General features: G+C 42.9%; 6 protein-coding genes across 9 annotated transcripts in view; 5 read left to right on the top strand and 1 right to left on the bottom strand.

Moving 5' to 3' along the window:
* Positions 1 to 1,798: 1,798 nt before the first annotated feature.
* On the top strand, positions 1,799 to 33,648 carry SSH3 (slingshot protein phosphatase 3). The gene is made up of 14 exons (XM_089520585.1): positions 1,799 to 1,903; positions 12,417 to 12,454; positions 14,681 to 14,879; positions 19,808 to 19,926; positions 21,029 to 21,100; positions 22,939 to 23,004; positions 24,939 to 25,133; positions 25,628 to 25,721; positions 26,027 to 26,155; positions 29,403 to 29,449; positions 29,730 to 29,876; positions 31,003 to 31,203; positions 31,933 to 32,368; positions 32,638 to 33,648. The coding sequence occupies exons 1-14, from the start codon at positions 1,838 to 1,840 to the stop codon at positions 33,136 to 33,138; spliced, it is 2,310 nt and encodes a 769-aa protein (XP_089376711.1). The 5' UTR covers positions 1,799 to 1,837; the 3' UTR covers positions 33,139 to 33,648.
* A 2,414-nt stretch (positions 33,649 to 36,062) lies between these two features.
* Positions 36,063 to 59,387, top strand: LOC149314136 (MLX-interacting protein-like). Of its 2 annotated transcripts, XM_089520583.1 has the most exons (18): positions 36,063 to 36,389; positions 43,239 to 43,345; positions 43,604 to 43,686; positions 43,944 to 44,033; positions 45,849 to 45,890; positions 46,067 to 46,220; positions 47,152 to 47,247; positions 48,390 to 48,518; positions 49,700 to 49,737; positions 49,977 to 50,427; positions 53,110 to 53,153; positions 53,425 to 53,521; positions 53,944 to 54,020; positions 54,155 to 54,271; positions 54,409 to 54,536; positions 54,648 to 54,771; positions 54,912 to 55,041; positions 55,832 to 59,387. In XM_089520583.1, the coding sequence occupies exons 1-18, from the start codon at positions 36,103 to 36,105 to the stop codon at positions 55,951 to 55,953; spliced, it is 2,316 nt and encodes a 771-aa protein (XP_089376709.1). In that variant the 5' UTR covers positions 36,063 to 36,102; the 3' UTR covers positions 55,954 to 59,387. The 2 variants fall into 2 exon arrangements, with proteins under 2 accessions (XP_089376709.1, XP_089376710.1); XM_089520584.1 differs by lacking the exon at positions 48,390 to 48,518.
* Positions 59,388 to 64,563: 5,176 nt separating this feature from the next.
* On the bottom strand, positions 64,564 to 72,708 carry POLD4 (DNA polymerase delta 4, accessory subunit). Of its 3 annotated transcripts, none has more exons than XM_089520580.1 (5): positions 72,575 to 72,707; positions 71,016 to 71,149; positions 68,434 to 68,535; positions 67,697 to 67,808; positions 64,564 to 65,412 (listed from the first exon to the last, which is right to left on the bottom strand). In XM_089520580.1, exons 2-5 carry the CDS (start codon positions 71,110 to 71,112, stop codon positions 65,310 to 65,312), a joined length of 414 nt encoding a protein of 137 aa, XP_089376706.1. In that variant the 5' UTR covers positions 71,113 to 71,149; positions 72,575 to 72,707; the 3' UTR covers positions 64,564 to 65,309. The 3 variants fall into 3 exon arrangements, with proteins under 3 accessions (XP_089376706.1, XP_089376707.1, XP_089376708.1); XM_089520581.1 differs by lacking the exon at positions 72,575 to 72,707 and adding an exon at positions 72,114 to 72,204; XM_089520582.1 differs by having other exon boundaries at positions 65,322 to 66,282; positions 72,575 to 72,708.
* A 6,605-nt stretch (positions 72,709 to 79,313) lies between these two features.
* LOC149314134 (glycine N-acyltransferase-like protein 3) lies at positions 79,314 to 87,963 on the top strand. The gene is made up of 5 exons (XM_089523379.1): positions 79,314 to 79,391; positions 80,138 to 80,245; positions 80,609 to 80,726; positions 83,878 to 83,998; positions 87,461 to 87,963. Exons 1-5 carry the CDS (start codon positions 79,314 to 79,316, stop codon positions 87,861 to 87,863), a joined length of 828 nt encoding a protein of 275 aa, XP_089379505.1. The 3' UTR covers positions 87,864 to 87,963.
* Positions 87,964 to 94,863: 6,900 nt separating this feature from the next.
* On the top strand, positions 94,864 to 108,715 carry LOC149314133 (glycine N-acyltransferase-like protein 3). Its single transcript, XM_089523378.1, has 5 exons — positions 94,864 to 94,941; positions 96,632 to 96,739; positions 100,802 to 100,928; positions 104,727 to 104,847; positions 108,310 to 108,715. Exons 1-5 carry the CDS (start codon positions 94,864 to 94,866, stop codon positions 108,713 to 108,715), a joined length of 840 nt encoding a protein of 279 aa, XP_089379504.1.
* Positions 108,716 to 118,513: 9,798 nt separating this feature from the next.
* The window catches only part of LOC149314132 (glycine N-acyltransferase-like protein 3), an 11,854-nt gene continuing 8,471 nt past the window's right edge, over positions 118,514 to 121,896 (top strand). The window contains exons 1-3 of the mRNA XM_089523377.1: positions 118,514 to 118,591; positions 118,922 to 119,029; positions 120,933 to 121,059. Of these exons, the coding sequence (XP_089379503.1) occupies positions 118,514 to 118,591; positions 118,922 to 119,029; positions 120,933 to 121,059 (313 nt within the window). The remainder of the gene's footprint in view (positions 118,592 to 118,921; positions 119,030 to 120,932; positions 121,060 to 121,896) is intronic.

The raw sequence follows: 121,896 nt of genomic DNA, 5'->3' as shown, positions 1-121,896 counted from the left end.
GGACTTGGAAATCCGCAGAGGGGTAACCGCCATTAACTGAAATGGGGCGCACGGCTGTGTTTGCACCCAGCATGCACGTGCCCCATGCATGTGTTTCGTAAGGGGGTCCAGAATGGATCCCCGCGAGTTCTAATGGGCAACTGTGTGTGTGTGTGTGTGTGTGTGTGTGTGTGTGTGTATATATATATATAAAATAGTGCACTTAAGCCCTCCCTAAGCGGTTTACAGTGTGTAAGCTACTGCCCTCAATAAGCTGGGTACTGATTTTAACAACCTTGGAAGGATGCTAGGCTGAGTCAGCCCTGAGCCCATGGCTGGGACTGAACTCAAGCCTCGAAGATAATTCCCCAAACGTTTGGCCAAAACTCACCAAATCCCCCCGTATTTCACCAAATCTTCAGTCAAAATCCCCCAAAAGTCCCCGTAATGTTAATATGGCAATAAAACGTAGCCCTAATTGAATAAAAATAATTGGAACTTATTTCAACTCTCAAAATTACCATTAAAACCAACCAAAGAATCTTTCAGTCCTTCTAATACTTTTAAGATGTTTATTTTGACACGAAGGGGGTTCTGGAAGCTTTGTGCCAAATAGAAACGTGTTCGGCTGCAACCGCACTGCAGAAATAAATCCAGTTTGACACCCTTTTAATTGCCATGGCTCAGTGCTAGGGAATCCTGGGAATTCTAGTTTTTGGAGACATTTAACCTTCTCTCTCAGCAAACTCTGGTGTGACAACAAACTACAATTCCCAGGATTTCATAGCACTGGGCCATGGCAGTTAAAGCGGTATGAAACTGGATTGTCTCTGGAGTCTGGAGTGAAGATGCAGCCTGAGTTGGGTCCAAGACACACTGCAGAAATAATCCAGTTTGAGACTGCTTTAGCTGCCCTGGCTCAGTGCTAGGGAACCCTGGGAAGTGTAGTTTTGTGAGACATTGAGCCTTCTCTGTCAGAAAGAGCTCTGGTGCCACAACAAACTACAATTCCCAGGATTCCCTAGCACTAATCCAGGAGAGTTAAAGTGGTCACAAACTGGATTATTTCTGCAGTGTGTTTTGGACCTTAGTTATTAAAAACGCTCAAGGTCCAATCCATACTGCAGAAATCATCCAGTTTGAGACCGCTTTAACTGCCCTGGCTCAGTGCTAGGGAACCCTGGGAAGTGTAGTTTTGTGAGAAAGAGCTCTGGTGCCACAATGAACTACAATTCCCATGCACCTGAGGAAATACGCTTAAGTCTAGGAAAGCTAGACTTAAGAGGGAGTCAGGGGCTGAGAGAGAGAGAGAGAGAGAGAGAGAGCGCTTCCTGAGGGCTCTCTCTGATTGGCTGAAAACTGTGAGTGTGTGACACTCCAAAGGGTTGGTAGCCAGCCTCGCTCTCAGAGTCAGGGCTGGAGCTGAAATGGGCAAAAGGCACCGAAAAGGCACTGAAATAGAGCCAGGCACCAAAATCACACGGAAAGCTCTGAAAAGTCCCCGTTTCCGTGTGAAAGTCACCACATTGGCAACACCATTCCTTGTGAGTGAGCGGCTGCAGTACCTGCGTCTAACCACTGCGCCACCAGGGCTGCAGTATGTGCATCGAACCACAGCGCCCCCAGAGCCCCTTTGCCTTGCCTTGCCTTGCCTTGGGGCTCCCAGGCGGCGGCGAAGTCTCCCTCTGCTCCAGTCCCTCCTTCCCAGGCGGGGCGGCGGAGTGAGCCACCGCCCAGTTCTCCTCCGCACGCCCCCTGCAGGTTGCAGGCGGCAGCGGCGACGGAGGCAGGCAACAGCAGCAGTGGCAGCAGGGCTTCTCGCTGCCAGGGGCTGCTGCTGCTGCTGCTGCTGCTGGGCATGGCGCTGGTCACTGTGTGCCGCTCTCCCTCCGGCAGCGGACACTCGACGCCCACTGGCTGCAAGGTAAGGAAGGGAAGGGAAGGGGAGCCCCCTGCTCCCCAGGATCCAGCTCCCTCCACCCGCTCATCCCTTCCCTCTGGCACAGAGTGGCCAAGCACGCCCTCCTTTTCCCGGACGCGTCCTACATTTCAGCCTGCCCCTCTCCAGGAGGGATTCCCAAGTGTCCTCCATTCTGAGCATGGCTCTACATTCCTAGGAGAGTTCTTAGTTTTCCATTGAGTCATGTCCTCCATTATATGGCTATAATAGTGGCTGTATTGCGGTGGCTATGTAGCCAGGGTGGTCAGGCAAGTCCTCCCTTCCCCGGACGCGTCCTACATTTCAGGCTTCTCCTCTCCAGGAGGGATTCCCAAGGGTCCTCCATTCTGAGCAGAACTAAGAAGCATGGGTTTATATTTCTAGGAGTGTTTTGAGCCTTTATTTGGCCATGTCCTCTTTTTTTCTTGAAGGTCCTCCATTGTGAGCCTGACTAAAAGAAGCATAGGTTTACCTTTCTATCAGTGTTTTGAGCTTTTATTAGGTCCTGTCCTCTCCTTTTTTGGAATGCCCTACATTTTTGGCACCTTGTCCTCCTTTGCTGTCAGAACATCTGGTCCACGTCCTACATTTCAGCCTTCTTCTTTCCAGGAAGGATTCCCAAATGTCCTCCATTCTGAGCAGGGCTAAGAAGCATGGCTTTACATTTCTAGGAGTGTTCTTAGTTTTTCATTTGGTCATGTCCTCTATTATATGGCTGTATAGTCAGGGTGACCAAGTACATCCTCCTTTTCCAGCCTTCCTCTGTCCAGGAGGAATTCCACAATGTCCTCCATTCTGAGCAGGAGGGCTATGAAGCATGGATTTATATTCTAGGAGTGTCCTTAGCTGTTATATGGTCATGTCCTCCCCTTTTTCTTGTAGGTCCTCCATTCTGAGCCTGACTAAGAGACATGGATTTGACTTTCTATATATGTTTTGAGCTTCTATTTGGGCCTGTCCTCCCCTTTTTCTGGAATATCCTCCGTTTTGCAGTACCTTCAAGCATGGACTTACATTTTTATTAGTGCTTTTAGCTTTGATTTGGTCATGTCCTACATTATATAGATGGCTATATAGTCAGAGTGACCAGGCGTCCTCCTTTTCCAGACCATATCCTCCATTTTAGCCTTTCTGTCCAGGAAGAATCCCCAAACGTCTTCCACATGGAGCATGACTAAAAAGGCATGGATTTATATTTCTGTGAGTGTTTGTAGCTTTTTTTTAGTCATGTCCCCCATTATATAGGGGATTATATGGATGGCTATAATAGTCAGGATGACCAGGCATCCTCCTTTTCCAGGACATGTCCTCCATTTCAACCTTCTGCCCAGGAGGGATTCCCAAATGTCCTCCATTTGGAGCCTGACTAAGAAGCATGAATGTACATTCCTATGAGTGTTTTGAGCTTTTATTTTTGGTCATGTCCCATTTTTCTGGAAGGTCCTCCATTTTGCGGTGCCTCATCCTCCTTTGCAGAGAGGACACACCTGACGACTCCCTTGGCGAGGGTGGCCCCTCTGCCTTCTCCTCAGACCCCCCCACTTCTTGGAGTGACCAGTGAAAGGAGATGCCCCTCAGTGGGTTCCTCCTCTCACCGCTTTCCCACTTTGTTTTCTCACCTCCCTGCAGGGGGCGCTGGAGGACAAGGGGGTGAGAAAGGGAGGGACTACACTTGTCCCTCCTTATGTGCTAGGTTTAGGGGCACAAGACCCCCATGAATATGGAAAAACCACTAATAACAAAAACACCATGTTTTTACCAGAGAGGATGCCTCTCTAGGAATTTCTAGGTCCTCCAGGGCAACTCTGTGGTCAATGTCCAACAGATACTGACCATAGAACTGCGCCAGAAGAGTTACAAATGCCTAGTGGAGTGTACGCTCTAGAAATCCCTAGGCCTTTCAGTGCAACTTTTAGTTAAGGTTGACCATAGAGTTGCACTGGAGGACCTAGATATTCCTAGAGAGAACATATTAATCACATCTGTGAATAATCAAATCCACAAATATCAAATCTGCAAAGATGGAGGGATGAGTGTATTTTTAACTGGTGGGGGAAATGTGAGAGCACATGAAAAAGCTTACACACACGCGCGCACACACATGCACACAGTCAACCCTCTGTTTTTGTGGGGGATCCATTCCGGACCTCCCCGTGAAAACAGAAACTCACAGATATTCAAGCCCCATTGGGTTTGAATTGAGGCGCGTGCCCGCAAGTGGCTGCAGCACGCACTCCATTCTAACCCCCTCTGTTTCCTCCTCATGAGTAAGCAAGGGTAGTGGATCTGAAGTCTGTGCAAATGGAGAGGCAACTGTACACACACACACACACACACACACACACACACACAGAGCCTCCACATTTGCAGATTTGACTTTTGCAGATTTGATTATTTGTGGTTTTGGTTAATATGTTCTCTCTAGGAATCTCTAGGTCCTCCAGCAGAACTCTGCAGGTCCTCCAGCATGATTCTGTGACCAACGTCTGGCAGATGTTGTCCACAGAGTTGCACTGGAGGACCTGGAGATTCCTAGTGCGGTAAAAAGAATAGCGTTTTTTATTTGCAGTTTTTCCACATTCACTCAGGATGTTTTATAGACCTACAAGAAAGTAAACCACTTTCATTCCTTTTTTTCAGATAGACCTGCAGCCCTTACACACTAGAACAGTGGTTCTCAATCTTCGTAATGCCTCAACCCTTTAATATAGTTCCTCAAGTTGTGGTGACCCCCAGCCATAAAATTATTTTCATTGCTATATGAAAATATGTGTTTTCCGAAGGTCTTAGGCGACCCCACAGGTCGGGAACCACTGCACTAGAAGATTGTTATTCTGATCCCACTTTAACTGCCATGGTTCCATCCTGACTACTGAGGGATCCCACGTTTTGTAGTTTGGGCAGAGGCACTACAATGCTCCAGTAAAGAATTCAAAATGCTCCTTCCTGTACTGCAGATCCCAGCATTCCCTAAAATGGAGCAATGGCCATGGAATCATAGTGCCATAATTGTTTAGTGTGAAATGGCCCTCCTTTAAGATGACTTGTGGCTGCTCCAGGTTTTAATCTGGTGCCGTTCTTTCTTTGTGTGTATTTTTAAATTGAGATTTAATTGTAGCTTTGTTCTTTTATTTGCGTTTTATTGTTGGCCTCTGTGAGCACTCTTCTTAGTGGAAAGGTGGCTATAATTTTAGCAAATAAGACACTCATTCCAACTACAGGGACAATCTCTCATCCCTTTTACAGCAGTATGCCAAGGGATTTTGCAGTACCTTTGAGACTAACTGAAAGAAAGAAGTTGGTAGCATGAGCTTTTCTAGACCTGAGTCTAACTTTCTCAGATGGATGAGGATCTTCTACAGCAGTGGCTTCTGTTTCCCATCTGAGGCTACTTAAGGCCAGGAGCTATTTTCTGCAGGGAGGATCACCCTACCCACTCTGCACCACCAACATCCATTGTATTGAATGAGACTTGAGCATCCATGGCAGGGTTGGGGAACATACAGCCTTTCCCACATTTTGTCAGCCTGCAACACCTGCTAATTTCTCCACTGTGTTGTCTGGGGTAACAGGAGTTGTGGTCCAGTGACATCTGAATGACTATAAGTTGTCTTGCCCTTTGGAGAACAATATGGTAAAATGGAAGAAGAGCTTCCTAGTGGAGTTAGCAATAGCGGATACAAAAAACTAAGGGGTGACGTTTTTGGGGTTAATCAAATGGTGGTGGTGTGCATGAACACAAACATGTTTCTGCAACCTGGCATCATCCATGTGTGTTGAATATATCCCATCTTTCCGAATCAGCATGGCTGCAGGGCCAATGCCCATGCTCACTTGGGGCAGTATTTCAGCACATTTGGGGAAAACTGAATATTTGACATAATTTTTTCCTAGCAGAGAGCTAGCGTGGCGTAGTGGTTTGAGTGTTGAACTGTGATTCTGGAGACCATGGTTTGATTCCCAGCTCAGCCATTAAATTCACTGGTGACCTTGGGTGAGTCTCACTCTTTCAGCTGCAGAAGGAGGCAATGGCAAACCTTCTCTGAACAAATCTTGCCAAGAAGACCCCATGATAGGGTAGCCTTAGGGTTGCCATAAGTTGGAAACTACTTAAAGGCACACAGTAATAAATATGTATAGGCATAGTGATTTGAGTGTTGGACTACAACTCTGGAAACCAGGGTTCAAATCCCAGCTTGGCCATGTAAACTCACTGTGGGGACCTTACGCAAGTTACACTTTGTCATCTCAGAGGACGGCAATGGCAAACCCTCTCTGAACAAATCTTGCCAAGAAACCCCTATGTTAGATTCACCTTAGGGTAGCCATAAGTCAGAAACAACATGAAAGCACGCAAGAACAACAGAAGGGGGCATTGTGCCAACCTTTGCCTTTTGTGTTGAATGTTTACAACCAGTAGGCTTATCTAGAAAGGAATGGAGTCATCTAGTTGCTCGAAGCTGGACCATGTGAGCCCCAGCCCATTTTTCTTGGGAGCAGGGAAGGCTATGGTTGTGAAAGGAGCATTCAGCTTCTCTTGCATGGGCCTCTTTTTTTCACAGAGGGTGTCTTGTTGTAGGGCCCTTTCTTTTTCTTCCTGGATTGCACCCGTTCCAACTTTTCCTTGTAAGGAAGCAATGTAGGAACACTTGTCAAAAAAAAAAAAAAAAAAAAAAAATCATGCCAGTGGCCAATGGACATTTTCCCCTTTTGTGTCCCCCGACAAATGTGGCTATTTCTCTAATCAGCTTTTGACAGCTGGAGATCCTGTGGGGAGAAGTGGGCACTAATAGTGACTTTGTCAGTGAGTTTCACAATCTGCCACTTCCTGCCAGTTCTTTGCAGATTGCAACGTCAGAGACCCATGGAGTATAGAAAAGAAAAGAGAGGGGGGGAATCACCTTTGCATAATGGGGTCCCTTAGAAAAAGAGGGAATCCCCAGCTTCAGCGCTGGGCACATGCCTGTGTATAAACTTGCATTGGGGTGCCTAAGTCAACACCCCAAGCTTGGCAGGCAGAGAGACTGGTACAGTTTCATGTGTAATTAGATATTATGCAAGGAGCTGGTAATTAGGAAAGAGCAGGAACTCTGGTTTTTTCCATGCTTAAAAATGTTGCAGGAAATAGTCAACAGGCTGGGAAGCACAGAGATAAAAGTTATGCAAGACTTTGAATTCAAGGCTGATCCAGGAAAATATTTGCTGCCATTCCAAGGAGACAAGTTTGGTCAGTGCTTTGAGAAGGAAACCCCTAAATATGTATTTCCACAGTTTTTGTTTTGTTTTGTTTTTGGTCTCTCTGTTACTATCAACTTAGATAATTATTTAGGTCTGCACATCTTACTTCATTTTAAAATATAATATACAATGTATGGTTCACCCAGCCATATCTTGTGATATGCCCAATACGTGATAAACTTTGTGTTTTTCTTCCTGCATGGCAGGGATAAGGAAAGTGTGGCACTCCAGATGTTGTTGGGCTGCATCTCTCATCAACAGCATAACCAGGTGGGATGATGGGAGTTGCAGTGCCAACATCTCAGAGGCTGCATACTCCTCATGGAAAAAATGAGAGTAGGAAACTGGAATTTTCTTACACTTCATAGCCCAGTAATATGTGACTAATTGGAAATAATTTGCTTGTTAGAATATAAAACATCCAGGTTTGGTGCAGAGTGGAGAGAACAAGAATAATAACTAAGATACGAACAGAAAAGTTCTTGGTTCAAGTACAGCATTATGGGGCTGGGGAGATGTCTTCCCTACCCCACTTTATACACAGCAAAGCCAGTCCTTCTTTCCCATACAAAGCAATCAATATGGTGATTCTCTTTTCTGAGGACTGTTTGTTCTTTTTTCCTCCCTTACTTCTTTTTCTTATTGACATGGAGATGGTGATTGGTACAAAAATAGTACCAGCTGCATTACCATAACTGCAGCCTTGATTTGAAGACTCACGTAAGACCAGCTACTTCCCTCCTTTCAGCATTCCTTTTAATGAAAGGGTGACTGTTTGTATTTGGTGCCACAAGTGAGAACAAGCTTTGACTATCCATATGCTAAGATGGACAGGTTTCATTTTCTAGCTTCTTTGGTGCTGAGACAAACTGAGGACACATACAATGTACAATAACATCCAAAATCCACATAACAGCAATACTTTTATTGACCAACCAAAATGCACAAAATACATGATGCAAGCTTTCAAAGCCAGCTGGCTTCTTCATCTGCATTTCTTCAAGTATCAAGGTGCCAAGCCATTCAACATTCTTTGAATGTTATCAGAACTAGACAATGTGACCACATGACATATTAGTTGATGGATTCTGGGAGCTGTTGTCCAACATTTTCTAAACTCTGGATTTTCAGAGGGATAGCTGTGTTAGTCCTTTTCAGAAAATTAAAAAAAAATCTTCTGACACCTTATTAAGCAGACATGGGCAAAGTGTAGCACTGTGGATGTGTGTACCTGTTTTTGAAGTTCCCAATCCCCTCAGAGTGCCCCAGATCACCTTTTTTCTGACAAAAAAGGTCTCCAGAAGTTGAGCTTAACATCTGAAGTATGCTGACAAGCTCCCTTGGACTATTTAAGAACCCTGTCTTTCCGGATCAGAAATGGATTTGGGTTGCTTTTTGGCTTGGTTTTCATTTTTGGTAGTCTCTAGTCCTCAGGGACTCAAAGTTGCCCTCTGGACTCACCAAAGTTGCCAGACTCTGCCTTAACGCCTAACAGATATATTATGCTATAAAATAGGGTTCATGCAGGTTGGTCTAAAGAAGCATGAGTTCTCGCAGTACAATTCCTTGGGTTTTGATGATTCTTGTCTCCTCTGCATCTACTCATTCTGCAATTTTGGGGGGCTGTTTGCAGTGATTTCATAGATCTATAGTATGGCTTTTCTAGAAGATATTTTTGCTAAGGTGGTCCTATGGTTTGAGGGCCAATTTTCTTGTCTCTGAATTTTTGATTTTTTTTAAAATTACAGTGTAACTATAGCACTATAACTCTAAAAACAAATGAAAAAGCAGAGAAGGAAGGAGAAGGGAAATATAATTTTTTTATTCTGATATGTCTCACAGTGAAAAGAAAGTCACATGAGGATGGTCAGAAACTGTTGCAGTTGGTGTAAAGAACTGCCAGAAACTAGTCTGGGGCAAGAGAAATATTATTTAGATGTTCAGAACATCTGAGACACTGATCTCTCCAGGGCTATACACAGCATCACTCCCAAGAGTCCTCTCAGGCCTGCTTCCAAAAAGCAGCCCTGGTATACAGAAGACCTCCGGGCAAGGAAGCAGGTCCTGCGACGACTAGAGCGCAAATGGCGGACACATCAGAACTTAGCCGACAAGGCACTCCTGGACTCTCTTTTGGAGGACTACGGAGTGGCGATAGACACAGCAAAGAATTCGTTCTATGCTGCGTGTATCGCGTCCGCGGAGTCGCGTCCGGCAGAGCTGTTCAGGGTAGTGAGGGAGCTTACTCGGCTACCCTCCTCCCTGAACCCTATTTTGGAACCATCCAAGGCCTGCTGCGACAAATTTAACAACTTCTTCGTGGATAAAACCTCTTGGATAAGGGCTGATCTTGATGCCATTATTAGTTCAGAAACCAGAGTAGAGGTCTCCAGAGCTTCCGTGGACTCAATTGTACTGGATCATTTTGAGTCTGTAAGTACTGAGGATGTGGACAAGATCCTTGGAAGTGTTAGGAAGACAACTTGCTCTCTCAATCCCTGTCCCTCGTGGCTAGCGGCTCAGGGGGGTGCGGTTGTAACTACTATGTTGCACCACATAATTAATACATCATTTAGGGAAGGGCAATTTCCATCCAGCTTAAAATTGGCCATTGTAAAACCGCTGTTAAAAAAGCCCTCCCTAGACCCCCTGATGCATAATAATTATCGGCCTGTTTCGCTATTGCCTTTTTTGGGGAAGGTGATCGAGAGGGCAGTTGCAATCCAGCTTCAATCGATCTTGGACGATACTGATTATCTGGACCCATTTCAAACTGGGTTATGGGCGGGCTATGAAGTTGAGACTGCCATGGTCACCCTGGTTGATGATCTCCGTCTGGGCATGGACAGGGGTAGCGTGTCCCTGTTAGTGCTCTTGGACATCTCAGCGGCTTTCGATACCATTGACCATGGTATCCTTCTGGGAGGGAGTTAGGTATCGGGGGCACTGCGCTTCAGTGGTTCCGTTCCTACCTCTCGAGCAGATTCCAGATGGTGCAGCTGGGGGACGTATGCTCCGATAAGAGGGCACTTACATCTGGTGTCCCTCAGGGAGCCATTCTGTCCCCCATGCTATTTAACATTTGCATGAAACCGCTGGGAGAGATTATCCGGAGACACGGGACGCGGTGTTATCAGTATGCTGATGACACCCAAATATACTTCTCTGTGTCTCTGACTGATGCAGTGACCAGGGATGGCATCTCTCCTCTTGATGCCTGTCTAGACTCGGTAATGGGCTGGATGAGGGAAAACAGACTCAGCTTGAATCTAGAGAAAATGGAAGTGCTCGTGATAGGTTCCCCCGGTCCGGGATTGGAGGTTTGTCCACCTGTCCTGAATGGGGTCACGCTCCCCTTGAAGGACTCTGTCCGCAGCTTGGGGGTGCTCCTGGACTCGTTGCTCCACCTTACATCTCAGGTGGATGCGACGGTCCGGAGCACCTGTTATCAGCTTCAGTTGATACGCCAGCTGCGACCCTTCCTGGGCCAGAGGGACCTTGAAACGGTGGTACATGCCCTGGTAACCTCTCGTTTGGATTTCTGTAATGCGCTCTACATGGGGCAACCCTTGTACCATACTCGGAAGCTACAGTTGGTTCAAAATATGGCAGCTAGGTTGGTCACTGGATCTTCCAGGGCCACCCATATAACACCGGTATTAAAAGATCTACACTGGCTGCCTATTCGCTTCCGAGCGCAATACAAGGTGTTGGTTATTACCTATAAAGCCCTAAATGGCTTGGGCCCAGGGTACTTGGAGAACCGCCTCTCCCCATATAATCCGCCCCGCACACTCAGATCAGCCGGGAAGCATCTGCTGAGAGTTCCAGACTCGTAGGGCCTTTTCCATCTCGGCCCCTCAGCTCTGGAACTTGCTTCCCGGTGAGCTTCGCTCAGCCACCTCCCTTGACCGGTTCAGGAAGGAGCTAAAAACCTTCCTGTTCCAACAAGCTTTCCCCTAATTGTTCCTTTTGTAGCCTCTCTTCTTCCCCCTCACTGTTATTGTTGTTGTACATCCTAAGCTAGCTGGATATTGTTACATTGTTTGATTGTATTCGATGTTTTGCTATTTTAATGTATATTTGCTGTGTTATTGTGTTTTTATCTTGTAATGGCACTTTTTGTAACCTGCCTTGATCTGTGGAAAGGCGGGCTATAAATAAATATTTTATTTATTTTATTATTTATTAAACAAAACAACAAATATCATTACCTCTAGCAACTTCCATCTGAATTTGCTCCATCTGAAGGAGCCCATGGACTGATATCCACCCACTTCATGGAATTATACTGCAGTTGATAGATTTTTATATATGTGACTGGTACTAGGGGATGGCTTTCAACATTCAGTTGAATTGCCCCATCTATTTGCTATTTGGTTTGTTATACTGATTTTTTTGTTACGTTAGACTGGGAGGAAAATCCAGTATACCTTGGCTGATCATGTAGTACTGTTTGCCCCCCCCCCCCCCCATATTTCCAGACCATCCTGTAATTTTAATATAAATGTCAATTTTGTCCTATTTTCAAGAAAAATCCCCTGTTATGTTGTGAAAATGGTTTGAAGATCCCTATTTGAAATTTTGGTTGTCAAATAAAATTGTGTCATGGAGCGTGAGAAGTTTTGTATGTTAAGTTGTTCAAAGACTGAAATTTGCTGCATAAGATTACATCTTCAGAAAAATATTCATGCTACGATCGTGATGAAATATAGTCCCTCTATACCTAAATTTTCGTATGAGTTTTATCACTGAAGAATAATTGTTAGCTCAGTAGGTTCATGCAATAAAACTTTTGTTATGGTCATGAATATGGAATATTACATAGCACTGCCCCATTTTTGTCTCCAGGAAATATGGTCAGCCTATGTATACCTCATTTAACAGATTTATGTCTCTCAGAGTTCCACCTCATAGATTAAATCAAGCTTCTTTCAACCTGGAGTGTTCTTGACCACTTCTCTCATCACCAGCACTCAATATTTTCCAAATTTACTGGGGATGGTGGAAATTATAGCAACCCAGTGGATCTGGAAGGCTCCAGGTTAAGAGGAGAGGCTGACACAGACATTCATTCCACTTGCCAGAATCTGATGTTTTCATTGTGGCAAGCTATCTGGAAGGTCTTACTTGTGAGTTGCTGAATGGAAAATATTGGTCTGGGCAAATGGAAGCTAGCATACCTTTTTGTCTACAGCAGGAGCTTCTTCTCCTGTTCTCTGGAACAGAAGTGACTAATCTATCTGGTATTCCTTTGCAGGATGAAGAAGTTTCCAGGAGGAGGCAGATGCAGCGACGGTGAGAAAACAGTCTTCAAAATCTTGTCCTTTTTTGCTTACAAATAATTTTGAAAATCCAGCATTGAACTGCAGGGATCCTTTAAAACCACCTATTGGATATTTTCACATAAATAACTTCTAAAAAAAGAAGTCCTGAGTGTTAAATTTAGCGTTGTACTCTTCACCAACAGCAGTCCATCATCAATGGCACAATACTCTACCCCCAGCTAAAGGGTTATTTGGGCATTGTAGACAGGCTGCTTCACAGCTTTAAGAAAAAGATGATTCCAGAGAACAGTAAACTAAAAGAGTGTTTGGTGTGTGTGTGATAGAGTGTGTGTGGTGCACACACATGCATAATGCCTATATCTGTGTGGTTTAACTCATAAGTTTCTCTGGTATCCTAGGATCATGTGAAACTTGAAAAGCTAAATTCCACATTGCAGTGACAACTGCCTGGAAGATTTACATATTTCCCCCCAAAAGGTCATCCTGAGGGGATACATCTGCAGTGCACACAACAAAAGTGTAACAGCAGCACACTGTGTGCTCTAAAATGACAGTGCAGAGAATAAATCTCCTATTAGGAGGAATAGTGAGGAATAGAATACAGTACTTTCTACTGGAAAGTGTGTGTATGCATGTGCCTTCAAGCCACCTGCCCATTTTTGGTGACCCAATGAATTTCCTAGGCTTCTCTTAGGCAAGGAATACTCAGAGGTGGTTTTGGCAGTTCCTTCCTCTGAAAAATAGCCTATAGCACCTGATATTCATTGGTGGTCTCCTATCCAAGTACTAATGAAGGCTGACCATGCTTAGTTTCCAAGATCAGATAGGATCTGGTGCCTTTAGAGTGTTTAGGCCATTGGAAAATGCATGCTGAATAAATACCTGGAAGAAAGGCATGCATTAACTGTAAATGGTGGAATTTGCTCTGAATATGATGAACTGTAGGGTCCATTTTCCTCTTCTTTGGTGGCAGAACTTTCCATTTTTTTCTCAAACACATATGAGTTACAGAGAAACCATAGATGGGGAAAGACCACAAACCATCTCCTTACTGCATCACTGATCATCCCCTTCTGCTATTATGTCACCCCTGCTTTAAAAAGTAACAGTACAGCATAGTTACATGTATCTACATGTAACTCATAGGAAGCCCTGTTAGGGTGGCGGTGAGTGACTTTGAAATGTCACTCCCTAAAAATGCATGGGGAGTCATCAAAGATATTTTAATTTGAATAATTAAGACACTTAGGTTCCACCTAAAATCAAATGCTGGATAATATCCTTTTAAATTAAGCAATAACTCTGTGTTTGAATTTTTGTAAATTAAACATGAGATTGAATATGCTTGCTTCAAATTTTGAATATGCTTGCTTCATATTATGTGAACTGAAGGAGGAGGTGTACTGCCAGTTAGATATTCCTTACAGTCAACACTTTTTTTTTAAAGAAAAGAAAGAAATTTGATTTTCAGTTCAGCACTATCTCTTGATACATTTAGTGGGCTTGAATGCTTCAAGCTAGATGGAATGTCTTCATTTATCTCCCTCCAAATGCAGGGACTATTCAGTCTCTTTACTATTTTAGAGTCCATGGTTGCTTCCCAATTACAAAATGTTTCTTAACCTTTCCCCTTAGGATGGGGCAGGAAGACTTTAAAGCAATAAAATATATATATATATATATATATATATATATATATATATATATATATATTTCACACCTCTCCCTGCAGATCGAGGCAGGATTACAGCTTAATAAAATGCATACAAATGCAATCAATAAAATCAGATAAAAACTAACTCTATCATAATACGTCAATTGTTAACAATAAGATTGTACAATAAATATAGTTAAGGAGTGGAGATAAGTGGATGGATGTCCTATACAGGATCAGATGTATAGGCCCACTGGAAAAGATCCCAAATGATTCCCAAACTATGGTCTTCAAGATGTTTTGGACCTCTGCTCCCAAAATTCCTGTCTGGTGGCCAAGCTGGCTGAGAATTATGGGAGCTGAAGTTCAAAATGCCTGGAGTACTAGAATTTTGGAACTACTGAATTAAAGGGTACAGCAAACCCCACTCGCCTGCACAGAGCAGACTTCATGTCAGTTTTCCAAAGGGGCCAAATCTTTTTCTTTCTTTCCTTTTTTTCTCGTTTTGGCAGACATGGTCCCCAAATGAATGAGATGGTTTTTCTTTATATCCTTCTCTCCCCTACCTCTTCTTTTCTCCAGCCACAGCTTTGTCATGGTCAAAGGAGCTGCTTTACTCCTGCAGGAAGAAGAAAAACTGGAGTCTGTGCAGGAGGGTCCATCAGCCCCCATAGACCAAGAGGAGCCTGACAGTAAGAGCGAGAGTGCTGGAGCCGGACAGCAGGAAGTGCACTTACAGCAAATGGTGGGGCTCTTGCGGCCAGAAGACACCATCCGACTGGTGAGACTCTTAATGGCCAGGGCCAATATAGCATACTGGAGTGACTGAAGCCACAAAAGGAATTGACCTGACCACAGAACATGTGGCTCCTCAGATAAATCCAAGGAGCCTGGAGCAGTCAATTATGTAGTTCAGTGTTTTGAGTTTGTTGTAAAAGAATTTGCTCAAATATTTCCTCTTCCTCCTGTTCTAGTGTTAGCCCTACTTCTTCTTCTCCATTCTATGTCCCTTCATCCAACACTTGGCTCAACTTTCCTTCCCAATTTCGTATCTTCTTGCTATTGGATGACTACAGAGTGAATTTCCTGTTGCCAGAATTGAACAGTTTTTGGTCCATTCTGTCATTTAAATCATCTGTTCCCCTTTCTGTGGATTCTTTCCTCCCTTCATCTTCTTAGTACTATAAATGATTTCTTTCCCTGGGCTGCATCTGCACCAGAGAAATAATCCAGGTTGACACTACTTTAACTGCCCTGGCTCAATGCTGTGCAATTCTGAGAACTGCAGTTTTGTGATACATTTAACTCTCTCTGGCAGAGCTCTGGTGCCACAACAAATTACAAATCTCAGAATTCCATAGCATTGAGCTGTGGCAGTTAAAGTGGTGTCAAACAGGATTATTTCTGCAGTGCGGATGCTGCCCTAATAAACTGTTCCAGGTCTCTGTGTGCTCTCAACCTATGATCCACATTTCATGAATTGGTAGGCAATATGCTTTGGCATTATCTGTGGTGAGGGCGGATGTACTTGAATGTTCTTCCAGATGTCTTGGACTTCCAGTCCTGGAAGTGTCAGCCAACATGGCCAATAGTAAGCAATCATGAGAGTTATAGGCGAAAACACTGAAGGGCCAAAGGTTTCTCCCAGATAATTGGTATTCTTTGCTAGAGTCTTCCAGTGCCCTGCCCTGAGCTGTAGTGTTCATGAGCTCTGTACCAAGTAATTCTATGTGCCTCTCCAAACTACCCAGGATTTGTTAGGATGGAGCCATGGCCATTAAAGTGTCATCATATTGCTATAACTGTACTGTAAATGTCAGAAAGAAAAAGTTTTAGCCTGGCCTTCTCACTGTGTGTAATAGGTTATGTTGTGGATGTTTCCATCATGAGTCCTCACCTCCATCCTGAAAAAAGTGCAATTGAGACACATCTTTATTGTCTCAGGAAGAACATCCACTGTGATGACACAGTATTGCTTCCAAGCCTGTTTTGGATTCTCTCTGTAGCTGGCATCTTAGTATGACTCTGTGTTTATGGCCTGATTTAGCCGTTCTCCTCCTCTCAGTGTGAGTCCAGAATCTGTACTGCTTCTCTTACAGCATTCTTCTGATAAATAAACTCAGTTCGTCTGCCCCCCACCCTACCCCACTCCACAAGCTCTAATGTTGCAAGCTTAGGTTCATGCTTCTGGAGGTTTTGTGGGGAGGTGAAGGGAGGGATGCCTTTCCTTTTGGAATGTGGCATTCAAGCAGACATGGCTGGGAGGTGCAGCCACTTCCCCTTTTATGGCTTGCGGGTCTTTTTGTTCTCTTAGGCGGGCAGCCAGAGAGCTCAGCTGAGCTTGCTCCAAACTCTGGCTCTAGGGACTCTGCTGGGAGATTTCCAAGCCAGCTAAAGTAACCCTTCCCCATCACCACTGAGAATGAGTCACTCCCAGCACAGACAATTCTTTAAAGACAGCAGCTCTCAAAGTCTTTTCTGGTAGAGGTTGAGGCTCTTTGGAAGCTTACCAGGGGTTGCTTAACTAGGCGGTTAGAAATGTCAGACAGATGGCCTTCCCCTGCAATAAATAAATAAATAAATAAATAAATAAATAAATAAATCTGCCTCTGTCTTGGGTATTCTTAGTTCAAGCAGGGTAATAAAGCTCAAGATACTTGTTGAGTATCCCTATGAGAATCTGCTCCAGAATCCTGGGCAAAGTCACAAACATTCCAGGGCAGATGTCACCATGGATAGGGTTGCCATAATTGTCCACTTTTACCAGGGACAAAATGTGGAACAAATTCAAGACCAAACTGTAGGACAACTGCAGGACAAAACTCAGCCCAAAATGTAGGACATTGAAGAAAAATGGTGGACCTTAAATGTCCTACATTTTGAGCTGAGTTTTGTCCTGCAGTTGCCCTACAGTTTGGTCTTGAATTTGTCCTACATTTTGTCCCTGGTAAAAGTGGACAATTATGGCAGCCCTAACCATGGAAAATGTTCCCTGAAGACAGACATTTTGAAAAATGCTCCCTTAAAACAGTGAGCTCAGAGGCCTCTTCCCTGGGATCCTGCTATGCAATGCCAAAATGCACTCATATGCCACTAAAAGGGGATTAATCACACATGAGGCTCAACATATATTTAAGGCTCACCTGTACACATGCACCTAATTTTAAAAGATAAATTCTATCTGGGATGGAAAGAATATGTAATGCATTTACTTTTTTCTTTCATGTTTACAGTTAATTCTGTTTCATATTCTGAGGTAAATTAGCAGTATTCACATGAGATACAAATAGCAATAGGGGAGATTAAATGTAATTTGTAGTGTTATCAATAATGTAAAATGCTTATAGGAAAGGAGTGGGCAACCCCACCACCCTAAGGCTGTTTTTGCAGTTCTGGATCCTCCAGACTCCCCAAACTGTCCTTTTTTCTGGCATAAATAAGTAAATAAATAAATATGTGCCTCTTCTGCAAGCTGATAGGAGTGGCGGTTCATCTTTTAAATATGTTACAGATCTCTCCTGTGCTGCTTAATATCTAAAATACCTGTTTGTTTGCTTTTTGTTTTTTTTTAAAACCAGAAATGGACTTCCAGCCACTTCCAGTTTTTGTATTTTGGCAATATTTATGCTCCCTTGACCTGGAGCACCTCAGAGACAGAAAACTGGCTCTCTATCTGGCTATGAGGGCCACTATGGTGTAGTAGTTCAAACACTGGAATATTACACTGGAGACTGGAATTCAAATCTCCACTCAGTCATGGAAACCCACTGGGTGACCTTGGGCAAATTGCATTCTTTCAGCCTCACAAGAAGGCAAAGGAAACCCTCCTCTGAACAATCTTGCCAAGAAAACCCCATGATAGGTTCACCTTAAGGTAACCATAACTCAAAAATGATTTAAAGACACACACAACAACAACATCTGCCATTGTTTCCCATCCCTACTTTTGACAGTAGATAGGGAGCCTTTAGTGTATGATCCCTTCCTTAACCATCTATGTGAGGTGAACTGGTAATCCACAAGCCACAAAGCAATCCTTTATAATTAATAATGCTACCAAGTAGTGACTTATGAGTGAGGGTTCTAAAGATTAAGCAAAGGTTCTTAGTAAACTAGAAAGTCAGTTTCTATATTCTAAGTGACTTGTCTAAATATCCTACATCATGAATAGGTAGCTGTAATGGAGGCCACTTTTTCTCCTCTTTGGCAGGACACACCTCTAGCCTTTGGGTTGAAAGTCCTAGAAGTGGCTCAGAGGCTGTACAGACCGGTGATAAATGCCAGCATCGGGGCAGAGTGGGGGTGTGGCAACTGCATGCTGTGTGCCCCGATTCTGCCCTCATGCTGACATGATGCCACTTGCTCCGCTGCACAGATGCAGGCGTCACACGCTCCCTTGGATCAGTGTTTACACACACTGTGCCAAATGAGTGCCAAAAAGCCACGACACTCGCAGCTATGGCGCCCTTTCTGTGGCACAAAAGGAGCCGCTTTTTGCAGCTCTTTTTTTTAATAATAAATAAATAATAATAATATTTATTTGTATCCCGCCCCTCTGAGAACAATCGGGGTGGCTGCAGAAAAGCCAGATTGGGGCTGTGATGTGCTGTTGCCACAGTCCCAATCTGGCTAGGAAAGGGGCGGTGTCCCGCCACCCCTTACGAGATGTCTGTACATCCCCTAAGAGTCTACTTTCACTTTCTATCTTCCAGGTTTTCCAATAGATTTTCAGAGTCTTGGGTTTTGAAAGTGTCTGGGGGTATCTGGGTATTTTGGAGGATATGCTTCAGGAACTCTTTGGAGGGGAGAGATTATCTTTTGACCAATTCCTTTTTTTAAAAAATGTTGGGGGCCATCTGAGAACACAGAGGAATTAGGAAGGGCACAGAAAAGAGATTGGTGGTACATGTGGCCTGTAAGCGTCTCTTTCCCCATTCCTGCCCTACATGGTGTGATTTAGAGGGTTGAGCTTACTTCATTCTTTGATGTTTCAAAAAATAAAATAAAATACAGTGGAGCCTTGGTATCTGCTGTGATTTAGTTCCAGGATCCCCTGTAGATACCAAAATACATGGATGCTCAAGTCCCATTAAATACTAGATGCCCATGTCCCATTAAGTAAGAATAGTAAAATGGTACCCCTTATATAAAATGGCAAAATCAAGGTTTGCTTTCTGGCATTCTTTTTGGGGTGTGTGTGGTATATTAAGATGTGGATGGTTGAATCTGTGGATAAAGAATAGAGAGCTAACTATATGTTTATTTCTGGATAAATGTAAATCTGTTTTTTCCCCTCAAGACCATTTCCTGGAAGAGGTGAGATCCTCCTGAGAATTGTGAATTGGGTTGTTCCTCCCATGAGCTCTTAGAGCAAACAAATATAGTGGAGCCTTGGTATCTGCTGTGGTTTAGTTCCAGGATCCCCTGTAGATATTCCTCAAAACCATTTCTCACACTGGAAGTTGCAGCAAATTTCTGCACAAAAGGAATTAGATTCATCCTGTAGCCTGGACTTACTTGGAGTCTACATGCCTATGTGTTGCTGTCAGTGCTAGTTTCATGTGTGCACAAATGTCCATTGGCATGGATGAAGGTGCTAGCCCCCAATCTGAGGAGAGCACCCCAGACTTGGGTGGGAGGACCTCACTGGTCTATATCTAGATGGCATGTAAGACAGGGTGGCAAGGTTTCTGTATTTTTCTTTTGCAGGCTGTAAGACTGGAGTCAACACGAGCTCATAGAATCCGGTACTTGGTGGTTGTGTCAGCTGCAGAGATGGAGAGGAAGAACGAGATGGTGCTGCTGGGAGTGGACTTCCCTGAAGAAGGGTGAGAGGGCAAGGGAGGGAGTGGGAGGAGAACAGAAGAGTGCCTATGTTTGACTTAAGGCTTGCCTTCACTTGCCAGAAGTTTAGACAAAATTAATTTGCAGAGCAGAACATGAAATACCGAACAACACAAAAAAGCCCACTTGCTGCTACAGTGAAGGACAGGAGAGCATTTCTAAGGCAGAAGGCTCCCAGTGGCTGACATGCCTTTGCTTTGTATCTTCTGCATGATGCATTTCAACAGGGCATAATTGTAAGATACAGGGAAGTCTCTCAGAGACCAATCTGACACTTGCTTGAAAGTAAATCTAATTGAAATCAGTAGGTGTTACCTGTGAGCAAACATGGCTCTGACCATACTCCAAGCTTTGTCTCTGTAACCAAACTTGTGATCCTGGCCAGCATTAGATAGGAACAACTACCAACACATCATTGGAAGTAAGCAAATGCATCCAGAAAACAAATACACAATTTCATTACTCTTTCCATTAAGTTAGTACAAGCAGAAAACCCTTATCAAAATCATCTTTCCTTCAGAGTTGTTTCCAGAGGCCTCCTTAATATGTTTTACGCCCTAGTCAAACCAGTTTAGCAGCTGTTCACTGAAGGTCCCCCCTCCCCCCTTCAGCCTTTGTTTATATATTCATGTAGGTAAAGAAACATACATATTACAGTATGTAACTGTATCAAGTAGCTGAACCAACTAATGCTGAATTTGAATTATTAACCACAATTAAGGTTCTCTGTCAGAGCCATAGTCTGCAATTCCCTGAGCACCTCTGGTAGTGCTATGCAATGTATGTTTGACTTTATGTTTGCAGCCAATAAACATGGTGAAAATAATATTCAAAGAGAGAGCCATGCTAATTTGTTTCAGCATAAAAAAAAGTAAAAGAATCCTCTAGCACATGTGAGATTTCTAGAAAATGCTTTTTCTCAGTTTGTGACACACATACTACAGGATTCCTTTATATCTTTTTATGGTGGAAATATATTATCAAACTGTTGCAGGAGAGGAGGCAGGCATAAATGAGAGGAGAGTATAATGACCTTTCTAGGTTCTGCCTGATCTCTTTTTCTCCCCCACTTCTCTTTCACTTCAGTTTGGCTGGCTGCACCCTGGGAATGGTGCTTCCACTCTGGAGTGATACCCAGGTCTTCCTTGATGGCGATGGGTAAGATATTTACTCCCATTCCCCATTCATCTTCTTCTGTGTAATGCTAATCCCTGTGTTAGTTTTAAGGGTTTAGCACAAGTTTGTTTTGCAGACAGCCTGAGGTACATAAACAGCCTGTGATAACAAAAGGTCATTTTTTGTATGGGTGTCTTTGTTTCTCTACTTACATATTTGTGTCCTGGCTGTAGTGAAACACAAAGGAGATCCTCCTGCCTGATCTTACTTAATAACTGACTTTACAGATAGAAGTGGCATGTAGTTTACCCTGAGTGAATTGCTAAGAAAGGGATTTAGCTTGCTTTGGTATTAACCCACTCCTCTCTCTGCATTAGTGGAAAGCCAGCATTTCTCCATTATTTTCCTGTTATTTTTAATTGTACGCATAACAATATAGGTCCAATGAAATTCAAGATTCTTTACTTTGCAATGGAAGGAGCCATCTGTTTGAAAATTGGAGTGGAGGAAGCAAAGGAAAATGGAAACAGAAGAGTGTGTGTTGATTTCAGTTATATTCAATAGGGAAGGAGAAAAGGTTACTCCTTATGCATTCAGGGAGGCTCTTCCCAGTCTCAAAAGAGAAAGGGTGGATTCACTTGAGGAAGCTGTTAGAGATCTGGTGAAACTGAGGGAACAAAGGTCCTGAGTAGGCAAAATCTGACTATATGAGCAAAGAGATAACATGGCAGTAACAGTGCCAACTTAATGCTGTGTCTCATATTATGGTGTCTCAAGCTAAAAATCTAAACTGGAAACAACTTAGTGTTCCATGTTCTGCCAGTGTGTTTATTGGCTGTTGGCCAGCAGTTGTCATGTTAAAATTCACACATCTGCTGAGAGAGGACAATAGATGCACATTAAACCAAACACAATTCTGCTTCCAAGTTTCCTTATCTGCCATGGAAATAGCTCTCTGTAAAACAATCAGAGTTTGGAAATATCATGTTATTTATAACATAGCTGTGAGTAATTTCTTATCACACACACCTTGCATAAGGATGTAACAAAGGTAGATTTTTACAGTAATGTAACAAGAGTAATGTGAATGTGTGTACTCAAGAAATTATTATTTTAAATTACTTTTAAAAGTTACTTTTGGAGGGCATTTTAGAAGCATATTCAACCTATTTTTTCAAATGTCATGCCATTTTCTTATCAATCGTAATTTTATATAAAAAACCTAATAGAAAAGAACAAGTAAAATAATGAGCTGCTCAGTCATGTGGGAGGGGATGTGTACCTTTCCAAGCTCTGTAGCAGTGTCCACAGAAAGTCACCTGTTGGAAGACTGCAAACAGGATTCATTCATTCATTCATTCATTCATTCATTCATTCATTCTCTCTCTCTCTCTCTCTCTTTGATAAAAGTCAGCTATTTATTTATTTATTTATTTCATGTCATTTCTTTCATTTAATTTATATGCCAGCTTTTTCCTGGAAAGGGACACAAGGTAGCTCACATATAAATCTGGGAAACTAATATAGGGATATTCAGTTCCCATACCATCCCTGATTCTTCCTGAAAAGACTGGAGTTACATCTAGAAAAGAAGAATTTTTTAAACATAAAAGCTGAGAAGGATTGTGCAGTGGAGACAGCTTAGCATATTAACAGTAGCTGGTGCAATCCATTTTTAGAACTTGTAGATTAAGTCTGTTGCAATTGCACAACCAACTTGACTTTTAGATCCCAGGGGCAGAAAGAGCCCAGTTTTTTATCCTTTACAAATGGGATCTGGCATTATGGAATTTCTCAAGACAGTTACACAACCATGTCAGCCTGTACATGGAGCACTTCCAAATGGCTTGTGAAATCACTGTCCCTTTCTTTTTCTCCAGGGGCTTCAGTGTGACATCTGGAGGGCAGACTCGCATCTTTAAACCCATCTCTGTCCAGACCATGTGGTGAGCAAGGTGGTTCAGTAGGGTACGAAATGTGAACAGTAGGGGAGGGGAAAACAATATATCAGTGGTGAGCCATGTTAGAAAATTGATTATGGTTTTGGTTATTTGTGGTTAAGAAAGTTTAGCAGCAGCAGCACCAACAGCAACAAGCATGTACTCCACAGGTATTTGGTAAAAATCTACTAGATTTGAGCTTTTGGCAAATAAACAGGATACATTGGTAGGTAAAAAAAAGAAACTTACTTTATTGCTACATCTTGGTTGTACAAAATAACTAATCAGTAGGGAAAACTATACTTGGCAGTAGAGTTCCTAGAGCGGACTCTCATGTGTGTAAGTAAGAAGAAAAAACATCTTTAGTAGCATAACTTGTTTTCAGCGTCCATGCTTGGTGAGAGTAGAGAAAGGAAGAGAGCAGAGAACAAAGGGCAATAAACTTTATTGACCCTAGAAAAGGGAGGGGTATGGAAAATGACCACTTCACAAGAAACACTGACCAAATGACCATAGAGATATACATCACTGTTCTTGCATAGAAAACACGCCCCTTCTCAAGGGTACTAGTGGTACCAGAAGGCTGTCAACATAGATCTACAAAACAAGCATTGATAGCTAATATGCTTAGAGGGAAAAACAATATATCAGTGGTAAGTCGTGCCCTCTCCAGGCTCCCAAGACTGACTTTGTCTGGCCAAAAAAAGAGAGTGCATTGCCTCTTTTGGAAGCATCTAGGAGAGGCAATTCATCATTTAAATAGTTTGTGGGACACCTTTACACTGTGTAATGTCAACAATTACTTGTTTTTCAAAACTAGAAGTAGACTTGCATTTACTTTCAGGATATTTGTCAGGTTTTGTTTTTACATTTTTAGCAGTACATATCAAATTGGCTCTCATACCTACCACAATTGTCCATTCCTGCAATAAATGAATGAGTTTTGGAAGAAAATTATATAGATGCTATTACTGCTTTTGCTAGCTGGATGAGTGGGGGTATTAAATGCTGTGGAGGAATCTTCTGCATTTTTCTATTGGCACTGGTATCTTCAAGGGAATATAAAATTTTATTGCAGCGATAGGAGTTGGATAAAGTGGGCTACCTTTTGTGCCTCTCCTACATCTTTCCTTGGCAGATTGTAAAGTTGTGTTACCTTTCTGGCACTTTTAAGATGGGGAACTTCTGGCCTCCTCATCTGTCCTGTGAAGGCCTTCAGTGTGGCCTTATCCCCTTGAGGGAGGGATGGAGAGTGGGGGAAATAGTCCCAATAAAGCCATTATCTGAATTAGAAGTCTTTGAAGGGGCAGCTCAGTCTGCTTTGCACAGCAAGGGCGAAATAGTCTCCAACTAAGCTTATAAAGCTTTCTTCAGACAGCAGTTCAGTGTGTGTAAGAAAGACAGGGGAGAACAAAAGTGATTTAGTGAGCAGAGAGAGAGAGAAAAAAGGAGAGGGGTCTCTGAAAGTTCAGTCTAGCTTGTCCCAACTACAGTAGGCCCAGTGAAACAGTGGGTACCTTGTAAATCACCACTTATGTAAATCCCTATAGATTCAGTAGGTGTGCTTTATTGGGGACTTAGATTTAGGCTTGTGTCAGTTTGTGTTATGCATGAAGGGGGGCGGGGAGCAAGGGTATTACAGGGGCTTAGGCCCTCACAGGGTGTTCTGATACATGACCCCTAGTTTGGTTGCCTAGAGCTAGTTCAGCTCTTGGGCCCAAACAGGTTTCCCACTACTTTTCTAAAGCATTCAGATTGGCTCAGTTTCTGCCTTGTAGATACAATTATGTTTGAAAGAAGATGAGTATTGCAAGACAGGGGAGTTAATAATGTTAAAGGCAATTCCTGTGTCAAGCCCTTGGTTGTGTCACCTGCCATTGCAGGCACTTTCTGTGGCTTCATAACACTTCTGATATCTGGCTGTCATCTCTGTTTCTCAGGTCAGCGCTACAAGTACTGCACAAGGCATGCAGTGATGCTGTCTGCAACAATTATTTCCCAGGAGGCAGTGCATTGAGCTGGACTGAGTGGTACCAGAAGGCTGTCAACTCTGAACAGAGCTGCATTAATGAATGGCTGGCCATGGCCGATCTGGAATCTGTGCGCCCCAGTTCTCCCGCAGTCTTCTCAGACCAGTCAGTGATTCCCCTTCCCCCTCCCAGTGGGGCTGGTTGGAGACTGTGATGGGCACAGTCGGTGGAGCTGTGATTGTTCCACAGGGAGTGGATGGGAAGGAAGCTCCATGCTGTGCAGCAGACCAAGACATGGTCTTGCCGGTCAATCTAGCATCTACTGTGCCCTGTCCACAAGCCCCATTCCCAGCATCCATTTCTGCGATCCACTCCCGGAGGATGTGGGAGTCAGAGGGAGACATTGGTTTGAGACACTGGTTAGACCCAAACTCTATCCCATACAACCATATGGCCTACCCCAGTACATTGTTTTTCAATCCTGAATGAATAAAGTTATCTGGGGAAATGTAGAGCTTCAGAGCCATATTAAATGCACAAATCTGCTGCCATGGAGGGTGGGAAGGAAGGAAAATATAGGGGGAAAGCTGGTGTGACGGTGTCTGGGGCAGAGTCTGGTGGGCCGAGAGCTTTGCCGACCCTCCGTCTCTGTGCCTCAGGCCGACAGTACAGGAGATGACAGAGCGGATGATCCGGGCCAAGCTGCGTGAGGTGATGGCCACCACTGACCTGGAGAGCATCACCTCCAAGGAGGTGGGATGTTGGGACAAGAGGGTGCTGGAATAGGAAGTGATGGGGGGGCAGGAGAAGGGTGGGTGGGGGGGCAGGGTGGGAAACATGGATGGAAGGGGATGGAAACTAGTGTGTGAGGGGATATGGGAACAGGGAAGGTGCCCACAGTGAAAGAGAAAGATTTGGAGACTGGGATGTAGGAATTTGGGGTGAGGGGTGGGCAATGGGCAGGGCAGAGGGTTAAGGGTGCAAAACTAGAGAGCAGCAAGGCTGGACCCTGAGTGACCCTGTTTCTCACAAGCGTCCGTCCCTCTTTTCTTCCACAGATTCGGGCAGAACTGGAGCGGCGAGCTGGCTGCAGCTTGAAGGACTACAAGGAGTTTATCGACAATGAAATGCTGCTCATCATGGCTCAGATGGATCGGCCCTCCAGGATCTTTGACTACCTCTACTTAGTAAGGAAAATAATAAGGGATCCCTGACGCCCACAGTGTGGTGATCAAGGCCCAACCTGTAGACCCCACCCTCATCCAATTCTTTTTTCTCAACCTGCATGCCTCACCCTTATCCAATTCTTCCCTAACAAGAAGATGGAGGCCTTGCTGCTATCTCATAGCCTCCAGACACTCCAGAAGAGTGTCCTTTTGCCTTCTCTTTTGTCTTTAAGAGCAAAGGGGGAATGTGTTGCCTGATTGCTAGACCATAATTCCTATCATTCCTCACTATTGTGTATGCTTACTAGGATGATATGAATTGTAGTCTAACAACATCTGGAGGGCCAGATATTTACCAGCCCTGATCTGCAAGCCTCACTGAGAAAGAGCATGAGACTAGACTTATATTTTACTGTGTATGAAATTGAAGGTTAGGGGAAATAACTTGGTACCAGCACTTAATCATGTCTATTGTTGTTTGAAAATCATCCTTAACAGGGAACTTCAGGTGTTCTGTGAAGAGGAGATGGGCAGGCAATGGGTGCTAGCTAGAGTACAGCATTTACCCGGTTTGCCATAAAACAGATTCTACACTTTACAACATTGTTGAATGCAGAAACAAACAAACAAAAAAGAGAGCAGTGTTTATTAAAAGAGTAGAAATGACTGTAAGTCAGTAAGGCATTGTCAGGTCTTTTCCTAATTCACTCTCCAGTGTTATGTGGTTAGTCTTCTTTTAAGCTTTTAGTGCAGTGTGTGCACATTTATCAGTTGTTTTGTTGTACAAAGCACACGTTTCCTGAAAATTCTGATTCTGTTGTATGATTATTACACTTTCTAGCACTGGGAAAATGTTCTGTTTCCCACCCCAGCTCCTCATTGCATACCTGGCACTGTTTGGATTGTTCCATGGAATGTTGCTCTGCAGTGCTACAGATATTGACTGCACAATGTGTGTGACCTGTTCAGATACAAGAAGTGTTACTTTTTTAGACTACATTTCTCACAATTTCCCCAGCCAGATGGTCCTAAAAAGTAACTTTTCTGAATTCTGTTTACTCATCATTGCATTTACTGGCAACTCATGGGTAATCAATCAAGTGGCTGTTTAGAAGTCTGTATTAATTACAAACAAGCCCATCCCACTAAATGCCATGTGCTGTCTTCCAGTGCTCCAGCCCCGTTCCTTTTAAACAGGTGGGCTGTTTCCATGCCCCAGGTGCCTCTTTCCATTCCATAGGAACAGAACTTGTGGCAGCAGCTACCCCATGCAATAGGGACACAATTCTTTGACTGGGTAAAAGGGCCATTAATGACAACATTTTAAAGGGGAAATGTCCAGATTGAATTATACAGCAGCAGCATCAACAACAGTTTCTATTTGACTGGATGTTTTCCAGAACTGGAGCCTTAATACTTATTAATTTATGTTCATTTACTAATTCTTTATGGATTATTGTTTTCATTCCATGATGAAATTAACAGGTTGCACCCTTTGAACAAATACAAGTATAATTTTTATCTTTGCAGTGGACCCTTGGTATCTTCTGAGGTTTGGTTCCAGGACCTTCTGTGGATATCAAAATCCATGGATGCTCAAGTCCCACTAAATACAGTCTGCCTGCACCATACGCGGGATCTGTTCTGGACCCTTCCGCGTAAAGCAAATTCAGCATATGCTCAAGCCCCATAGAGATGAATAGGGCCACTCCCGTGCATGGTGCGACACCACAGGCACACACACCGTTACGTCCTCCTGGGCTTCTCATTCGCGTGACCTCAAGTCTAAGTATAGGAAGCCGTTTATGGTGCGGGCAGACTGTACAGTGGCTTACTAAAATGGTGTCCCTTATATACAATGGTAATACCAAGACTTGCTTTTTGGAATTTATAATTTTTAAAAATAATTTTAAGTTATGGATGGTTGAATCCATGGATAATGCATCCATGGATAAGGAAGGCCAACTGTATAATTATAAAATTATAATGTTCACAATTGTATTGCTTAAGGTATTGTGAAACACGGGTCAGGAATACAGAAAAACACTATTTTCATTTATGGATGGATCTGTGGTCAGTCCTGTACCAAGTTACAAATTCCATCCTTTTTCCACCTCATCTCAATGGTGCAACTATGGGCTGCTTACTCTCTGTATTCTCCCACTCCCACTATTGGAGCTGAGTGCTTCAGTAAATTGGGAAAAGGTCGACGTATTTCAGTAGATAGAACTTTGGTTGCAATAGTATGCACTTTTTTGGGAGTAAGTGTTGATGAACTTAGTGAGATTTACTTCTTTGGAGACATACATATGATTTTATTGTTGGAAGTAATTACTAACTTATGTCTGGTATACATTTAAATTAGTTTTTATCAATTTTTAAAAAAGTATTTTATCATTTGAAAAACAAATGTAGCTTGTTAGACAGTTCCCTGCCCTCAGGCTTACAATCTAAAAAGGCATGACACAAAAGGAGAAGGGAGTGGTGGCGGGGAAGGGGATGAGGTCCAGCAGTTCTTCTCTACCTCCGAGGTCTGGACCAAGGGAGAGGGACTGGAGGGAGGGCTTGGCTTCTTAATGGATGGTTAATCTTCTACCAGGGAGGCCTGTTGGAGCTAGCCTGCCACTCAAGTAGGATAATACATATAAAATACATAGCAGTACAGGAAATGGTTCAATAAAACAGGCAACAAAAGAACATCAAATAGCAAGTGACAGTTATGCAATGCCTGGGAACGCTTCTCTGAACAGAATGGTCTTCAACTCCGTTTTGAAGCTGGTTAAAGAAGTGATGGCTCTTGCTCGTGGGGGAAGAAGGTTCCAGGAGTGAGGGACAGCGAGTGAAAAGGGGCAAATCCAAGATGGGGCAGAGAAAATCCTGGGCTGGGACAGCTATAGTCAGATCGTCACTACCATCTTAACAATCAACAACAATAAAACCCAGATGTATTTAGCCAAATGAATAACTCTTGTATATTGTTTCATGAAATGTCTAGTGTTGGCCACTAATGTTCACAAGCTATCATATTATATTGGGAGCTCTGTACACTTGTCAGTATGTTTTCCTAAGTATATTTACTATTAAATACACAAATGTTCTTAATTACATAACGATCAGTTGAAATTAAAGAGAAAAATAATGCACATTGTTTATTGGAAACATGCATACACTGCCTTTTTGCCTTTAAAAAAGAAACCCTGTGTTGATGGTGTCCATGCACTCAAACTGAGCTGTATTTTGTGTCCCCTCTTCTCTGCTTCTGTGTCAGGGCTCTGAATGGAATGCATCCAACCTGGAGGAGCTCCAAAGGAACAGGTATCTATACAGGAAGCTATCCAGAGAACAATACTGGCACCTCTCATGACCTGGAACCTCTGTACTTTCAGGAGAGAGTCTGCTATGCCTCTCAGTTCAGACTTGTTTTCCATTTGGAAGGGAGAACTGCTGAAAGTTTTGATTCCCTCTAGCTATGGAATGACTGTAGTAGGGATGATTAGGAGATGGATCAGAATGAGGTGACTGGTGTGGAAGATGCCTACCCATATGAAGGTGGGTAGGCAAAGACTCCCATCTGATTCCCTGTTGTGTCTTTCAGAGTCAGCCACATCCTCAATGTAACCCGTGAGATTGACAACTTCTTCCCAGAGCAATTCACATATATGAATGTGCGGCTCTATGATGAGGAGGCCTCACAGTTGCTGCCACACTGGAAGGACACCTACAGCTTCATTTCAGCTGCTCGGTGAGGAGTGGGTACTGAGATGGAAGATACATACATGAATGCGGCTGTGGCATCATGCATTGCAAAGAGGCTAATTAACGTTGCCCCAATCCATCCAAGGGCATTGCATGCACAGAAGTGGGCTGCTGGGCTGACCTGAAAAGGAAGGGTACTGTGTCACCCTCTGTGAAGTGCCATGTGCATGTTGTGTGATCCTATTTTGGTAATTGTTTGGGAATTTGGTAAACAGGACAAAAGTGTTGACCTCTCTCATCTGGATGTTTTTGTGGGTGAGAATTTGTTTATCCCCGATTTTGGTAGGATCATTTCCTACAGTATGATCCTAATTCTAGATCACTGAATCCAGCACAGGTTGCATAAGCTACTTTTGACATACAGGATGGGGAACAATGTTCGCAGGGGAGGACAGATGATCACAGCCTGACAGAGCCTGTAATCTGGCTAAAAGAGCAAGAAATGAAGCCGCCTCTTCATTATTGTAATAGTAGCAGTAGCTATTGTTGTTGTTGTTGATCCATGCCTTCAAGTCAATTCTGACTTATGTTGATCCTAACATGGGATCCTATGATTTATGTCGATCCTAACATGAGATTTTCTTGGCAAGATTTATTCAGCAGGCCTTCCTCTAAAGCTGAAAGTGTGCCTTGCCCAACTTCACGCAGTGAGTTTTCATGGCTGAGTGAACTCAAACCCTGGTCTCCCAGAGTCATAGTCCAAAGCTCAAACCACTATACCATACTGGCTCATTGTTGGAGTATTACAGGATCATAAATATAATTGTTGCTGGAAGAATGTTTACAAATTCCCTTTCTTTCCTAAGGTAGTCTTCTGACACATAAGCTACCAGTTTTTGCCCAAAGCTTACTTCCCAGGTCACCATAAAGCACTGTGATGTTAGTAAAATGCAACAAATCTTCAGAGCTAGGGAGCAGTTATAGTTTTGGATTATTATTTCCAGAAATCTGGGACTTATGTTCAAAACCATATTTTTTCTCAATCTCTGTAGGTCTGTACCATCAACAACAATTGAGTTAGATCAGGAAGCAAGGGCTGTCAGGATGCTTGATGCTATATTTGTTCTAAGTGATGTGATAGCCTTGCTTACAGCTGAGATTCTCCTTTGCAGGATCCAAGGCTTCCGGGTGCTGGTGCATTGCAAGATGGGTGTGAGCCGCTCTGGCTCCACTGTGATTGCCTATGCCATGAAGGAGTATGGCTGGTCACTGGAAAAGGCCCTTTACTACGTGCGGGAGCGGCGCCCAATTGTCCACCCCAACCCAGGCTTCATGAGGCAGCTAGAGCTCTACCAGGGCATTCTGGATGCCAGGTAACTTGAAGGGAAGGCCAGAGGATGGCAGGTTATCATGTTGTCAGTGTGTATATTGAGTGGGTACGGATGAATGGATTGGTGGGCTCTGCAGCTGTCTAGTAATTGCCTTAAATCTTATAGGACAAAGTGTGTTTGTTACTGTTGTCCAAGGACCAAACAACATGTTACATGCTAGGGTGTGTTAACAGTAGCTTGATTGCTCTATTGTAAATAGGGAGGAGACTTTTGGGAACTGAAAAGAAGCAGTGGAGAGGGATGCTTGACTCCTTTGACCTTTTCCCCCTCCCCCCAGGATGGTAAATAGTTATTTTCAAGGGTAAATCATTCATGAAATCTTCAGTGAAGCAAAGCTTGTGTTGGTAGTGGGGGGAGATTTTGAAGTGAGAAAACAGCAACTGGGTTGTGCATTCCCCTTCCTGCTGTTTCTTCTCTCTCAATTACCCACAGCTCTTCTAGTTTTTAAATTGCTGTTTGAGGCTAGTGTTGAATTTAAACTACATTTGATCTTTAGAAGCCACATACAACAACATGAACTCATTTTAAGATTGCAATTAAATTAGTAATTTTTAATAGGTTTACTTTAATGGCTGTCACTATAAGTTAAATCCATATTTTTTCCTAATATATGATATGGTATTTCTTAGTGGCCTGTAATAGCAACGTATCAGTGTATATAAAGAATCTTGTTACCGCATAGTACATCTTCCTATTTCTGCCTTTCTTCAGCCGGCACAGCAGTCTTTGGGAGCAAAAGCTAGGAGACGCCCAGTCAGAAGGCTCTTCAGATATAAGTGATGCCAGCAGTGATCCCTCAGGAAGCCCAGGCTATGAGACTCTGAGCTCAGAAGAGGAACCAGAGGAGACAGTGACAACTCCCCAATATTGCTTTCGACCTCTACGGGAGCCCCCTGAAGAACCCAGTCATCCTCTGGAATTCCCTGTTGGTCCCCAACTTGGCCTTCAGACATTGGAGGAACCAGGGGCATCAGATGACTCAGGAGCTGAGGAGGTGCGGAGACACCTGGCTACCATGGGAATACCAGAGAAGCCAGCCACATTCCGACGGGAGCGCATTAACCTTTATGCAGTCATGCGCAGTATCAGTGAGATGGATAGTCCAGAGCTCACCTCTACACCAGGAGAGAGTGCCACTGAGGAAGAGGTATGGTGGCAGACTGTGCAAGTGCATGCAGCTCAAGAGGGCTGGGTGGAAGGAGTCAGCCATCGTATGATTAAGGGGAGGCCATAGAGTAACAGAGCCAAGCATTCAAGAAGGGAAATAAAAATGGCAGTGCATAAGTAAGTTGCTGAACAAGCAGTAATGGCTCTGGGAGACAAGGTTATGTAGAGATGAGTGGCAGATGCTACCTGAGGCACTAATTCATTGGAGCAGCTGGCAGTCAATCAGTTTACCTGTTCTTCTCCCAATAGGTATTTCTTCATTCTGAGAGGAGGACCCCTGTGACCTCTCCTCAATCTCTCCCAAATGAAGAGAATTTAAAACCAGCAAGAGACTTTACAGCAAAGCGGTCTGTGTCAGGGGGAGAGCGGACACATAGTCGCAGGCCTGGACGACATGGACGCAGGGCACCTCGGGGCCATTCCCAGCTCTGCAAGCAGCTCTCCTACCACCCAGCACCAGGCAAGGTGCGTAAAGTTGTTGGGCGCATGGAAGGTGCTGCTCCTTCTGGCCGCAGACCTGCCCTGCAGCACCGCCTCTCTGTGGCTCAGCTGGCAGATGCTGCCTTGGTGGTGAGTCGAACCAAAGAGTTTGAGAGACAAACGGATTCTGAAAGCCCTCACAAAGTCCAATCACATTCTCCAAAAGAATCCCAACTTGGAGAAAATACTGCCGCCTGTTCCCTGACCTGCTCTCGCACACGGAAAATGGTACGCCAGGCCAGTGTCGACATAGACCCCAGTTCAGGATGAGGAAGAGCCCCTGCCTTTCTACTGAGTGGAGTCATCCATGGAGCTGAGGGGCAGCACAGAGGTGTATTTGTTATCATGGAGGCTTCCTCATTCTGCCTAAAAGTTAGTGACAGTTAACCTGGGAGAGGGCACTTTCAGAATGCTGCTTGGAGGAAGTACAGGGAAGAGGAATAGGGTGAGAACAGCTCTTCCAGAGACCTGAACTGTTCACAAGCTCATCTCTTCTTTCCATGGGTAACAGGCGGCACTGCAGGGCGGAACACCTGCACTCTTGTGCGACTTCATTCCATCCACTTATTTCAGGCTTCCTGATTGCCCTGAAGCTTGCACAACTCCAGGGCACCTCTCTTGGTTCCTTTAACTTGCTTCAGTTGCTACTACACTTTCAGGAGCAGTTGCCACTCACTGTGATCAAGTAGGGAACAAATTGCCATTACTTATTTTTATACAAACACACACACAGCCGCTGTGCCATGGCCAACTTTGCTCAATCTAAAAATAAAAAAGTTCACTCGCTTTCCACTCGTTGGAGTGTTAGTCTTGTCTTTTTCCTTCTAAGGGGTTGTTCTCACTAGGTGAAACCCCGCGTTCTGAATCGAATCCAAGGAGTGGCGTTCCTATTAGGATCCGATTTAAACCTAGAACGGTTCTAGAGCAACCCGCAATCGTCTCCACTACAAATCGAATTGTAGAGCGGAATAAAATTTTGATTCGAGTTTTCCTCATTTAACGCGTGTTAAAAAAACACTAGGGTCTGACCTACGTTTTTCCATTGATTCGATTTAGGAACCGGAGCATTTAAATAGGAACGACAGCCTTTGAAATTGTGTTAGATGAATGGGAGGAGCGGAGTGCGATGGGGCTGTCCTTGGGGGAGTTGCCCTTTCTGTCCCCATCCGTCTGGCTGTCGCCATTTTTGCTTCCCTCACCCCTTTGTCCGCTGTGGTCTTTCAATAAGAGATAAGGATTATTTTTATTTTTTATTTTAATGGTTTACAGGCGCTTAATCTCTTCAGCGCTTTAAGCGCCTGAAGTCCCGGCTGCTCAAGCGCCTGCATCTGCCAAAGGACTACAAGGCTTCCCCTGGTGGATTGCAACCTCCCCTCTGTGTGGGGAGAGCCCATTTCTAACGGAGGAGAGGCAGGAAGGGAAGGCTCCTCTCAAAGAGGCATTCCCTGACCGCTTGGGCACTGATCTCGCCCAGGCAGGGAAGGGAAGGCTCCTCGCGAGGAGGCATCTGATCTCGCCCAGGCAAGGAAGGGCTCTGATCAATGGGGGGGGGGGGGGATAGAGCCTTTCTCCCTCCATTTCTCAAATGGAATCTGCCTTCTCCTCCAACCCTGGAAAGAGAATCTTTGGGAAGAGTGCTCCCTCCCTGCTTTTCCAGCAGCCTCCTTCATTGATCTCTGTGCTCTCTGAAGGGATTCTCCCTGGCTGTCTTGGGAGACATGAAGAGGGGATGCTGTCCTGCAAAACCCATCCCATAGTTCCTCTGGAAAGAGCTTCGCTTTTTGCCAGAAGCCTCCTTCATTGATCTCTGTGCTCTCTGAAGGGATTCTCCCTGGCTGTCAATGAAATGGAAACGATGCCAAAAGATAAATCGCTTCCAAATATTCCAGATTAACGTTACGTCATTCTGACGTACTATTGATTGACAGCTCCAAATAAGGTATGGAGGAGAAGAATCGATTTATTTAAACACCGATTTCATGCCAAGTAGGAACGCTTGCAGGTAAAAACTTTGATTTAAATAACCAGATGGGAACGATGAACAAAGCGATTCGGATAGCGGGATAAGAACAGTGTTATTTTGAATCGATTTTATTAAAAACGTTGTATTTTAAATCGTTTCAAATCTTAAGTGGGAACAACCCCAAAGTATGTCCTGTGCAATAAACCTCCTTAGCAGGGAGAGAGGTCATCTCTGACGCAGTGGGGAGTTTATTATTAAGGACTGATGAGGGAACCAAGCAGTTGCTTTAAGCAACAGCCATGTGAGACGTAGAAATGGAGGGCTAGCCTGAAATGTTCTGCTGCCTGAGGCACAGGAGAAAATGGTATCTACTCCCCAATTCACATACAAGCGCAATGGCCTCCTACATTTTTTCTTGAGCATCCTACATTTTATGGCGCTTTGCCCTCCTTTGTGGTGAGGACATCTGGTCACCCTGTTTGAGCATTGGACAGGATGGCCAGATGTCCCAACTGTAAAATGTAGGATGCTCAAGAAAAAAATGTAGGAGGCCATTAGAACCGTAAAAGCTAAAAACCCTCATAGAAAAATAAATTCATGCTTCAGTCATGCTCAAGATGGAACACATTTAGAAAATTCCTGCTGGAGAGGAGGTTGAAATGGAGGACAGGTCCTGAAAAAGGAGGATGCCTGGGCACCCTACAACTCTGGAGACCAGGGTTCGAATCCCTTTTCAGCCACTGAAACCTTGGGCGAGTCACACTCTCTCAGCCTCAGAGGTTGCAAGGGCCAAAACCCCTCTGAGGAAACATTGTCAAGAAAAAAACCCTGTGACAGGGTCGCCACAAGTGAGGAACTTGAGGGCACACAACAATAACAACGCCCTCTATGCTACTTCCATGGCCTGTTTGTTTCCCTCCACTGGGGATAAGTGTAAAGGGAGGTTCTCCAGACATTTTGGACTTCAACTCCCATAATCCCTTATTGTAGGGCTTCTGGGAGTTGAAGTCCAAATCACCCGGAGGACCAAGCAATTGGGCTTGGAAGGAAGTCGGGGAAGAACTACGACAACCACAAGGCCTTGCGGTGAGGAGGAAGACGCATGCGCGGTACGCGTCCCCCTCGTTGCCGTCATAGGGGCCCGCCCTAGGGCAGCTGCCACGTCCCTGTTTCGCGGCGATGACGTCTATGGCGCGCGACGCCCCCTCCTCTTCCGGGCGTGGTCGCCATGGTGACGGCGGCGCCGCTCGGGCGATGCTGAGCCTGGGAAGATGGCGCGGCCCCAGATCATCCACAGCGGCCATTTCATGGTGTCGGAGCCCCACGCCGAGCCCGAGCCGGACCCGGACCCCGAGGTGGGCCTGAGCCAGGGCGGCCACGACGGGCCTCCAGGGCCACGCGCGGCGGGGAAGGCCCCCGGGGATGACGACGGCGGCGGCGGCGGCACGGCGGGCGAGGGGACGTGCCTGGTCTACCGCTACGGGCTCCGGAGCAGCGGAGCCCTCAACATCGACGCCTCGCTCACCAAGCTCTTCCAGTGCATGACCCTGGCCTACAGGTGAGGCCGGGAGACTGAGGCAGGCAGGGGCGCCTTCGTATTATCCCTCTGGGGGCAGGGCGCGAATCCTGGGAGACCTGGAGAGTGGGACTTCCTGACAGTACCCTTGTCTTCTGCTGCTCCAGAGAACAGGACCCAATGGAGCAATGGATGCAAGCTCCAGCAACAGAGATTCCAGCTCAACATTTGGAGGAACTCCCTGACAGTAAGGGCTGTTCGACAGTGGAACACACTCCTTCCTTGGAGAGTGGCGGAGTCTCCTTCCTTGGAGGACATCTATTGGGGATGCTTTGATTGACAGTTCCTGCATAGCAGAAGGGGGTTGGACTGGATGGCCCTTGCGGTCTCTTCCAACGCTAGGATTCTAACACAGAGCTGTGTTGTGTGGTGCAGTGTATTAGTCTGAGCATTCAGGCTACGACTCTGGAGACGCAGTGGAGGGACCTTGATGAAGCCACACTCTTCGTGCTGTAACTCCATTCTATAGATTTCTGGAATCATAGAATCGTAGAGTTGGAAGAGACCGCAAGGGCCATCCAGTCCAACCCCATTCTGCCATGCAGGAAATCTCAATCAAAGCACCCACAACAGATGGCCATCCAGCCTCCGTTTGAAGACTCCAAGGAGGGAGACTCCACTACACTCCGAGGAAGGAGTGTGTTCCACTGTCAAACAGCCCTTACTGTCAGGAAGTTCCTCCTCATATTGAGCTGGAATCTCTTTTCCTGGAGCTTGCATCCATTGCTCCAGGTCCTTTTCTCTGGAGTAGCAGAAAACAAGCTTGCTCCCTCCTCAATATGACATCTCTTCAAGTATTTAAACAGGGCTATCATATCACCTCTTAACCTTCTCTTCTCCAGGCTAAACATCCCCAGCTCCCTAAGTCCTTCCTCATAGGACATGGTTTTTGACTTATGGTGACTCTATCCTGGAGTTTTCTTGGCAAGATTTGTGCAGAGGGGGTTTGCCATTGTCATCCACTGAGGCTGAGAGTATGTGACTTGCCCAAGGTCTCCCAGTGGGTTTCATGGCCAAGCTGGGAACTGAACCTTGGTCTCCAGAGTCATAGTCCATCACTCAAACTAATATGCCACAGTGGCTCTTGTTGAAGATCATACAGGAGGAAAAAAATATGATGATGTTAGACCAACGCCTGCATTTTGTCAAGATGTTGCTGTTCTCAGTTCAGCTGTTGTCGGAGGGACATTCATGCAGGCAGGGCTTTCTTTCTTCTGGCCATGTGGGGACTCCTGGAAATAAAATTTAAGTGATGCAGGCTTGTGAACCTCTTGGAAGCCTGGTGTGTGCCTGCAGAGAGACATTCACCACAACCAAGTTGCTGGTCATGCTCCTTGATTGTACAAGGGACATGGACTTGCAAAAATAAAAGCTACATGAGAAGGATCATGCTAGATCAAGAAAGTGGTTTATGTCTCCAACACAGTGGGCAGAGTGGGAAGCCAACAGGCTGGATGGAAACACCAGCTCTGTTCTGCTGCTTATGTCATCAAAGACCTTTGATCCTGGAGAAAATATAGAGCCAACATGACTTGTAGCTATTTACAGCTATGATTTTATCTAAAATGCCCTTTTAAAGCTGTCTGAGTTGGTGACTATCACTAATCTTGTGCTATGTCATTTGACTATGCATTGTGTGAAAGGGGTTTAATTTGTTTGTATTGAAGGGCACACCATTCAGCTTCATTCAGTGACTATGGACTGGGAAAACTCTCCACTATCTCTTCAATACATGATGAATAATTTTATACATCTCTGCTATATTCCACATACTTTTTTCCCCTAAGCTGCCTAATGTGACTACTAGGTATTCTAGTGCCTTTAAGTTATAGATGTTTAACATCATTAAGTAAAATCTGTGCTTGCCTAGTTGCCTTGAATTCCTTAAGCAAGTGTTGCTAAAACAGGATTGGGCAATTTTAGCAGCCTAAGGGCTTTTTTCTCCCTAAGAGAGGCAATTTACCATTTCTTTTTGTCAGTAGAAGGGAAGCCTGAGGAAGGGAGGGCTGTCAGAGTCTACAAAAACAGCACTGGATAGTGTCTAAGGCCCTGTTGTTTCCCTTTGCCCACATTTGTTGTAAACAGTAATTACACTTAGGATAAGTCTTGCATTTCTCTTATGCATAATACCATATTAAAGTCTAAAACATACATTCCTGAGCACAACTACTCTGAGAGAGGTTGAAAATATCTTGTTGGTGTCATGTGTGAAAATAAAGTAGAGGGGAACAAAGCAGTCCTTTTAGGGTCAGAAGCAGACCAGCCATAATATAAAACGTAAGCAGTCTCAGCACTAACTGTGAACATAATAACCTGAGTGCAAAGTTTTGAGTGGTATTGCCACAAGGATGTTCAACATCTGACCAGCACTAGGGCTTCTCTATTATTGAACACAGATGTATGCCTGGTTGTTTATCATCATGCTATTCCTTGTGCCCAAGCAGAGTATACCTGTTGCATACATGTACTGAGCCAGTGTTTAGTGGGTTGTGCGTTGAACTACGACTCTGGAGATCAGGATTTGAATCTCTGTGGAGAAATCACCCACTATCAGCCTCAGAGGAGGGCAAATCCGAACTGCCCCTGAAAAAACCTTGCCAAGCAAAGCCTGTGATAGGTTCCCCTTAGGGTTGCCATTATTCAGAATTGACTTGAAGGAAAACAAGAACAACATCATTATGTAGAGGAATGGCGCTCAGTCAAATCTGGGATATCTGAAACACATGCTGGGAGTCAGGAGATAAGTTCTTATCTTTGTCACTAAACCTTCCTGCTGAGACCATATCTCTGACCCATGCAAATTCCTTTGGTTTCTTTTCTCTTTTTTCCCCATCTTCATTGTCTCTAGACCTGGCCTGACTTGTTCAATAAGCAGTCAAACACTTTAAAAGAAAGAAAGAAAGAAAGATTCCATTGCGTGTAAAAAGTAAAGTTAAATACTGTAATAGATATTTCTTCTTGGTAAGATAGTAGCTTGGTAGCCAGAGCTATGGCGTTCCAGGTTTAGAAACCTGCAAATCTAAATTTTTCTCTTTCATTTTTAAGAGGTAACTTTTAACCTACTTTGCAGAGATAAATTGAACATGTGATATATTTTTTAAATGCCTCTGTTCAAATTGTTCATGCCAAACAGGCTCTCCACCTCTGGTCTTAATGATCTTTGGGTTTTTCCCCAGTTCTATAAATAACTGAAATGACCAGTCCCTCCCTGGAAGAGACAGATATTTGCTGTAGCCAGTTTCCTGATCCCAACAGTGGCCAGTGTTTAGTTTTAATACAAAAAGCCTTACTCTAGTGTTTCCAAATTAGACTTTTATAATATACTGGCCAATGTATTTTGTGTATCAGATTCCAATACATTTTCAGCAAATTAAATGCTTATGCCAGTTTTAAATTTTGCAATACATAATACATTTTGCTTGGGTGGAAAAAATAATCTATAAAATCATTTTAAATCAAGGAAATGGACACCCTGTTAAGATATCTTCATTTGTTTGGAATTCAGATACCGTCATAACACTTTCCTTTTATCTAGCAGTCTTAGTGGAGGTAGAAAAATGGCAGTGGCCAAAGACCTGTGCTTGGGACATACAAAGTAGCCTCTAGCTAAAGGCTAAACTTTGGGACAGGAAGTATCTGCTGATTGTAAGAGAATGGCTTCTGCTGTCATTTCCTCTCTTCTCACTTTTTATTTTCGCTTATGGGTAAGCACAAAGTGTTCCAGCTATCTTAACTGGGATAGGTAGGGCAATATCCACACCCCTTCCTACAATTGCTTTGGCTTCCGCTTAGAGAACCTGCCTTTCTTTTGGCATCTCAACATTGCCAAATTTTCTAAGATATGAAATATCTGGACACAAAGAGAGTCAGCAAAGGAACATCTAAATAAGCTCCAAAGGGAAAAGTTTTACTCTAGGCTTCAATATTTGGCATATTCTTGGAAAATTATGATGTCTAGGGTCTGTGTTACTCAGATACTCAAAACTGGATTGTTTGGTCTGGGCTTAATTTAGTATATTTAATATATTTATTTAACTAATTTTCAGCTTTCCAACATATATTGATTTCCTCCTGAACGTATCATCTATTTTATAAGGTACCCTTCTGGACTAAGCATAAAGGCAAAAAAGTGCAAGAAATTTGACTACTTGAATGTAACAAATCCTCAAATCAGCCTCTCCTAATTTGTTGGTCTCCAGATGTGTTGAACTGAAACTCTAATCGGTCCCATTCAGTTCTGCCATATGCTTTATATTCAGGTAGGGCTGGTCTAAAAAGGTTCACCATTAGCTTTTTACTGTTGACCAGAGTCACAGAACATTATATAGTAGGCGTTTGCAAGGTTCTGAATTGGCCTTGTGACTGATCTGGAATAATTTTGGAAGAAGGAGCTGTTGTTGAGAGTCGGATATCTTTGTTTTGATTCCCTTTGTTTTTTATACAGTTCATCTGTGAAGCAGCTGCCAGGTTCAAAGTGTTATAGGACAGAGTACAAGGAGCTTGTCAGAAAATGGATTTCATTACTTTTGGCATGTCAGATATTTGTATGCTTTCATGTGAACATCAGAAGAGCTGAATGTTAGTGTGTATTGCTATTGATTACACAGGGTTTGATGACAACTAGTTTCACCTTGTAATCCTGGTGAAATTTTAGCATGTTACAATAACCTCTGCCCAGATAAGGTCTTTGGGTGGCTGATGATGTAGTGAGATTAGGTAGCTGGAAAGTGATACAGGTTGAGTGAGTTTCTCTTATCTGGAAATGTGAAATACTTCAAAATCTCAAATTATCCACATCGGTGGCTGAGATAGTGACACCTTTGCTTGCTGATGGTTCAGCGTTCACAAACTTGGTTTCATGAGCAACATTATTAAAAATGTTGTGTACAAAATTACCTTCAGGCTATGTGCATAAAATGTACATGAAATATAAATGAATTTCGTATTTAGTCTTGGGTCCCATTTCCAAGATATCTCATTATGTATATACAAATATTCTAAAATCCAAATTCCAAATCCCAAACACTGGACCCAAGTGTTTTGGATGAGGGATACTCATCTGTACTACATATGCAAGATATAGAGATGAAACATTGTGCTCCATTAACAGTGACAGAAAGAAATCACTCAAATAACTTCCCTCCTTTCATCAAAATGTTTTTGGGGAAAACCTTTATAGATCTGGACATTATTAATTGCAAAACATAAACCATTTAGCTGAATGTTTTCACTATATCCCATATCTTCCCAGAATAATTAGGTTTCTGTTCAGAAACGTTTGTCTAGCACTTGCTAACTTTTCACAACTGGGGTTCTGCAATGGTAGTGAATGGTGGTACTAGAAATAACCTCTGTGTTTGCATATCCTACAAAGCCAGGGCTATTTTATAAATTTTGTGATAATATCCATATGGCACACATTCAGTGCACAGAAGCTAATATCTAGTACTGCCGGCCATCCATATCCGTGGATTCCTTATCCGCGGATTCAAAATCCATGGCTTGAAAATATTTTTAAAAATATAAATTCCAAAAAGCAAACCTTAATGTTTCCATTTCATATAAGAGACATCGTTTTACTACGCCATTGTATTTAATCGAACTTGAGCATCCATATATTTTGTTATCCATAAAGGGTCCTGGAACCAAACCCCAGTGGATACTGTACTGAAAAATGATGTCCTTTCTTGTAAAGATACATCAGAAAAACCGGAGCATAATTTCCACAGAGAGCAATACTGGTCTGGGAAAAGAGCTTCTGAGACCAGCATAATTTCTTATATCTATTTATGGTCTTAATCATCTTCTAGACTTACAGACATTTCTTGATCCATGTCCCAGAGGACAGGATCAAATGTAAAATTGAAAGCTTTCATGGCCGGCATCCATAGTTTTTTGTGGGTTTTTTGGGCTATGCGGCCATGTTCTAGCAGAGTTTCTTTCTGACGTTTTGCCAGGCCCCACCTGGAATACTGTGTCTAGTTCTGAGCACCACAATTCAAAAAGGACATTGAGAAACTGGAGCGTGTCCAAAGGAGGGCGACTAAAATGGTGACGGGTCTGGAAACCATGCCCTATGAGGAAAGACTCAGGGAGCTGGGGATGTTTAGCCTGGAGAAGAGAAGGTTAAGAGGTGATATGATAGCCCTGTTTAAATATTTGAAGGGATGTCATATTGAAGAGGGAGCAAGCTTGTTTTCTGCTGCTCCAGAGACTAGGACCCAGAGAAATGGATGCAAGCTACAGGAAAAGAGATTCTACTTCAACATTAGGAGGAACTTTCTGACAGTCAAGGCTGTTCGACAGTGAAACACACTCCTTCCTCAGAATGTAGTGGAGTCTCATTCCTTGGAGATCTTTAAGCAAAGGCTGGATGGCTATCTGTCGGGGATGCCTTGATTGAGATTTCCTGCATGGCAGGGGGTTGGACTGGATGGCCCTTGTTCTCTCTTCCAACTCTACAATTCTAGAATGCTATTATTATTTTCACTTTTACATCCTTCTCCCTCAATTTGGCCTAACATCCTACATGGAACAGGAACGAACCATCCAATGTCATGTTCCAAACAAAGCATGTACAGTGAGTAAATATTCACGAAAGATTAGCATTTGCACATATTTTGTTAGGTTATTTTTTGTTGTGGTGGTGAGGACAGAATCCCCCCATAAGCTTCCCCTTACTGCACAAAACAGAGATAACTGTGGCTATATATATCTTATGGGGGGCAGATAACCTATATACTTTCTTGCTCCTCTTTGGTTTGTTTATACTTGAAAACCAGATACAAATGGTATTATAAAAATTTGGGGGGGGGCTTTTTTCATTTCTAGTGGAAAAATTGTCTCTCCCAAATGGAAAACCTTCAAGGGATTGAAGTTGCTGCAACGTGACAAGATCCGTTTGAACAATGCCATATGGAGGGCCTGGTATCTCCAGTGTGAGTAGCTTGATACAGGGTAACCTCAAGGGATTTTTTCAAAGAGCTCCTCCTCTCTTTAAGAGAGTATATGTTCTCTGTGAGCTCTACACCCAAGAGATTATTTCTGACAAAATTATAGCCTGCAAGCAGAACATCCCACTGACAAAACTCACATGTTTTGCTGCTGGTTATAAAGCAACCTCACCCTTTGTTTTGGGCTACCTGGAACTGTCCTTGGAGTTCATAGCTCTTTTTTTCTTTTCAATCTGAACATAGATGTGGAGAAACGGCAGAATCCTGTGTGTGGTTTTGTGACTCCACTGGAATACAGTGATGTAGATGAGCACCGCAAGCCTGAGGTGAGTAGAGGCTACTTGTAGGCTTTTCTGGCTTAAAGCGGTACCATAATCAATATTAATTAATTAATTAATTAATAATAATAATAATAATAATAATAATACTTTTATTTATATCCCACTTCTCTGTTACAAAACAACTGAAGTGGCTTACATATTAAAATTTTATACAAAGTACAATAACAGTGCATTATGCCACACTTTCCCCCAGGTTCATCATTTGTTCTTAAGTGACCCCTTGCTACTCTTTTATTTGACAGGCTGTCATCATGGAGGGAAAGTACTGGAAACGGCAAATTGGGGTTGTTATTAGGGAATATCACAAATGGAGGACATTTTTCCATACCCGGGTAAGTTTCTTCTCAGGCAAGATGTACTTCAAAAGACCTTCTTTCCTCACTAGATGATATTTTCTACTCTAGCTGTGTCCTCACACAATTCTTGCTATCTTAACCTCTCCTGAGATGTCTTTGGATCCTGAAAGATTTTGGATTCCTAGATCTTTGCGATACGGTAGTTCATTTATATTTCGGAATCAGTAGTCATAAGAGGACCTGGTGCTAGTAGTTAGCCTTCTATCCAAATTCTACAGGTGCCTCAGCCCAAAGGCTGTCATCTCCAGCTGCAGAAATGGATCCTCTTTCCATATCCCTCACTTGCACAAGAAGCACATTGGTGATCACCAAGCCATCTTATTATCCTAGTACCTCAGATATGTTCAAATGAGCTAACTGTGGAAACTGAGAGTCAAGAAAGTAACTTTTATAAAGTAATGAATTTCAGCCATAATTCCAGCACTCAACCCCTCCATTTAGTTATTGTTATAGTTGCATTTTGTTCAATACAAATTTCCTGTTTTTCAGTACAAATCTTTTCAAAGAAGTCTAAATGCCACAAGCTATACAGACTTCTCCCATTTACCTAATCATCACCCCAATAGAGCTTGAAGAAGCAGCAAGAAACACTGGACTTTACTGTACAAATCCCCTTCTCGCTGAAGTCAAACTTGTCAACACAAGTGAAATTGTTCCTGTTTCTGTAATAGCCATTACTGTGTGTCTTCGGAATTGTGTGATTGGGGCTTCCGCCACCATTGCACTCTCTTCTGGACACCCCCTTAATCTCTCCTCCCTGCCCTATGTCCTACTCAGTATGTCTTTCAGTTTTTAATATTTTATTTTTATTTATTTTTAATTTCACTTTTTCATGCAGTTCCAGAGCTCTGCTATGTGATTTATTTTTCTTTTAAAAAATTAAAGAAAATGAAAAGAAATAGAAAAAGATAACAAAGACGGGGTACAGACCGCCAGAAAGAGGCGGCCAGGAGCCATCTCTCTTTTCTGCGTAGCCGCGCCGCAGCAACCAAATTGCGTGACACAGCTACACAAGAAAAAGGAGCACTAAAAGCGGCTCCGTTTTGTGCAGCCGCAAACAGCCGGTGGCGCGCGAGCATGTTGCTGCTGCGCGGCAGTGATATCATCAATACGCGCGCCGTCTATTCGGCGCCACGCATCGAGGACACCTCGTCACATGCGAGGGGTGAGGGGTGTCTAAAAGCAGCGCCTCGCACGTGATGTGGGTGTCCTTTTTGGCCCAGCTGTACCGGGCCAAAGATCATCAGACTGCTTGGGAATAGTGATGGGAAAAGGAACAGAAAGAGGAAGGGACACTGACACCACATGACTGCCAATGTCCTGATAGCAAAGTTTTGCACCTGGGCACTTGTTCTGTTGCCAGGTCATTGATGGGTTTCCCTGTCAATGAAAAGGAACACTCTAATTGTCATTGAAGAATGAAGCAGCTAGGGATTGGAGGCGTTATTGTGTGACAGGTATCATCAAAGCTGCTTTTTTCCAGGTCTGATCATGGTTTAAATGCCGCATATAGTAATCTCCTGTATTTAAGCAGTGTTTATCATTTCATGTGGTCACACCCCTGCAATCGTAAAGGAACTAAAAAGTTACAATTATATAGCAAAAGAGCTGAAGTTCTTATTTGCTGAGTTGTAATTGTAAGGTGATTTAGTAACTTGTTATTTATTGGAAAAAATTACTAATTGGGAATGTATTATTTGTAGCTACTGTCTTCCAGGCTTTGGGTGTCATCAGTTGTAGTTTTCTCAGAAGTCTCTGTTAATAGTAACAGTCCTGTTGTTTTTGTTTTAGGTACAAAAGAAGCTGGATAAATTAATCTTTGGTCCTACTCAGGTACTATTTTTATACTTCATTTAGTCCTGTACCTATACTGAGGTTTCCCTACCTCTCTGGCAGATGCTGGAACTTGGAGCTTGAAGGTTGTCTGCACACACATAGCTTTCCAGCATTTAATTTGAATTTCCCACAATTGTACAAAAATTCACAGCTTTCTTCATCTACTCTGACAGGAAGCAGCCAGTGCTGTTTCAGGAGTGGAGCTGAACAGTGAAACGGCAGGTGGAAGTCCCATGGAACTTGACCCCTTGCATGATCTGGAAGCATTTCTAGATGCCATCTACTCCAGCCGCAACCCTTACGGTGGCCCCAACATACGTGGCCTTGGTAAGGGCTTTTTTTTTGTACAGTGCACCCTTTTTTTATGCGGGGGATCTGTTCCGGACCCCCTCCCCCGTGTAAAAAATTGCGTATGCTCGAGCCCCATTGAAAATAATGGGGCTCGTGCATGGTGCGGCGGCGTGGCGGTGCGCGGCATGCCACAGGCGCGTGCCCCATTAATCTTAATGGGACGCGCCACCCCTTGCTCCCAGCGGGCTCCCTCGCGGCTTTCAGCATATGCTGAAAGCCGCATATGACGCGGGCCTACTGTACTTGTTCATTTTCTTTGTAAGATTTGCCTGTTTCTTTGTTGTTTTTCTCATTTGCCTTCAAGTAGTTTCAGACTTATGGCAACCTTATCACAGGGTTTTCTGGGACTGAGAGTATGTGACTCACCCAAGGTCACCCAGTGGGTTTCCATGACTAAGCAGAGAATCCAACCCTGACCTTCTATCATAGTCTGATGCTTAAACCACTGCATCACACTGGCTCCTGCCACTTTCTTCCAAGGATCATATTTTAAAATCTTTGGCTCTGCCTTCAGGGGACATATAGTGAAGACTATTTTTAATGCTTAAGGTAGAGCGCCTCCCAAATAGACCCATCTTAGTTTGTTGCTGGGTTGTGTGGTGATGGATAGTATTTTGCTATGGGACAGAATGACTAAGGCCTGTTACAGACTGCCAAAATAAAGCTGCTTCGGGTCTCTTTGGAGGTATGCTGTTTAAATGATGCATGCATCCTAAGAATCCGGAAGCTGCACCAAAGCTGGACTCCAGTGCTTAGGAATGGAGTGAGGCTTTGGCGCGACCTCCGGACTCTTAGGACCCATGCATCATTTAAATAGCATACCTCCAAAGAGACCCGAAGCAGCTTTATTTTGGCAGTCTGTAACAGGTCAAAGGGATGTTATCTTTTCTCATCTTTTTGCCCTCAGCTCACCAGGGTAATGCAGACATGATCCAACCCACCCTGACCCAACTGCACCCAGTCTTTGGAGAGGAGTTCATGGACACCTTGGACCCTATTCATGGTAACATCATAAAGTCATCAACCTCATATGGCAAAGCTGAACTTAGTAGTCAGATGTTGCATGTTATAGGCAGAATTTGTGCACCCCCAGAAGCACTTTCTGAGGCTTGGGAAAGGGTTTTCTTGGCTGTGGCACTGTGATTATGGAACACATTCTCCCGAGACTTTCCTGATGACAACACTAGTTTCATTTCAGCACCATATTAAGTCCTGACTATTTATCTAAATCTTACTGACCATAGCACAGTTTAATTCACCATCACTAGCTGCATACTAGAATGTGGAGTTATGCTTTTAATATTGATATATTTCCGTTATTACTGTCTTTGTATTTGTTGTTTATTTCTTACCCTGAGATCTATTGATATAGGACAGGCTAGAAAAAAATTAAATGAATAAAGCCCTCTCCCCCCAAATAAATATAATTTCTGGGTTACTCTTGAACCCCACATATGAAAATCCTGAGAGGTTGACCTGTACCCTCTGAGCAAATAGTATCAGAGCTTTAGGTCACCTGAGCTTTCTGAGAGGTATAGCTTGTGAGAGGAAACATTCATGTGTCATTGCACTTTCCATTGTGTCATTAATTCGGAATTCTAGTTCATCCAAGATCACAGAATGTTGCTCAGGAAACATGGTATTTCCTGGTAGAACTCTAGAAGTCAGTAAATTTGTAAACATTTGCTAAATTTGTTGACTTCCTGTGTATTAATAACAGACTTATTCTCTGAGTGCTAGTCCTTAAGTAAACAAAATGGATTGAATAATCCTCAAAAAGGGAAACGCTGGGTGGATCATGAACCAAAATATTCCACCTTTTGTTGTATATCCCACTTGTTTCATATGTTTGTGTTGAAAATTTGTTGTTGCTAGATCTTGGGAAATGTTAACTGAAAGATAAAGCAGTAATCATTCTGTCAAAACCTCTAATATGTGATTTTTACTAGTGATATGTTTGGTTGTGGCTCTTGGTTCAGAACAGATTCCTTTTTTTACTCTAACCATTGGTCCATATTAACTCTCAGCTGACATTGTTTTGTGATCCAGCATAATAGCTTTTTTGTCTGGATTAGTTCCTCCCTCTCACTGATTTTCTTTTTCTTCCAATCTTTTATCTGTTTTCTTTGCCTTTACTGTTTGCAGTCAGTCTAGCAAATTCTCATTCCATCTGTCATGGTTTCCAATGGTTCAACCTTGCTTCTAGTGCCATTTCTGTTTCTTCTGATTCCTTTGAACTTTCCCCATCTGTTTCAACAAACACTGCAGAAAAAGGTAATGGGAACATTTGGGGGGGGGGGTTCACTCCACATATTCCCTCCACATGTTGTATCTGTGATCTGCAATCTAATGCAATCACTGTTGTCCACTACATGCAAAGTTTGTAATGACTGTCATGAATGCATGTGATGCAAGAATCTTGGTACTTCAGTGCACTTCTTTATATTAAATATCAGGACAGTGGTACTAGCCAGTGGTCATTATTTCATTATCAAGTGAGCTTGGAAAAAGTTTGAGGTACAGATGTGTACTGAATATACGGTATATTTCTAACAACAAATCTGTTGGCTGCTTTAGCTTCTTGTGAACCTGCATTTCACAATCTCTATATATCTATACTGATGGCACATATATATGCATGTTGTATTTGATATATTGTATCTCCACTGCTTCCATTTCCTCATTTAGCTAGGCAGTGTTCTACCCAGCCACTCCCCCCCAGCCAGTTTCACAGGAAAAATGAAGTAGGCAAGTTAAATTGTGAGGAATTCTGAATTTGCAAAATCTTGTTTATAACATTTGTAATGTGTGGTTGGAGCATTCTAGATCATGTCATGGTCCAGGTTCATTCCTGCCATTCCATCCCAGGATCCTGAAATCAATAGTCCCCACCTGTCCTTTATTTGATTGTCTGCCATATAGCTCTTCTGGATTCACCTGAAACTTATATCTCATCCCTCCCCACTTGCTGTTCTAGCATAGGGGCAAAACAGATGGCTCTGAAACGGTGGCTTGACACTGCTCCTTTCAGCGCTGGATCAGGCCCACAGCAGCCGCACGCCACTGGTCCAATCTAGTGCTTTGCTGTGCTAAAAAGAACCAGAAAAATGTCACTCCTTTTTAGAGCGGCAAACAGGTGCTCTTGCCACTGCAGCTTTTCTGCATTTCTTTGGCGCAGTGTGTCTAAACACTGTGCCAAAGAAGTGGCATGACGCTGCCCATTGGGCGGGTGGCATGACGCCAGTATCGGGGATGGGCAGTTGCCATGCCCTCATTCCACCCCAATGCCAGTGTTTTATGTCAGTCTGTTTAGCCCCATAGTCTGTCTTTGGATACTAACAGATAATGTCAGTGTAGTGAAATCTTAACTATTACATTATTCACACTAATCAGCTTGTTGTTTTATTTCTTGCTTTTCCTCAAGTGATATTACAGTTATTTTGTTCTTTTCACAGAATTCATCGATTCTTGTCGTTCTCAGCCTGCAAGCCAGGTAAGAAGAAAGATTTATCCATTGCCTTATTTCCTATTCTGGGACATCTCCCACTCTTCATACTTGCTGCAGATAAGCCATCTGTGAATAGGCTTTTCTTAGCATTGCAAAAAGTTGTGTGGTAGAAGTTCTCCCATTGGCTATATGTGTGTCTGTAGGATTTCCACTGCAGCTGCCTCCACATGGATTCAAACCTGAATTGAGGAATTGTGCTTAACTCACTCCTTTTCCTACATTAGGCTTCTGCACTGTTGACAGACCCTACTGCCTTGCCTGACCCAGATATGCCTGCTGTTGCCCCTGGTGCTACCAAACTCCCACCTCCTGGAGGCTCTCTCATGCCCCTGCCAATTTCGCTGGATGTGGAGCCACCTGCACCTCTGAATGGACAGCAGACTTTCCTCCCGTTCTTCCCCACTTCTCCACAGAGGACCAGTCCTCCACCAGCCACTTCTGACTTGCAAGTACAGCCTCAAACAACCTTGGTCTTCTCCGTTATCACACACACCGGATCAGAAAAGGACTCCTTACCCTCATCATGCCCACCTGGGGGGACTTTTGCTGTACCCATCTCTGCTCCCACAGCCAAGAGTGGGAGGTGCAAACAGCTGCAGCGGATTGCTTCAGTTCCCTCCTCTAGTCAACAGCTAGCACCTCCCTGTACCACCCTCACCCACCTACTTACAACTGGTATGTGCCTGTCAGGATGGATCTTCTATAAGGAAAAGTGGGGTGGTATTGAAACAGAACAGAAGCGGACAAGGGTTTGAAGGATCACATTTCTCCCCTTGGGAACTTAAGAGAGCTACACCCCCCTATAAATGTTTCACTTAAAAAAATTATACTTAAAAAACCCCCTAAAGATACAGTGAGGATGGGCTACACGAAAGAGCCTTTTACACAGAGGAGCCCTCTTCGAAGCAAAAAAGCAGAGAACTGTTGCTTATTGCAGAAGATGCAGAAACAGCATATGCAACAGGATGATGCTTCCCTCCCTTCCATTGAAGGGTTTGACTTTTTCTCTCAGAACTAAGAATCAGCTTTCTACTTCAGGAAAAAGTGAAGTTGTTTTGGCACATGAATTTCTTTCAGCTGCAAGTGGTTAGTCAAGGTGCAAGAAATTGATTCTTGGTACCAAGAGATAAAACAGAGTCCCCTCAAGCAGAGGAAGGGAGAAGCTTTTGCCTCCTGATGATCTTGTTTCTCCCCAAGGAGGCTTGGGGAGCTGCAAAAAAAAAGGGATAGGGACTGCTACTGCCTGTTGGCTGTGCTTTCTCCACCTCTAATAGAGACCATGAAATCCTTCCCTGATTCCCTGCACTTGTATTTCTGAACCAGCCTTTGCATTCATTTAGCCCTTTGCCTTTTTTATTGTAGTCTTTTTATTCCTAGACCTCAGATAATTGTCAGATAATAATCTTCTTCATCTTTGTTAGTCTTGGAGAGGCTTGGAAAGGTTTATTGGGAGTCCTACTAGAGCCAAGTTTTGAAACTTAGGCAATTTCATGCATTTCTAACCTTTATTTTGATATGAATGAGGACTTGAAGGTAACATTTAAGTTACACACATGGCTCAATTGTCACAAAAGCTATCTTCTGTATAGAAAAGATAGTCAGGGAGAAAATATGTTTTCACTTTTGTGTTAACTATAGTGTTTGAAAAGTTTTGAGGCTCAGGCTCAGGCAGCAGTGTCTGCATTTCATGGGAGATTCAGAGTTCAGCTCTGTGATGATTGTGAAAGGATTGTGTTGAATAGCTATTCACAGACTAGTTTACAGCAGAGAATAGCAAAACAGTACAGTTTGTCACATATGTCAGAGCAAAAGGTTCCACCTAGATTATACTTTCTATTATAGATTTAAGGGCAGGATGTAACCAGTACTGATATGTATGTATGAAGGTATGTGTGATTACTTGCAGTAGGAGTGTAACATTATGCCAATCCCTCTCCCCAGCTGCTTTCCCCAAAATCTAAAAGTAGTTCATATTATAGTGAATGGGAAATTACTGTTTGGAAAAGGAGAAAAAATTACCAGCTGCTTTTGCTGAAATTCCTGTTTTAGTTTCCTTTGTGGTCCTCCAGGCACTGGTTAAAGCTGGTAGCTTTGCTGCATGAGGTAAATGGAGCCATTTACTGTAAATAAAGCCTGTGATTGCTAATATTTTTCTAAAGGCTGTATAGCTCAACACAGAAATGTTTAGCTTAGTAGCTGAAGTGAACTGAAACCTCTGAAGAACAAGATTCATCCTTAACAATAAAGATTTGACTGTTTTTTAAAAATTATTATTATTAATAACAGTAAAAGAAAGCTTTATTTATAATACCCCTTTCGCACAAAACAAAAAAGCAAATGGGCCCATAGTAATTTTCTAATTCTGTTAATCTTACTGTTTCACATGGCAGTGCAGTACAAGTCTGTCAATAACTTTTTGTAGTTGTTTTGAACAGGTGAGATGTCAATATTTTAATTTCTAATAAATAAGCAATGCAAGAACACAAGCTGTACCCACAAAAGTTTGTTCTCTATCCGTTACTTGCCTCTGCTCAAGATTCAGACATCATAAATCCTGTCCTCCATGCCTACCAAGTCTATGGCTGCATCCACACTGCAGAAATAATCCAGTTTGACACCACTCTAATTGCCAGTGCTATGGAATTCTGGGAAACATAGTTTTGTGAGACATTAGTCTTCAGAGCTCTGCTCTGGTGCTGCAACAAACTACACTTCATAGGATTCCATAGCATTGAGCAGCAGCAGTTAAACTGGTGTCAAACCGGATTATTTCTGCAATGCAAATGTAGCCTAGGTGGACACCAGGGAGTAATTGCAGAAAATTTCCCAATCATTATAGGGAATTCAAATAAATAACCTTGGTTTACATATTCATTTATGTTGGGTTGGGTTGGATCTGATAGGCCTGCATGGCTAAGTCAAAGCAAATGTATCCTATTACAATATTAATCTATTACTGAGTATTTAAATTGATCTTAATTCAGAGATATAGCTGTGTTAGTCTTTAAAATCAGTATGTAAAGAGATCTTGTATCACCTTTGAGACTAACTGAAAGAAAGAAGTTGGCAGCATGTGCTTGTGTAGACTTGCGATTTCCTTATATGCATTTGGATACCATCTTCAAATGCATCAGAGGAAGTGGTCTCAAGTCTACGAAAGCTCATGCTGCCAACTTCTTTCTTTCATTTAGCCTCAAAGGGGCTACAAGATCTCTTTACATAGTAAAGTGAGCTTGTTAAGCTACAGGGTGTGGGGCTGTTCCTTGACCAAGCTCTTTGGTCAGCCAGTTTTGGAGTGAGAAGGAAATGTAGAATCTGGAAGAACAAGAAAGAACTTTCTCCCTCTCTCATCTCTAGGTCCTGCCCCACTGCCCCTCACTTCAGTCATGAATTCTGCACAGGTAAGGGAGCTCTCTTCCATCTTCTGGAAAGGGTAGGACTGAGCAACTGTAGTGCTCCCACCTTCCTTCTGCCATGCACCCTCTTTGCTTGGAGGCTTCCAACAGATGTCCTTATAGTCTCTTTCTTGGGTCAACAGGCGCGTGTTCTCTCTCTCTTTCTCTTTCTCTCTCTATCTCTCTACACCTCTCTCTTCTCTCCCTTCCCTCTCCTCTCTCTTTTTCCCCTTCATTTTTACTTTTCTCTCTTAACTCTTCCTTTTCTTTCCCACAGGCTTGTGGCACCCAGAAGCTCTCTGCAGATGCCTTACTCAACTCAGTTTCTGTCACAGAAAAGTTTCCTTTGCCTGCCACTGCCTTCCCTGATACAGGTAAATAGGCTAGATATGGCTATTCAGAGATACAGAATTCAAAGGCTAGAATTCAAAGATATAGCCATGTTAGTTTGTGGAATCAGTATGTAGAGATCTTTTAGCACCTTTGAGACTAACTGAAAGAAAGAAGTTGGCAGCATGACCTTTTTTAGACTGAAGTCTACAGATGTATTTTTGATCTGAATGCATCTAAGGAAGTAGACTTAAGTCTACAAAAGCTCATGCTGCCAACGTCTTTCTTTCAATTACTCTCAAAGGTGCTACAAGATCTCTCTGTGGCTAGAAACTCACTTGGCTTTTCTTAGCACTGTCTTGTCTTCAGTTGCTGGATTAGTCCACATATCACACCAACATGGAAATTGGGTATGCAGCTTAAAGGAAACCACTTATCCCATTCATTGTTTTTGGGATTCTTTTAGGTGCCAAAACTAGTGAGAGAGCTGAGGAGAAAATTCTCAACAGTCCCCAGGAAATGTACAAGCATCACTCTGCCAAGGTATTAGAAATATCAGTTTGCCTCCACATCTAATTGTCATGATCCAGGATGGGAGAAGAAATTGACAGAATATACCCAAAGGGTCAGGTGCATAGGCAGAAGTTTGCCTGATCTGACTAGATTGTCTTTTGCAGGGAAGCTGTCTCTCCAGTTTTGCTTCTTCTGATTGTGCTCGCCGTATGATCATCAGTTCTGGCTTCAACACTCTTGCTAGTCTGGTGCTGCCTGGGTCTGATCAGACCAATGCTAAGGTATACATCCCCTCCCTGAACCAAAGGGATATCTTGGCCATTGGTCCAGTTTTTCTGGTTTCTGTGGCGCTGCTGCTAGAGTTGTTCCTGCTGTCATTGTCTTTCTGACCTATTTTACATCTTTGCTCTGCCCTCAGCTCAGCAAAGCACTGTTACTGCAAAAGAGTGTAGCTTACGTCAGAAGATTGCAGCTGGAGCGCCGACAAGCTCAGGAGACAGTAGAAAGACTACGAAATGAGATTGAAGAGCTGAGCACTGACATTGAGTGAGTTGTGGAGTAGGCTAGGGCCACTGGATTAAGGTTAAGGGACATACATTTTTGGCTTCATTTTTAAAAGTGTTCTCATGTGAACTGGCTGTGCTCTTTTGCTTGCAGAGGGTTCCAGCGCCAGCTTCCACCTAATGGAGCGCCTGTGTTACCCCGACAATCAGACCGGGCTTCTCAGCTCTATGAAGAATATGTGCGCCAGCGCACCTTGCAAGATTGGCGCTTCTGGCTTGTATCCACCAGCAGTTGGGGGGATGGGAGGCTCTCAAGTGCAGCAAAGGGAGCAATTACATAACAGAGGTACCCTACCAAGTATAAAATGTGATGGGGACACTTAATCTATGTAGGCTCCTTAACACTCTCAATCTACAGTTCAGCATGGTGATTAAGCCTCTGTTTGAGAGCTATACTAGAACAGTGAACACAGGCAGCATCAAGGAATTCCGCAGCTCAGTGTTGAGCTGGTTGGAGCAGCACTGCACCTTGCCCATCTTGCGTCCTGGTATGTATGGGTCAGATGATTGGAACTCAAAGGTCTGTCCCTTCAGCACTAGTTTTGGCTGAACTGTATCGGCTGCTGTTATGTTTTCTGGCCCAGTTCAAATGGCACATTTTGGCCTATAGAGTCTTAGTGTAATTTGAGAACCCATCTCCAATGATGAACGGGCCTGTATGCTGAAATAAACATCTGCGGCCTTCCTCATATATGCTATACTATGTGATAGGTTCCTAGTCTCAGTACTATCATCCCGGTTTTCTTTTACTCCCTGACATTTGATGGATATGCTTGGCTAATAGTTTAAAAATTGGTTTTATGTCATTTGATCATTCCTGTGATTTGATGATTTTGTGAGAATGTCACAGGATGCGATTTCACCTTCTAGATATTTGTTTTTATTGTTCTCATTAACTTTTGTATATTTAATATTTTAAGATAAGGGGAAAATCATCAAATTAAAATAACAGTAACTACTATTAATGGTGGTGGTGGTGGTGGTGATGATGATGATGATGATGATAGATAGATAGATTCCTGCCTTGCTAAGATTGTAGACATCATTGCCTGACTGTTGAACACTGATTCATTTCATGTGTAGGAGATAATATTCCAAGCAGTCTGACTTATCTGTAACCTTGGAATACTGGCTGTTGTAGTTTTGAAAAATCTGGCTGGATTCTAGGTGTCACAGTTGTGTTTTAACAGATCTCTTCTGACACCTGCCCAAGACTCAGGAAGATCCCTGTTGTCAGGATCAGGTTTATTCATCATTTTCTGTTTTTTCTTCCCACAGCTATCTCTGGCTCCCTTTTAAAACTCAGCAAGATCACCTCCATATTGACTCAGCCAGCCCAATTGCCTGAACAAGCCCTTCAAGCAGTATCTTGCCCTCCACACTGCAAAGGCAACAGCTAGGAGGAAGACTGGGTTCATTTGTATGTGAATCTCCTAGACTAGGCCAGATTCTGTCAGGACAGCAAACAGCAGGGACCTCTAACTCAGGGATTCCTTTGTCTTGCGAAGAATGCTGTTCTATGTGGCAGTACTGGGGCTCCTGAATGCTAGATCAGGCAGTCTCTCAGGTTTCATTTTGGTGCTGGCTATCATCTTGACACTTGGCCTTTTGCAGAACAAAGTGTGGACTTCACATGGTAGAGTGAGGGATGTAGAGGCATGGAGTCAGAATATAGATGAAGTCTCTTAGAAGTTGGGTGCCAGGCATGGCTTCAGCCACTTTTGGAACTTGGATAGCAAAGAGGTTGGAGTGCTTTCCCTTTCCACTGCCCACCAGAGGGCAGTGAAGTGTCTTGTAGGCACTCTTGTTACAGAGTGTGTACTGTAATTAGTGGCTTTGTTTCTTGCTGAATGTGAGAATACTCCAGCAATCTTCACAACAATCTTTTCATGGTTAGGGAAGAATTCCCTATGTGCTACAGTATGATGGAAAATTTCTGCCATGTAATCTTATCTGGCAACCTCTTCTAAGTACAGTTCATCCATTTCCCCCATTTTCATTCCAGTTCAGAGAGCTTACAGAGGAGTGTGCATTTTCAAGGCATCTGCTGGATTTCTGCCTGAGAACAGGATATGGCTTCTAGTTCATCTGAATTATTTATGCTTGGAGGGATTTCTCCCCCAAACACACATACTGTAGCACATAGGGAATTTATAACCTTTATAACCAGAATGGAAAATTTGAATTGCCTGGGGGCAAGAGGCAGATTTGGACTCTTTGATAGGTAAGGGTTGTTTCATAGTTATACATTCTATTCAGGCATAAGCCCATTTAGCTCAGTGGGGCTTACTTCCTAAGCATTACACAACTCATTAATCCTGCTTTCTTGCATTCCCCAGCCTAGCTTGCTTGTCTCTGCCTCTGTTACAGATTACATAGAATCATGGAGTTGGAAGAGACCACAAGGACTATCCAGTCCAACCCCCTGCCAAAGCATTCACGATAGATGGCAAGCCTCTGTTTAAAGACATCCAAAGAAGGAAACTCCACCACACTCCAAGGGAGTCTGTTCCACTGTTGAACAGCCCTTACTGTTAGAAAGTTTCTCCTAATCTTTAAGTGGAATCTCTTTTCCTGTAGCTTACATACATTGCTCCAGGTCCTAGTCTCTGGAGCAGCAGAAAACAAGCTAGCTTTAATGTGACATCCCTTCAAGTATGTAAACAGGGCTATCATATCACCTCTTAACCTTCTCTTTTCCAGGCTAAACATCCCCACCTCCCTAAGGTGTTCTTCATAGGGCATGGTTTCCAGACCCTTCACCATTTTAGTCGCCCTCCTTTGGACACACTCCAGTTTCTCAATATCCTTTTTAAATTGTGGTGCCCAGCACTGGACACAATATTCCAGGTGGGGCCTGATCAGAGCAGAATAGTGTGACACTATTACTTCCCTTGATCTAGACAAAATACTTCTATTGATCCAGCCTAAAATTGCATTGGCCTTGTTAGCTGCTACATCACACTGTTGACTCATGTTCAATTTGTGTTCTACTTGGACTCCTAGATCCCTTTCATATGTAGTCTCTCGTTCAGCCAGGTGTCACCCATCCTATATCTGTGTATTTCATTTTTCCGCCCTAAGTGCAGTACCGTACATTTCTCCGTGTTGAAATTCATTTTGTTAGCTTTGGCCCAGTTTTCTAGTCTATTCAGGTCTTCTTGAATTTTGATCCTGTCCTCTGGGGTATTTGCTACTCCTCCTAATTTGGTGTCATCTGCAAATTTGATAAGTATGCCCCCAATTCTGTCATCCATGTCATTGATAAAGATGTTGAACAGCACTGGGCTCAGGACAGAACCCTGTGTGACCCCACTAGTCAGTTCTCTCCAGGATGAAAAGGAGCCATTGTTGAGCACCCTTTGGATTCGGCCAGTCAACCAATTACAAATCCATGTAATGGTGGTTTGGAGCAAAACATACTTTGTGCTCTTCTTGCCACACTTTGCTCTAAGCTAAATGCTAGTATGTGCAAATACTCTGACACCTCCTGAAGGTAATATGATTGTGGGAAATACAGCATTTACGATGCCGTGTCTCCACAACTGCAGTCATATGAAAGCAGCAACTACTTTTAGAAATAGAGAGGCCCCGCTCCTAACTTCCAGGCTAGAATTCAGTAGTGCCTATTGGAAGGCAACTATCAGTCTGTTTCCATTCATTAAATTCTTTTAAACTTGGGTTATACAAGTGTTGGTAGAATCTCAAACAGCTCAAAATATTTTGGTGCCCCCTCACCAATAAACACAGGACATCTTTTAACAAGTTACAGTATTCTGCATCATCTGCATAGCTCTTTTTAGTTCCATTTTTATTAATATCTGAAATATATGTTTTTTTAAACAATGAATACTAGGGAGTCGTGTTATTTTCTCTCCAAGTTTATTAAAGAAAATTTCTTGAAACTGTGAATACAACATGAAAGTTTAAAACGTGACGTAGAAACACATAACTCGTTAACCATTAATGCCCATAAGAAGAGTAAACCCGTGTAGTAACTAAAACAGAGGTAGCAGGCAGAACTGTACGGGCATTGTTGAGTTAATTCCCTCCAGCATTACCAGCGTTGTTAGCAGGTGGTGCAGTAGCACCCTGTGGGAGGCCCCCAGCTGGTGGGTTAGCAGGTGGATCTGGATGACCAACCATACTCACAGCAGCCCCTGTAATAGCTGGATGATTAGCAACTAGCTCTAACAGTCCAGGCACACTTCCAAGTTCCTCTCGTGTCGGTGGAGAACTGAGATCAGGCTGAGGAGCACTTTCGTAGTAAGATCTAATCAGATCTTCAATAAAAGCCCTATTTTGAGCATCTTTGACAAATCCACGGCAGTCTCCCAAAGTTCTATCTCCACTGACTATCAGTAGTCGACCACATATCCAAGATAAAAATTTGTATCGAGTAGATCTCACAATGCTTAGATCTCCTCTGTATCCGTAGTAGGGGTTATCTCCAACAGCCTGTAATGCCCTGACAGCATTTGCCCATTCATCTGGATACATTCTAATAATCATATGCCATGGAAACAGAGGATGGGTATGAAGGGCCCTTGCAATGACATCCAGCGATGTGAGTCCTGATCCTGCTGCCTATGCAACACAGACTCTAAGTCTGATAGCCACAGCCAGGATGTAATTTAGCAATCTCCTGAACAAAGGCGCAACATTGCAGTCACCTACTAGTACCCCAAAATTCGCCCAAGTAGTTGCAATCTCAGATCTATTGTTCAGTAATCCCAGGCATGCTTAAATCTCTTTGAATTCTTGTCAACTTTGGCCCTATACAGACAGGCCAAAATAAAGCTGCTTCGGGTCACTTTGGAGGTATGCTGTTTACATGATGCATGCGTCCTAAGAGTCCGGAAGCTGCACCAAAGCTGTGCACCAGTCCTTAGGACTGGATCATGGCTTTGGTGCGGCTTCCGGGCTCTTAGTACGCATGCATTATTTAAACAGCATACCTCCAAAGTGACCCGAAGCAGCTTTATTTTGGCCTGTCTGTATGGGGCCCTTGCTTGAGTAATCTCACCTCGGAAAGAGAATGAAATGATACACAGAAGAATTGGATAGAGGCTTTGTGCATGTTGTCTTTCTCCAATACACTGGCTCATTTGATGGAAAAACTTCATTCTCTCATCTATTGGAGGAATTGCTCCATTGGCATCTACTCTCCAGGCACCTCCAGCCCATCTCTCGCGGATGCCACGTGGGACTTCTCTTGTACGCATACCTTCTAATCCTAGTTGAAACCATGGTTGATCTTGAAAGTTGGTAGTGTTTGTAGTCAGTATATCAAACACATTTCTTGCTTGGTCCCGGGTTATAATCATAGTGTTCGGAAGATAAAGAGCAAATAGTTCTTGAATAATCTGTTGACGTCTTGCTTCGGGGCTATTTAGCCTCATTGAGCAAATTGTTGAAGCTGTCAGTAAGGCTTCAATGCCTAGTCGATTGTTATCCACAGCTGCATGGACAAATGGGGCCGTATCAATACTTCTCAATATGCAGGGCAATAATCTGGCACCAGTAGATACTAATGCTCCAAAAACTTCAGCATTATCAGCAGGTCCATACGCCTGTACACCGACCCGTGGAGCCGATACAGGGGCTTGGGGCCTATTTGTCCACCACCAGCTTCGAGGTAGATCTTGTCTTCTAAGTAATTCCTGCTGAGTTGCTCGTACAGCGCGTAGTCTTTCAGTCATACTCTGACGAAGCTCTTGGTTAGCTGCTGCTCCATCAGTATCAACTCTAGCACGTCCAAAAGGCCACATGCTTGCTGAGGTAGATTAGAGAGGTTTTTAAACAATGCTGTGATTTCTCACATGAAACATATGTTTTAGCTGCCTATTCTTATTCTACCCATAATGGAACTCCAAATCCACTGCCTGAGGCGCCTGCCTCATATGTGATGGGAATATTGCTTTGTGTACATTTATCATTAAGCAGGAGATGGTCTATTTAAGGAATTTGTCTTACTTGTACTATTAAATCTAATTGATAAGATATCCTAGCCTGGGTTAAAGACACAAGAAGAAGACACTAGCATTGAATACCTTATATACTCGTCTATAAGTCGAAAAATTTATGCCAAAAAGGATCCCAAAATCCTGGGTTGACATATACACGGGTCTATACGGTAATGTGGCTCAGAAAAATGGCGCCTGCGACTCTTTCCAGGGAGGGAGGGTTTGAGTGGCATGCCCTTTAGTCCAGGGAGACTGCCCTTAAATGCTGCCTTCCCTCTCTTCCTCGCCCCGCCGGTCTCCTTGCCTCGCCAGGGATGGAGTTGCAAGCTTCCCTGCTTCTCTCCTTCCAAAGAGAGGTCGCCCCCTGTCCCTTTTCCTCTCCCTTCCTTTCGGCCTCTGCAGCATGAGCAGCCAGGATTAGGGAATAGTTTCTTTCCCTTTGCAAACATGAGCAGAGCTGCCTTTCCCTGAGAGGGGCTGGCTTGCATGCTCGTGGAGCATCGGTTCCTTCAGGCAAGGAAAAGGCTTTTAAAGGAGCAGAAACCTTAACACTTACTCACTGGAGCCACTCAGGAAAAGAAAAAGGAGCTGGAAAGAAGGTCTCTTTCTTTGGTGAAATCTCCCAGCCACTGCTTGAGTAGCTAGCATAGAGCTCTTCTCATCTTTTTAAAGAGGAAGAAACTAATCCCTAACCCTGGCTCCTCATCCTGCAGAGTCCGAGGGGGGAGGAAGGGGCCAAGGAGCAAGCGAGGGAAGGAAGGGAGAAGTAGGGATGGCTCCATGGGACGGAGGCAGGGAGGGAAGGGCAGTCTTCCTGGACAAAAGGAAGAGAGGGCTGTTAATTTCCTCATTTTTCAAAGGGGGAAAAAACCTAACACTGGCCAGTGGAGCAGAGGGACTGTGACTGCACCCTCGACTTATCCACGGGTCATATTAAAATTCATAATGTCGGCCCTCAAACCCCACCTTGACTTATACATGAGGTCGACTTATACACGATTATATACGGTATATTTCAGTTATGCTGTTTCTTTCCTGTGTTCCTCTGTAGGCTTTTTGTTGTTGTTCTTGTTGTTCAGGGACTGCTGTTCTGAGGTCCAGGATGGAATGTTCAGGAAGACTGAAGTATTCTGCCACTGGTTTTTGTGTATTCCTGTTCCTAATGTCTGATTTATGTTCAGATTTATGTCTCATGCAGACTGGCCTACTTGTGCAATGTAGAGTGCTGAAGGCCATTGTTGACAGAGGATGGCATATACCACATTAGAAGATGAGCAAATGAAAGGACCTCTAATATTGTGGTTGATGTGACTAGGTCCAATAAGGACATTTCCCAAGTAGATGTGTGGGCAAAGTTGGCATCTGGGTTTGTGGCAAAGTCTTGCACCTGTCTCCCTATGTGTGTTGTGTATCCTTCTGTAGATAAGTAACTTTCAGATTGGGAGGCTGTCTGTAGGCAAGCAAAGGCCTGCCACCAAGAGCCCTTGAGAGGGCAGCATTATTGTCCAGAACAGATTGTATGGTGGGGCCCTGGTATCTGCTGCTGTTTGGTTCCAGGACCCTGGATGGATACCAAAATCTGTGGATGCTCAAGTCCTATTATATATAATAATGTAGTAAAATGATGTCTCTTATATAAAATGGCAAAATCAAGGTTTTTTTGCGGGGGGGGGGGGGGAATCAAATGTTTTCAAGCCATGGATGGTTGAATCCGTGGATGCAGAATCTGTGGATACGGAGGGCCAACTTTAGTTTATTGATAATATGTCTGCATGGCTTGAGCTGGGAGCTGGGAGCAAGGTTCCACATTTTCCTGTTTTTGGTCTGTTCTGTAATAAGATTAGTCATGGGTAAAAGTTTTGCCACCATTCATGTGGTTATCTATTCACCTTGGCTCTAGGCAGTATCTTTCCTCCCATCTTTGTCCTCCAATAACCATAATTAAAACTGAATTGTCAGCAACATACCCACAAGTCTCACATTTCTATTGCTATTCACACACATAGCCTGCTCAATCATAGCTGTAAATGTCTGTCCCTAAGTATTTGACTCTATGCATCTGATGACGTAGATTTAGTCTATGAAAGTTTATGCTACCACCTTCCTCTCAATCTCAAAAATGCTTTAAGATTTCTGCATACTAATGGAGACTAAAATGTCTATGACTTTAAATTCTACTAATGTTTATTTCTTACGCATGGAAAGTATTAGTTTCAGAATATTTTTGTCTTTCAATCCTGGCTCTGTGGGGAAGAAAAATTCTTTTATTACCAAACTGTATCAGTTACTATTCTTGTAGAATGGTGTGCCCGTTCCCCTATGAGTGGAGCTGTATCATCTGCATTTAGTTTCCCCACTACATTGATGAATGTTTGTCAAGCAGCTATGTGGTCACTTTATTTGCTACTCTGAGTTGGATAAATATGCTTCCATGGACACCTCCTTTGGCAGGAAGATTCCGCAGAAAGGCAATCACTGTAAATTGTAAGAAGTCCACTGGCATCCCCATTTTGCTACATCCCAGAGTAGCATACCTCCCTCCAGTCCTGGGAAAACGAATGTTTCTTGCTGTGGAATTTTATTTTTAGCAATGGACAGAGGGCAGTTTACCAGTTTGAATGTCACTGATGGGTTTGATGCTTACTCTATTTCATGTTTGAATCTTTCTTCCTACACTGGAGTTTGCTATCTTAAACTGGGAAATTTTCTTTTTTAAACTGGTTAGAGAATTTGATAGATTTACAGAGGTCCTGTCTCTTGGTGAATGGGAGGACTTAACCCAGAGTATAATACATTCTGTCTACTGCTGAAAAGAAACTTTCATTGTAAGCGACCCCTATGCCATTCTGTTGTTGGCAGAAAACTTGTGTCAGTATGCCCAGATAACTGTGCCCTTATTCTTTGGTGATAGTGTGGTGACTTTCCATTGTTTGCTTTCAAGCCAAGAATGGCATTCTATCAGTTGTTGGTCTCATGGGTTGTGATTATTTTATTTCTTCAGGCAAAGTTTTTTTTTAATGAAAGCATACATGAACGTGTTTTCTTTTTTTGTTCTCAAATATATTAAAGGAATGTTTTCGGCTTTTGTGTGTTCTTTTTGTAATTTCAAAGTTACATCTCTAATTTTTCCCCACTACAGGGCTGAATGCATGAGCCAAAAGGCCAATGTTCCCCTCAGCCTGGTGTATTGTATGGACGATGCAGGCCAATACCCATGGGTCAGGATCAGCCAGTCCGAATGCCAATTCAGCAATTCAAGACAGAACCTGGCCCCAAAAGGCCCTTAACATAGTCTAAAAAGACCAGCTGTTTGTAGCAGAGTTTCCTGGAAACTCAGCTGCAACAGCCAGCATACCACACAGTCCTGTGCCATTTTACTTGCTGCCACTGTCACATTCACTCTGAAGGCTCTAGTCGCAGCTTGTGACATTGGAAGGGGGTGCCTGGCCACAAGGGTGACTCTAGGCAGTCTTTAGTTTTTTGTGGGTTTTTTTTTTTTTTTTTTGGCTATGTGGCCATGTTCTAGAAGAGTTTCTTCCTGACATTTCGCCAGCATCTGTGGCTGGCATCTTCAGATGCTTACCACAGATGCTAGTGAAACATCAGGAAGAAACTCTTCTAGAACATGGCCACATCATCCAAAAAACCCACAAAAAACTATGGAGGCTGGCCATGAAATCCTTCGACTTATAGGCAGTCTGTTTCTATCCTTTCAGGCCACAGCAGGAGCTTTCCCAGGGGATGCAACAGTGGTGGCTTCAAGGTCTGGTGGCCACCAGGCATGTGAATACCTGCCTGTCAAAGCATCAACCCAGGCATACAATTGGGTCAGATCTGCAGGCAGGATACTACAGGGTTAGTCCATGGTATCTTGCCTCTGCATCTAGTTCCTATGTCTTACTTACGTAAACTTTTAACAATGGTTCTGATAGATGTCCCCACCAAATCCTGGTATCTGTGTGAGTCTCTGTCAATAACTATCTTCCCAATTTTGCACAGCAGCTTTTCCTAGTCCGTAATGTATAAGACAAAAAGAAAGCCTGGTAAGAGTTAATCATTTATTATTATTAATTATTATTAACCTTTATTTATAAAGCGCTGTAAATTTACACAGCGCTGTACATAAATTTTTTAGTCAGTCGGTTCCCTGCCCTCAGGCTTACAATCTAAAAGACACGACACAAAAGGAGAAGGGAGTGGTGGTGGGGAATAGGATCAGGTCCAGCAGATCTTCTCCACCTCCGAGGCCTGGACCAAGGCAGATGGACTGGAGGAAGGGCTTGGCTTCTTGATGGATGGTTAAAAGGAGGCTTCCTGGGTCAGAGAGGGGCTCACCTCTGGGAATGCTTCTCTAAACAATATAGTCTTTAATTCAGTTTTGAAACTGGGTAGAGAAGTGATGAGGTGTGCATGTGGGGGAAGAAGGTTCCAGGAGTAAGGGGCAGCAAGTGAGAAGGGACGAATTCGGGAGGGGGCAGTGGTAGTCCTACACTGTGACAGGAGACCTTGACTACCAGAGCGGAGGGTGCGAGTAGGAATGTAAGGAGAAAGAAGGTCAGATAAGTAAGGAGGGACCAACCCATGGAGGGCTTTGAAAGTCAGTAACAAAAGCTTGTACCGGATGCGGAAGGGGAGCCAATGAAGAGAGGATAAAAGAGGAGAAACATGGTCAAAGCGGCAAGCGGATGTGACAATACGGGCAGCTGAATACTGGACAGAGATTAAAGGATGGAGGTGTGAAAGAGGAAGCCCTGTTAGAAGGAGGTTACAATAATCTAGTCGCGAAACCACTAGGGCATGGACCAGAGTCTTGGCAGTAGAGATTGAGAGGAATGGACGGATCTTGGCAATGTTGTGGAGAAAGAATCTACAAGTCTTGGCGGTGGCCTGGATCTGGGGAATAAATGACAGAGAAGAGTCAAAAATGAAGCCAAGACTGCAGGCTTGATGAACCAGTTGAATAGAAGTGTCGTCGACAGAAACAGAAAAGGAATAATGAAGGGCGGGTTTAGGTGGAAAGACGAGAAGCTCAGTCTTAGACATGTTGAGCTTCACGCGCCGAAGCCGCATCCACTGAGAGATGGCAGTCAGACAAGAAGAAACTTGCTGTTCAAGCCTTGGAGAAAGGTCAGGGGTGGAGAGATACAGCTGAGTGTTGTCGGTGTACAAATGATAGGAGAAACCAAAAGAACTGATGAGTTTACCTAGAGACAGTGTGTATAGAGAGAACAGACGGGGACCCAAGACAGAGCCCTGGGGAATCATTTCCTCCTTTCAGCATCATTTGCAACAATCAATCAGCTTTACTGTACAGCCAAGGGTGGTTACAAAAAGGGAATGAATTTTAAAATGTAATAAAACATTAATAGAAAAATAGTGCCGCAGCTAATTTGGCTTTAAGAACTATTCATCCTGGGTCTGAGTTTTGGCTGCCACAATAGACAGGGACTCACAAGTCACAAATACTATCTTAACTTGGCCTAGACCACATTAGCACTCTAACAAACTTTTATTCAAAGTAGCAAAAGCCAGTTTAGTATAAGCCCTGGACTGATTGTAGACATACAGGCTGAGGACAGAACCATGACTGGAGACCAGCAGGGAACCTTGGCATTTTCCCCTGGCCATGGCCTCCCACCACAAAACAATGTCCATTACAGGAATGAATTATCCATACAGCTATCATGCCAAGCCAGCAGGAACTCCTTTGCTGCCCAGGAAACCACCAGTTGCTCTTCTCACATGGAGTATCCATACCACAAGCTGCAAGGAAGGAATGTGGAATACTGTTACTCTGGAGAATCTAGCTTTGACATCTTAACATGCCTTTACCCCATGCCAAACAGCTGAGATGGGCTAGGCTTCCTCCAGTGCCACAATGGCGGCCTCAGATCAGACAAAATTTTATGGTCAAGTTAAGCAAGTGATCCATCTGGAGGCAGAGACTGTCCCAAGGTTCTCAGTTTTCAAGGCCAGCAAGCCTTGGCCAGAGCGGAGGAGGAAATGAGGCAAAAAGTAAACATACAAAAATGGTGTATGGAAATAATTCTTGATCTACATTTATCTATATGTTCTTTTGAAATGTGATCACTCCCATAAACTTGGGTGTTAATTGTTCTGGGAGCACTTAGTGCAGGCATGTACTGCCTTTCTAGCCCCAGGGCCCACATGCACTTACAATACTCCAAAATTAGAAGCTGAACAATACACACAAAAACTAGAAGCTGTCCCTTTGAGCGATTTCTAAAAGAGGCTAGATTTAATACAAGCTGAGTATTAATGCAACAATAAGTCTTTTGGTGCTCAATTATAGTTCAGATGAAATTATACTAAATAAATTCACAGACTGGGAGTTGCACCAAGCAGGTGAAGGAATGGCAGACATGAGGAGTGGAACGGCTGCCTGACACATATGCTGAGGCTGGGCAAACATGCAGCATTTACCAGTACAAGTTTTTAACCGTGATGCGGTCAACAGAGTTCCTATCAAAAATACTGGCAGGCGCTCCAAGGAAAGGGGGATGGATTGTGTTCATTAATGACATTGCAAGTCTTTTTATCGTTCAGGGTTAATCATGGGTTTTTATTGATTTATTTTGCTGACCTCATACCTCCATTGGCTCAAAGTCAGAGTATCCTTGGAATGTACTGTACCCATTTATAAAAGTGAATACAAACTGTCCAGAGCCTCTTTCACACTATGCAGTTACAGCACTATCTTGCCATGGCTGCAGTCCATCAAATCCTGGGACTGGTAGTTTAGGGAGAGGTATTTCGAATTAACCAGAGAGCTCTGCTTCTGACCAAACTACAAATCCCAGTTTTCCACAGGAGGCAGCCATGGCAATTAAAGCTGAATCGTAGTGCTATAACTGGTGCAACTACCTGCTGCAGTCTTCATTGGCAATCTAACCTCAACCATCTTGCTCTCCCAGACTGAACCTTCTGCTTGAAGAGTGGACAACCTTGGCAGGCCAGAGGCCAAACATTTGCCCCAACCTCTACCTCAAGCCAGAAGTGACCAAAAAGAGGGAGTAAATGGCTTGACATCCATTGCCCAGTTGGATTGAGAGGGGCAGCTGGGGCCTGTAACCCCCCAATGCAAAAACTGCTACAAAGGCAAGTTCTTTCACCTAGTCCTAAGGAATGAAAGGGGCAGAGGAATGTCTATACTAACCTGTATATAACAAGGGGATCCTGATTATGCTTCAACAACAATTCTTTCACAGTGGCAGGAGGACTGAGGCCCAACAACTCTGCTCTCTCCCAGCGCTGCAAGCGGGTGATTCCTGTCAACAAAGCAAAAACAGATTACAGGAGCTGACGTGTCAAGAGCAACTTTTCTTTTTAGAATGAAGGGTCCTGTCCCTTGTTCTGGATGATTTGTAAGGCACTATAGAGACAGTGTGGCATAGTGGTTTGCATGTTGGACTATGACTGGAGACCAGGGTTTGATTCCCAGCTCAGCCATGAAACCCACCTTTGGCAAGTCTCACACTTTCTGCCTCAGTCGAAGGCAATGGAAAACCGATAAACAAATCTTCCTAAGGAAACCTCATTATAAGTTCACCTTAGGTTCGCCATAAGTTGGAAACAACTTAAAGGCACACAACAAATATTTGAAAACCGACTGGTGACCTTGGGCAGCTCATACACACAGCCTCAGAGGAAGGCAAAGGTAAGGAATCTGATAGGTTCACCTTAAAGTCACCATAAGTCGGGAACCCCTTGAGGTCACACAACAACAATCTTTGTGCATGGCACATTAATGAGTGGGAAAGCTCCTGCCCAAAGGAGTTCATAATCTAATACTCAGCAGCACAGAGAAAGGCAATGGGAAGACATGGTGAATTGCTGCATTCATTTCAAAGATGCGTCCATAGGTTTAGTGGTGAAGAGACTTGTAATTCTTACCAGTGCAGGGACCATATTGCCAGCTGAGGTCAAACTGCTTCAGTAGCTCCACCTGGTCTGGCTGCGCAGTATCTTGCAAGGGAGATTCTGCCTGGACTGTGTCTGATTATAAAACAACACAGATTAGCATCATCCTGTGGTAGCACTGGCTAATGAATTATTGTATGAAATGCACAGAACTTGAACTATAACTCCCCGAATACCCCAGCTAGCATGATTTAACAGAAATCCAGAGATGTAAAATTTACAGAAATTTTGAAGTCATGGGAGAATTTTTTTTATGTAGATTTTTCAGAAAAATGCAAGAGAGGTGACATTAAAAAAATAGAGATTGAAAGTCATTGTGTTGCTTTAGGAACATAAAAGTCAAAGGGGAATACCTTTACCTTTTTTAATATTAAAAGTGCTGCATATTTCAGAATATAATTAGAAATTAAACTTTTCATTTTTATTATTTGCTACAAATGGCACTATAAAGTCTTGAACTCCAAGGGACACCTCAGCTATAAGGAACCTCTTGAGTTTTGCCAGTTTGATAAGTAGGCAACCCACCCGCCAGTAAAAACAGAACAAATATTACATTAGTAGAACACAGAAAATTATGTTGTTTTTGTGTGTTCTACATAGCTTTAAGCAACCATAATACACTTGTTAACCCCCCCCCCCCAAAGAAAGAAAGAAAGAAAGAAAGAAAGAAAGAAAGAGAACTGAGAAAATAAAATTATTTTGTCAAGACGTAGCTGTTCTCAGTTCAGATGGCAGGAAGGGGACATTCATGTAGGCAGGCCCATCTTCCTTCTGGCCATGTGGGTAGTCCAGGAAATAAAATTTAAGTAATGCAGGCTTGTGACTAACATAATCATATATATTTTTTTCTCCTGTATGATTTTTAACACCTTTGCCTGATGAAGAAGCCAGTGGAGCTTTGAAATTTTTGTGCATTTTGGTTGAACTTATAAACTTGTGGATTTGGGATTTTATTGCACTTTGCTACATGGCCAACACAGCTACCCATGGATATGTTTCCTGGATGTAAGATACTGCATTTTAGCCACATCAGAGGAATCATAAAGAGACCAATGGACAGGGACTTTGCCACTTGCGTTTCTACCTCCAACAAAATTTCTAAAAAATCTGGAATACATTTGGCATGTTTTACCAAAACAGCACCTAAAAACATTTCCTAATGCAAAAACCTTCACAAAGGATGGAGACAACTGGATCTCAAGAGGAGCATTTCTTCTTATCTTGGTAATGGAACTTACATTTTATTTTCTGGATTATCCATATTTGCCAGAAGAATGAGGGTCCTGCCTCCATGAATTTCCCTCCATACCACCTGAACTGAGAACAGCCACATCTTGACAAAATGCAGGTTTGTCACTAAGATCGTCATAATTTCCCCCCTCCTGTATGATTTTTAACACCGTTGCCTAATGTTGGATGGAGAACACCCAAACAAACAAGGGTACAGTGGCAGTGATATTGCATCTGCACTGCCAATTATAGATAGCTTTCCACATGTCAAATACCAAAGGAAGACAGGGTTTCCTTCTTTCTCAGTTATACATACCCATTTATATTGTGGAAGGTGATTTGAAAAGAGTTCTATAGTTTGTTTTCACAATAATCATTCATGTGTTAGACATGTCATATATGTAGTATACCCCCATTGATACATTTGGGAATAGTGTTATTCATTTGGAGCCATCTTGAATTTCCCAGTCGAGGGGGATGAATCTCTGCATCACCATGGGGCCATGTTCCAAAGAAGATATTAAGCTCATTGTTTCATTTTTAATATATATATATATATGTGTGTGTGTGTGTGTGTGTGTGTGTGTGAGAGAGAGAGAGAGAGAAAATTAAAGGAGCATTTCTCCTCCACCATATTTGCAGTATATAATTTCCAAGTTTTGCATGCCCTAGTATTAGGTGATGTGAAAGAGAGCCAGTGCTACAGGCCCTTTGCAAGTCATGCTCATGGATCAATAAAGGGGATAGTGTGCTTGTAAGAACTGAGATTTTGTTGTTCTCAAAGGATTCATGTATGTCTACACCTCAGCTACATTTCCTGGACTTTTAAAGTTTATTCATTGATCACCAAGAAGCCACTCCTGGCAGTAAGAAGATATGATTTTAAGCAGGACACTCCAGGGTTATTCAGATATCAGGGCGTTTTATACAACTATGCAAATAATCTCACTCATGCATTCTGTTTTTTTTAATTGGAACCACATCTCTGCAAGTTCTGTTGCTCCCATGTGTCAGCTCTGCGAATACAGATGGAGTCGATGATGCTGATGTATTCAAAACCCATCCAAGGCATGCAGAACTTTATCCTAGGTTTATTTGCATCAGTTACTCACACAGCTGACAATGCAAATCTTTTAGGAAAACATGGGGGGGGGGGGAATTCAAGATTGGTTTTTTTTGGGTTAAGTGGGTTTTCTGGCAGCCTCCCTCAACGTACTCAGCTGCATTTGAAATGCATGTGAACAACAAAGGTTCAACCCATATTCTACCAGGATTATTATTTCCAGCATCTGAATAACCCCTCAGCTTATTGTAGAAATACTCACTGTGGGTTGGGCTCTGACTTTCCTTTTCTTCCTTACTCCCTCTTTTCCTCTTCTTCACCACTTGGAATGAATCTGTGATAAGTCGCTTTCTACCCATGGCTCCATGCGATGCTCAGGGAGCACAAACAACTGCTCTACATGAAGGAAAGGAAGAGAAGCAGAGACTTTTAGATCAACTCCTGGCTTTGTGTTTTTACTTCAGATGCCTAATTTCTCTCTTTTTTTTAAGTGGTATCTTGGGCACATGCCTACCTGGGTGACAGTCGCACGATCCCACCTGGAAGTTCCTCCCCAAACATGCTCCTGAGCCTTGCTTTACTAAATGGGAAGGGTATTCTTTCCATGCTCAGAGGCCATGTTCCCCTTATATATTTCTTTGCACTTTGCAGGACTGGTATGGATATGCAAAGTCTAATCCTGAGGCAGTTCAGAGTCCTTTCTCTACCTGGAATCCCCGTGAGACAATTGGCAGAGGGTCTACCAGTTGCCAACTGGGCAGAATTGCAACATTGGGCACTCTTTGTGAAAACCATTGCCCAGATCACTCCCCTCAGCCTGTTCTGACCATCAGCACTGCTTCTAGCCCTCCCAAGGAAACAGTGCCTTGGAGTGCATCTCCCCTGTAGATAACACCACTTTAAGCACCGTACAGCATTGCGTAATGATTTGAGGGTTGGACTCTGGAGAGGGCGCTCAATTCCTTTCAATTCCAATTCAAAATTGTCTAATTAAAAATAATAATTGTAAGCCACTCTGATAACCTTTAGGGCTGAAAGGGGTGGGTGGGTAGAAGTACTCTAATAAATAAAAATAAAATAAAATAAAACAAATGCCCAGCTCAGCCATGAAACTCACTGGGTGGCTTTACGCAAGTCACACTCTCTCGGCCTCAGGGGAAGGCAGTGGCAAACTTCCTCTGAACAAATCTTGCCTAGAAAATCCCATGGTAAATTTGCCTCAGGGTTACCATAAGTTGAAAAGGACTTGAAGGCACACAGCAGCAAGAAAAGCAGCTCCATCCTATGGAATCCTGGGATTTGCAAGCAGTATCTATCTTATTCTGCCTTCTCATAAGCATGCATATATTTGCATACATACATGCTGAAGCCAGTCTACCATACTCTCTCAGCTTGCAAGAGACTTCCATGCCTGGGGCTTCCTGCATGGCAAGCGATCTCTTCCATCTAGGTCTGTAGCCTCCTCTGCCAAAGAGTGCTGGGGCCGCACCAAACTACACATCCCAGGATTCTGGAGGATGGGGCCAGGGCAGTTAAAGCGGGGTCAGACTCTGGCTGACCAGATGTCATCGTCACAAAAGCGGGGGAGGGGGAGGGAGAGGAGGCAAGGCATCCTCCCAAAAAATGTTGGGCCCTTCAAGAAAACTGGAGGGCAGGATCAAGGCTAGCAATGTAAAGCCAGGCTTCTTGGTCATGTTCCAAATGGAGGAAGGCTGGCCTGGAGGACGTGTCCTGGAAAAGGAGGACGGCTGGGCAATCCTGCTCTCCTTTGGCAAGAAGACTCCCTGGGGAGAGTTTGTTGTGGGCCCGATGCCTCCTTACCGGGCAGGATCCCAAACCTGCACCCGCGATCATTGGGTCTCGGGTGGACGATGAAGAGGGGACAGGAGCCCAGCAGGCTGAGAGAGAGGAAGGGCTGGCTGCTGCTGCTGCTGGCGCTGTCTTCCAGTGACAGAGCTACTTTCGCTTTGCCTTAAAGGCACAGGCCCTGCGAGGAGGAAAGGCTCCTCCTGCTGATGATGCTGGTGCTTCTTAGGGAGGGCTCCCGCCACGCCTGCCTTGCGCTGTGACTCTGTTTACACTCCCTTTGGCCAAACTTGGTGCTTTCCATAGTGGCAGCATTCAAAGGTCTAGCCCTGTTAGCCTGGGAAATCAGTCTGTCCAGGGATCTTGTAGCACCTTTGAGAACCACTGAAAGAAGGGAGTGAGTGCCTGTCCTCCTGCAGCCACTCACAAACCTCAAGGTTGCGAGTTCAATACCAGCGAAAGGGCTCAAGCTCAACTCAGGCTTGCATCCTTCCAAGGTCACTAAAATGGGTACCCAGTTTGTTGAGGGCAATTAGCTTACACTTTGTAAACCGCATAGGGAGGGCTTAAGTATTTGTTCTTGCTATTGCTAAGTGGGCAGCACAGACTTGGGTAGAAACGGGTGCCCAACCGATGGATGTACTACACAAAAAGATCCTGTACCACCTTTGAGTTAGAATCATACAAGCCATTGTATTCCCTGTCACCAGGTGTGGATGTGAGAGCTTGGCAGTTAAGAAAGCGGATGGGAAGAGAATTAATTCATTGGAGAAGTGGATGTGCTGGAGAAGAGTGCTGGGGATCCCAGGGACAGCCAAGAAGTCAAACAAATGGGTCCTAGAGCAGATCAAACCAGAAATATCCCTGGAAGCCAAGATGATTAGACTGAAGCTGTCGTACTTTGGCCGCATCATGATGAGGCACCACTCACTTGAGTTTATCACACAGGAGGAATTTCTCTTAATTTCGAATGAAAAGAACATGGAGCCAGAACACATTCACGTGAATTTGCTAGTTCAGCGAATTTTTGTGAATTCGAATTGCGTTCGAACTGATTTCCCATTGCCCGAAAATAGCTTCCCATTGCCCGAAATTGCATGTGGTAATCTATCATGCAATAACATTAAACCCCATGATTGCGTTTGGATCGCCATTGGATTATACTTCCAATTTCCCTTGTCTGATAAATTCCATTGGAAAAAAACAAGACTGCTAGCAAAGGTGGAGGGAAGCAGAAAGAGAAGAAGGCTACATGCCAGATGGATGAACTCTATGAAGGAGGCCATGGACATGAATTTGCAGGACCTGGCAGAGCAGTGGGGCATAGGGAGTCTTGGAGATGTCTCATCTTCAGGGTCACCATGGGTTGAGATCAACTCAAAGGTGGATAACAACAACAACACCTTTGAGAATAACTGAAAGGAAAAAAAAATCAAAGTTATAGTCGTGTTAATCTGGGAAATCAGTCTGCCAAGGGATCTTGTAGCACCTTTGCAACTGTCTGAAAGAAAGCAGCATAAACTTGAGTAGACTAAAGTCTACTTGCTCAGATACATGGAGTGGACTGGTGCCCAACTGCTGGATGTACTTTGCTATACAAAAGGATCCTGTAGCACCTTTGAGAATAACCGAAAGAAAACAAAGATATAGCCATGTTAGTGTGGGAAATCTGGCTGCCGAGGGATCTTGTAGCACCTTTGAGACTAGTTGAAAGAGAAGTCGGCAGCATGAGCTTTCCTAGACTGGAAGCTTAATTTCCTCAGATGGGTTAAGTCTACAAAAGCTCATGCTGCCAACGTCTTTCTTTCAGTTATTCAGTTACCTAAGAACACACCTCTCTAGGAATCTCCAGGTCCTCCGCTGCAACGCTATGGTCAACATCTTCCAAAGACTGATCATAGAATCATGTTGGAGGACCCAGAAATGCCTAGAGAAGTGTTTTCTCTAGGAACTTCCAGGTTCTCCAGCACAGCACTGTGGTTAACTTCTGGAAGAGTTGTGCTGGAGGACTTAGAGATTCCTAGAGAGGAAAGGTGAATCAAAACCACAAATAAATCAGCAAAAGTCAAAGCTGCAAATGTGGAGGGTCAACATCCATCCTAGGCATCAGATTGCAGACTTTAAGTCTACAGAAGTTCATGTTGCCAACTTCTTTCTTTCAGTGAGTCTCAAAGGTGCTGCAAGATCTCTCTACAGACTGATTCTACAGACTAATACAGATGAATACAGCTTACCTTTGAACTGTTGTTGTTACGTTTAAATGTCTTCGTTTAAATGTCTTCAAGTAGATCTCAATTCATGGCAATCCTGTGGATGAGACACCTCCAAGCCATCCACCACTCTATTTAGGTCCTGAAGATTCAGGCCCACAACCTCCTTAATAGATTCCATCCATCTAGCATGAGTCTTCCTCTCTTTCTGCTTCCCTCCATGTTTCCTAGCATTATTGTCTTTTCTAGTGAGTCATCTCTTCTCACGATGTGTCCAAAACACGACAGCCTTAGTCTGGGTCATATTGGCTTCCAGAGAGGTTTCTGGCTTCATCTGCTGTAGGACCCATTTGTTTGTCCTTTTGGCTGTTCGTGGGATCCTCCGCACACTTCTCCAGCACCACATCTCCAATGAGTTCATTTTCTTTCTATCCACTTTCTTCACTGTCCAACTCTCACTTCCATACATTTATAGGCTCACAAAATTGCTCGTTTTTGCTCTAAATCAATGTTACATGACATAGTCCATGCTCAATTATGAAGGCGACCAGAAGGGAAACAACTCTGGCCTTAATCTTAGGTGGTACATAGGAACATGGATACATTTCTTTCTCTAAATAAAACTGGATCTTTGATTCACCAGACCTGGTCTTCTCATTTCTCCTAGAGTTAGAAGAAGAAAAAAGTCCCCTTCATTAAACAAAACATTTCAATTGTTGTATACTTCATCATTTGAGAAACACACTATCCTGATATTTGCTGGAAGTTGAACTCAGTCAAAAATGTAAGGTCTAGCAAATTCCTCACTTGACTGGAAGGTAATTTCATTGGTCAAAAGGTGGAAGAGGCAACAAGGGGATCAGCTATTTTAGATCTTATCCGAACCAATTGGGATAACCTGGTTAATGGGATGCAAGTGGTGGAATCCTTAGGTGGGAGTGACCATGTTCTCCTCGAGTTTTAGTGGAAAAGAGAAGCCAGGCATAGTCAGACATGCATTCTAGACTTTAGGAGAGCTGATTTCAGTAAACTTAGAGAAGTACTGAAGGTGATCCCATGGTCAGGAATACTAAAAGAGAAGGGAGGTCAGAACATATGGGAGTTTCTCAAAAGGGAGACAGGGCACAAATTCAAACAGTTCCAATGAGGAAGAAAAATGGGAGGTGTCTCAGGAAACTGGGATGGATAACTAAGGAACCTTAAACTGAGCTAAATTTTAAATGGGATATGTATAAGAAATGGAAAAAAGGGGAAATAACCAAAGTGGAATTCAAACAAATAGAACGTGTGAGGATAAAGTCAGAAAGGGTAAAGTGCAGGATCAGCTCAGGCTCGCTAGAGAGGTTAAGAACAATAAAAAGGGGTTTTTTTTGGTTATGTCCCTCATAAAAGGAAGAAAAAGGAAACATTCAGGCCATTGTCTGGAGAAGATGGTGAAAGGATAATGGGCAAAGACAAGGCAGAACTACTCAACACCTTCTTTGCCTCAGTCTTCTCACAAAAAGAAAAGGGTGCTCATCAGCCTGAGGGAAATGGAGCAAAGGACACAATAGGGGGAAAGCAGCACAGAATAAGTAAAGAGGAAATACAGGAATACCTGATTAATCTCAATTAATTTAAATCTCCAGGACCAGATGAACTACATCCAAGGGTATTAAAAGAACTGGCAAATGTAATCTTGGAGCCATTGGCAATAATCTTTGAGAACTCCTGGAGAACAGGAGAAGTCCCAGCAGACTGAAGGAGGGCAAACGTTGTCCCCATCTTCAAAAAGAGGGGAAAAGAGAGGATCCTAACAATTATCGTCCAGTCAGTCTGACATCTATACCAGGAAAGATTCTAGAGCAGATCATTAAACAGAGAGTCTGGGAACATTTAGAAGGCAATGCTACAATCACAAAAAGTCAATATGAGTTTCACAGAAGCAAGTCATGCCAGACCTATCTGATCTCTTTTTTGGATAAAATTCACTAAAATGGTGAAGGGTCTGGAAACCATGTCCTATGAGGAGTGACTTAGGGAGCTGGTATGCTTTGCCTGGAGAAGTGAAGGTTAAGAGGTGATATGATAGCCCTGTTTAAATATTTGAAGGGGTGTTTTATTGAGGCTGAGCAAGCTTGTTTTCTGCTGTTCCAGAGAACCGATTCAAGCCAAACCTACACATTAGGAGGAACTTCCTGACAGTAACAGTAACAGTGGAACACACTGCTTTAGAGAGTGGTGGTGTCTCCTTCTTTGGAAGTCTTTAAACAGAGGATGGATGACCACTTGTTGGAGGTGCTTTGATTATGAGTTCCTGCATGGCAGGGAGGTTGGACTGAATGGCCCTTGGGGTCTCTTCCAACTCTATGGTTCTATGTAGTTTATCACATGGGATGAATTCCATGCAGAAACTAAATTTAAACTGAAACCAATGTTGTTTTTCAGATGATGTTCAGGGTTAACACAAACAGAAAGTTGGGAAAAACGCATTTTCAGAATGCTTTTCAGACAATGTTTGCATGAAAGAGAAATAACACAAAAATAACCTGAACGCAAAGTCATCAAAACCAGCTCCTTTTTATTTTTGCTAAATTCCAAAAGTACAAAGGAGTTTTCAGTTCAGATTATTTTCGCGTTATTTCTCTTTCATGCCAACATATCTGACAAACAACACCTGGATTTTAAAATCCCATATCTGTACAGGATTTTACCAATCTGCCCTCTGTGTGATAAACCCCTATGATTATAAATGTGTGTGAATGCACATTTGCCTGCAGCAGCAGGGAGGAGAGAAATCAGGGTTGGGCACTCTCCAGAAGACACACACACCTCCATCTTTCTCTCTCCTTTCTTCTTTTCTTCCTGCCTTTCCTTCCCCAGAAGGGGCTGTTTACAAGGCCATGATAAATTCCCTTTTCTCCTCTTCCTTAGCCTTTCACAGCAGTGCACACGTCTGGGGCAGAGCTGACTGGGAAAGTTTTTGGATTGCTGCTGCCTCTGCTTGTGTTATTGTTGTTGCCAGAGAAGATGGCTGATATGGATGTGCCAGTTGCCAGCAAAAGTTTTTGTTTTCTGTCCCCATAACAAGAGGCAAACCCAACAAATTTTAACAACTAGTTTGGGCAAATCAGCTGAATGATACCACTGCCTGGTGAGATGGAATCTGAAAATTTAAAATCACATACCCTTTTGTGTTCACATCTTGGTTCTAATTATGCTGTAATGTAATTTGGGACCATTTGGGCAAGGAGGTGCTTCGTGCACAGTTTTCAGTGTGACAGACTTAATAGTGCAGCTCTGAATCCTCTGCAGGAAGAAGCCAGCAAGGAACCTTCAGAAACAGTAGCCAAAAGATATGGTGTTGTGCTTGCTGTGTTCTCCACTAGTCTCAAACTTTTCTTATCCTCCTTTGTATAGCGCAAGAAAGTGTTATAATTCACAGGAGGCTCCACAGACCATTTCTAAGTTTTAAACTGAAAAAAACCCACATCTGACAGTTGTAAACATTCTCCAGAATTCAGGTCCCAGTGCTTTTAGTATAGGCAATGAGAATATAACTTGTCATATGTGTCATCATAAACAGTTGATTCAGTCCAAGTTTTCCTTCACCAGATCCAAAATGGTTGTACCTGGAGGCATTTGCTGTAGGAAGTGAATAATGTATTTGAATATCTTCCTGGGCATAAAGCCATCACATTGTCTGGTGCTCTCTCCAACAACAAAGAACTGTGCAGTGACAAATCCTAAGAGTTTATATTGATTAATATCAGTGTTTGTTCAGGCTGCTGTAACAATCTTGGATTCTTCTGTTCTTTATTTGCTATTGCAATTTAAGAAATCCTTTCGCTAGATAGAGTTCTGCAGGATTAATGACATTGAGAATTGGTTGAGGTCACATTTCCAGGCTTCATTCTTCATCAAATCCTAGTTGTCCATTATCTCCATCAGGAGCATCCAGTGGAAGAAGCTGCAGACAGCAGGAATGTTGTTTAAAATAAGCACTTACTTCCCATCCGTTACAAGCAGAGCCACTTCACCTACATTCAGAAATCAATCATTTATTCTCTACTCTGTGGATCCCAACTCCCAAGACCTATGCCTGTTAATGTTTCATTCTAGTAAAAAAATTATACATCCTCCCTTTCCCCCCACTTATCTTGGTACCTGTCCCAAAGCAAAGTAGTTTTGCCTAAAGAGACCAAGCTGGAATAAACCCTTGCACCAGGGTGTGTGGTGCAGTTTTGCCTTTTTATTCCTGAAAGATTGGTTTCACCAAGAAAATCTGGTCCACCCCCGGTGAGTAGCTGCCTGAGTGACAGAGCTTCAGTGCTTCATATGAGCATGTCCTTGCCGCTCTTCACCAGTGAACAGAGAGAGATGAGGAAGGAGGCCTGTCAGTTCCTTTTGAGAATGGGGAGGCTATAACAACATATGTCTTTGATCAATCACATACAAGGCTTCTTAGCCTAGGAATTACAGAATTGCTCTCTCCACTCCTTAGGTGCTTTCCACCGACTCTTTTTTCTCCTGGGACCTGCCCATCAGCTTCTACATCCCAAGCAATGTTGATTCTCTCCTGTCCTTCCAAGTTGCAGCTGCTGGAGGGGATGCTGAAGAAGTGCCTCCCTCAAGCACTTGCGGTAATAGTGAGACCTGTTGTGTGTAAGAGCAGCTGAGCTTATGGGCCAGACACCTATCAGCACTTCTAGCTTTCCTAAAAGCTCCACATTAGGCATCTGAGTAAAACTTAGTCCATTACATTTTGTTAGTTGTACAGTCAGCCCTCCATATCCACAGATTTTTTTATCCACGGATTCAAGCATCCACAGCTTGAAAATATATTTTTAAAATATATAAATTTCAAAAAGCAAACCCTCATTTTCCCCTTTTATATATGGGGCACCATTTTACTATGCTGTTGTATTTAATGGGACTTGAACATCCACAGATTTTGGTATCCTTGCAGGTTCCTGGAACCAAACCTCAGTGGATATCAAGGGCGCAATGTATGTCTCAGGCTTTCAGTGCAACACACAAGTGCTGGGGGTGTGGGGTGTGGGGTGGGGGAATGGGTCCCCGGCATAAGATTCCACCCACTTGGTAAATGGCTTCCTTTAGGAAGTTCACCAGGAGGCAAATCTAGGGCTGTTGATGGAATAGATATGAAATGAGATGGTGAATATCTACATTTTATTCATCAGCTGGCACTGAGGAAGATGAAGCCAGTTTGGATCCATTCTGGGTCAGAATATACAAGGGGTCGGGTTGGGGGTGGAAGCAGCAGGTCAAAATCTGAATCAGAGCCCACTCCAGTGCTTCTCTTTCTGTTTCAGCTGTTTCCTTCAACTACACCATAACACCAGTTCTGATGTCTGACTCTTGACAGGTCCATGGTGCAGTAATGAACATAAACCGTGGGAATCCAGTTGGCCACGAGGTGATTGTGGATTCATGGCCAAAATTCAAAGCCATCCTCACCCGACCACGCAGAGAGGTAATATGCTTGGTGAGGGGGGTGGGTCTAATAGGATACACATTCTATGCAGCACCAGCAAGGAACACATTCCTGATCTGTTTGTCCTATACTGAGGCCTTTCCTAAGGCAACTGCAGGTGAAAAGTATAAGAGGTTTCTGGCTTTCTTTCTAGAGGGACACTTTTAGCCTGAAAACATGAATGTGCTAATTAGGCAAAGTTATTTTCATTCATCTCCACCTGGGGAATTACCTATTCTTACCTGATCTTTTGTAGACTACAAAGACTATTAGAAAAATTGTTAGAAGTGGCTCAACTAAGGGATGCCAAAAAACCTATATTAACAAACCAGTCACCGAGGTGATCCATGTCTCTCTTTTTAGGTTGTCTCAGATCACTATGTCAATGTGTATGCAGCATTTTACCATGATCCTAATGTCTACCGGACACTGATGTTAGATACAGATGCTGTCAACTGGGCTCAATCCTTTCGCATCCATGGTAACAAGCAGTTCCTTCTTTTGGGGGGAAGAGTTAAGAAGACCCATTAAAAAGTCTTGTGTGTTTATAGGTCTGAGGTTTGGCCAGATGGGATACTATCTTTCGCCATATACAGAATCATATCATAATTATTATAATGCCCCACAGTGCTAGGTGTTACAGTGCTAGGTCTTACAAAGTAATTAGGTTAAGAAATACAAAACCATGAAATGGAGGCTGGATTGAGGGAGATAAAAGGATGAGGGAAACAGAGGGTGTTTTTTTTTTTTTTAATGCAAGGCTTACAGTACATTTTCATGGGTGTTTAAGCATTTGCAAGGAGGGAAAGATGTGATTATTGGAAGGTCAGAGATTTGGAAGGGGAAAAGCAACCAATGAGAAGGAAGGATAGAGCTGTGAAATGAAAGCAAAAGCAATGATGATTAGCCTAGAAGAAAGTATGGGTTGAGTGGAATAAAGAAATAGAGGGGAGAAAGGCAGTGTGAAGTGAAAGAACAAGTATATTGAAAAATAAATTGAAGACAAGCTTGGCCCAAAATGCTTTGTCATTTAATATAGAGTAGCAGTTGGCATCTCCACCAACAATCAAAGGGCTGAAAACTCAAATCTTCTTGACAATTGCACAAGCGCCTTTCCCATTTGCCAAAAGTAAGTTTACAAAAGTCACTAAAGTCAGAATCATTCAGGCAATTGTATTCCCAATTACCATGTATGGATGTGAGAGCTGGACAGTGAAGGAAGCAGACAATAAGAAAATCAACTCATTTGAAATGTGGTGCTGGAGAAGAGTACTTAGGATACCATGGACAGCCAAGAAGACAAACAAATGGGTTTTTAAACAGATCAGACCAGGGTTCTCCTTGAAAGCAAAGATGATCAAGTTGAGACTATCATACTTTGACCACATAATGAGAAGGCATGGATTATTAGAAAAAACTATATTGCTAAGGAAAGGTAGAGGGTAGAAGAAAGAGAGGAAGACCACAAACCTGATGGTTAGACTCAGTCAGGGAGGTTGTGGGCAAAGGATCTGGGCAGGACAGTGAAGGATAGGGATTCTTGGAGATGTCTCATCCACGGAGTCGTCATGAGTCAGAACCAACTTAAGGGCAGCTAACAACAACAAAGTTTACAAAGGCAATAAATAAATTATTTCACAGAATCACACAATAACAGAGTTGGAACAGACCAAAAGGATACTGCAGAAATATGGACCAGTGTATGCAGGAATCCACAGCTAAAGCATCCCTGACAGATGACCATTCAATCTGTCTTCAAAAACTTCCCAGAATGGAGAGTCCATCACCTTCTGTGGTAGCCCTACTGTCAAACAGACCTGGTAAGAGCTGTTTGACAGTAGAACTACCTCAGAAGGTGGGGGAGTCTCATTTTTTATTGTTTTCATTCATTCTTCTACTTGGAATCTCCTTTCCAGTAGTTCAATACATTGCTTTGGGTCCTGCTTCCAAAAGCAGCAGAAAAATAGCTTTCTCCATCTTCTCTGTGACAACCCTTAGGTTATTTGAAGATGGCTGTTTCAGTAACTCTCCATCTTCTAGGCTCAAAGGTAAATGTATACAGTTACCTCAACTGTTCCTTATTACCTTCTTAAGCTGTATTGCCCACAACTAGAGATAGTATTTCACTGGGTGTGTGTGTATATAATTAAAGCAGAATACAGTAAGTATTATTACTTCCCTTGATCTGGACTCTACATTTCTGTGGATGCCTCAGAAAATTCCTTTAGATTTTTTGCCTCCAGACCACTCTACTGACACATGTTTAGCTTGTGGTTTACCTAGATTCTTCCCACTTCTACTGCTATCAAGCCAGGGTCACCCATTCTGTATTTGTGCACCTGAACTTTCCTATCTAAGGTCAGAACGATAGCTATTCCCCTGTTGAAACTTATTTTGTTAGTTCTGGCTCAATTCTTGAGCCTGTTAGACAATACTGCAGTCTTCTCAGATATTAGCTAGCACCCCAGTTTGGGGGTGAGAACCACTGCTCTAGTTTCTTACCAAACTTCAACTGCCAAGATTCTATAGGATGATGCCATGGCATTTAAAACAGAATCATAATGCTATAATTGTAGAGAATGAAAAGGTGGCAGATAACCATTCATATACAGATGAAATAAAATATATATTTTAAGCACTCATTAATCACCCTGACTATGTGCACTTTAAAATGCTATTTGATAGGTAATTAATTTATGTGATGTGATAATGAATGTTATTTCTTTTGGATAGCCCTCCGATCATTTGTTTCAAAAGGATCCCTAAGAATGCATGCATATAATAATAAAATACAATTAAATTAGGAACGCTTCTACCATTTTCCAATGTAATGCATTACTTTGGCGTGGAACTCCCGCTGCCAACAAAACATAATTTTTTATAATTGGGATTTTAAAGTTGAATTGACATTCTCACACACAAAAGACTTATATAGATCTGTCTCTGGCATTCCACTCCACCAAATTCATTTGAGGAAGTAAACTTAAGTCTACAAAAGCTCATGGTGCCAACTTCTTTCTTTCAGTTAGTCTTAAATTGTATGTTTTTGAATTCTTGTAATTGTAATTGGGGCTTTTGCCATCTCTTTTCACATCCCATCTGACGCTTCCCAAATGCTAGCTAGTGATGTACTCAGCTGACTGGCTACACAGTCATTATTTTTTAAAGCACCCAGCAGAATAGAAAAGGTGCTGTCAGGAGGCCAGCAAGAATTTTAACCTTTTTAAAAAAAATGTAATCCACTAGAGTTTTCATTCTTCTTTTGTTGGGGTGGTCCTTTATGTCGACTCTGACTTATGATAACCCCATCATGGGTTTTTTTTTGGCAAAATTTATTCAGAGGAAGTTTTCCATCACCACAGGATTGAGAGAGTGTGACTTTCCAAAGGTCACCTATTGGCTCTCCTGGCTGAGTGGGGATGTGCACCATGGTCTCCCAAAGTCTTAGTCCTACACTTAAATCACCACATCACAATTGCCTTTAAAATGTTTATTTTGCTCTTCACATGAGCTACAGAAGAGCATCATTTCAATATGAGCATTTAACAGAATCCTATTCATTCCTCCTGCTCTGACATGCAGAGGGGCAGACACTTTTGCTTGCTGACTAAATATTTTATTACTCTCTACAGGGAACCAGGATGGGATATATAAAGTCTTCCAAGATTCTGCCACCAGCAAGCATGAGCCACTGTCAGTTACTTCTTATATCACCTATACGCACCCCAACCCAAGTATACTTCCTGAGTACCAGTGAGTATCCATTTGGCTATGCAAACACTGAGAGTTTCAATTTTGGTGCTATCGAGACACTGGGTAACCTGGGATGCTTCCAGTTGGAAAATCTTTTTTGCCAGTGTGCTCATGGTTAAATTGCATGTAAGCTTTTTAGATCATCATCCTATGGCTTTTGGTCCCAAGTCATAAATCTGGAATACAGCCTTTTTTTCACAGACATGCTACCATCCCACTGCTAGGACACTATGAAACAAAAGAATTTATTTTCATTCTAAAATTAAATGTTCTAAGTTTTAAAAATTACACCATGGACCATATAACTTTTAAAAATTATACCATGCACCCTGAAGAAGATTATACCATGAACCCTGTTTTGTAACTTTATGGTAGGTCCATAGTGTATTTCCTGAGCCAGTTATATCTCATCTTTTTTGAAAACTATAGGACGGATTGCAACCTATTCATAGAATTCTTGGAAGTGATTCCAAGGGCCATTTAATCCAATCTCCTACTGTGCAGGAATCCAAGTGAAAGCACTTCTGCGAGATGGCCATACAAGCTCTGTTTAAAGATCTCAAATGAAGAGAGTCCTGTACCTTCTTATTATTATTATTATTATTATTATTATTATTATTATTATTATTAAGCTTTATTTATAAAGCGCTATAAATTTACACAGCGCTGTACATACAATCTTTTTAATTGGACAGTTCTCTGCCCTCAGGCTTACAATCTAAAAAGACACGACACAAAGGGAGTGGGGGTGGGGAGGGGGCCTCTCTAGTAGGATAATACATATAAAATACATAGCAATACAGGAAATGATTCAATAAAACAGGCAACAAAAGAACATCAAATAGCAAGTGACAATTATGCAATGCCTGGGAACGCTGCCCTGAACAGGATGGTCTTCAACTCCATTTTGAGGTAGTCTATTCCATGGTTAAGCAGGTCTTATAGCAACACTCTCTTTCTAGTGTTTAAATGGGATCGCCTTTCTTGTAATTAGAAACCTTCAATTTGTTTCTTGTCTTTTGTAGCAGCTGCCACGGGGTCACAGTAGCAGCTACTATTGCTGGGGAAGGGGGACAGAGGAGCACCATTCAGGCAAAGAAGATGCAGATACTCTGAGCTTCCAGCGGAAGGAATAAGGGAGTGCCATCCCTGTTCTAGTCCATTCTATTTATTAAAAAGAAGGATCACCACAGTGCCTAACAAAATTAGAGAATAATAATAATAATAATAATAATAATAATTATTATTATTATTATCATCACATAATCATCAAAACAAGAATACAGTTAAAACCTGCCTATGGTGTACAAGCTACAATCAAAAGCAGCAAAGATGATAAAATAACATAATTAAATAATTCTAAAACAGTATACTATAAAAGCAATACACACTTACACTTATCTAACTATCAAAATTAGGCTGAAAGCTGGAAAGCTTCCCAAAACAAAATAGTCTTTAATTCGGACTTAAAGTTCACTAAAGAAGTAATTGTCCATAAATGTTTGGGAAGAAGATTTCAGAAGTGAGAATCTTTGCATATCTCATGTAACTGACCCAAAAGGAACTGGATTGTTAAAGTATCATGTAAACCAAATCAGAGTGTAAAAATCATTATGGGAATCTGATTTCAATATAGTCATTCCTGACAATCAGTGGAACAACATATGGTCTGGACTGCCTTACATATCTATATCAGCAGCAGTGAATGAGAGTATCCTAAAAGTAATTCACAGATGATACCTCGTGCCTTTTAGGTTATCATATATAAACTGCAACCTATCCACAGTATGTGAATACACAAAGGAACAAAGAAAAATGAACAATAAGACATATATGGCTTACATGCCCTAATGATAAAATCTTCTGGATGCAAATATTAGATGTACTGTAATTTCTAAAATGTCCAAACAATTCCATTTTTATAAGGTGTTGTTATTGTCTCTATTTCATAGTAGAACAAGAATCTGAAAGGGGGAAAAAAGCCTGATCTCTCTCCTGTTGGTGGTAGTAAGGATGAAAATTATGCCTTATTGCCATTGGAGACATTTACATAGGCCTGTTACAGACTGCCAAAATAAAGCTGCTTCGGGTCTCTTTGAAGGTATGCTATTTAAATGATGCATGCGTCCTAAGAATCCGGAAGCTGCACCAAAAGCTGCACTCCGGTGCTTAGGAATGGAGTGTGGCTTTGGCGCGACCTCCGGACTCTTAGGACCCATGCATCATTTAAATAGCATACCTCCAAAGAGACCCGAAGCAGCTTTATTTTGGCAGTCTGTAACAGGCCATAGTCTATCATGTTGCAAATGGCAAATAGCTCTATGTTAAATGCCAACTTGTAAACTGAAAAAAGTATCTAATAATGGACTCTATTGCATGGGGTTAAAACCCCATCTACCTTCTCAAATTTAGTCATAATTTGGGAGGCAGCCAGGTGTTATTGCAAAGAAATCCCAGATGCAGCCTGGGTCCTCTAAGCCACTTCGGCAGCCATTTTTAGAAGTTGGAAGCTTCTGGATTCTAAAAATGGCTAATGAAGCAGCTTATAGGACCTGGGCTGCATCTGGAATGGACCCAGGCAGTGATTTGGCAGCAATTTCTTTGCGATAACACTCAGCTGCCTCCCGAATAAGGACTGTTTTCAGGAAAGGTAAGCCGGGATTTTACCCCCATGCGATAGGGTCTAATGACAGTGACTTTGTCAAGATTTTGCATTCTTTTATTGTTTTATTGTAAATTATCCTTTTATTGTTATTGGCATTGTTTTTATTGTTAGCGTACACACTCCATGAAACCCATCATTACATATGATCAAATTTTAGCTTAGCACCTTTTGACAGAGAATATCTACATCTTACTTCATGCACTGAATCATAGTCCTCTAAATGAAATAACAATCAGAAACAGCTACTTCATCCTTACAAAAAATGAACTTTATATGTGATAATTCTCAGTGCACTGGCTATGGTTTGTTATTCTTCACTGTAAATGTTTCACACTATAATAGATGAATAAAAGCTTAGGGTAAGAAAACACCAGGAAAGGAAAAACAGTCACTCATTTTTCTCATGTGTTTCCAATCCTGGTTTCACCTGTGGAAAGAGATACCCAATAAGGTCATCATTTTATATGGTACATATATTCCCAGAGGTCCATGCCCTTTTTCCTGCTCACAATCCAGGTATTCTTATATTATGAAGGTTTGCATCAGCACTGATGGCTTTTAAAAACCATTACTCTCTTAAAGGCTATATTGGTACTATAATAATCAAGAATGCAAGCTCCTTCTACAGAGGAAGAATACCTGTGGTGATGGTGAGAGCTAATAATTGTCCAAATTGTGACTGGCCATTCTTAAGAGTGGAACTAGATGGACCTTTGGTCTGACAGTACATGCTAATCTTTGCATTCAACTCGTTTAGTCTCTTTAGCTGAATTCTTATTAACTTATTCCTCTTCCAGGTTAGAGCCTGGTTTTACAATGTCCTCCCTGAATGCCTCTCATGTTGATCTGCTGAACGAAACATGGAACTATGGAGGCAATGAACAAAGTCGCCATTACCTGGCCAGCGTGGTGCAGTATTTCTTCACTACCTGCGTCATGGACACTGATGGTCAACCTATCAGCTGGAGCACAATGGATTTTCTTGGTGCAATGGCAAACACCTACACACTGCCATCACACCGTGGAAAGCACTATTCAGCCATGACAATGAGGGCACTGGCCATGAAAGTCCATGCAGCTGGCTACCCTGTATATGGCAATGTTGCCCTAAGTAATGTCCACATGCAGAAGATACATGAACATCGGGGCTACCAGAAATTGTCTGAATTGTATCATATCTGCTTCCATGCCAAAATGTAGCAATGGAAACATAAGAGGGGTTTCTCTGTCTGTCTCCCTAAGTCCCACTGCTTTCCAGGCCGTTCAAGTTATAACTCTGATATTGCTCTGAATGAGAGGGAGAGACAGAGAGCCCTCCACTGACCTTTTTTAGTGACTAATCATTAAGGGTTTTCCTTAAAATTTTAATTGTATTTTTATGTAACATCAGTTCTCTTACAATAAAATGATTTCAGAGATAAGGGATCTAGAATTTTATCTATGTCTGATCTGTAATAATATAATAAATAGTAAAATAATAAAACTTTATTTATATCCCACCTCTGTGTCAATGACAATTGAGACGGCTTACAACTTACACGTTAAAATTTTCATACAAAATCCCATGTCCCAATATCCCACCCCCCTAAAACATCAATTAAACAGTTAACAATGTAAAATCATATATTAAAATAAACAAATTGAGCCAATGGGCTATAGTGGATTTAGAGGGGTGGTATTGGTGGCCGAGTTTTCTATTCAGGAAAGGCCTTCTGGAAGAGATCTGCCTTGACAGCCTTTTTGAAGCTGTCTAAGCTGGGAATGTAATGGAGCTCCTCTGGCAGGCCATACCATAATCTGGGAGTGGTTGATGAAAAGGTCCTCTGGGTGGTTGCAATCAGCCTAGTACAGTCTGCCCTTGCCTTATGCAGGGGATCTGTTCCAGCTCCCCCTGCATAAGGCAAAAAGCACGTATGTTCAAGCCTCATTACATATAATGGGTCTCATGCACGACGCGTGGCTGTGCATGCGTGCCACAGGCGTGCACGCCATTCTCCCAGCCTTCCGGCAGCTTCTGCATAAACTGGAAGCCACCTATAACGAGCCCATGTATGGCGCAGGCTCACTGTATTTATAGGCTGCAATAAATTCCTCCCAGAGGACCTGAGTGCGTGGGGTGGATTATATGAAAGGAGGCTTTAAAGGTCATGACAAACACCTTGTACTGCACCTGCAAAGCAATGGGCAGCCAGTGGAGTGATTTTAAAATAGGTGTTATATGATGGCTTCTGGTTTTATCAGTAACCAACCTGGCTGCCATGTTGTGAACTAACTGAAGTTTCCAAACTAAGCACAAGAGTAGCCCCATGTAGAGCGCATTGCAGAAATCGAGTTGTGAGGTTACCAGCGCATGTACCAGAGTTTCAAGGTCAAAATAATATTTCCATTCTGCCAAGTGATGAGATAGGTAACTCAGCCTAGCCTTGTAGGCCTCCTTTAGCCCTATAAGTGACAAGGACACAGTTAGCTTCAAGCAAGCTATAAATATTGTGATATGAGAGTATTTTGAGATGTCTGGTTTTTTTTTTAAATTCTATTTTTACATCCAGTAACAATTTTGGTCCTTTTCTTCTGAGAAAAAATCCTTTTATATTTAAAGACATAATATCTGACAATCCTGGAATGTTTAAAAACAAAAACGTTTTTAATTCAGGTTACCCTACCTAATGGCTTCTATGGGCCAAAAATGATTTAAGTTGGGCACATCTGACTCAGATACAACAAAGATGCAAAAGGCATTTGCTGAAGTATTTTAGTATTGTGTAGATTTTGTGATATGTGCCTTCAAATCTGTTCTGACTTATGGTGCCCTATCTTAAAAATTTCTTGACAATATTTGTTCAGAGAGGTTCCTCTGAGGCTGAGAGACTGTGACTTGCCCAAGTTCATGCAGTGAGTTTCCATGGATGACCAGATATTTGAACTCTGGTCTTCTGATGTACTAGTCTGACACTTAGATCACTACACCATACTGAATAAACATGCAAAAGTACAGCTTGTCATCTGACAAAGTGGCTAAGCTAAAAGATCATATGGCTGGGTGTTCTCTTCTTGCCTCTGTGAACTATGTGCCCATTTTTGAGTAGACCCTTCCAGACTGAAAATATTTTTGTGTTTTCAGTTCTACAGATCATTACTACCACATGGTAGGACTGTCAGTAAATAATATACTACTTAGAAGATTATTAACTGTGTGAATTAGGGGACAGGGAGTTCCATGGTGTACAGCTTCGTCATTCCTTGTTGAGGTCCTTGTTGTTGAGGTTTGTTCAGAAGGTATTCTTCCCAACTCACATCCTTCATTTTTATGTAAATGAAAAAGAAAATCTCTAAACTCAAGAGCAGCATTTTAGACATTATTGGGCCAGTACACACCGCCAGGAGGCGGCGTCCTGGCAGCGAGCCCTATGATGTGTGGGTGCCACCATGATTGCGTGGCCCTGCCCACACAGGGTGCATGTCCATGACGTGTGGGAGCTTGAGCACCCACATGCCTGTGGACAGAAGAGCCGTCATAGGGCTGCATTGCAGCCCTTATGATGGTGTTATCGAGTTTGGATTTATATAAATTTTGTGTGCCAAGCGATAAAAAATCATGAGCCCTGACTGACGCCATCGCAGCCGCCATTATCTCAAAAGTGAGCTGACCACATAACCAGACAGCCTAGCAAGGCATGGCTATAAGCAAGAGGTAGATTTAAACCTTTTAAAACCAGTTCTGGGAGTTGCCCTTCCAGTTTCGCCAGCAACCTGAAAGAATGAGGACAAAAGAAGTTTGCCTCACCTAATGATGGCATTAAGTACTCAGCCATCTAGATAGTGGTCTTCTCCCAAAGAAGTGGTAGACCCTTTTTGTGTATCCATTGTTTAACTTTAGACTTAGTCAATAGATAGCCATCAAGATCTTTGCTCCTCAGGTAGCTATAGCCTAAGGATATGTTTCGCAGTATAAATAAGACCTAGATTCCAGCCTTCTTTGGGCTTGTGAGCTGAAGTTCCAGACCTTAAACTCTGTTGAGCAACTGCTCCGGAGCTCTCTTGGGCATTGCGCCCCACTGAAATCACTTGGGCAAGCCAAAGCCCACTGTCTCTTTCAGGCCTCTTGTTAGCTTAGCCCGCTGGAACTTAGCTCCTAGCCACCGTGGTCGCCGCTTGCTTTCCCCGTTCCCTGCAGCCGTGTTCACCTTCCAACATCCCTCACATCCGTCGCTTGGAGAAGACTCCTAAGGTAATTATTTCAACGGTGCCTCTATCCTTTCTCCTTTACCCCCAACCTCTTCTCCTCCCTTGCTTTAGCATTGAATGTGTGTGTGCGTGTGTGATCCCTTTTGGTTGTGTGGCTTTAATAAATGTTTGCAATTCATTGGCATTGGAGTCTCTGTTTCTTGGGGTTGGACTAGATGACCTCTGGTATACACATAGGGACACGATCTGGCTGTGTGCGTTGTTAGGACACACCTCTCGTAATTTTGAGCTAATTAAATTTCCCTAATTCGATCCTTCCTAACAACGGCACAAAAAAGGAGCAGCTCTAGGCGGCTCCCTTTTTGCTGCGCAGCATTGCCATCCCATTTGGTTGCCGTGGCAACGATGCGTAGCAAAAAGAGGTGGCATTTCACCACCCATCTATCCAGGGCCATAGGCTTCCATTTGAGGAGGCATTTGCATGCAGAAATCTATGATGTGTCCAATTTTTTCTAAGAGGCTTATTACATGAAGCCAGTAAAGCACAATAGCACCAGGATAATAATGTCTTAAGTGGTGCCTCCCACATGATATCGTCACGCTTATGTGGTGGTAGCATGGGAGACCGTTTAAAAAGTGTTCATTAAACATGAATGTTTAGGCATCTCTTGGCCATGGACATCTTGGCAGACCAGCTTTGGGGAGCTTTGTGAGTCACCATTCCAACCAATATTTGACTCTAGGAAGGATCTCTTTAAATATTTCAGTTTCTTCATTGTCTAGGTTGAATTTATATATTTTTTCAATGGCCTTTTTTTCTTTATATGCAGCATTAAGCCTGCCTTTGCATTTTCATATTTGACCATCCTTAGTAATTGCTCCAAGTTTATGATGATTTCGGCTAGTATTATGCTGTCATTTGCTTATCTAAGATTGTTGATATACCTTCCTCCTATCTTCACTCCTCCTTCTGAGTTTAAGTCTGCTCTTCATATGGTATCTTCTGCATATAAATTGAACAAGTGGGATGATAAAATGCATCTTTGCCTGACCCCTTTGCCAATTGGGAACCATTTTGTTTCTCTGAATTCTATTCTAACAGTAGCCTCTTATCCTAAGTACAGATTTCTTATCAGGAATGTCAGATGTATACACCAATTTAAAATTCATAGTTTAAAACCAACTGGGTGGGCCTGCTGGAAGAGATAGGTCTTTAACACTGTTTAATACATGTTGAGCTGTCGAATCTCTCTCTGCAGGTCATTCCATAATTAGGGGTGGCCGACAAAAATGTCCTCTGGGTGACAGTTGGCAGTCTATCACTGTACAGGCCGGTGATAAACATCGACATTGGGGCAGAGTGGGGGCATGGCGGCTGCATCCTGTGCATACCTACTCCGTCCCCATGCTGGTAAGACACTGCATGCCCCACCACAGCAGGAGGTGTCACGGCACTCCTTTGGTGCAGGGTGTACACATGCTGTGCCAAACGAACCCCAAAAAGCTGCAGTGTGGTGGCTATGGCACCCTTTCTGTAGCGTAAAAAGAAGCCACTTTTTGCAACTCCTTTTTGTGCCATGGAAAGGCCAGATTCGGGCTACAGTGTGCAATTGCCGCAAGCCTGATCTGGCTAGCAGAGGGCGGTGTTGTACCGCCCCTTAGGAGCTGTCTGTACAGCCCCTAACTGCCTTGGCATTGAATGACTATCCCATCACATTTGAGAGCAGAGAAATCATGGGACCCACACCTCACCAGTTTCCAAATCTCCCTTTCATATGTGTTTCTCTGACAATAATACTCCTTCTTTTCTTGTGTGAGATTTAGTGGGGTGCTGGTAGTGGTGGTGGAGAGACAGAAGATCCCTTTCTGCTCTCTTGCTTTGTCACTTTCTATCAGAGTCTGAAAGTTTCCCCAATATATCTGAAGAAAACTTTCCACGTGCAATATAAACAGCACTTCTTTTCCAGATATCTTCTCTGATTTTACACAATTTCTCCTACCAGAAATTCATGCCATCTACAAAGGAAACAGGGTGTAGTTTTCATCAGGATTTTTCCAGCAGTCACGAAAGGGTACTTACATTACTCAGCCTACTCAGAAATGGGAAGGACAAATTTTTGCATCTCTAACCAGAGGTAAGTAAATCATGTATTTGATTTGAAGTAAATCAATCATGTATTTGAACTTTTCCCTGGAGATGGTAGCCAAGACATGGTTCAGTGCCTTCTACAACCACTTGGACAGCAAAGTTCTGAGTAGCAACCAGTGCTAGAAGTTATGTATGAATATAAATGTCAGTTCATGCTGATGTACAAAGCTGGATTCTTCAGTTCCATAATGTAGAATTTCATTCTTGCAATTAAGCAATCTTTATTCAGATAAGGATTTTGCAGGACTAATGACGCTATGGACTTTATCAGGGGAAACAGGAGAATTTAAACAACAATTATCCCATGAAATACAAATACAATTAACATTTTCACACACGTCGAGATTAAATTGCCATTATCCCAGGAATAAACAGACAATAAGCAGGCAATAAACAGCAACAAATGATTCACGGGATTTCCCCATGAATGATTTCTAGCTGTTTATAGCCTGTTTATTCCTGAGATAATGGCAATTTAATCGTGACATCATGTGAAAATGCTAATTGTGATTGCATGATTTTCATGGGATAACTGATTTTCCCCGTGGGATGAAGTCCTATGAGTAAGTTGCTGTTACAACTCTTTGAAGCACAATTCCCCAGCAGCACTCAGGCATCCTCAGGCTTCCTCCTCACCAAACCCTAAATTTGTCCATTATCTCCATCAGCAGCACTTGGTGGGAGAAACTGTAGACAACAAGAACTTCCCATTAAATAGGTATCTTTCTCCCATCCATTACAAGTTTAGCCATTTCACCTATATTTAGGGACTCAATCAATTATACTGTGCTGTATGGATCCCATCCACCAAAATCCATGGCTACAATCTGAGGGGGCAAAGTCTGTTAATTTTTTATTCATTCTACTATACATTTACACAAATGTTCCTCCCTCTGACCTACACTCCTGGTACCTGTTTTAAAACAAAGCAGTCTTGCCTAGACACCCGGCTGGATCAGGCACAGGCGCAGAGGAAAGACTGCCTCAGCTTTTTATTCCTAAAAGATTCCTTTTAGCAAGAAAATCTTGTCCACTATTGGTGAGTAGCCGACAGTGTGTCAGAGCTGCATTGATTTATGTGGGCATGTTGTTACCACTCTTGAGCATTAAGCTGGAAAGGAAGGGGAAGGAGGTCTTATTTGCTCCTCTTGGTCAGTGGCATCAATGGGTGTGTGTGTGTGTGGGGGGGGGGAATGCGCATTGCACTGGCTGATACCATCAGAAAAGGTGACATGACTGCCTGGGGAGGTGACAGTGACAGCAGCATGCCTGGCACCCCAAGAAGATCTCATCTTGGTCACTGGAGCCACCAAAGCTGAGATGCCTCTGTGCTGCCCTCTGCCACTTTTGTCCCACTGTGACTGCTCTTGCTCAGGAGGAGGAGGAAGAGGATCCAATGCACTCGCCTTCCTCACCTGCTATGTTGGCCAACTATCCTCAAGGGCAGCACCCAGTGAATAGCAGCACCCAAGCAAGATTGTGGGATGGGAGGGTTTTGTTGTTATTTTTTGCAGGGAGGCTTCTCTAAGGCCTGGTGTGTGATCTTGCACATGGAAAAACCAAGCATTGGTGGCAGAGGGTTTGTGTGGCACTGTGCGTGTGCCTGTGACCTTCCCAATTCCTACAGTGGGTGCCCTCCACTTTGGGGGATGTTCATGAGTTACCCCAGTGGGTTACACCAACCCTAGTGATGCCACAGCTCTTGGAAGTACAGGAGCTAAACCATCATATACCAAACCTCTTTAGTAGATGCTATATAAAGTATCTCAACCTGGGGATTACAGAATTATTATCTCCTTTCTTTAGGTGTTTGTCATCCACTCCGTTTCTTCTGGGACCTGCCTTTTGGCTTCTTCATCCCAAGTGATGTTGATTCTCTCCTGTCCTTCCAAATTGTGGATACTGGAGGAGATGCTGAGGAAGTGCCTCCCTCAAGCACTTGTGGTAATTGTGAGACATACCATCTGCATTAGCAGCTAAACAGCAGCAAATTGCAGATACTAGATGCAGCTCTCTATAGTGTTTTTGATGGAATATGTATGGACTTTTTCACATGGGGAAAATTGGAAGGTTAAAGTGGGGGCAATGCAGGGTCATCCAGGGCATTAGGGACAACTTTGCAGCTGCCTTTCCACATGATGTTGTATGCAATCAGGACAGAATCCAGGGAGAATGTGAGGTGAATCAAGAAATGAGCAAATTCACAAAACTACCGTATTTGCATGTCCATGCTTGCAAATTCACTCCCTTCGTGTAATGGCAGCTGTGTGGAAAACAAGCCTCTGGATGGCTCCTGTTTCCAGATTTCCCAAGGTACCTTGCTGCAGGGAGAATGCTCTCTTCTTAAGGTGATACACACACACTCCCCTCTTTCTCTCACCCAGCTGTTTCTCCTTCCTCCTGCAGGCTCTAATTAGGAAACAGCTGGTGGGAGAAGGCAGAGAAAGGACGTTTTGGGATTCCTCCTAGATAGGAGGGAGAAATGGAGAACATGTTCTGGAAAAGGAGGGCATTTGGGAGTGTCAGCCCTCTGTGGAATCAGGAAGGCTTATGGACCCAGCCCCCCCCCCCCCTCTTGTGTGTGTGTGTCTTTATGGTTTTACGGAGTTTGCAAAGGGAATCCTCATTCTGCCACCCTCTGACACAGCTTCTGGGGTAAAGAGGATTCCCCCCTGGTTTCCCCCCTCTCTGGAGCATGTGTGTGTACTTGTGGAAATGACAGTTTGGAGCATGCACAGAAAAAGTATTTCAACACTAGCAATAGGGATTTGTTTGTCTCCTTTTAAAAGCCAAATTTGTATTGGGCCTTAAGTAATGTGCTCTGTGTGTGATAACCATTAGGAAATGGGCTTGTTTTTATGGGATGCCAGCACTTTAACCATTTTTGGGATGGAAGCACATAGGTCCACGTGTGAAAAAGTCCTATGAAACAGGCTTGTAGATCCTCACACTTTGTTCATCACCTGGCAGTGAGGAAGATGCAGTCACTTTGGGGGGGGGGGGATACAACAGGACATAATTTGAATAAGAGCTCACTCTAGTAATTCTACCCTTCTTCAATTACACAGGGGCGTCACTAGGGGTTGAGGGGAATGCGGACTGCACTGGGTGACGCCTCAGAGGGGAAGTGACACCTGGTTGGGCCCTCCTCCTGCCGTAGAGTGGTAATGTGTGATGCCACTTCCGGTGCCCACCCTGTCTTCTCCACTGCCATGACTCTCTCATTTGGGGGAGCCAAGGAAACAGAGAAGGAGGCACAGCGTGAGCCCCTTCCTTCCCCTCCCACTGCCTCATTTGCCTAGCCACATGCCTCCTCCAGCAGCCCTTTCCAGGTTTGGGCAGATGACGGCTAGGCAGCCTGGTGAGCAACACAGCAGGAGGGGAGGGAGCACAGGGTGGCCCACTGCCACTACCACCTTTTTAGGTCTGGCTGCGTGATGGGCAGTGAGATGCCCTGCGGGGGCGAGGGAAATAACTGAGGCAACAGAAAGAAAGGAGGGGAGAGGGAGGGAGGGGGAGAGGATGAGGCAGGCTGTCACTGCTCTTCAGCAGCTCCCTCCAGGCACCCACACTGGGTGACAACAACCCTAGTGATACCAGTGCAATAATAGTTCTGACATCTGACTCTTGACAGGTCCATGGTACAGTAATGAACATAAACCGTGGAAATCCAGCAGGGTATGAGGTAATCGTGGATTCATGGCCAAAATTCAAAGCTGTCCTCACCCGACCACGCAGAGAGGTAAAACCCTTGGGGAATGTTACAGAACACACAATATATACAGTGCTGCAAGAAATGCTCTCCTGGTCTGTTTGTACCTTGCTGATTCCCTTCTCTGTACCAGTTGTAGGTAGAAGTACTAAGGGGTTCTGGCTTTGTTTCTAGGGGCCCACCTTGTGAACATGAAGATGCTGAACAGGCAAAGCTATTCTCATTCATCTCAACTTAAGGAATTGGGGAGGGTACCTTCATTCTTTGTACACTGCTAGGTCATTCTTAAAATGCAGAAGTCTACTAGGAGCCATGGTTGGCATTCTGTATTGAAGTTAGAAATTTGTAACCTAGAATTATGGATCCATAACTGTTCTATATTTTTTTAACGTTGCATAGTCATGATCTTTGCACTATTGCAACAATCATAAACATACACACATAACCTATTTTACCAAGCAGCAGCTTTATCAAGAAATGCAGGCCCGGTACAGATGGGCAAAATGCGGTGTGGCGTTGTCATCAGTAGGGTTGGGGAGTGCATACCATGCACATGCTCCCTAACCCTAGTACGTACTGGTGGTGGCAAAATGACGGTGCCCTGTCTACACAGGCGCTGCCATTATGACGTGATGGATGCATAGCGTCTGCACGTCGCACTGCATTTGTGATGTTACAAGTGCGCCATTGGCACACGCGGGCATCACAAGCGTGGCACAAAAAGAACCTGCTTTTTGTGGGTTCTTTCTCCGCTGGCAGGCAGCTGTGCGGTTTTCCGCTGCATTTTCCCCCTAGTGGAAACTAGGCGCTGGCAGACTACCCTTTTTGGGTGGTCTTTACCGGGCTGCAGTTCTGCTAGTAATCAGACCACAGCAAGATTACATTTCTACCCCTTTTCACCAGCAAGTGAGGCTGTGACAATCAGACGCAGGCCACCCTGTCATAACTCCATGTCACAGCCACACTCGCAGATAGGATGAACAAAGATGTCATCCTGCAGGGTCCTGATCACCAGTAGAACAGACTTTCATTCCCTAGGTGCAGCTGCTACCCGGTAAAAGAGGTTTGGGGAAAAGTGGTTGGCCAGGCAATATTACAATTCACAGCCACAAGGCTGTTAGTTCAATCCCAGCCAGGGGCTCCAGGGTTGACTCAGCCTTTCATCCTTCTGTAGGTTGCTAAAATGAGTACCCAGCTTGTTGGGGGCAGTTAGCTTACATGTTGTAAACTGCTTAGGGAGTGCTTAAGCGCACTGATAAGCGGTATAGAAATGTACTTGCTATTGCTATTGCTATTACTTAGGAGATTATCACCATCATTACTCCCCAGAGAAAAGAAGTTGGAGCTATATCTATCATCCCTCTCTTCTCTAACTACTGCCTGATGGTCTGCCTACTGATTGTGTGGAGAACAAATACTTATCAATTAGATTAATCTTTAAATCCAGAGTTATATTTATTAAATATGGGGGAAAATAAAAATGCAAGGGGAAAGCCACTACTGTGCATGGTAGAATCATAAAATCATAGAATTGTAGAGTTGGAAGAGACCACAAGGGCCATCCAGTCCAACCCCCTGCCATACAGGAAATCTCAGTCAAAGAATACCTGACAGATGGCCATCCAGCCTCTGCTTAAACACCTCCAAAGAAGGAGACTCCACCTCACTCCGAGGGAGTGTGTTCCACTGTCAAACAGCCCTTACTGTCAGGGAAGTTCCTCCTAATGCTGAGGTGGAATCTCTTTTCCTGCAGTTTGCATCCATTGCTCCGGGTCCTGTTCTCTGGAGCAGCAGAAAACAAGCTTGCTCCCTCCTCAATATGACATCCCTTCAAGTATTTAAAAAGGGCTATCATATCACCTCTTAACCTTCTCTTCTCCAGGCTAAACATCCCCAGCTCCCTAAGTCATTCCTCATAGGGCATGGTTTCCAGACCTTTCACCATTTTAGTCGCCCTCCTTTGGACAGACTCCAGTTTCTCAATGTCCTTTTTGAACTGTGGTGCCCAGACTGGACACAATATTCCAGGTGGGGCCTGACCAAAGCAGAATATAGTGGCACTATTACTTCTCTTGATCTAGACACTATACTTTTATTGATCCAGCCTAAAATTGCATTGGCCTTTCACAGAGTCTTTGTTTAATTATCTGCTCTAGAATATTTCCTGGTATTGATGTCAGACTAACTGGACGATAATTGTTGGGATCCTCTTTTCCCCCCTTTTTGAAGCTGGGGACAACGTTTGCCCTCCTCCAGTCTGCTAGGACTTCTCCTGTTCTCCAGGAGTTTTCAAAGATTATTGCCAATGGCTCCGATATTACATTTGCCAGTTCTTTTAATACCCTTGGATGTAGTTCATCTGGTCCTGGAGACTTACATTCATTTAGATTAACAAGATATTCCTGTACTATCTCTTTACTTATTCTGTGCTGAAATTTCCCTATTCTGTCCTCTGGTCCATTATCCTCAGGTTGAGCACCCTTTTCCTTTTCTGAGAAGACTGAGGCAAAGAAAGTGTTGAGCAATTCTGCCTTTTCTCTGTCTCCTGTTACCATTTTGCCATCTTCTCCACGCAGTGGCCCTCCCATTTCCTTCTTCTTTTTGCTGTGGACACATCCAAAAAAGCCCTTTTTATTGTACTTAACCTCTCTAGCAAGCCTGAGTTCATTCTGCGCTTTAGCTTTTCTGACTTTTCCCCTACACATGCCTGCTATTTCTTTGAATTTTTTTTGGTGATTTCCCCCCTTTTCCATTTCTTATACATGTTCAGTTTAAAACTTAGCTCAGTTGAAAGTTCCTTAGTCATCCATCCTGGTTTCTTGAGACACCTCCCATTTTTCTTTCTCACTGGAACTGTTTTAAATTGTGCCTTCAATATCTCCCTTTTGAGAAACTCCCATCCGTCCTCAACTCCCTTCTCTTTTAGTATTTCTGACCACGGGATCACCCTCAATACTTCTCTAAATTTACTGAAATCCGCTCTCCTAAAGTCTAGAATCAAATGACCTAAAGATGGTAGTGTACATGCTAGTAATCTCAAGGCTGGACTTCTGCAATGAACTCTACATTGCGCTACCTTTGTACCAGAATATGGCAGCCAGATTGATTACAGGTAGATCTAGGAGTGATCACATTACACATTCTTAAAAGCACCCCACAGGCTGACAATAAGTTTTTATGCAATGTACAAAGTATACATGATTTGTATCCAGGTTACCTACAGTATCGCCTTCTTCTGTACAATTTGGGAAAATATACAACCTATGAAAACACTGACTGCATTTAAAACAACCCTAAAGTTTCTTCCAGCAGGCATATCCAGTCAACTTTTAATGATAATTTTTAATTTGGATATGAACTCTTATGAGTGTATTTTAATAATTTTGTAGTAGTATTTTAAATGTGGGTTGAAGTATTTGTAATTGTGTTTTAATATGTTGTATCCCACCTCAGGCCTTGAAGACAGGTGAGAAATAAGTCGTCATCATCATAATCACCACCACCATCCTTGTTATCACACCAGCCTCTTTCTTGGTGCAGTCACACAATTAAATTAAAATGGGCATGTACCACTTTGCAATCGGCCACCTCTGCTCATTTGCGTCATTGGGGCAGCTGCCTTCATCGTGTTCAATTTTAAAACTTAAATTGAGGCTGCAGAGCTCTGGAATTGTGAGAAAAACAGGAAAATAATAATAATAAAAAGACTAGTGAGGAGGAGGAGGGAAAGCAGGAGGGAGGGGACAATGACACCATGTGATTGGCAATTGCGCAAGTGCCCCAGGAATGATGTTTCACACCTGTGGCATTTTGCAATTGCCTGTTGATTCATGAGTTGCCCCAAGAATTAAAAGGAATGGGTGGGTGGCTGGGTGGGGAGGCGGCTTCATGTGACCAGAATCACCAAGCCGCTTCCTTTTGAGTGACATCGTGGTTTAAAAGCTGTGTGTGGTAATCTCCTTAGTTACACATTTAAAACTAAGTAGGTGAAGTAGAATATGGGCTCATGTTAGAAATAACTAACCTGGAGAAAGGCAGGCAAGTTATATTATTAAACAAATTACTGAGGAGATCCATGTCTCTCTTTTTCAGGTTGCCTTAGATAACTCAGATTTGTATGCCAATGTGTATACAGCATTTTACCATGATTTTGATGTGTATCGGTCAGTGATACTAGACACAGATGCTATCAACTGGGCTCAAACTTTCCGTATCCAAGGTAATTGTCAGTTCTTTCCTTCTGAGGGAAGAGTTAAGAAGACTTTGGGCTGGAACAGACGGCCCTTTAAAGCCACTGCCTGGGCAGCTTTGGAGTGCAGCATTTATATGGCACACACCCACAAGCCTCCCTGAAGCCTCTTGGAAGTTGAGCAGCCACCCAGGCATGGACGGCTTCAAGACGGTGAAGCAGTATGGTGTTTACACACCGCACGCTGCCAGAGCATCATGAAGCTGGCTTCAGGCTGTGTCAGGGCCATGAAAGGCACCTCTTTCCTGGCCCAAAAAGGAGTGGATCTTTTCCACACACTGACTCCCAACAACTTCCAACCAACTACCAAAACTGCTCCAAACCAATGCACCTAACCCAACTAGCCCACATTGACTAGTCTCTTGGTCCACTTATATAGGAGGGTAGTTCTGAGTCATTACCCTGTGCCACACAACATGATACAAGCTTACTGTAACTTTGTCTCATGCCATGTGCTCATGACTTGGCAGTCTGTGGTTGTCACAGAGAATACCTGTCACTTGTCAATCAAAATATTTTCTTTTCTGTTTCATGCACTTTTACTTCAACAGATCATTCCAGCGGATTTTGTTTCTTGAAGTTCAGTATCAAGTTATGTTTTGTTTTTTAACTGCAGGAAGATAATCCCTAAGTGCCTCTAACACTTCCTGGCAGTAACATTGAAAGGAGAAGAAATAACAAATGGTTTCATAGAATTATACAATGACAGAGTTGTAAAGAGTTCCAACAATAATCTAGTCCACCTCCTGGCCAATGCAGGAATCCACATTTAAAGCATCCATGACAGAGCCCATCTGTTCTGCTGCCAAACAATTCTTCCTCAGATTTAGTTAGAATCTAATTCCCTTTGATTTGAATACACACTTGTCAAGAGGTGATGGAGTTCACTTCTCCCCAGAAGGTTGGACTATTTGGACTCACTGTCTCATCGGGACTTGTTGGTGGGGAGGGATACCAAGCTAGGCTGATTCAAAAGACTGATACAAAGGGAAAAGGCCAACTTCTAGGTATATATAAATATGTTTCCAGATGATAATCACAAAGCATCCTATCTCTATGCAGGAATAATGTCACTAATTAGCAGGTCACATTTCTAGAGCATGCATACAATTTAAAAAAAACACACAAATTTTCTCTTCCATAAAATATTACAATACTACAATAAACAATACGCTCAGAACTAACACAGAACACGATAACATTACATTACATACATTACAATATCAGCGTCTACTGATTCACACCAGACTGTCCCACCAACATATTTAGTCACCCAACATCAATTGTAACTTCCTTATTCCACTTTAATGAGGTGATATTTTATCTTTCCTGATAAGTCTAATTTCTTATCTCATTCCTAGTTACCACCCTTTGTTAATTATGAGTAATGGGTCCTAATCTCGTTTTTATTTGTCTTCCCTTTTCTCTTTTCTTCCCATTTCATTTCCCCCATTTCCTTTCATTTATTCCCAAAGAGCGCTAATACTGTCCCAGTTCTCATAAAAATTTCTAGTTGTCCTGTTTCCTAAGAGGGTTGTTAGCTTATCCCTCTCATACATATCCACCATCTTCATATTCCATTCTTCTATTGAAGGTATCTCCTTACTCTTCCATTTTCTGGCATAGATGATCCTTGTCACTGTCACCATGTATAGTAACACTTTCCCATATTTCTTCTCTTCTTGCCTATCCACTTTGTCTAAAATGTTAAATAGAAATAGTTCTGGGATTCGTGGAATATCTATTTGTAATATTTCTTTAATCTTGTATATCATTTTCCAGTATTCCTTCACTTTGACATATTGCCACCACATGTGACAATATGTCGCATTTTCCCCTGCATATTTCCAGCAATTATTTTTCATGTTTCTGTACATCTCTGCCACTTTCCCAGGTATCAAAGGCCATCTAAATAAGACTTTATAAAAGTTCTCCTTTAAATCATTACTTCCAAAGAATTTGATGTTTTGAGTCAAATTTTAGTCAATATTGTGGGCCCATATTACCATGTTATTTTTTGCTGTTTCTTCTTCGTTTTCAAATGACATTAATATTTTACAGAATTTAGTAAATGTTCTTTTTTATGGAATGCCTCATGCATTGAGGTCCAGAGTGGGACTTTTGGACATAACCGTCTTTTGTATTTTTGCCAAATTCTCAAATACTCTGGTTTCTCTTCAGATCATATAAATCTTTTGCCTTTTCTTTAGAGCATGCATACTAGACAGGTCACCTACTGATATCCCATAATGACTCTATGTTGCCTGGCAATCCAAAAGAGAAGGAAGGTACTTTCTGGCAGAGAGGTATGCTTTAGGGCTTGTGATGTCAATAAGGCACCCAGAGTTCAGGAAAGCCTCTAAGTTATACCAGGCATTCTCTAAACTCGAGTGCCTGTTATCTATTCTGGTTTCATTTATGCCTTGCAGTTTTGCATCTCTCACCTACTCCTCGCATTCCATTCTCTGCTTCTCTGCCAGCCTGGCATTAAGAGAGTCTCTGGTTATATCTAGAAGAAAACTATAGGAAGGAGGAGGGAATTTCACACACATTTTTCCATTCATATTCACACGATATTTTCTACTGGTATCTCATACTGTTTTATCATTTTCTCCCAGGATGCCTTATCAGTACCCTCCTACTAAAGCTAAATGCTCTGGATTCCAGAAACAGGCAGCCAAACTGTACAGTGGGCCTTTGGTATTTGCTGGGGTTTGGTTCCAGGCCCCCTGTGGATATTAAAATCTGTGAATGCTCAAGTCCCATTAAATACAATGGCATAGTGAAATGCATAACTTATATAAAATTGCAAAGTTAAGGGACCAAAGGTGCCTCACAACATAAAAAACATTGTTAAAATATTATAATAAAAAATTTAAAACAATTAAAATAATCTAGTTAAAATAGTATCAAATTAATATAAAATTTACAAAATTTTAAAACATAACTAAAACACACACCCCATATAAAAAATAGATAAAGAATACTTGGACGCAGAAGGCTGACTGCATGTGCAAACTTCGATCAGCACAGAGAACCAAACAGCTTTAACCCCAAAGATACAAACTCACTTTGTTTTCTCTCGTCTGTCAGTCTCAAATAAAACACTGCTGAGTGCACTTTAAGGTCATCAGTTCACAAAAATAGTGAGGATAGTTATAAAGCTACAGGCTGTTAGATTCACCCTCAACCAAGTAAATGATTCACAGGTTTTGTATATGAAAAAAAATGGAATAAATACATGGAAACATAAGTAGATGTTAAGCGGAAGATAATGACATTTGGAAACTTTGTAAAATTCCAAGAATGAGAAGGGGAAATGCACAATAAAAAGTTTGTTTGGAATCACCCTATAAAGGAAAGAAAAGACTATTCTTGTAGTTGAAGGCAACCAAAAAAGCAGGAATTTGAGCAATATTTCAAAATAGTCAATGGCACGCCATTCATGCATAATTAACTACATAATATACCGTTCATACATAAGAAATTCTTTGGAATCCATTAAAATAGATTACCATTCTCAGTCTACCTATAAATACAGTATGTGCAGATAGAACAAGATAAACCCTCCATATTTTAAAGCACCCAAACATTGCATTATTCTTGCATGGGATCTCCCCCTGCCACATAGCTGTAATTCTTGTATTTTGCTCCTCACATGAGCTGCAGAGGAGCATCATTTCAATATGAGTATTTAATAGAATTCTATCTACACTCTAGTATCCACACACTTTGGGCTTGCTGACTAACTATTGTATGATTCAATAGGGAACCAAGATGGAGTATATCAAGTTTCCCAAGATGCTGCTGCCATCAAGAAGGTGCAATTGTCAGCAACGTTCTACATCACCTATCTTCATCCCAATCCAAATAAATTACCAGTACACCAGTGAGTATCCATCCTGCTACACAAAAACTGAGAGTTTCTCTTTCAATGCTTTTGAGACACTGAGCAACCTGGGGTGCTCACACTTGGAAAATCTTGCTTGCCTGTGTGCCGATATTTCACTGACATATATACTTTTTGGCCCATCATCCCATAGTTATGAACAGGGTTCAAGCATAACTTTTTTTTTGTCTCAGGTCATAAATTTGAAATATAGGAGTTTATCACACTGGAGGCTAAGGTCAGAAATCCCATGCAGAAACAGGATTTAAATCCCGGAAAAATCCCACAAAAGCGGGATTATTTTCAGGCACATTGGAGGCATTGACCATTAATCCGACATTAAACCGCATAGAAAGTGGACAAAATCAGCTGCTTTTTACTTTCGGGAAAATCCTAAAAGTAAAAAGCAGCTAATTTTGTTCATTTTCTGTGTAGATTAATGTAGGATTAATGCTCAGTGCCCCCGACATTGTCTCAAAATAGTCCCGCTTTTGTGGGATTTGTCCATTTTCTGTGAGGGATGCCACCCGATGTTGTCTGAAAAAGATCCCACTTTTGTGGGATTTTCCCGATTTAAATCCCATTTCTGCACGGGATAAACTTCATGTGATAAACTCCATAGTCTCTTTCTCACGTGCATGCTAAAAAGCCACCACTCATATAATGTAATTTTCTGTGTGCATATAGACCTTTAATGTTGCATAATGACAGTTGCAAAACATTATGTATTATGAAAAATAGTAGGATCGCTCAACATACTTTACCTTTTAAAAATTATCTTTGCTTAACCTTGTTTGTTAGTTCTTTTTCCCATTTAAAAATAATAATGCTATGTACCTTGAGAAGAAGATGTGGTTTTGGAACTTTTTGGTTGGTCCATTTATTGTGTTCAGAATAGACCTGATCTATTATGGAAAAAAAAGATTGATTGCATGCTTTTACTTCTTTCTTTAATGTCCTTTGTACAAACTGCTATTTCAGTTGTCTACATTAATAGCACTGGCTTCCTCTCCCCCTCCTGTTACCTTCCCTGCATTCTGATGATGACCAGTTGTCCTTACCTTCTGCACAAAAGGAACTGCACAGTTGGTGGTTCTTGAGACAACACAGGAGCAAGAGCTCAACTAACAGGAGAAAGGCAACAGGCATTTTTGTGTGGGTGTCTTGTGAAGGGGTTTGAGTGGAAGGCCCAGCATTCTCTGACATTGCTTGCATAGAACATCTCAACATGGATGGTGAGGGAGCTGCTGCAGTGCCCAGAAACCTCTCTGCTATGTTTGTTTTCTTGCATGAAGATGTGGGGTGCTATATATATGGTTAGAAAGCAAACAGCTTGAGGACTGTGTATGCACACTTCAACATATCAGGGAGGATGAGGCCTTTTTGGACAGAACAGAGCAGATTCTCCGGAGGAGCAACATACTTTAGGTAGAAGACAATTCCCAAACACAGGAGGCATGAACTTGGAAGAATGTGACACAGAGAAGCAGAATTATGTTGTGTGTCTGAAGTTACACAGTCAGTTCCAAGTTCTGCCCTTTATTAGTGATGTTAAGCCAACAGAACATGAACAACAGTCTTTGTCCTGAGACAGCATAGAGGTTACATTGGAGGGTTCTGTGGATGGAAGGGCTTCTGTCCATTCTCAGAGATGTGTGTTGGTGGTAGGTGATTCCCTACTGAGTGGAACAGAGGCACTGAGTGGAACAGAGGCAGTGGTGAGAGAATGTTTCAGGATGTGCACTGAGTCCCAAGGTAAAGATCCATGGTGTAATAGAGAAGCTGACAAAACTCACCAAGCCTACCAGTCATTACTCTTTCCTTTACATCCATGTGGTAACAAATGAACTGCAAGATATATCATTCAGTATATTGCAAGGGACTAGTAACAGTCAGGAAACTGAAGGACCTTGTGGCACAAGTTGTTATTTCATCCCTCTCCCTGACAAAGGACATGACCCAGGAAGAGACAGAAGAATACTAGAAGTAGACACCTATTTTTTCCAGTGGTACTGTTGGAAAAGGTTTGTCTTCTTGAACAATAGTCTTTGCTTTCATGAAGAAGGACCTCTGGCAAGAGATGGGTTGCACCACGCAGCTATTATTAAGAGTGTATTTTCTGGGAGTTTTGCAGATCTGAACAGAGTACTTTAAACTGTGTTGTGTGGGGAGATGAGACATTATTCCCAAGGGCAGGGAGACTACAATCACAGGAGACAATATCCTTAATGATACAAGAGAAATTAGGATAATAGTATAAGAATCCACCAAGGGGCAGAAAAAACAGCATGAAAGAAGCAGCTGGAAACAATGACCTATAGGCCAATGTGCAGAGCATGGGAAATAAACACAGTGAACAGTGAACTAGAACACTTAACCCAGCCTGGTAAATATGATTTCATAGGCATTTCTAAAGGCTGGTGGGATGATTCTTATGATTGGAAAGTATTAATGGAGGAAGATAATCTTTTCCAAAGATATAGACCAAACAAGAATGGAGGAACAATAGTATTACGCCAAGGCTTTGTACACATGTGAGGAGATACTTGATTTAAAACTCACAATTTAAAACTCTGGGGCCAGTCCAGAGTCTTATGAGCTGGACTGGCCCCAGATATCAACCACACACACTGGGTAAATCTGGTATAAAGGTGCATTGTTGTACACACACCTAGGACAACACTGTGCCACCCCACTGGCCTGGCCTGAAATCTTCTTTTGAAGGTTTTCAAACAAAGATTGGATGGTCATCTTTTGGGAGTGCTGAGTGACAAGTAATGAGTGAGAAAACAAACAATAAATAACAATCTCTTCTCCATCCCATCAGCAGAGACCAGAAAACAATGGGGGGAACCCCCCAGACAGGAAGTACCAAGAGTCCTCCCACCTAGCTGAGAGTTGCCACTTCTAGGCGTGGGCTGGGAAGTAGGCAAGTAAGAGAAGGCAGGAGTTGCTCCCATGCGCAGCAGGAGTTTGACATAGGAAAACAGGCACCAGGTATCAAAACAGAAGGAGAGGGAAGGCAGAAGCTGCCTGATTTTGTGGAGAGCATTTCATCAAGGTTTCACCTGTGGAAAAGTCTATAGATGGAAAGAAATATTCATTAGGGCTGACCTGTGACATGACACTTGTATTCCCTCAGCTCCATGCCCTGCTCACAGGACAGTAATTCTTATGTTATGTTATGAAGGTTTGGCCATCAGCATTAATGGCTTTTGAAAAAAGATAATCTCTTAATGGCTATGTTTCATACCATAACAACCAACTCCAACGAGACAAAATAGTTCTGGTGCTATGATGGTGCAACCAACTTCTACAGAGACAGAATAGTTCATGGTGCCCATCTCATGACTGGTGGATAATGGAACTAGACAGACCTTTAGATTGAGCTAGTATCCCAGTCTTTGCATTTAAATATCTAGCTATCACTTTGGCTGAATTCTTATGTTTCTTTTCTTCCAGGCTAGATCCTGGCTTCACACTTTCCACCCTGAATGCCTCCCATGTTCAATTGCTGAATGAAACCTGGCCCTATGGGGGCAATGAACAAAGCCGTAGGTTCCTGGCCAACATGGTTCAGTATTTCTTCAGTGCCTGCATCCTCGATCCTGATGGTCAACCCATCAGTTGGAGTGTAATGGATCCACTTGGGGCAATGGGACATGGCTACACTCTGCCTGCACACCGTAGAAAGCACTATTTAGCTGTGGCAGGAAGGTCACTGGCCATGAAAGCCCATGCAGCTGGCTACCCAATATATGGACATGTTGCCCTAGATAACTTCCACATGCAGGGGATAAATGAACGTCGAGGTTACCAGAAATTATCTGAGTTGTGTCATATCTGTTCAATACATCCTGAAATATAGGATAGAAAGAATGAGAGAGGGCTCCTTCATAAGTCTGCCTGGCCCAACTGTTACCCAGCCTGCCATCACTCTGCAGGGGAGAGAGACTTTCACTTTGAGATCTAATCCCATCGGCATTCCCCAAAAACTGTATAGACACTTTTATTGATTTCAAAAACAGTGTATCTAAAGTCTTCTCTTCATCTGATCAGATTATACTCCAATAATTAATAAAAATCAGTTTTTTAAAAATATTGGACCACATGTGGAAGCCTTATAACTGGATATTTTATTTATAAACATATAGGAGCATATCTTTCAGTTCCATAGGTCTGCAAATGGTATTTGTGGAGTGTACCAGAATTTAGCCAATGAAATATGTGCAGTTCTTAACATACAGCATAAAATTGTTTTAGAATTGCTGGGGGGGGGGGGGGGTCTGGTTTTTTTTTATTATACGTGAACATTATATTCATCTAATCATTTCTGCCCAACAAACAAAAACACTAAAATCAAACCTCTCTGGCTCTTACTTCTCTGATACCATCTGTAAGCTATAGGGAACACTGTAGAAATTTTCTTATTTAAAGTATTTATATCCCGCACTTAGCCACAGAGGCTCTCAGAGTGCCTTACAGATTGTTAATTTGATGATGATGATGATGATGATGATGATGATGATGATTATTATTATTTTCTTATATCCCACCTTTCTCTCAATATAGGGGAAAAAGACATGATAAAAAAGATAAGGGAATGGCAGTGAGAAAGGGGCTCAAATCCAGCACATACTGGTTCTTCTCTCCCTCCAAAGCCAGGATGGTGCAATTGGAATGGAAGGAGGGCCTGTCATCTGCCTCTGGGGCTAGGCATGGTGAAGCTGTGCCTGCTTTTCCTATCTCTCTGAGGCCAGGATGGTAAATTATTATGGCGCATCCAGTATTTCCCTCCATGAATTCAGATTTACATGTCCCCTCAACTAATCTAGTATTATTCTACTTACATTTTTCCTCCCAAGTCTGTTCTAGCTCCATCATCTCATTACATGTGAAGTCATCTATTTTTATATACCTTTGATAATAGCGCTCTCTAGCTAATTATGGCAAGGCTTCTCTTGGTGACATGTGCTGGCATAATTCCTAATTATGTCTTTTTAGGTATTCCTTGAGATGTTGTGGGAAAATATCCTATACCTTCTTGTATAATATCCCTCACTCTGGGTGCATAAGAGTAGCTGAGGGATTTGCAGGTGCAACTCTATCTCAGTGGTCAGCAACCAGGTGCTGGGGTGCATTCTCCTGCAGCTGAAAAAAAGTAGAAGGAGGAGGCATCTTTCCCAGATATGCAACAACACCCAGAACACACCTGGACACAACACCACAGCCGATCAATGGCTGGGGGCCTGGAGGTGTCCCCTTACCCAGAGATGCTGTGGCATGGGCTGGTAGAAAATCAGAAAGAGGAGACAGTTTCTCCCTCTTCCACTCCCCTGACAACTTCATAACTACTTTGGCACCTGAAATATCTCAGTTCAATCCACCTCAATCCAAGGAAGCTGCCTCAGTTCTAAACTGGCACCTGGCATCAGTCTATTCTGCTCTGGTCAGGCCACACCTGGAATACTGTGTCCAGTCTGGGCAGCACAATTCAAAAAAGACATTGAGAAACTGGAGCGTGTCCAAAGGAGGGTGACCAAAATGGTGAAGGGTCTGGAAACCATGTCCTGTGACGAACAACTTAGGGAGCTGGGGATGGTTAGCCTGGAGAAGAGAAGTTTAAGAGGTGATATGATAGCCCTGTTTAAATACTTGAAGAGATGTCATATTGAGGAGTGAGCTAGTTTGTTTTCTGTTGTTCCAGAGACTAGGACCCAGAGCAATGGATGCAAGCTCCAGGAAAAGAAATTCCACCTCAACATTAGAGTATAGTGGAGTCTCCTTTTTTGAGGTCTTTAATCAGAGGCTGGGTGGCCATCTGTCGGGGATGCTTTGATTTAGATTTCCTGCATGGCAGGGGGTTGGACTGGATGGCCCTTGCAGTCTCTTCCAACTCTATGATTTTATGATTCTATGGACTAGATGAGGGTGAATAAATTGAAACTTAATCTAGACAAGACAGAAGTGCTCTTGGTCAGTCGAAAAGTAAATCAGAAAAAGGAGGTTCAGTGTGTATTGGATGAGATTACATCTCCCCTGAACATGCACACTCACAATTTCAGTGTAATCCTAGAATCAGCTTGAACCTGGAGCCCAGACTTCTGCAGTGGCCAAAGCTGCTTTTGCACTGTTAAAGCCAGTTTGCCAGCTGCAACTATTCTTAAAGATGCTGGATCTAGCCAAAATGAAACATAACTATGGAAACATATTCAGGGGTAGTTGTGTTACCCATGCAGCAAAGTACAATAACATCCAAAATCCACAAAACAGTGACACCTTTATTAGGCCAACCAAAATGCATAAAATACATGATGCAAGCTTTTGAAGCCCCACTGGTTCTTCTGTATCCCAACCCAAATTAACCAGGGCCCAATGTGAAGTCGAAGGCTTTTATGGCATGCATCCATAGGTTTTTGTGGTTTTTTTGGGCTATGTGGCCATGTTCTAGAAGAGTTTCTTCCTGACGTTTCGCCAGCAACTGTGGCTGGTATCTTGAAGATGCCAGCCACAGATGCTGGAGAAACATCAGGAAGAAACTCTTCTAGAATATGGCCACATAGCCTGAAAAACCCACAAAAAAACTAACCAGGGCACCTTTCACGCTGGTGCATTTGCCCTAGGTAGATCCGAACAGATTTGATAATCCCAATACTGAGTCTGTTTGGAATGATGTTCCTACTACCTTTATCCCTATCGGAACTCCCCGGTGGAATTTACCCTGCTAATGTTCACACTTCTTGTCAATCAAATGATTTGCACATTCATTTCCACTGTTGTCAATGGTGATGTGTCATGCAGCCATTCGCCAATGGCATGGGGACTTCCCCCCTCTTTTTTAAAAAAACAATGTAGCAGCAACATTCGCATATTCTGTCAACTTGTCAAATTTAAAAACCTCCAGGTGTGTGTGTGTGTGTGTGTGTGTGTGTGTGTGATGTTTGCCTTTAGGTCATTTCAGTTCATTCCCCCCCCCCCCATGCCATCTCTCCGATCCCAGTGCCAGCCCTACATATAGGTAGTACATATGTAGCACAAGCATTCACACATTAATTTAGGGAAACATATGTGGCACAAGCATTCGCATAATCTGTCACAATTTTTTAAAAAAGGGAGGCCGCTTGCAAAGTGGCCAGTGTGAGAGGGGAGGCATGTTCCGCTCACTGCCCCCCTGTGACCTTTAGCCCTCCCCATAAATTACCTGATCATGACCCGGGCCAAGTTCATATTGGCCTGACCCCAGGTTTTCCAAAAAGAAATGGGGAAAACTCTGGTTTCAGAAAACCTGCGCTGAGGGGGATTTGCCCCAGATCGGGTGTGCAAAATCCCGATCCGGGTGTGCAAAACTGGGTGCCAATGGAAAGAACCCCATTTTAAACCAGGTTCAAAATCAGGTAGTGTGAATGGCCCCCAGGTGAACACAAGTGAGGTTTTTTTTTTTTTCTGCCACTCACATATGAAGTTTCCCACTGAAAAGTGTTCAGACACTAGGTAATCAAGGCTGCTTCCTTATGGAAAACCTTCAATGCCAGGGTGCCCAAGTTTAAGTCTCATGTATGCCTTTTAGTCTGCCACCCAATGGCTGCAATTAGGACACTATTGTCTTTTGAATTTGGTCTCATGTCACATACTCATGTACATGCCAAACGTTTCCATTTTGTTCTGAAACTGAATTTTCTACATTTCTGAAAATACACTGCATTCCATATCATCAGCACCACACACTTCTATTTCCTTCCTTTTACAATCAGTCAATCAATCAATCATCATCATCATCTTATTCTTATTATTTTAGTCACAACACACATGGGGAAAAATAGTACCACAATAACTTGCTGGCTGTTTTTTAACTTTGTGTTTGGTCAAGTTTGTGTATTTTCTGAGAAGAGATTGGAATGTTAAGTTTGAACATTAATGTCATTATGTTATACATCAGAAATTGGAGAAATAATCCATTACCATCAACACTAACATTTGAAACAGGTCATAATATTTGCAGAAGGTTGTTATGACCCTTGCAACACAGTTCTCTTGTTTGTGCTCGTGTTGGTAATTCTGAAGTTGCCTTTCTCTAGCATGGATTTTCCCCCCTATGAAGCACCAGAAAACCTATAATACTTTTTTTTTGTCTTGGGATGATGGGAATTCATCATATAACTGCCAGGTTCAGAAAGAATGTCTTTTACAAGGGGTGTCATCTTACAACCCATTCACACTGATTTCTAACAATCTGTTTTTCATCTAACCCCTCCTGTTTTTAGTTATAAATGTGTAGGGTCCCTCCAAGTATAAACAGAACATGATCTGTTTATCAGTGGTAGAGCATCCCCCCCCCCTTTCAATGCACCTACTTTTCAATAGATTTTTAAAAGACAAATATATAGCCAGGGTCAGGAGGTATGAATTTAGATAGTTGCACTTTTTGCCTTCAAGCACCAACCTTGTGAAACACTTCAAAGGCTGTCATATACTGATTCAGAGGGAAAATAAAGGCAGGTTACAGACCGCCCATTTGGGGCGGGCTGTACTCGCCCCTTTCCCCGGTGTATCGGGGCCTCAGCTGTCAGAACGGCAGCCGCTGAGGCCCCGATCCGCCGCTTTTCAGGCTGCGGGGAAGCAGCAAAACGCCGCTTCCCCGCAGCCTGAAAAGGGGTGTCCTTGGGGCTTCAAGCCCTAAGGACACCCCGCGGCAGCGGGGAGGAGGAGAAAGAAGCCACTTGGCCCCTTTCTCCCTTGCTTCGCTGGGCGCAGCCGTCTGAAGGCTGCGCCCAGCGATGCAAAGTGGCGCTGCAAACCAGGAAGGAGCTCCGAAACGGAGCTCCTTCCTGGTCCGCGGAAAGGGTGCACTAAGCGCCCTGGTGCGGACCAACAACGTCACGTCCGCGTGCCCCGTATAGAGGCGGCACGGTCGTGACGTCATCATGGCGGCCCCCATGTGGAAGGGGAGCCGCCATTTTGTATGGACTCAGTCTGTACTAGGGTTAGGGGGGTGCGGAAGCACCGCACCATCCTAACCCTAGTACGGACTGACTCCGTACTTTCATGGCGGTGTGTAACCCGCCAAAAATGAGAATGGGGGAAAAGAAAGTGGGAGAAAGCCAAGAGAGAAGGAAATAGAGGTTGGGTGTTCAAGAAAAAAAATCATTTAGATCCCGTGCAGACTGGCCATTAAGGCATGACGCGCACCCTGACTCCGCTCCCTTGGCACCAAAGGAGTGTGTAAAGCCACAGTGGTGCAGCTATCGCATTCTTTCCAGGGTGTACAAAGGAGTCACTGCATTCCCTTCATCTACCAAGCTTTATCAGAAAAAGAGATCAGATTAGTCTGGAATGACTTGTTTCTTTGAAACCCATATTGACTTTTTGTCATTATGGCATTCCCTTCACTGTCTCCAGACTCTCTGTTTAATAATCTGCTCTAGAATCTTTCCTGGTATTGATGTCAGACTAACTGTTTTCCCTTTTTGAAGATGGGGACAACATTTGCTCTTCTCCAGTCTGCTGGGACTTCTCCTGTTGTCCAGGAGTTCTCAAAAATTATTGCTAGTGGCTCTGAGATTACATTGGACAGTTCTTTTAATACCCTTGGATGTAGTTCATCTGGACCCGGAGACTAAAATTCATTTAGATTAACCAGGCATTCCCACACTAACTGTTTACTTATTCTGTGCTGCATTTCCCCTATTGTCTCCTCCGCCCCACTTTCCTCAAACTGAGCAGCCTTTTCCTTTTGTGAGAAGACTGAGGCAAAGAAGGAGTTGAGTATCGTATATACTCATCTATAAGTCTAAAATGTATGCCCCAAAATTGACCTCAAAATGCCGGGTTGCCTTATTTATGAGTCAGTATGGTAATGTGATATCAGCTCCTTTGGATTTCCCCATGTGGTCAGGAGAGAGTTTCTTTTTCTCTTGAACCAAGCAGAAATGGTCCTGGGTGATTGATTGCTGTTAAACAGAGTCTTTCTCTTGCCTGCCCTGGCTGCTGCTGTCTAGGGAGTCAAGGGTGAAAGCAAAGTTGAAACGCTGAAGCAAAAAACCTCAATAAGAGTCCTTCTTGGGAGTCCCATGTTTGGAATTATATCTTGAGTCATCCCAAATAGTTAAATTATTAGGCTTTGAATATGAAGGGGAAAAAGATGGGTTAGAATAGAAAAATATGTGAATAACATGGATTCCACATCTATATTTCAAACGAAACCAAGTAGGAAGATTGCAGATGTGAAGAAGGGCCCCTTTCTATCAATGCAACATGTAGGAAACAAATGGTTTCATTTGGAAATCAAGGGTTAAGAAGAGTAATGAAAGTAATAAAAGATAAAGGATATAGAATTATAGGGGACATTTGATGGAAGAGGGAAAACAATTAGGATTGAAAAAATGTTGGACTGAAAAAATTGTACAAAACGTTTGGTTATATGTTATACATCCCCACAGGATGATGGGGAAAAATTTTCAATTTGATAAGGAGAATTGTTTAACTCTGAATTTAAGAAAATTCAGATTGAATAAAACAGAAGATTATATATATATATATATATATATATATATATATATATTTGTTAAGGGCAACACATGCTGTAATTTCATTGGGTTGGAAAAATAAACAATGTTGGGGGGAATTGGTCACATTATATTGCAGAACATCTTTTATTTGAATATTAAGGGAAAGAAAAGGAAAATATAATGGTCAAATAGACAAAATGGTCTGGTGGGAGAAATGGGGATGTTGGATTGAGAAAGCTAAAGTTGAAAAGGGGTACAAAGAAGTTAGAGAAATTATGAATAAGATATTCCACATTATGGGTACTGGGTAGTAATTTATTTGGTCATAGACATTGGAGGGGGAGGAAAGAGGGGAGGGAGCGAAAAGTATGTGATTTAATACTGATAATATTTTGTAAAGCTTTATTATATAGGTTGTGTTATGGATCATAAAGCTTATTTTAATTTTTTTTTAAAAAAATGAGCCCCTCTTGCTGTGCACACATATACACACTGAAGCAGCCTCTAAGTTTACCCTCGACTTATCCATGGGTCATGGCAAAATCTATAATTTTGGCCCCCAAACCTGGACTCGACTTATACATGAGGTTGGCCCTTTCCAAAGGGGCCTTTTAGTACGTACCCTGTACGTACTAGGGTTGCCCGGGGGCGTCTCTTTCAGATGCCCCCAACCTTAGTATGTACAGGTACAAAATGGCGGCGCCAGCAGGAGCTCCATTTCGGTGCTCCTTCCTTCATTTGTGTCGCTAGTGCAGCCTTTACATGGCTGCGCCAGCGACACAAAAGAGAAAAGGGCTAAGTGGCCCCTTTCTCTTTTCCCCCACTGCTGTCGGGGTATCCTTGGGGCTTGAAGCCCCAAAGACACTCCTTTCCAGGCTGCAGAGAAGTGGCCTTTTGCCGCTTCCCCACCGCCTGGAAAAGTGGTGAATCGGGGCCTCAGGGCTGCCGCTGTGGCAGCTGAGGCCCCGATCCATCAGGGAAAGGGGCGGGTACAGGCTGCCCCAAAGGGGCGGTCTGTAAACCGCCGTTGACTTATAATTGATTATATATGATAGTTCTGCCTTTTCTCTGTGACCTGTTAGCCTTTTGGCATCTTCTCCACATAATGGCCCTACTATTTCCTCCTTCGTCCTTTTGCTATGAGCATAAGTAAAAACCCCTCTTTTTATTGTTCTTAACCTCTCTAGCAAGTCTAAGCTCATTGTGCACTTTAGCTCTTCTGACTTTACACATGCTAGGTATCTGTCTGAATTCCTTTTTGGTGATCCCCCCCCCCCCTTTCCATTTCTTATGCATGTCCCATTTAAAACTTAGCTCAGTTGTAAGTTGTTTGTCATCCGTCCTGAAAACACACCCAGTCCTCCCAGACACAGTGCTCCTTCTTCTCTCTGTGCAGGGACTGAGTTTGAAATGGCAGCAGTTATATAGACTAGGCTGCTAGCTCCAACCCCAGTGACTCACAGAAGCCCTACCCCCTGAGACCATGTTTTCAAGGAGAGGATACAGTCAGGAGCAAACACACAAACCCAAGTTTCAAAACACACCCAGTCAAGGATGTCCTCCCAGACACAACTCTCTTTCTGCTCCCTATGCAGATAGACAAATAGATACAGTGCGCCCTTCCTTATGTGGGGGATCCATTCCGGATCCCCCCGCATAAGAGGTATTCCACGTATGCTTGAACCCTATTCAAAAGAATGGGGCTTGTGCCTGCGGTGAGGTGCGGTGCATGCGCCATGGGCGTGTGCACCTTTACCCTTTCCAGGACATGCTGAGCCTTCTCCCGGCGTGGCTTTCAGCATATGCTGAAAGCTGTGTAAGTCGCGCCTGCGCATAATGTGGGCGCACTATAGATAAATAAATAGATAGATAAAGGTTAAATCCTGCAGGATTCAAGGAAATTCAAATTCAATGGAGAATTTATAGATTAGAGCTATAAGATAAAAGGTTACATTCCTAAACTCTTAAATTCCTAAATATTACTTCAAAGAATTAAGGATATTGAGAAGCAATCTCAGATGACTAAGATTAAGTCCTCCCAATCCAATAATTTTTACATTTCTCTTACTCTGTTGTATGTATCCTTTCCAAGATATCTGGTGAATCCACCCAATACTAAAATGAAGGTAGCTGTTACACATGCAAGATTAAATGTTCTCCCATTGGCAGTTTCAATGGGGCAGCATAAGAGTACGTGGCTGTAATTCTGTCTCAATAGAAGATTTAACTCATGTGCTGCTTTAATGCCTTGTTTATAATGACAATAGAAACAACTATATTTATCCTCTAATCGTTCACGGGAGGTTAATCTTTTATGAAGTTTTTTCCCCCCTGGTGTCTGATGTAGAGAAATTTGTATCTTTTAGAACATCCAGATTTCTCATTAAGGCTCAACAAACACATGCTATAAAGTTTACAAAAGGTATGGAAAATGAATTCACCCTTGACCCTTGAAGACTGACTGTCAGTAATTTAATTTGTTTTCTTTTTATATATTTGTGTGCAATGGCTGTTCACATAAAACACAATAAACTGACTTTGACTTTGACTTCCTTAATTTTCTGTATATCCCTCCCCTCCTTGCCCAAGCATCTGGATCATAAGCCAAGCCACCATTCTGTTAATGGTTCATTCCTTCAGGATTCAAAGTCTGCTTAGCTAGATGACAGAGTTGTGCTTACGTACGGCTGGAACCAGATGCCATCCCAGTGGCCCTGTGACAGGAGGCTGCTCTGTTCTTCTCTCAGACAAAGTGGTCCCTTTAGGTATGCACTGCAGTTGTCATCAAATGCCTTTAGAGGAAACAAGTCTGTTCCATCAGCAATGCTGTTATGCTTTAGGACTTCTTTACTATTTCATCTTTGCCTCCATGCTGGGCAAATGGCTAATATTATGCTACTCAAAAGAAGGGGACTCTGTAAATGAGCAGGAGGTAGTCTTCATCTTTTCAGGGAAAGGTCCACTTCCACATCTCTGTTTTAGGAGGAAGGTCTCGCAGGAACCTGCAGCAATTCTTTGAGTACTTCCTCATGAAAGAACCAGTCGTGATATTTCTGTATATGCTAAAAGCGTTTTTCAAAGGAATAGATAAATTTCTGACTCTCTCTCTCTCTCCAGGTGCTTCCCAACCACACTGGTCAACAACCCTCATCCAGCCAGCCATGTTGATTCTGAATTGCTCCTCCAAACTGCAGTTGCTAGAGGGTATGCTGCGAAGGAACCTGCCTAAGACACTCCCAGTAAGATTCATTCATTCATTCATTCATTCATTCATTCATTCATTCATTCATTCTCTCTCTCTGTCTCTCTATCTATCTCACACTATCTATCTGGATAATACAAGTAAGAAAGGGTCTACAATAAGCACCTGTGAACTATATACTTCTTTTTGCTTTTTCAGCCAACTGACCTTGTGATTGTCCTTATTTTGCATAGAAACATTGTGAATGGCTATACAATTTGTAAGTTACTAAGTTAAAATGTAGCTATTGACCAGGTACATCATTCCACTAGTTTGTCATGCAGCAGTTCAACCATTTGCTTACCACAATCCTATCTTTTATTGCCAGGTTTGTGGGGCAGTGATGCACATCAACCGTGGAAACCCAGCTCAGCATGAAGTGGTGGTAGACATTTGGCCTGAGTTCAAAGTCGTCCTGACTCGGCCACATATGGAGGTAGGACAAGTGCTGATAGACTCAGTACCCAGTCCATGGGTCCAGGATAGGCCACTCAAAGACGTGCTGGTACTGCCCTGTTACATCAGCACCACATGATTGTTGTCATTATCATCATTATTCCCACCCCATCATCAAAGTACATGATGCTGTCCAAAAATAACATAAGATAGTCCTGCCAAAGGCATACAATTTTTTAAAATTATTTTTACAGATATTTTGTATTTAAAAATATATATTTCCCATAGTTTCCCATATTAGTTGGGAATATTTGATTCACTAGTCTAACCTTCAATCACTTCTAACATTCGCTTCAGTTGAAAATCCATACTATTATCTATATTGATATTCATTAATTACATTCCATAGATACTAAGTGCTATGTTTGTGTCATTGTTGTTTGTTGTCTTGTTATTAATTAAAAAGGTTAATTATTTTTAGTTTCCATTCCTCTATTCTTCAGGTTCCTTCAAAGGCATACAAATTTAATTTAGACTGCACCATATCTTCCAACTGTCCCAATTTGGCAGGGACAGACCTTATTAATCTTTTGCCATTACACTTTTTCAGATGCTTTTAAAATGTCTCAGTTTTTCTCTCTTCCTCCCACGTTTCCCCCTTTGTCTTCAGCTTACTTCTATTGTTGCAAACTGAGCTGGGTTACAGACCGCCAAAAAGCGGCGGCCTGCACCCGCCCCTTTCCCAGCCGGATCGGAGCCTCAGTGGCCAGAGCGGCAGCCGCTGAGGCCCCGATCCGCCGCTTTCCAGGCTGTGGGGAAGCGGTAAAAGGCCCCTTCCCTGCAGCCTGGAAAGGGGTGTCCTTGGGGCTTGGCCCCTTTCTCCTCTGCGTCGCTGGGCACAGCCGTCTGAAGGCTGAGCCCAGCGACGCAAATGGCAAAAGGAGCTCCGTTTTGGAGCTCCTTTTGCGGCCACTATGCGCACTGGCGCAGCGTGACAACATCACGTCCGCACTGCCCCATTTAGAGGCGGCGTGGTCGTGACGTCGTCATGGCGGCGGTCGTGTGGAACAGCCACCGCCATTTTGTGCGTGCTCCGCACATACTAGGGTTGGGGGCGTCCGGAAAGGACGCCCCTTTCTAACCCTAGCACGCGCAGAGCGCGCACTTTTACAGTAATTTGCACTCAGTTCACTCAGCAGTGAGGAGAGGAAAGGAAGAGGTGGAATCTAGCTCTTCCCAGTAGTCTCAGGCAAAACCAACCTGTCACAACCTTTCTTAGGACTTTTTCAAATGGGCAAAAAGGATGGGAGCATAGTGCAGTGCTCCCGCCAATGTCACACAATTTGGCAAAGATTTTCAAATGATGTAACTTGGCATTGCGATAATTCTGCCATTATCCCATGAATAAAGAGGAGTTTTCCAACCACTTTTCATTTATGGGAAAGTCCAGTGAATGAAAAGTAGTTGGAAAACTCCTCTTTATTCATGCATAATGGCAGGATTATCGCGATGTCGTATGACATCATCTAAAAATCTTTGCCAAATCGTGCAACATTGACAAGAACATCGCGCTATGCTCCCATCCTTTTTACCCACTTGAAAAAGTCCCTAGTTTCTGTGTTCTTCCTCATTAATAACTTTCACTTTTATCTTGAAAACATTCTAATGTTGTTTGGCCACTCATGTCCCAGTGAAATGTTGGAAGCTGTGCTGTACCGATTTCAAAAATAAAGGCACTGAGCAAATCAAGGTTTAGGCCCCCTCCACTTCTGTCACATACAATTTACATGTACAATTTAATTTGCTTTCTTCCAGTCCCTGCCACTTGTCTTGTGCAGTAAACTGAACAAAGCGGCTGCCCCCAACTCCATCTCTTCCACTTGCCTGCTTCTTGCCCCTCAGTAGCAACATATCACAGCCCAACTCTGTGCCATATCCTACAGGTAGTGAAAGACTCTAGGGATTACTACACCAACGTGCATGCTGCCTTCTACTGGGACAAAGATGCCTGTCAAGCACTGCTGGAAAACAGAGAAGCTATTGATTGGGGCAGAGCCTTTCAGCTGCAAGGTGGGTCCCCATAGACCCTGATATTTGTTTTTAAGGGGAATTTTAGTTCTTTATTTACTTCTAAGCATGCATAATCATAAACATCTCTGTAAATACGTTTTCTAGGTAGTAAAAACCCTCTTCAGTTTGGATTTGAAATAATAAATACAATTAGGTCAGCAGGACAATAAGTCTCTGTTTTTCTATTGACAAGTAAATAAGCCTTTTGTTGGCTATAAATTTGTTTAATGTTGTCAATAAAATTATCTCCCATTGCCATTCTATTTAGTATTTCCAACAGAAAGTTCCACCGAACATTGTCAAACCCTTTCTCCATGTCCATTCCCAGTATTGCTAATTTTTTTGTCATTATTAATATTATAATATTCCAAGCTGTTAAGAATAATCCTTATATTGTTTCTAATCTGTCTCCCTGGTAGAAAGCCATTCTGTTCTTTTCCTATTATTTCTACCAGGATTTTTAAAAATCTAGTAGCTAATATTTGAATATATATTTTATAATTGTTGCTTAGGAGACTGGTTGGTCTATCATTTGACATTTGAGTGTGATTTTTCCCTTCCTTGGGAATTAATGTTATACTTGCCAACTCCCAAAATTTCGCTATCCCTTCCCTGCTGATTGAATTAAATAGTCTGTATAATGGGTCCAATAATTCCGTTTGAAATGTTTTATACTAGGTGGCTGTAAAGCCATCCACTCCTGGGGATTTCCCTTCTTTTAAGTTCTTAATTGCTTGAATAAATTCTTGTTTTGAGATTTTGGAATTTAAGGTGTTCCTTTGTACTTTGATGCTATTTATTTATTTCTCTCTGATCTAAGTAGTTTCCCACTTTCTC

Source organism: Sceloporus occidentalis, unplaced genomic scaffold, assembly GCF_023333645.1.
Source record: "Sceloporus occidentalis isolate IW3139 unplaced genomic scaffold, rSceOcc1.0.p SCAF_4, whole genome shotgun sequence".
In the NCBI taxonomy this organism is placed as follows: Eukaryota; Metazoa; Chordata; class Lepidosauria; order Squamata; family Phrynosomatidae; genus Sceloporus; species Sceloporus occidentalis.
Note: the sequence above shows the minus strand (reverse complement) of the source record. Positions and strands in the feature narration are given on the sequence as shown.

Excerpts from the sequence above, each read along its gene's own strand:
- SSH3 (XM_089520585.1), top strand. The coding sequence starts at position 1,838 with ATGGCGCTGGTCACTGTGTGCCGCTCTCCCTCCGGCAGCGGACACTCG. Across the intron at positions 23,005-24,938 it reads ATCTCTGTCCAGACCATGTG|GTCAGCGCTACAAGTACTGC; the intron begins GTGAGCAAGGTG and ends TCTGTTTCTCAG. Across the intron at positions 29,877-31,002 it reads AGCTTCATTTCAGCTGCTCG|GATCCAAGGCTTCCGGGTGC; the intron begins GTGAGGAGTGGG and ends TCTCCTTTGCAG.
- LOC149314136 (XM_089520583.1), top strand. The coding sequence starts at position 36,103 with ATGGCGCGGCCCCAGATCATCCACAGCGGCCATTTCATGGTGTCGGAG. Across the intron at positions 46,221-47,151 it reads CCCCAACATACGTGGCCTTG|CTCACCAGGGTAATGCAGAC; the intron begins GTAAGGGCTTTT and ends TTTTGCCCTCAG. Across the intron at positions 54,272-54,408 it reads CTGATCAGACCAATGCTAAG|CTCAGCAAAGCACTGTTACT; the intron begins GTATACATCCCC and ends CTCTGCCCTCAG.
- POLD4 (XM_089520580.1), bottom strand. The coding sequence starts at position 71,112 with ATGGGTAGAAAGCGACTTATCACAGATTCATTCCAAGTGGTGAAGAAG. Across the intron at positions 68,536-71,015 it reads AAGTCAGAGCCCAACCCACA|ACACAGTCCAGGCAGAATCT; the intron begins GTGAGTATTTCT and ends TTTTATAATCAG. Across the intron at positions 67,809-68,433 it reads GCAATATGGTCCCTGCACTG|GAATCACCCGCTTGCAGCGC; the intron begins GTAAGAATTACA and ends CTTTGTTGACAG.
- LOC149314134 (XM_089523379.1), top strand. The coding sequence starts at position 79,314 with ATGTTGATTCTCTCCTGTCCTTCCAAGTTGCAGCTGCTGGAGGGGATG. Across the intron at positions 79,392-80,137 it reads GCCTCCCTCAAGCACTTGCG|GTCCATGGTGCAGTAATGAA; the intron begins GTAATAGTGAGA and ends GACTCTTGACAG. Across the intron at positions 80,246-80,608 it reads TCACCCGACCACGCAGAGAG|GTTGTCTCAGATCACTATGT; the intron begins GTAATATGCTTG and ends CTCTCTTTTTAG.
- LOC149314133 (XM_089523378.1), top strand. The coding sequence starts at position 94,864 with ATGTTGATTCTCTCCTGTCCTTCCAAATTGTGGATACTGGAGGAGATG. Across the intron at positions 96,740-100,801 it reads TCACCCGACCACGCAGAGAG|GTTGCCTTAGATAACTCAGA; the intron begins GTAAAACCCTTG and ends TCTCTTTTTCAG. Across the intron at positions 100,929-104,726 it reads TCAAACTTTCCGTATCCAAG|GGAACCAAGATGGAGTATAT; the intron begins GTAATTGTCAGT and ends ATGATTCAATAG.